The sequence below is a fragment of the Vulpes vulpes genome, chromosome 7, assembly GCF_048418805.1.
Source record: "Vulpes vulpes isolate BD-2025 chromosome 7, VulVul3, whole genome shotgun sequence".
NCBI classification, from domain to species: Eukaryota; Metazoa; Chordata; class Mammalia; order Carnivora; family Canidae; genus Vulpes; species Vulpes vulpes.
This window is the reverse complement of record NC_132786.1, coordinates 96,923,575-97,067,753: the sequence shown is the minus strand read 5'-3', so window position 1 is coordinate 97,067,753 and position 144,179 is coordinate 96,923,575. Positions and strand designations below refer to the sequence as shown.

At 35.9% G+C, this 144,179-nt stretch overlaps 2 long non-coding RNA genes across 5 annotated transcripts in view; one reads left to right on the top strand and one right to left on the bottom strand.

Annotated features, from left to right (window-relative positions):
- LOC140599723 (uncharacterized) overlaps positions 1 to 49,831 on the top strand; it is a 55,931-nt gene extending 6,100 nt beyond the window's left edge. Inside the window, exons 3-5 of one of the 3 annotated variants that reach the window (XR_012002697.1) lie at positions 11,314 to 11,388; positions 12,745 to 12,851; positions 18,797 to 19,708. This is a non-coding gene — a long non-coding RNA (uncharacterized lncRNA). Of the gene's footprint in view, positions 1 to 11,313; positions 11,389 to 12,744; positions 12,852 to 18,796; positions 19,709 to 49,460 lie in introns of those variants that run through there. The other 2 variants (XR_012002698.1, XR_012002696.1) reach the window with 2 other exon arrangements.
- Positions 49,832 to 64,803: 14,972 nt separating this feature from the next.
- LOC140599724 (uncharacterized) lies at positions 64,804 to 134,266 on the bottom strand. 2 transcript variants are annotated; one of them, XR_012002700.1, is made up of 7 exons: positions 134,078 to 134,266; positions 118,433 to 118,510; positions 108,821 to 108,949; positions 106,797 to 106,840; positions 106,121 to 106,177; positions 99,427 to 99,463; positions 64,804 to 64,927 (listed from the first exon to the last, which is right to left on the bottom strand). It is a non-coding gene; the product is annotated as an uncharacterized lncRNA (long non-coding RNA). The 2 variants fall into 2 exon arrangements; XR_012002699.1 differs by lacking the exon at positions 64,804 to 64,927 and having other exon boundaries at positions 96,652 to 99,463.
- Between the last annotated feature and the right edge of the window lie 9,913 nt (positions 134,267 to 144,179).

Sequence of the window (144,179 nt, the reverse complement as noted above, 5' to 3'; positions counted from 1 at the left end):
AACTGCAAAACCATTTTGCAAAGTGACTGTATCATTTTGCACTCTACCAGCAATGCATGAGAAGCTTCATTTTCTTCTCATTCTTGTCAGTGTCGGTATTGTCAGTTTTGTGGGTTTTTTTTAAAAAAATTATTTTTATGTTTTAATCTATCGCAAGAGTGTGTAGTATTATCACATTGTTTTAATTTGTACTTTCCTAATGAGCAGTGATGTTGAGCATATTTTCATGTGCTTATTTGCCATTTATTTTCGTATCTTCTTTGTTCAGATATTTAACTTACTTTTAAAAACTGCTTTTTTATTATTATGGACTTTTGAGAGTTCTTTACATATTCTAGATACAAGTTCTTTACCTAACATGTCTTTCAAAAATATTTTATTGAGTTGTATTTTCATTTTCTTAACACTGTATTTTGAAGAGCAAAAATTTATATTATAGATAAATTTCAATTTATCAATTTCTTTTTTTAAGATATTTTATTTATTTATTTATTCATGAGAGACACAGGGAGAGAGAGGCAGAGACAGGCAGAGGGAGAAGCAGGCTCCATGCAGGGAGCCTGACATGGGACCCGAGCCTGGATCTCCAGGATCACGCCCTGGGCTGAAGGGGGCGCTAAACCACCGGAGCTGCCCTATCAATTCCTTTTTTAATAGTATGACTGGTTTCATATGTGCAGATCACTGCCTACCCCAAGTCATAGATCCTTTCCTGTTTTCCTCTAGGTATTTTATTGTTTGCAGTTTTACACTGAGTTCTGTAATCCATTTTAAGTTAATTTTTGTGTATAGTGTTAAGATAAGGGTCACGGATTACTATTTTTTTGTATATTGATATCCACTTTTTCCGGCATCATCTGTGGAAAAGACAGATCTTTCTCATTCGAATTCCTTTTGTACCTTTAGTAAAAAATTAGTTGGCCATATTTGTGTAGGTAAAATTATGGACTTTATTTTATTCCTTTGGTATAATTAATACCATACTTTTTTGATTACTACTGCTTTAAAGAAAGTTCTAAACTCAGGCAGTGTGAGCACCCCAACAATATTTGGTTTTCCATTATCTGAATATGGTATATATCTCCATTTATTTAGATCTTATTTCATTTCCTTCGTCAGATCTTGTAATTTTTAGCATTTGGATGTTGATCGGCTTTTATTAGATTTATATACCATAATTTAATGCTTTTTGGTGCTATTCTAAATATACTTTAGAAAAATTTTACTACAGTAATTTAACTTCCAGTTGTTTATTATAAGTACATCAAAATGAAATTGAATTTATATATTGGCCTGGGTCCGTGCTAGAGTTTTTGTGGACTCTTTTAGGATTTTCTTTGTTATCTGTAAATAGTAGCTTTATTTATTTTTGTTTCAGTTCTTATACCTTTTATTTATTTATTTTTCCTTATCTCACTAAATACAACTTCAGTATGGTGTTAAATAGAATTGGTAAGAGTAGTTATCTTTGACTTTTTCATGGTCTTGGAAAACATTCAGTCTTTCTACATTAAGTATCATTTAGCTGTACTCTTTTCGTAGGTGTACTTTGCCAAACTGAGGAAATTTTCTTTTATTTCTAGATGTCTGAGAATTTTCATGATTAATGGATGATTTTACCAAATTATTTTTCTGCATCTGTTGAGATAGTCGTATGGTTTTCTTCTTAAGTCTGTTCATATAATGAATCACACTGACTGATTTTCTAATGTTGGACCAGCTCTGTAGTCCTAGAATCACCTCACTTGGTCATGATACATTATCATAGTTTGTATATAGGGCTGGATTTTATTTGCTAAAGTTTTGTTGAGGGCTTTTCCATTTATGCGGATGAAAGATACTGGTTTGTTGTTTTCTATTCATTTCAATTTCTTCATCTGGTTTTGGTATCAAGATAATGCTGGCCTCATAACAAGTTAGAAAGTATGTTCTTCTTCTCTAGTGTTCGGGATATTTGGGGTATAATTCATATTATTTCTTCCCTAAGTATTTGGCAGAACTTCCCAATCAGTTCATCTGGTCCTAGAGTTTTTCTTGTTGAAAACTTCTAACTACAAATTTAATTTCCGTAAGATGTATAATAATTAAATTGTCTGGAGACACCTGGGTGGCTCAGTGGTTGAGTGCCTCCCTTTGGTCCAGGGTGTGATCCTGGTGTTCTGGGATTGAGTCCCACGTCAGGCTCCCTGAATGGAGCCTGCTTCTCCCTCTGCCTGTGTCTCTGCCTCTCTCTCACTCTCTGTGTCTCTCATGAATAAATAAATAAAATCTTTTAAAAATAATTAAATTGTCTGTTTGAGTAAATGTTGGCAGTTAGTCTTTCAAGGAGTTTGTCCCTTCCTTTTGAATTGTTGAATTACTGATATCTCCTCCTTGTCTTTCTATCACTTCCTCTCTCCCTTTTTTGGTCAGTTTGCTTACAATTTCTTAATTTGATTCATCTTTTAAAAATCCAGCTTTTGGTTTCATTGGTTCGTTCCATTATTTTCCTTTCAAAATTTAACTGATTTTTCTCTTCTCAGGTTTATAATTTTCTTCTACTTGCTTTGGGTTTAATTTACACTCTTTCTAGTTTCTTAAGGTAGTAGCCAGATAACTGATTTGAGCCCCTTTTTCTTTTCTTACACAGATATTTAATGCTTTAAATTCTCTTATGCCATTCTCTTTGACCCATGAGTTATTTATAATATCTATTTAATTTCCAAATGTGTGGGAATTTTCAATTTTGTTACTATTTTCTAGATTACTTTAGTATAGAACAGACTTCATGTGATTTTAATTATTATTAATTAGTTGATAATTGTTTCCTGAGCCCAAATATGGTCTATTTTGTTGAATGTTCCTTGTGAAATTGAGAAGAATAGGTATTATGCTGCTGTTAGATGCTTTGTTTTGTAAATACTAATTACTCAGGTTGGTTGCTAGTTTTGTTCAGGTTCCATATTCTCACTGATTTTCTTGCTACTCATTTTATCAATTACAGAGACAGAAGAATATTTAAATTTCCTGCTCTAATTGTGGATCTGTCCATTTCTACTCTCAGGTCTATACATTTTTGCACTTGCATTTTGAATCTTTGTTGTTAGGCACATAAACTTTTAGGACTGTAATGTTACTCTTTGACCCTAAAAATATTCTTGTTCTGAAATCCATTTTGTCTGACATTAATAGAGTCACTACATCTTTCTTTTGCTTAGTGTTTGTATGGCATAACTTTCCCATACTTTTGCTTTTTTTTTCAGGATTTTATTTATTTATTCATAAGGGACAGAGAGAGAGAGGCAGAAGGAGAAGCAGGCTCCACATGGATAGCCCGATGTAGGACTCGATCCTGGGACTCCGGGATCATGCCCTGAGCCAAAGGCAAATGCTCTACTGATGAGCTACCCAGCATCCCCCATACTTTTGCTTTTTAAAATGTTTTTATTAAATATTTTATTTTTTTTATTCATGAGAGACAGAGAGAGAGAGAGAGAGAGAGAGAGAGACATAGGCAGAGGCAGGAGCAGGCTCCATGCAGTGAGCCTGATGTGGGACTCGATCCCAGGACTCCAGGATCATGCCCTGGGCCTAAGGCAGGCGCTAAACCGCTGAACCACCCAGGATCCCCCATACTTTTGCTTTAACTTATTTGAATCTTTAAATTTAAAGTGATTTTTATTGTAATCAATATATATTTACATCTTGCTTTTTTTTTTCTCTTCTAATCTAAGAACCTGATGTTTATTTAGTTTGTTTTGATCGTTTTCCTTTAATATAATCATTCGTGTAGTTGAATTAAAATCTGTCATCTTGCTTGCTATTTTATATTTCATTTTTTCATTGTTTCATTTTTCTTCTTTTTCTGCATGTTTTTGGGTGGAGTATTTTTTTTTTCTTTTCAAAACAGAGAGAAAGTGTGCCTGCATACAAGCAGGGCAGTGGGGGGTGGGTGGTATTGCACAGAAGGGCAGAGGGAGAAAGAGAGAGAGAATCTAAAGCAGGCTCCATGCTGGTATGGAGCCTGAGCTGGACTCGATATCATGACCCTGAATGTTTTTAAAATCTCCATTTTATATATATCCACCATTATTGAACTGCATTTATACTACATTTAAAAATGTTTTTTATCTCATGCTATAGCTTTGGCAATATACATCTCTAATTAATTACAGTCTATATTCCTATAATGTTATACCTCTTAATGTGTAGGTTTGAGAACCTTATCAACAGCATTACACTTTGACTTCCATCCTCCTGGCCTTTGAGTTTTTGTTGCTATAGATTTTTGCTGTTATATATTTTATATACACATGATAAATTTGTACTATTTTTCTTTAGACAATTTTCTTTTAGTGATATTAAAAAGAAGAAAAATATTTTGTGTTTACTTTTATTTTAACCATTTTCAGAGATCTTTAGTTCTTGGTATAAATCTAAATTTCTGACTTAATAGTCTTTCTGCCTAAAAACTTTTTACATTTATATTTGATAATGCTTTGTGTACTGGTAATTAATTTGTTTATCTTCATCTGAAAAACTGTTTAGTTTGGCTTCATTTTTGAAGGATACTTTCATTGTATATAGAATTTTCAGTTGCAATTTTCTTTTCAACATGTCTTCTTGTTCTCATACTTTCAGATGAGAGATAAGTTGGCAGTTTTACCTTTGTTCCTCTATATGTAATGTGGTCTTTTCTTTCTTATTACATGATTTTCTTTTTCTTTTTGGTTTTTAACACCTTGTACATATGTCTATTTTTAAAAATTGTATTTATTCTGCTTGGAAACCTCAGAGCCTCTGGGATCTGCACATTGGATATCCTTCATTATTTTTGGAAAATTCCTGACAATCATTTCTTCAAATATTTATTCTGTCCCAGTCTCTTGTGTCTTCTCTTGGGATTTCAACTGGTGTATGTTAGACCATTTTATATCATCTTGTAGCTCTGGGATGCTCTCATTGGTTTTATTCACTCTCTAAGTCTTTCTCAGTTTAATTTTTATTGAATTATCTTAACATTTGTTGTGTTTTTTCTTTAGCTGCAAGATGTCTATATAAGTGACCATTCAGGGCTTTTATATTTCTTTCTGTGAATCTCTTTCTAGCATTTCCATTTGATCCTTCTTATAGTTTTCATATACCCACTGAAATTCAATATTTGTTTATGCATGTTGACCACCTTTCCTGATAGAGTCTTTAATATGTTTATTATAGTGTTTTTAAATTAATTCACTATATTATGGCCCAACATATGGGTCATCTCTGGTTCTGTTGATTGCTTTTCCTCATATCAGTGGGTTGTTTTGTCCTTACTTTTTCTATGTCTTATAAGTTTACACTGAATCGTGCATATCATGTATAGAATAGTAGAGAGTGAAATAATTAGTATTTATGCTTGGAAATGGGTTTATCTATGTTCTCCTAGGTTATTATTGTGGGATGGTAGGTCAACCTACTCAGAAGTGAGCTGGGTTTGAGTTTGGTTGCTGCTATGCATTCATTCACTGTATCCCTGCTTACAAATTCCTCTTGCATTACCTTGTGTTTAGGGTGGGGTCCCTTGCTGGTTCATTGTTCTTAATGTTAAGTTCCACCCTTAGCAATTGACCTTCTCTGTGTACTGGCACTTCAGAGAAGGTTCCTCTTCGTTCTTGACACTCTCAAAGTGGTACACTGCTGTTGCTTTTTATTTTGTTCTTGCTACCCTTGGCAAGAAATGTGTTCTTTGTTTTATTCATGGAGAATCATAGAGTCATGGAGAAGAATAACTGAAATGGAATTAAATTCTCCTTGCATCTGTAGTTTACAGGAGTTCCATATTTTCATTTGGCCTACTCTTGGATTTTAGGAATTCATTACAAAATTTAACTGGATGTTTCTCACCCACTTGTATGGCAGGCCTGGCTTTCTTCTGTTCTCACTAGTAAGCCCATTCTTCTATTCCCTCTCTCTTTAAAGATGCCCATCTCTTTTTAGGCTTTAGGCTAGCTAGATACCATGTGAACTTACTTCTCTAGGCTCAAGAAAAGTCAAGATTTATAGTTTATCCAGCTTCTTCTAGTTGATAGACTAGAAGTGACACTCTTTTCACATTTCTACATCCCGGAGAAGCCAAAGGTCAGTATAAGTTTTTAGGTAAAAGATTTTTCTTAGTATTTTCATTTGCATTCATAACCAGAGTAGATGTTGAAATATTTTTATCTTGATTATTTTGATATTTATATTGATAAAAAAACAGAGTTTAGCTTATGAAACTCTGAGCCCAGCCTATACAGTTTCAAAAAGGGGACAACTGTACATTCTACAAAAGGTGATTACATATGAAAGAACCACATCATTGGGCAATGAGTTGTCTCCATAGCCACTGGGGTAATCTGCCCCTATTTACTGCCAAATTATGGGCATAATGAGTCACAGGCACATTTCTAAATATATCAACAGCCCTGCAAAGTGTTTCAGGGGCACATCCATCAATTATGGTCATGAGAAAGGTCATAATAGTACAGGCTTTCATCACAATTCAGCTCTCCCTACCCAGTTTGCTTTGGGTGTGTTGAAATACTGTGATTGTTCAGTTAGAAGCTGCGTTCATTTTTGAGAAGGACTTACTGGAAATGAGTAAAATATCTGAGAGAGGCCGTCCCTTTAAAGGCCCACTTCCTTATTCAAAAGCTTTTTGTGTAATAAAAGTTTCTCAAAAACTCTTCTGTGAGATTCACCAACCTCATTCCTTCTGAGCTACTGATTAGAATCCACAACTTAAACTGAAGAAAAGATTAGCTGTATACTTGGATGCCAGCCATTTTTACTGAATTCCCCTCTTATATATTCCTATTAATAACAAAAGATTCTTAATAACACTGCTGTGTCCCTTCTTCCCACCATGGTGGGTATTTCTGTATCTTTGGCATCATTGGAAAATCCATAAAGTCCATTGACGTTTTCATGTGAATGTAAAATAGAGTGGAAACTTATAGAAAGCTACCTAAAAAACTAACCTTGGATAAAAGAAAATTGTTCTAAATTCTATTACTTTGAATAGTGTTCCCTTCCTACCAAAAATTATTATCCTGGCAATTTCCCACAGCCTATGTAAATAAACTCAGGTAACTGGAATCGGGAAATCAGAAAACATTTCAAAATTAAATATTAAAAGATCTTCTAAAGTCAGTACTCTTAATCCAGCAGTTTTGTATGTAATATAAAGCAGTTCATGCTTTGCTTTGCTAATTTTTAGTCCAGAATCATGTGGATTTGTCAAACCTCAGGAGATTATTTATCAGAACGGTTAATTTCAATAATCTCTTTCCATCTTTGCCTACATGATAGCCTGAGTTTCTCCCTAAAGATGGAGGGTCATATTTTCCATGGACTATATAGATAGAGAAAGAATTCCAAAAAGAAGTCACACTTTTGTCTGCTTTTTGCCGCCCATACATTTCCCCTTCTAATTAATTTAGAGGTCTTTCTTTCTTCCCTATTTTTTTTTACAGTACTTCATCACTTACTGTTATTCATTCTCAATGTATTTACACTAACAATAAGTGATCAAGTTCTTAAACCACTAAGTTTGTGATCAGCCACATCTCTGTAAAGGTCTGGAACCACATCAGAAGCCTTTTGACACAAAAGTAGAACCTATTTATTTTGGAAGAAAAGCAACATCAGTGAAGACCAAACCATTTGGACATATTTTTGTTTGTGCTAGAACTAAATTAATCAAACCAGAAAAAATCGCCTAGCAACATCTGACATTAAAAAGATTCCATAATAAAAACTAAACCACATGGAGGATAAGATAGAAGACAGCCCACGCCTCCTCTAGATAAGAATCACAGTCTGTAAATGAAGCTGACTAAACCTTAAAAAGAGAAGATAGAAAAGAAATTAGAATTGATACAGAAGAAGAACTAAGATAATGTAAGTTAATATTCTTGAGTGCCTGCTAGAAATCATACCCTGTGCTAGGAGCATTAGATACATCTCATTTAATTCTCACAAAACTGATTATCTTCATGTACAGAGAAGCAGACCAATTTAGTTAAAGACTAATCAACTCCTAAAGATCAACATCTATCTGTTTAGATTCTTGCTACATTTTTATCACTTATAAAGGAAACTAGGCAAATTAATTATCTCCAAACCGTAGCCAGAATGTGGTATTTTTTAAAATACATTTAAAGGATTCAAGTAGAGTTACTCAGAAAGTTAACTAGCATGTCCAACGTTTCAAACTTTCTAATTGAGTTCTTTCTATTGAAACAAACACATTGGCGGTGGGCCATATTTAGGCAGATTCCCACAGAAGCAGCACTGATGCACAGAGCTGGCCACAGCTACCATCACTTAGTAGGGAGGGTGATTTTGAGAGTGAGAACTAAGAAGTGCCAAGATTGGAGAGTCTTGCCAAGTATAAACATTAAATCTTGTAAATAGCAGAATTAAAGTTATTTTTTTATGCTGAAAAAAAGCATAGAGATCAATATCATGTCATAGCAGAAGAAAGATGAGAGCAGCTAAAAATAAGTGAAGGGATTTTTAAGATGAACATTCTACCGGGGCAGAGGATGGGGAATATATATGGACTAACATGAAGGCAGGCTTCAGTAGTAGATAGAAACTCAGCAGAGGTCAATGCTTGGTGGCATAGATGACCTGTTTTCTGGGACATCTGGTTTATAGGACATTAATTTCTCTCTCTCTCTTTTTTTTGGGGGGGGGGGAGGCCATGGGGAAAGTAGGCGTAAGTGAAATATGTGAATTTTGTGAGAATTTACAGTCCTGGGTAATCTTCATATTCAATATTTGTCACTTTATTGTTAATGAATTCTTTGTTATTTTGCTTCAGGAATGATTTGGCAAGCTGTATGTTGTTGGCCATATGGCAACATTCCTGAGAATGCTAGTAGAATATGCTAGAGAAGAAAGTAAAAACCTGTTTAGGACTTTTGAGTCTTTGACTATGATTGGCTTTCAACATGTGATCTGCCACGTTGTGGTTTGCAAAGTTTCGATATTTACATGGTTTTCTTGGTTAGTTACACTTTTGCTTAGTGGGTGCATATGTTTCTGTGTGTGTAGTTTTTTTTTTTTTTCTTTAAATCCTGTGTGCCATGATCTAAGCCACCAGCACCCTATACAGTTTTACCTTGCCGGTCCCAAGGAGTTGTGAGGCTCTGAACAAATTAAGAAGGAGCTGATAGCCCTACAAAGTTACAGCCTTCCTGGTATACTTGGTTCTAGTCACCACTCCCAACCTCTCTCTTAACAGGTTACTTCATTTTCCATAGAATAAAACTAGGCTTCCCTTCAGCCTCTTTGTCCAATGTACATAGAAGCTTTCAAGAAGGTCATTCTATCCAGGGAAGGAAGCAAAGTCAAAATGAGATAGAGTGAGATCTTAGAAATGCTTAATGAGTTTAATTCTGCCCTTCAAACTTAGCAGGGGAAATATTTTGTCTCTCTTGGCAAATGTGGAGAACATTCTGTGTTCATCTTCATACTGAATTCATCAAGAATGGACAGACTAATGAATTGGCTCCCCTGAGAAACATTTGGCCTCACTTCTAACAGTATTATAAGAAAAATATATTCTTTCTACTAAGTCTCCTCAGCTTTGGTCTTTCTTCATCCTACTTTGAACTTTCTCTCTTCTGCAAAATGGACCCAAAGATATATCCCTCGTAGATAGAACACTTCACGCTGGGTCAGTGGACCTAGGGACACAATTCTCCCCTTCCTGTACCACTTAACATTATCTATAAGAACCCCTGGCAAGCTTCCTAGGTGCTTTATTTGGAACTAGCCTCAAGGAGTCCGTAATTCTGCCCTAAGAATATTATAGAGCAATCTTTAAGGTTTATCAAGGTTTGTCTTCCAAGAGAAATCTAGTAGTTAAGATAGTCTTCTAGCATGTTTTCTAAAAATTACATAGGATATAAAACACATATATTATCCTCATGGGTAAAACATATTTTTACCTTTATATAAATAAGTAAAAATAGTTTTTTTTGCAGTCAGAGATCCAGAGAAAGTTTGTCCTTAAAAAGGAAAAAACTGACAACATTGAAAAATGTTCAGTCATGTTGTCTAAGAATCCTGGGTTGTTTCTTTTTCTCCCACTGTAGTTATTTGTTTATATTATTTTGTAATAATAACACTTAACATAAGATCTACACTCATCAAAATTTTAAGCATACAATACAGCATTGATAACTATAGGCATTATGCTGTACAGTAGGTCTATATAGCATCTCGTATCATCTTGTATAACTGAAACTTTATACTTTTACTAATACTGCTCATTTGTCCTTTTCTCCAGGCCCTGGCAACTACCATTCTACTCACTGCTTCTGTGAGTTTGACTATTTTAGATTTCACATATAAGTGGGGTCATGTAGCAATTGTCCTTCTGCCTGGCTTATTTCACTTAGCCTAATGTCCTCCAGTTCATCTGTGTTGTCACAAATGGTGGAACTTCTTTCTTCTTAAGGCTGGATAAACATATACATTGTATAAATGTACCATCTTTTTTTTTTTTTTGCATTTTTGTGTTGGACATTTAAGTTGCTTCCATGTTTTGGCCATTGTGATTAATGCTTTAGTGAACATGGGAATGCAAATTTCTCTTCAAGAGTCTGATTTTAATTCTTTGCATATTTACTCAGAAGTAGAATTACTGGATTGTATGGTAGTCCTATTTTTAGTTTTTTAAGGAATCTTCATACAGTTTTCCATAGTGGCTGAACCGATGTATATTCTCACTGATAGTATACAAGAGTTCCCTTTTGTCTACATACTGGTTTTAAAAGTTACTCAGAGAAGAATCATCACAGTCTAGTATAACTTATTTCACTAGAAACTTAGGTATTTTAGAGTAAATATTTGTTTTGTGGAAATTACTTTGAAGCTTTACATTTAGATAGATTTTCTGCATGCAGTGGTTGCTTTCTGGAGAACCTTTCTGAGAAAGACTTATTTACAGCAGGACCAGCTGTATGTCGGTTTTTGGTCCAGGCAGGGTAGAATGGGAAAATATGTGGTTTGGTCTTGTCCCTGACTGCATCTTTGTGCATACTTTTGCTCTTCTTTATTAGTAGCACATTGTCACCTCAACAGTAATCTAAGAACTTCACACTGAAGTGCCAGAGAGAAGATAGATGAAGGATAGCACAATCCTGTCAGCATAACTGTGGGTGCCATGCCCCTTCTTCAAGTCAGAGTCTGGACCTTTATTATTCAGACCCACCTCTTCCACTTCTGGTAATAAGTGGCTTTATTACTAACTAAAGATTTCTCTGGAACTGTTTGTGTGTGTGTTTGTGCATACAGATGAGAAAATTGAAGCCTGGGAAATGTGAGGAAATGGACTGGTGCCTGTGATCTTCACACCCAGATGTTTCATAGGTAACTATGGCTTCTTTCCTTTTCATATTCTTCACACACAAACACTCATGGAGAGTAAATTTGTTAAGCACAGCATCACAGGAATGTTAGTTTTCTGTTTACTTATTGCAAATTGACCAGGGGCTGATTCCACCTGGAATCTTAAAATTTCAAACAACATTGAGCAAGTAGACTGAGGGCTTGGTTTGGTGAGGAGGACATGCCCACCAAGGAAGACCCATTCTTGTTGTCTCTAGACCTTCCTTAATCCCTGCAGCTGAGGATCTTCTGGAAAATGTCTAATTACATTGCATTCCTTAGTCAGTGACAATCCTTTGTTTCGGAAGCAGATACACTGTCATATTGATAATAAAGGCCTTTATAATGATGCTTATAAAGGCTACTCATTTTGTTCCTTATTATAAAAAGGAGTAAAACTTCAACTCCAAAAATTTAGATAACACTGAAGAATGGAAAGAGAGACAGACTACAATCTCTCTAGCCAGAAATAATTTTTATTAATACTTTGGTGACTGTCCCTGCAGTTTTCTTTTTTATTTTTTTTTATTTTTATTTTTATTTTTTTTCAGTTTTCTTTTAAAAAAAAAACGGTCTCTCTTTTTCTTCTTGTCTTTCTCTGCGTGCATGCATGCATGTGTGTGTGTGTGTGTGTGTGTGTGTGTGTTGTGTATGTAAAGAGAAATATTTGTCGCAGTGCTTTGTAGCCTCCTTCTTTCATCTTTAGCTCATTATGGACATTTTCCCATGACCATAAATATTGCTCTATAACAGTGATTCCCAACCAGGCAGTTTTTACCCCCCAAGGACATTTGGTAACAGCTGAAAACAATTTTTGCTTCTGGCATCCACTGGGTAGAAGCTAGAGATGCTGCTGAATGTACCACAGTGCACAGGACAGCTCTCACAACAAAGAATTATGCAGTCCAAAATGTCAGTAATTCTGAGACTTAGAAACCCTTATTTATAATAGTATTTAAAGTAGCTACCTATTATTCTATCCTAAGATAGAATTACTCATTGTTCCATTATTGGAAATTTTGACTGCTTCCACATTTTTTTACTGTTATAAACAATCTGTTGAATATTATTGGTCACACATATTTGTGTATACTTCTGTTTAGATGGAACTAGAAAAAACTCTTTGACATGAAAATTGGTAGATCAAAGGAAATGTATTCTTTGTACCTTTAACTACTGTTTTCAATTTTTTTTTTTGTAGAAAGATGATTCTAATTATTAGTCCCACTAGTATGATATCCCCTTCTTTATGCCTCTTTTGTTAGTAGAGTGCACCATCTTAGAATGTGTCCTAGTTTATTTGAAGTGACTTTTTGGCTTTTGCTCCATTCTTACAAGATCCATCAGAGCAGGACAGGAAAAATCAAGTAGCATCTCTGAGGCTGTGGCTTCACTGTCTGTCCACTCATGGAGAGATCTGGGGAACAAAGAAGGTATATGTAGAGGTTTGTGAGAATCTCATTAATTTCAAATCCACCTTTTGACTCAAAGGATTGAGTGTCTAGACTTTGCTATGGTCAATGGGCAGGAAGCAAAAATGTTTTGACCGGAATTTACATACAGGCATTTATTAAACCAAAATCTAAATAATCAGATTAGGGGTATATGTATACAATGGAATATTACTCAGCCATTAGAAATGACAAATACCCACCATTTGCTTCGAGGTGGATGGAACTGGAGGGTATTATGCTGAGTGAAGTAAGTCAACTGGAGGACAAACATTTTATGGTCTCATTCATTTGGGGAATATAAAATATAGTGAAAGAAAATAAAGGGGAAAGGAGAAAAAATGAGTGGGAAATATCAGTGAGAGTGACAGAACATGAGAGACACCTATCTCTAGGAAACAAACAAGGGGTGGTGGAAGGGGAGGTGGGTGGGGGAATGGGGTGACTGTGTGATGGTCACTGAAGAGGGCACTTGATGGGATGAGCACTGGGTGATATGCTATATGTTGGCAAATTGAACTCCAATAAAAAAATTTAAAAAAATAAATCATCAGATTAAAATGGACTGACATATATCAAGGGCTCATCATAGAGCTTGAAACATAGTAAGTGCTCAGTACATTTTGTCTCTTATTACTATTTAAGGCTTAGAACAATAAAGTCCTCTAACTTATCAAAATTTTCTCTATAAGTCCTACAGCAAGTCCATACCAAACTTCCTTACTTCCTTGGTCATTACTGATTATTTTATTTTTTTATTATTTTCTTGGTAATTGATTATACTTTTAGGCCTTGGAGCCTTCATTGCTAAGCTCAGACTCAAATCACTGATATGTGCTTCTGAGCTTGAAAAATGTGGATCAGCTTTTCCAAAAACATTCTCCTATGACAGCGCATCATATATTTACAAAAAACTAAGTGAATACAGATATGTTTTCCTACTACAGATTCATCATTTAAAAATTATTTCTTCAAATCATTGTGCATTGTGCTCTAATTGTTTTTCTTTATGTTTATCTTCATTAGGAACCAGGCATAGGTGTATTATATTAATATTGACTGAAAATTCATTTTGGTATTAAACTTTTTCACATATAATATTCATAGTATTTTTCAAAGTGTCTCTTGGCCTGTACTCAGATGTCTGTAAAATGCCTTTTTAAAGGTTGCCTAGAGGGCAATATGCTTCCAGTTTCCACTAAATTCAAAACCCCTTCAGAGAATGGTTCTTGCCTTTTTATCTCTATACCCAGTGCCCAGCACTTTACCTGAAGTATCTTAAGTGCTCAAAATGTTTATTGAAACAAACCAAATATGATAAATTCCTCAGCATCTCTAATATCACACCTTATAAAAATTTAAATAAATTGGAGAAAAATGGTTTTACTTTTCCTTAGGTCATTGAATCAATCTTTCTATTTCCTCCCTCCCTCCCCACCTCCTTCCTTCCTTCCTTCCTTCCTTCTACCTACCTCCTAAAAAAAAAAAAAAAAAATCATTGCTACATTTCTGGGGTTAGGCAGTTAGTGGAATGTAGTAAAAATTCAGAATAACTGATTCTTTGGTAGTTTTAAATTTAACCAGTTGTGTTTACACTTGACCTCCAATATCCTTTTAAAGATACTGTTAAATATCTGGTACAATATCCACTGGTACAATTAGATACCTGTGAAATATTTCAATGTACATATGCTATTTTTCCTTAGAGGATGAGGAAGCACTGACCACACACACAGGCCATTTTTTCCCTCAGTGTTCCACTGTAGATTCTTGTCATTCTTTTTAGAATATTGAGCCAGCCAATTCCAACAGTTTAAACTATTATCAGAAATATTGCTTTGCTAACCTTGCACAATAAACAAGGTTTACTTTGCATGGCTGAGATTGTTGGAAGGGTGTTGTTGTTCCCTTAAAGTAGCTTTATTAAGGGATATTATTAGTATTTGCATGTCACTGGAAGATTTTTCAGTTGCTATTTGCATCTCTGATAAAGTATATTAACATTGGGGTCTTTGAACCCCAGTACATTCTCTATCCACTGCCTAACTATTAAGTATGTAGAAACCCTGCCTGGTGCAAGACAAACATTGTGCAATTGTTAGTCTCTGTAGGATGATAGCCTGTGTACTTGTCCTATTGGTGCCCTTATGAAAGGAATGCATTCATGTTTTGCCATCAAGCACCATACTGGCCATTGCTTCCATAGGTACACTTTGTCAGGTTCCTTTCTAGTCCAATGTGCTTACAATTTTTCAAAGTCATGGATTCCACTAAATATCATGTAATGCTTTTTCTGCACCTATTGGCATGATTAAATGATTTATCTCCTATAATCTGTTAGTGTATTGAATTATTGATTTTCTTATATTATGCTAACCTTCCGTTTCAGTCCAAATTAGTCATGATATTCAGACTTTTATCTTCATTGCTGGATTTGGTTTGCTAGTATTTTATTTAGGTGTATCTATGTTCAAGAGTGAATTTGGCCTCCAATTTTCCTTTCACTAAGAGACTTATTTTTATCTCAATTTTATACCAGTGTCAGAGATAGGAGAGTAATATTCTTTGTTTTTCTGTTTTCTGGACTACTGTTTGTTGAATTCATATATAGGGGCTGTAAAATAATTGGTTGACCTTGCCTGTCACATCATTTAGTCTTGCTGTTTTCCTTGTGGGATGACTATAAACTACTGATTACTTACTTTTTAATTTTAGTGTTTTAATATTTCTCTTTGAATTGATTGTATTGAATTATTTTTAAAAATTTATTTTTTATTTTTTTAATACATTTATTTTTTATTGGTGTTCAATTTACCAACATACAGAACAACACCCAGTGCTCATCCCGCCAAGTGCCCCCACCAGCGCGCATCACCCATTCACCCCTAACCCCCGCCCTCCTCCCCTTCTAACACCCCCAGTTCGTTTCCCAGAGTTAGGAGTCTTTATGTTCTGTCTCCCTTTCTGACATTTCCCACACACCTCCTCTCCCTTCCCTAATATTCCTTTTCACTATTATTCATATTCCCCAAATGAATGAGAACATATAATGTTTGTCCTTCTCCGATTGACTTACTTCCCTCAGCATAATACCCTCCAGTTCCATCCACGTTGAAGCAAATGGTGGGTATTTGTCTTTTAATCTCTGTCATTCTGCCCTCTTTCCATTTCCAATATTTATGAATTTCCCTTTGTTTTCTTGACGAATCTTCTCAGTGTTTTCCATTTATTAGTCATTTATTAAAAAAAATCTCTAGACATTTGATTATCATATCTTTTCTATTTAAATATATATCTTATAATAAATATATTTTTATATATATTTTTATTATATATTTATATATAATATACATATTTATAAATAAATATATCTTATAAAAATTAAAATTTATAATTTTAAAATTCTTTTTCTTTTTTTATTTTTTTATTGGAGTTCAATTTGCCAACATATAGCATAACACCCAGTGCTCATCCCATCAAGTGCCCCCCTCAATGCCCATCACCCAGTCACCCCCACCCCGTGCCCACCTCCCTTTCCACCACCCCTTGTTCGTTTCCCAGAGTTAGGAGTCTCTCATGTTCTGTCTCCCTTTCTGATAAATTTCTTTTTCTTAAAAATATTTAATTTACTTATTCATGAGAGACCTAGAGAGAAGCAGAGACATAGGCAGAGGGAGAAGCAGACTCCCTGTGGGGAGCCCGATGTGGGACTTGATCCCAGGTACCCAGGATCACGACCTGAGCCAAGGGCAGACACTCAACCACTGAGCCACCCAGGTGCCCCTAGTATAAAATTTCTTAAGGCAATCAGTGTCTAAGTACTACTTTAGCTGTGTTCCACAAGATTTGATTTGTGCTACTACTGTATTTTATTATCTTTAGCTCTAAATATTTTAATTTCTATCATGATTTTTAAAAATTTATTGGAAGTAGGTTTTAAATTTCCCAATATATAATGGTTTCTTTTCTTTTTTTTATATATATATAATGGTTTCTAATTGCTTATGAATTATTGTGTTGAAGTCAGGTCTGGATGATATAAATCCTTTAAAAATTTTTTGAGACTTATGTTTTATAGATTTATCTTTATACGTGAAATATTTATTAGGTATAATGGATTTTGTTTGTCCTTTGGATTAAAATAAGTAAATATGTTGTTCAAATCTTCTATAGCTAGATACTTTTATCTGCTTTATCTAATAATTACTAAGGACATTTTAAAAATCTCCCACTGTGGTTATAGATTTATTAAATATCATTTTGTAGTTCTATAGATTCTTGATGTATTTTGATTGATTTATAAAAGAAACCAGATGTAAAAAGCTGTATAGTATATGATTGCATTTATATAAAAACGTCTATAAAGCAAATCTGTACAAGGAAGACACAGATAAATTGTGCCTGGAGGTGCAGCAGATATTAATTGCAAATGGTAGATTTATCAGCCAAACATAAGCCAAAAGTAAGGTAGATTAGCTAAAGTAATAAAAGATAACATAGATTTTAAATATAAAACATTACCAGAAATAGATCTGATATAATAATAAATTCAAATCATTAGGTAGATATAAAACTTCTAGACTTTTATGTAACTAATGATATCTACATTTAACTCAGCATAACTTTTTGACATTTATCCATTTTGTACCAAGTTTGCCTCTTTTCATTGCTGAGTATTATTCTGTTTCTGACTGTTTAAGATCTCTTCTTTGCTCAATGTACTATGATAGTATTATTTATCTTGCTTGAGGTTCAGTGGGATTTGTAAATCTAAAATTCTCCAACTTCTGCAAAATTTTCGGTCATCACCTTTTTGAATACTGACCTCCACCCTATTCCCTCTTTTTTGTATTACTGGAACTCTGATATGTATTGATACTAGGACTTCTTATTTTATTCCTCACATCCTTTAACTTCTCACCATATTTTCTATCTCATTCTATTTTCTGGACAATTTCTTTAGATTTTTCTGTGAATTCAGTTGTGTCCTCATATTCCAGTTTTAATTTGTTGGGGATCCCTGGGTGGCTCAGATGTTTAGTGCCTGCCTTCGGCCCAGGGCATGATCCGGGAGTCCCAGGATCGAGTCCCGCATCGGGCTCCCTGCATGGGGCCTGCTTCTCCCTCTGCCTGTGTCTCTGCCTCTCTTTCTCTCTCTCTGTGTGTCTCTCATGAATAAATAAATAATCTTCAAAAAATTTTAAAAATAAACCTATAAGTTGAGTTTTTATATCCAAATATATATTTTTCATTGGTAGAAATATTATATATTTCTTTGTCAGAACTGCCTGGTTATTTACTTAATCATACACTATTTTTATTTTCTTATTTGTACATTATTTTATACAGTTACTTTATATTTGGTGTCAGATAATTCCAATGTCTGAAATTTTTGCACAATTTTTGCTATCTATTGTTTCTGGTAACTCTCACTCATGCTGCTCCATTTCTTCATATGCATGGTGATTTTTTTTATTTTACAATCATGATCCTTGATTTTAATGAATTCTTTGAGGTCTGACTATAAATGTATTGATTCAGAGTGTGTTTGCTTTTGTTTGTTTTTGGCAAATTTGATTTATAATTCACTCAAGTGGTAGAGACCGATAACTGCATAGGGAAATGATATTACCCCTATCAGAAATGAATTTTTTTGTGACTTCTTTTTTTTGTCATTTTCATGTTATGTAAATGTAGTCTAGGAAAGCTAACATTGTACCAAAATTTTGCCTTATATGAACTTTTTGACTTTTGCATTTCTTATTTAATGTTTTTAGTTAACAGAAAGAAGATATTTAAGATGTTAGGCCAACTGAAGGGGTTTGAGGCCAAGTATGTACTGGTAAATGCCTTAAATAGCCAGTATTGGACATCTTTAACTAAAGGCCAAAACTTGATGATGAGCTAATGAAGCAGACACTTGTCTCTCTACTTTATAGGGCATGGCTAATGACTGCAATGTCCTCTTTATATCCTGCGTGTTGTAATGGATGATGTCATCAGAAAATCATCTCTTTCTGCAAGGAGAGGTATTAGCCCTTGGATGTTACTCAACCCACAAGCTAATTAAATCCTTATCTTCTTTGTCTTTTCTTCTCTTTCCAAAATTATATAAACCATTTAAATATAGTATATAAATATTTTATAGGCCTTATGGTTAGGGACATCATATGACCAAGTGGTTTCTTCCACCCACTTGCCCATATATAACAAAAGCAGTATTTTATACATGGATTGTAAATTACATTTTACAGTAAAAAGAAGCAGAAGGACAGCATTAAAGCTAAGTTAAATTCACAGCATTTCCTATTAATTGCTTTACATAAGACATGTATTTTAGTACTTTTCCAGTACATTTCATGCTTTCTTCTAGATGAAAACATTTCTATGTTTAAGGTGCTATCATTATCTGTGGATTAGGGACTACTAAATTTAGTACATTGAAAGCCAATGCTGTCATATATTATAGTTGTGATTTTAAAACAACTAACACAAGTGATTTTCTTCCAGTAAGATCTTTCTTCCAAATAACCTAATTTTTTGTAGTGTGAATAAAATAAATGTCCCATTTTGACCTGGGAATTCATGTTACATATCTTACCCAATGTCATAAATTTTGGAGGCATAATTTCAAAATCTGTGATTTCAGGAAAAATATTTTGCAATGTATAGTTATTCTTCACAATACTTGTAGTAGTAGATAGGGGGTTGAGGTTTGGGGGACTCTGCCTGTTATGGCATCCCAAAACTAGTACTGAGGCTCTGTGTAGAAGTTGGATGTAGTCCTAGTTCAAATTCTTTTTCCCAGACCAAAAGAATATGTTCCTTTAATATATGTTTAAATTAATTCATGCACCTGATATAAAAAAGAATAAAATATTTCAGATTCTTAAAGTTGTTCATTTTGTATCATTTTTGAATGAATGATCCTTACATGGCAGCATAAATGTTTAAGCATGGAAAATCTTATTCTATATAACTAGGGTACCCAGTGAAAAAGGATTTATTTCTCTTTTTATCCACTTAGCAATATATTTGCTATCTTTTTGGTGGGGGTGGGGAAAGGTGGGATACAGATGTTGGTCACTAGCAATTTCAGCTCCTAGAAATGAAAGCCCAGAGGCCAAACCATCTTGGGTTGAAAAAAGTCACGAAGATTGACACCTCATTTACACAAATGTAGTCAGGCATCCACCACCACCACCAGATCTTTTCTTTTTTAAATATTTTATTTTATTTATTCATGAGACACACACACACACACACACACAGAGAGAGAGAGAGAGAGAGAGAGAGAGGCAGAGACACAGGCAGAGAGAGAAGCAGGCTCCATGCAGGGAACCTGATGCGGGACTCAATCCCGGGATGCCAGGATCACACCCTGGGCCGAAGGCGGCGCTAAACCTCTAAGCCACCCAGGGATCCCCTCACCACCACCAGATCTTAAATAAAACTGAAATATTCTGTCTGAATACAGATACTGGGGCCTGGTATGTTATGGTTTCAATTTAGCAATATGAGTGGAGGTGAAGGTAGTTTAACTATGACTTGAATAGGGAGAAGAAATGTTCTTCTGAAAAAAGAAGATTGTGTTGGGTTGCCATGGACAGAGGATTATTTAAAACGGATTAAGCAATACTGTGAGGAATGTACTGTACCACCTGTGATTAGGGCAAGTTCCTCTATTTAATCTTCTAGCTCTGCAGCTGTATCTTTCATAATGGTCAACAAATCTATTAAATTATTTTGAGAAAATCTTTTCTTTTTCATAGTAGCATCTCTACTTTTTTACGACTCCCTCTCCTACTCTTTCCCCTCAACACTCCCCTACCCTATGTCTTGTTTCCATTATCTTCTCTGTCTCTTTGAGGGTATATTATATGCTTACTGTCAAATCTTGTGTTTAGTCTATTAATTCTGCTTTCATAGACGTTAGACATAAGTTTTCTTATAATGATTATGCTCCTAAGATGCCACATTGCTCTTCTTTCTGAGTTCATATTTCCCTGAGCACATTAGCTACCTTAGACAGTGATGTGTGAGGAGATTCCTCTTGATGAGTTTAGTTGGTGGGGTGGTAGTGGTTGTTATTTTTCTCTAGGAGAGTTTTCTTTTAGGAAGGCCCCTGGGATGTAGAGGAGGCCAAAGTGGGAGAATGGGAGGAGGAAAGGCTTAAGCGTGGAGATTTGCTTATTCATGTTGTTAGTCCTTTACTTGGTAGGCAAGCTAGTGGTGCCTAATCAGATTCCACCACTTATCCAGCAGGCACAGGTTTGGCTCCTGCTTTCTTGACCCGAGGTGATGTTAAGTAGGGCAATAATCTGCCTGGAGAAAAGGAGGACAGAGAAAAGACACACAAAAATACCTCTCTGCCCTCTGTACTGTGTCCTTGAGTCTCAAGTCTGAGTTCTAATGGAAGAAGCTGAGAAGATGGGAGGTTGTGAGAGATAGGAGTATGGCTGCTGCTGGATGACTCAGTGGTGTGGCTGGACCTCCCATGCAGCAAGGAACAAGGAAATGTATATTCCCGCAACACATACCACTACTTCCTGGTTTTTATTATCAGTAAATTGGTTCTTGAAAGGACTCCCTCCCCTATGTCTCTGCTTCAGTACCCTCACCTGAATAACGTAATCTATGCAGTCTGGAATGAAAAAAGAATTCCAGAAAACTTTTCCTTGGACCCTTACCTTCATTGTCCCATGGTCCACAGAGGGTTTATATAATTACTAGTGGATCTTTTGTGTTTCATTATCTATGTTCCTGTCTGATGAGTAATCCATTTTATTTTTGAGGCAGCTGATGTGGCATTTGTATAACAGGCAGTTATAAAAACCAAGCATCTGTAAATCCTTCTGATAAATATTTGCGAAGTTTCAAAATCCTCAGGTCTGATCAGTGTAAGTCAGTCTGCAAGACTGTCTCCTAAGAAAGCCATCTGGAGACACAGTAGCACTTTCTGGCCCTGGGAACTTCCCCATGGAGGTGGGGGGTAGGGAACTCAAAAGAATCTTCAGCAAAGATAATAGAACTTTCAAAGAAAGCAGAGAGTTTCAGACACTGATAGTAAACTTGACTGAGATCAGACAATAAAAGCCTCACTTTTGAGAGTGAGAGAGTTGGGGGATCAAAAGCCTGGCTTAAGTCCAGCCAAACAAGAGTCCTGAAGAGAAGTCCCTGAAGTTTACTCTCCTGTTCTTATAGGACAGAAGCAAAACTCTTTAGAAAGTATTACTATCTAAAAGGAAAAGGAGGAAAAATTTAAATGAAGGTTATGAAATTTATAACTATAAATTCGCAAAATATACCTTAAAATAACTAGAACCTTTGGGATGTTTTTCTGAGTTTTGAACATGGACAAAAATATCCCCCATTTTTATTCAAACTCATTAGCTAAAAAGTAAATAAAGTAGAAATAAAATTCCAACTGGATCAACTAAATGGTCAGGACGCAGTAATATGAGATAAGAAAATAGCTTAATTTTTCTTCTACCAGTTTTGAAAACTTCTCTGTCAGATATTCCTTCCTCACATCTACATGGTATTTTCTGGTCACTTTCAGTTTCATTTTTCAGGTATTAAAGGAGCAGTCTGACCTAAATTGAACTTCTCATATCTTCTCATATCCTCATATCTTAGAGCTTTTCCTTTCCCCTTGGTCCTGACCCAGAAGGCTGGGAAGGGACGTGTTGACTCTTCTCTCTTTTTTGATTCATATCTTCCCAACTTACCATCCTTTGCCTCTGGATCCTTCAGGGTTGTATGGGACAGAGGAGTAAGACTTATGGGGCAAAAAAAGAGCCTTCTTTACTTAGCTGTTGCTGCTTGGCGATCTTACTCAGCTGTCACTTCCTCTGTGGCATGGCAGCCTTCTAATGCTGGCTCTTACTTTAATAGGGCACCATTGTGTGTACGGTGTTTTTATCATCAGTATCCTATCCTTCCCCCATCCCTGACACTGTAAAGACTCTTCCTGTGAGACACGTTCTCTCTGGCTAACCCATTTCATCTTGTTATCTTTGCCTCATCTACTGTACCCTCCATTCCACAGCTTTACTTGTACTGGGGTGACTCAAATGTGGCAAGTGACAGGTTATCTTGGGTAAAGCTCCTTAAGGTTATTCAACCCAGTGGCCTCCTATAGGCTTCAAACTCTGGTAATCTAGTCTCCCTCCTCTAAAAACTTTATCTATTAGTATCTTGAAATAGGGGCACAAGTTTCTCCAGGCTAGGAAATAGAAGGGTAGCAGGGGTATGTGTATGAGAGCTCAGCAGTCTCCCATATCCAGTCAAATCCCATAAAAGGTACAATTTATATGAGTGGAACAAAGCATACACAAACAAATTGGAGACATTTACATTGTTTTTGTACAATATTAAGCCCAAAATGTAACACTAAATAAGTTTTCGCTGGACAAATATGGATGGGATGGGAGTGTGCAAAATCAAGATGACTAAACATTTGATGAAGATTAGTTTTGAAGACAAATGGATGCACTTAAGCCTCAACTGAAACTACAATAAGGTCTGTCTTCTATACATGACTACAATGAAGATTCCTGGTTATCAGTCTGAATCTATACAGGGGTTCCTGATTAGGTCAGTGCAAGTATTTCAGTTTCAAGAGAGTTGAGAATGTTTTTCTCTGAAAGGGCCTGTAGATGTCACTAAAGCAAATGATTCTTTTATCCTTGATTTGATAGTGGGGTGCAAAACGCCCACAAAAAGAGTAAAAAATGCTATTTTTGTAAAGACTATCTATGCTGTTATATTAATGGCATCATACAACATAGCAAAATACCACTACAGTCACAGAAAGTTTGCAAATTTTCCTTCCATTTTACAGCTGTGATTTATTTTAAACTATGAAAATATACTCAACAATACTCTTTAGTTTATAGCAGGGAAGGAAAATGCCCTCCTCCATTCTCTCTTCCCCCACAGACACCTCTTTCAGGGCTAGAGGCACATCCTTTCTCCTTCACCATTAGAGACAGTGTCCTCAAGCTAAGAATATTGATGCCTTATGAAAGAAAAAAAAATTGCACAGGCATTGACTCTGAAAGAACAAAGGTGGAGAAAACATTTTAAAATGTGCCTGGGGCAGCATTCAGTTTTAAAAGCATTAATTTTTTCCCCCTGCACTGTTTTTAAAGACAACTATAAATTTAAGTCATGTAGAAATTTTGATCCCTCTCCTTTTAGTCAAAGAAACCCAGTGCAAAGTGATAAATGAGGAACTCCATCTTTGAACTTTCATAGCCAGGGAGAGGATTTAATAACATGATTTAATAACATTACCCAGGAAGCATGTGGCACCTGTATTTTCATAAGAGTGGAGAGTATGCTTTCAGCTGGGACCATATTCCGTATGTCATTCTTCTCATCAAGAAGCTACAAATTTCATCACAGGGTGGCCAAGGATGAGATCTACTGAAAGAAGAAAGCTCAAAGAAGAGAAACAGACAGAGCTTTGGGGCCATGTTAGTAGAGTGTGAACAGTCTTTCTTATGTTAGCAAGAATTTTGTAGGCCTCTCTGGAAAAAGTATCCTCTTTAGAAAATTATTGTACTTAAAAAGAAATCCAAACAAGTATAAAAGTAGACATGGAGAATAAGTCTGCTGAAAATAAGTTGTGTGTTAATGAAAAATAACTCAGGGAAGAAGAGACACAAAATAGTGAAAGTTATCTGTCGATTCTAGAAGAAAAAAAAAAAAGTCCAGACAGAAGAGAGACTACTCTTTTTGTTTTTTGTTTTCTAAAACTAATTTTTATTTTTATTTTTTTATATATTTATTTTATATTGGTGTTCAATTTGCCAACATATAGAATAACACCCAGTGCTCATCCTATCAAGTGCCCCCCTCAGTGCCCGTCACCCAGTCACCCCCAGCCCCTGCCCACCTCCCTTTCTACTACCCCTAGTTCGTTTCCCAGAGTTAGGAGTAAGAGAGACTACTCTTGCGTTATTCTATAATAAGTATTATTACCCATTCCATGAGGGGAAGAATTGAACATTGAAAATTGTATATTTCTTATACTTTGTGATGAATATATTTCCAGATAATATATTCAGATTCTAATTCTAAATAAGGATTTAAGCATTTTTTACTGATTCAATTTCTGTCTTCACAAAGTCCTATGTTGAGACACCTGGGTGGCTCAGTAGTTGAGCGTCTGCCCCTGGCTCAGGTGGTGATCCTGGGGTCCTGGGATGGAGTCCTGCCTCAGGCTCACTGCAGGGAGCCTGCTTCTCCCTCTGCTATGTCTCTGCCTCTCTCTCTGTTTATCTCATGAATAAATAATAAAATCTTAAAGAAAAGAAAGTCCTATGCTAAAGAACTCTTCCTGGTATAATTACTTCTAGATATTTGAAGAGAATGGACCCTATTGGCATAGCCTCATCATGATTCTCATGTCCAGATTGGAGAAAAATAAAGAAACATTATTGTTTGCAAAATTCTGTCTTAATGAGATTTATGCTTATAATTATTTTCTTTTTGGTGATATTACTACAAAAAATTATTCCAAATTATCCAATATAGTGAAATTAGAAAAGTATTTATTAGAAGTTTCTCCAAAAGTTAAACATATAATTATCACATGGCCCTCAAGTCTACTGCTAGGTATATATCCAAGAAATCATATATCCACATAAAAACTTATACATGGCTGTTTATAGCAGCATTATTCATAATAATCAAAAAGTAAAAACAACACAAATGTCCATCAGTTGGTCATGGATAAAATGTGGTATATCCATACAATGAAATATTATTTGGTAATATAAAGGAATATAGTACTCATGCCTGCTATAATATAGATGAATCTTGGAACCATTATAATGAGTGAAACCATTCAAAAAGTATTGAATGATTCCATTTAGATGAAATATTCATAATAGGGAGGTCTATAAAGATAGAAAGTAAATTAGTAGTTGCCAGGGTTGGAGGTGGGAAGAAATATGGGGGTGTTTAGGAAGTAACTGGTTATGGGAATGGTGGCTACATTTGGGAGTAATGAAAATGTTCTAGAATTAGTGATAACTGCACAACATTGCAAATTTACTTAAAAATCCACTGAATTGTATACGTCAGCAGAGTAAACTTTATGGTATGTGAATTATACCTCTATTTGAGACAGAGAGAGAAAGAGTGAGAGATGGATTGTTTGGTGGGCATCGTGGAATCAGTTTGAGGTTCCTTTATTAGTGCACCTAGGAAGGGAAAGTTTCTCATTTGCTCAACTCATGAGTAAACGGTCATTGATAAGATTCTCCTTCTCTCCTTTTTTTTTTTTTTCTTACAAGGGTAGAGAAAATGTCTGGGAGACATGCAATATATTTGGGTAAAAAGAGGAATGTAGTCTTTCATTAGTCACTCTGAGAAGGACCATGTTTCTCAGTGAAGGCTGATCAGTGACTACAAGTGAGTCACTGCCCAAAGTAGAAAAGAGTCACATTGAATTTGGGGGATAGAGGGAATCCCAAAATAGACAGTGGACTCTTAACTAAACAGTAACACAACTCCCAGGGTTTGTATGTATATGCATGGAAATTATATGGGAAACCAATGAAATAATTGTTTCTGTGTTTGTGTTTTTTGGGAAGAATACAATATAGCCCAAAAAGTCTTGATAAATCACTCTTAAAAACTACAAGTAGTTTAAGGACAATAACATAGTAATAAAACAAGTTAAAATGTCTTGTGCAGTAAACTCTTCTTTCCAAACAATTTGAAGAAGTTACATTCAGGTCAAGACAATCCTATCACTCCATATTGTACTCTAGTGGCTTTGGGAAACAATGTGCTTCTGAAAATCTAATGGGTTTTTGTAAGGTAGCAAAGCCTAAAATATGCTCCTAACTATAACACGTGATGTTCAATCTAGACTGATGTCCTAAAGTATTTTCTTATTGACCTGGGACTTCCTCTGGGTTTTACCATGTGCTGTTGCTCCTCCAGCGCTGGATAGAGTCACATGATTTTGCTTTTAGGTATCAGGAGTAGGTGAATTAGTAACTATATCTGTGATGATACTTATTTTCTTGTTTCTTTCACGTCATCCTTACTACTTTTTAAAAATACACTTGAAAGGCACTCAAGCATTTTTTTCTCCTTCAGGAGCAAAATAATAAATTCAAGAACAAAATTTTTACAAAATTAGTTGTGCCAAAACTCCTTAAAAATATTAACTGAGTTATCCCTTTAGTTGCCCAAGGATTTAAAGTAGCTGCAACTTATTTTACTGTGCTAATATCAAAAGATAAAATAGAAGTCATACAGCAAATAAAGGCATAAACAATAAATACATAAATGCATATATATGTAAATACAAAGAAAGGAAATAAAAAAGAAATATTAGGTTTTTGATCAAATAATGATTTTGATAGATTTTTGCCAGACATCCGAAAATTTTTTTCTTCTTTTATTTAACACCGAACAATACTTCTGGTTTAAGATGGTAGACTTAGCACAAGCATGTCTATTCCCTTCCCTCTTGAAATCCCAATATGTGATAGCAAAGGAATCAACTTATAAAATGGAAAGAATGAGAGGAGAAAATTATTGAAAAAGATTCCAGTAAATTTCTAGAAGATTCAAGAGAGATAAAACTCTATTGATAGATTTTTAAAAAGTAAATCACTGCAGCCCAGAATACACAGGAGGCAATGCCATAATAAAGAGAAGGCTGAACTGTAAAGTGGAACTACAGAGAGGATCCCTGAGCAGGAGGGATAAAAACACAAATGAGATGGAAAACCAGACTGGGAGATTAATTGGAAGGCTGACCATTGAATGAAGAGTAGGATTGCAACATTCCTTCCTGCCTGCCCTTTCTCATCCTCAACTGGGTGGAGCTCAGGCATTTCTAAGCAGCCTAATATATATCTTGAAGGAAAAAAAAAAAAAACAAAGAGACACAAAACAGTAACAACAAAGCAACCCTAAAGCCATTTCTCTAAAGAAATCAAATGAACTGCAAGTATAACATTAAATTTTCCAGTATAAAACCCTCCTCATGCTGGCATTTAGAAGCTCTATCCTCATCCCAGCCTAAATGCCTTCTCTGTTATAGCCCATCCTAATATGAAGCCTGTTAGTAGACTAGTTCTGCCTATATGCGCTCTTTGAGCCAGGCATTATCACTGTGTGGGAGACCTACCCATAAAATTAAAATATACAAACAATAACTTATGCAAATACAAAAAACTCATAGTTTTTATCTTAGAAATTCAACTCTCCCCTGTTCTTTATAAATATCAGCCAGAGATCATAACAAATTATGAATAAAACCAGAAGCATGAAAGAACAACTCAAACAAGAACATTTGCTTTAGAAGAAACACAAATTATTAGGGGAAAAGAAGAGAACTTCGCAATAAGCTATTTCTCATCCTAGAAAACATCAGAGGCTATTGCTTGTAGAAATAAGAAAAAGAAGCTATAATACAAGGGATAATGGAAAACAAAAAAGGAATTTTTTATTGAAGATATGTCTGCAAAAATTCAACAGTTATGAAGATGAAATTAAGAAAATCATAAAAATAGAAGATCTTAAAAATGGTAAGAATTAAAAAAAAAAGGAACATGGAGGATCGATGCAGGAAGCCTGACATTGACCCAGTAGGATTTCTGAGGGGAGAAGAGGACATGGAGAAAAATGGAGGGGAGGGTTGACGATGAAAAAAAAAAAATCAAAGAGAACTTTCCAATGTTTAAGCACAAGAATTCTTTAGATTATAAATACCCAATGAATTTCCAGAATGATACAAAAAAAAATCCATACCTAAATTTTCAGAACACAAGTAATTAAAAAAAGAACTGAAAAGTTGGGATGCAGGGGACATGTCATATTTATGATTCATGAAAATGAATCACGTTGACGTCAGACATCGCACCACCACTTGGTCCTAGACACAGTGAAACAATGAATCTGGAGCTCTGAGGAAAAATTCTAGGCTTAGTCACAATGGCAATTGAGTGTGATGGTAAAATAGAGCTATTTTCAGACTTTCAGAAACTTCTAAGGAGGTTACTTTTGAACCTTGCCAAATTTATAAACTTTTATAAATTCTATGGAGGTTACTTGGAAGATTTGCTCCAGGAAAACAAAAGTGACAACTAAGCAAAGGAAAAACACCACGTGGGGGTGAGGGCAGGGGTGGGGATTAGGAGTGGAATTAAGAACTAACCAGGCATAATTTGAAAAAAAATCCTAGTACATAAATTATATGGACAATCTAAAAAGCTATTGGTCCCAGGTGCTGTCAGGCAGAATCATAACAAAGACTGGCAAGCCTGTTAACCAGAGTAAATGACTAGGGAGAGAGGAAAGGTACAGAAAGAACTAAAGACAACAGCAAAAAACAAGGCTGCAGAGTTGAAGGAGAGAAGTTAAAATTTATTCAGATTGTGCAGGTTTTCTAAGACTAAATGCAGGCTAAATATAAGAAATGAAAAAAAATAAATACAAGAAATGAAAATTATTGACAGGTAAAGGTATGTGTTAGTAAGAATTACGCTTGAAAGCATTTGACCGCAAAAATCCAAAATTAACAGTGGCTTAGAAAGAGATTTTGTTTTCTTTTACAAACCAAGTACAGTACTTAGAGTCCTACTAAAGAATTCCCATGAATTCATCAAAGCTCAAGACTCCATACAGCCTTTTCCTGTGCTCTATTGAGGGAGGATATGCCCCTTGCCAGGACCGTGTCTATTCCACCAGGCAGGAGGGATAAAAATGGAGGTGAAGTGCATAGTCCTTCCTTGGTGGGGATTGCTCCCCCTCAATTGTATCTTATTGACTAAAACTTGGTCACATGACTATACCTAAGGGCAATTGGTGTGGGTATACCTGCTAATATTTGGGGAGGCTGAGGGAAGCTATTTTTGAAGGAAGAATGGAGAACAGATAATTGGGGACTATAGAGAGCCTTTCCACAGACCCAAAAGAAAAATCCTTATAGGCCTTAATGGCCATAGTTTATTACATTACATTTCCTTTAAACCTTCTATTGTATTTGGACAAAAATTCTAATTCAAAGGTATATATGCTCTATGGTGTATGTGTGTGTATATATACATATATACACACACAACAGAATATTACTCAGCCATAAACAAGAATGAAATCTTGCCATTTGCAATGACATGGATGGAAGTAGAGAATATAATGCTAAATGAAATGTCAGTTAGAGAAAGACAAACATATGATTTCACTCATATTTGGAATTTAAGAAACAACAGACTCTTAGGTACAGAGAACAAACTGATGGTTACCAGAGGGGAGATCAGTAGGGACAAGTTAAATAGGAGATGAGGCTTAAGGAGGGCACTTGCTGTGATGAGCAATGAGTGTTGTATGTAAATGCTGAATCACTATCTATATTCTATAGAAACAAATATTACACTGTATGTGAACTAATTGGAGTTTAGATGAAAATTAAAAGAACAAGAAAAAATTAAAAAATGAAACCTCATTGTATCTGGGTAGACATGGAATGCAAAGGTCTTTAGAAAATAAATAGATTTTCAGAAGGGTCCATGAATTGATTTGAGTACCAAATATTTTCATGAGATTAAATAATATCTTACACATTTAGGTATTACTACTTTCCACATGGAGAATTTCTGACTCATGAAATAGAATTTCACTTAACTGAATTCACTGTAGTTCATTGTTGTATAATTTATCAATGGATACTTGTGTAATTACTGTTATCATGGTCATAAGGGAGGTGGATTGTAGTTTAAATATATGAAAATTTGTAATTTTAGAAAAGCCAATCTCACCCTAAAAATGGTTGGGAACCATTCTTACCAGATTTCATTGTAAAGATGTATTTGTGTGTTGCTCTTTTTTGGTTTTGTTTAATAATTTTTGCCTTGTATTCCTTTTTGTCAGGATTCTTTCTTCTAATTTTTACTGTCATGTTGCAATGTTTCTATTTCTATTATGATTTTTTATATTGTTTTTGGAACAAGGTGGATTTAAACACAAAATCTGATAATGGCTTTCCCTCTCTCCATAGCCAGGTTCTGGCTACTGGAATCAGACTTTCACGTCCAGGAATTCAAAAAGCTTCTCATCAGGTGTAAAATTACAAAAGACTCCTACAAAGGGTGTCAAAGAGGTTAGTTCCAAGTTGGATTGGCAGTGGACTTTGGATGTTTAATTGTAATTTGAACCCATATCCAATTTTGCTCTCTTCTTTGAAATGGCTTGAAACTTGTCCTGAGACTCCAGCTGATTTCTGGTTTCTAGTTTCTTGGAATTAAGGTTTCCTTCAGAGTTTCTCTCGGTATTCACTGTCCCCACAATTTTGCAGTGCCTTAGGTTCTTCACCACCTAACTGACCACATCTTTTGAGTATTTCATTTCTCTTCCTCATTTCTTCATTTTTATTTTCTGGCTATTTAATGTTATTGTCATATATGGTCAACACTTTGAATCGTGAGTGGTACCTTTTGAATGGTACTGTTTGCTTTGTCTCCCCCCCGCCTTTTTTTTTCCTATGATAGGTGTGAGATACTAAGTCACTCCCCTCCCCCCAGGGATTGTCAGTTCTCTTTTACATTTATTTTTAGCCCGCTCTGGGACTTTTAAATCCAGACTTCCTCTCAGTTAATCCTGTGTTTCTATGGATTATCTCATCATCATAACCAAACATAACTGCCAAATATACAATCTTCATCTTGGCCGAGTCACTCCTCCTGAACTTTTATTAGCTGGACTGAGACCTTTGAAGTACTAGTTCCTCTCTCCACTGATGGCTGCTGGCAGAGATCCAGACTGTCTGAGAATGGTTGGGGAATGGGCAGGCATCACTGCTAAATAGCTGTGGCATCATAAACAGTGCAGGTTTACCTTGCCAAACACTATATGTTGACTCTGTTGGGCTCCCAGAGTGATGGTGAGGCTATTGAAGTAAATTCAAGGTTGTGAAAGATTAGGCTACAATCAGATACTTAAGATGGTCTTTCTTTGCAGAGTATGCAAGAAATTTTTAAAGGGAGAAATGGTTGTCATTCTGTACAAACTGCAGATTTCCTTTTGGCTTGAAGAATTTGACATTGATAGTGATTTACCAGAATCCGTGTTGATGGACCCAAGCTGAATATAATCTGAAGTATGTAGTAGTTCCAATCATCTCCAGAGATTAAGAATACAGGACACATAGAAGACACAATAATAAGAGGAGGGGTCATATGGAAAGAGACATTTAATGTAGTGTTAAATGTCTATACTTTATATCAGGTCGGGGGAGAGCAGGTCTTGTTAGGTTAAGTGATAATCCAGGTGCTTATCAACAGTGCAAAAGTCCAAAGAAAGCCAGCTGATTAGGAAGTCCACACTCCACCAGTGGCTAACACAGGTGTTTTTTTATTATTACATTTTTCATTTATGTTTTCATGAGAGACACAGAGAGAAAGGCAGAGACATACGCAGAGAGAGAAGCAGTCTCCCTGTTGGGGAGCCTGATACGAGACTCAATCCCAGGGCCCCAGGATCACGACCTGAGCCGAAGGCAGATCCTCAACCACTGAGCTACCCAGGTGCCCCTAGGTGTTTCTGTTTTAATGTCTCAGTTAACAACCAAAAGGGAATTAATACAATAATTGTCAGAAATTAGCTTTTATTGGTGAAATTGGCAGCTTATTAATAAGTAAATAATTGATAATTAAACTGCTTAGTGAAATTAAAGGTTTTCAAAAAATGATTTAGTTTTGGGGACACTCTGCACAATTCTATGAATGTAGAGTAAGAATCCAGCAAGGCCTATACTCTTTATCCATAAACTAATGCCTAACACTTCATCCTCAATGGTCCTTTGGCCAATCACTGGTTAAAGATTTCAGGTTATCTGCACTTGACTACTAGGATACTAGGTCCTGCTTCCTGGAGGTTGTCAGATCTTCCTTCACTTAATGTTTCACATATGTGGTGGTCTGACCAGTTAAAAAGTACACAAGTGGCATTTTAGTGGAACTACAGTACAGCTGTTTTTGTTTTTGTTTTTTGTTGTCTGCTTGTTAATGAATTTTGCTTAATAATTGTAAATATGAAAAAATGTTTTAGGAGACTTGCCTTCATTGTAACCTAGTAGATCACTTTGCTAAATGGTTAACTTCCAGACTGACTTCAGAAAACATAAGAAAGTATTCTGTATTGGCTCTTCCTATCATTTAAAATGTCTATTATTTTGAAAAATAAAAAATTGTTTTCTTAAACATTTTTTTTTTACTTTATCGTTAAGGGAGAACATTATTTTTAAGTGTTATCCATGTGTATTTCCACTTTTGCCAATGCAAAGTTCATGTTCTTTGTTGATTTATCTTACAAATATTTTACCTAGTTGTTTTTTACTATTAAGATTTCTGGGTTTGTTTGTCTTTTTGATTGGCAGAATTTTGAGCATTTTAGATCTTTAAATCTAGTAAACTGTTCCTTTGTTTTTGAGCTTAGGCTTTTTGTTTTGTTTTGTTTTGTTTTTAAGAGTCTGTTAAAGAATTGCTTTATTAATACAAAATACACAAACTATTAAGTGCTAAGAAATTTAAATATCTAAGTCATAGCAAACAGGTGGCAATTCAACATCCAAGGTCGACAGAACGCTGAGAGACTGCAACAGATTAGACTCCCAGGATAAAGAAGACATCTTCAGGGGTGAAGGGGGGCCCAGGTGCAACAGCTTTTTAAGTTCCCTCTCCTCATCAAGGATCATGAGAGGCACTCCATTCAAGGGGAGGTGATCCCATAATCAGACAATTTGCTTACATAAGTTTTATTATTTTTTATGATGTAATTTATTATCAAGTTTTTTCTTCTTTTTCTTGCATTTGACTTTCATCATTCTAGAATTATTTAAGAACTATTTATCAAACAAATCTTCCACTTTATTCATGTTGAATGCCTTATTTATTACATATTTAATTCTTACATGTTTGATGCTACCATGCTTTTCACATTATTAAAACTTTATTATATAATGTTTTAATATTTGATAGGTTTAAAGTCCCTTCACTCATTACTCTTTACTCTTCTTTTTTCAAAATTTTCTTAACTCTTTAATCATTTATTCTCTTGTATATTAAATCTAAAAATATTTTTTTTAGTTCCAAAAGAAGCTCCTCTTGAAATTTTGATATGATTGCTTCATATGTATAAATTGATTTTAAAAGAACTAACATTTTAATAATTTATTTTGTCATCTACGAACATGGGATATTTCACTAGCTATCTGTTTATATGAATAACCCAGAAGAGATGTACATGTATTTAAAGGCTATTTTCACATATTTTGTGTTATTTTGTTATTGTGGTTTCTCCATCTTATTTTCTAATGATCTCCTGCTGATTTGCCAAGGAGTGATTGCTTTTCATATTTTATCTTGTGTCCATCTGAGTTACTGAACGTTCTTATGAAATCCAGTAACTTTTCAATAGATTACCTTGGATTTCCTGGGTAGAGAATTGTCTCTCTTTTCCATACTGGAAACTTCTAGTTCTTCCACATATTCTATGTTATTATCTGAAATACCTAGGAAAATTCTAAATGTTACTGGAAATTGTGAGCATCCTTTGTCTATTCTGGATTTTAATATATGAAGACTCCTAATAACATTTCTCTATTAAAGAAATGGCTGTTGATTTTAAGTAGGTTGATATTTTTGCACATAAAAAAATGTCTTTAACCCCAGTTTTTAAAAAAGATTGAAAAACAAGAATGGGGCTGACTTCTACAAAAAGGATTTTTAACAGCTGTTTTGAGATAAACATTTTGTGTGTTTGTCTTGGGTCTTATGATAGGATATGTCACATGAAACCATTCCCAGTTATCAAACTCCATTTATTCAAAGGGATGTTTGGAAAGTCAAAGCTCAATGAATCCCAGAATACATAACAATTTATTAAATTTCTTGAATAAAGATCATAATATTACATATTTTTAAAAGTGAATTTTACCTAAATGTTTTTCACTTTTATTAAACAGCCCCTCAATCATATTATAAATCTAGAAAACAAACAGGTTTATTCTTTTTTAATATTAAGACTGAGCTTTCCCCTTTATTTATTTATTGCCTCAGGCTCAGAAATGGATATTTAGTTTGGAAAGATTTTTCTCTTTTCAATTATATTTGAAAATTTTACTGTTTTACAAAATGACTTGCTAATGTTTTTCTTTCACATAGCTATTCCTTCTCATATTGGTTTCAGGAAATTATCTGTGGCCAGGGCTGTTTTGTTATTTTTGTTAGCATGTGACTCACGTCCTTCTATCTTCCTTCCTTCATTTGGTTTTAAACAAGCTTAAAAGGAAAGTTCAAGGGATTGTTTATGCAGCAATGATAACAATTAAAAAATAAATCTACAAACTTTGATAATAAAAGAATCATTTAGCTAATAATTTTGAGGTTTTTTTGTACAAATGTATTATATGTAACCAAAGTATTTTGTAAACAGTCAGGGACTTAAAGATTGTAATCTCTTAAAATGAAATTTGTAGGCTGAGGGTGTTAATAGCACCTTTCTAAGGGCAGCCCAAATTAATCACATTTTTCTCATGGATCAGATTTGTGTCCCTTTGGTTAGCATTCTATGCACATTCAGTATAAGTCAATGAGAGACAAAATAGGTTTTAAAAAGTCTCTTCACTAGACTGTATACCTGGGATAATCTGAAGACTCCATATATTTCTATAGAGTACAAAATACAACTCTTTAATACAGACATTTGTGCCATTCTATATGGACACATTATCTAGAAGACCTTCATTCCATAGGTAAACTAAATATTAGTAGCTGGCATTGAACATGATATCGATTAAACCCATTATGACTCTGGGGCTATGAAATAGTTATGAGCCTGAACAATTACTTTAAAAAATGGGAAGTTAATCATATCATGAGGAAAAGAAATTCAACACTGTTATTTGTTTTATATCGGATTAAAGTTTATAGGTTGAAAAGAACAATAATAACAAGTTCAGTGATACTTTGTCATCCAATGGAAAGAGTAAGAGAAGACAACAAATATCTGCCACTTATCAATGTAGTTGGACAAGTTAAACTCACTCAACTTTAGTTTTCTCATAGATAAAACAGGGATAATAACCATCTCATAAAATTGTTTTATTTCATGAGTATGTTTGTGTGTTTTTCTGGTCCTTTGGTGTTCAGAGAAGTTCTTGATCATTGCTGTCTGCATTACCTGGATCTGGGTTAGAAATACAAAATACCAGTCCCACCTAGACTCACTGAATCAGAATCTGCATTTTAACAAGGCCTCCTAGAAAGCTCCTTTGTACATTAAGTATAAAAACACTGCCCAGTCTAGCATAGGCCATGCATGGGATTGTGCTACATTAATGTAGCTTTCTTCCATTCAAATTATATGAATTTTACACATGAACTTGCCTCCTCTCCTACATTTAACAACAACTATAATCACAAAATACAGGATTGTATATTCTATAATTTGACCTTATTTCTGCTAATTCTTTTATACTGAATATATGTGATTCCCTCTTCTTTTTTGCGATTTGTGCTTGCTTCTTGAAACAGGATGCTAAAATTGAGTGTTGAAGAAGACACCAAGACAATAATAAAATAAAAATAAACGTGGATTATAAAAGACAGATCATAAAATGCAGAATTGACCACTTCCACAACTCTTGGGGCCACTACCAGTTGGATGATAACTGAGTGTACTTTAGAAGAGTGTGAATTTAGGGCAGAAGGTATCTTTGAAGAAAGCTGTGCTGTGAGTCATACTCCCTTAGAGGCAGAGTGTCTGCTCCCCTTCATCAAACCTGATGGTGAGGAGACTTCCAAGGGTACATATGAAGCTTGATATTTGACTCCTACATTGGGGCTTTGTGTGGTCTGGCTCCCAGCAGGTATATTCAGAGGGCAAAACCATACTAACTGCTGTACTGGTGAGGGAGCAAATAGAAGAAGTAATGTTGGGATTTTCCTGTACATTTATAGTTTCCTGGGCAAGGGATTTAAGTATTTAAGGATTTTAAGTGTTTGCCATGGACCCAGTACTGTGCTGCCAAGTGATTCTCCAGAAACAAAAACAAAAATAAAAGGAATGCTCCAATGACTCCCCATTTGTAACCTTTGTCTACTTCTGTGGTGTAAATATCACCATTACGACCAATTTCAAGCTAACCACATGACGTCATTGAACATGGAGTTGGAAGGAAATGAGCACAATCTGCTATTGCAAACCTATAGGAGCTGGCTCTCCAGCATACCCACTGAAGAGAAAGAGAGAGAGGTAGGGGAGCGGGGTTGAACTCCATCAGTAAGATGGAGAATTCACAACCAGTTGGGGTAATGGTATACCCTCTCAGAGCAAAAAAATGACAGTTGAGGCAGCTATTCAGAGACTCTTCAGAAACGTCATCAAAAATGCTCTTTGAGAGAGTCAGCTTTAAAAATTTGCAGGTCCAGATGATGTGAAGACTGATAACAACAAGATGGTCCAGTATAATCTTACCTGTTCTCTTTCCTCACCACCAACTACTGAAAGAAGCAAAAACAGACCAGTGACCTGGGGGAAGCAGGCCCACACTGGTGGAGGAAGGAAGACTTATTGTTAAATCCACTTCAAAATTTTGATTACCATCTTGGACTAGACATTCTAATTACTAAATTCAATTTTTATTTGTGTTATAGTGACCATAGGACTGTTTATTATCTAAGAGGAAGTACATGAGTTCTCATCTGGTGCTAGAGGAAACCACCTGTACTGAATAAAGTTTAGAGGATAATTGTGGGAATAAAAAATTTCTATTTCAATTAAATCATGAATTATGCTAGTTCAACACACGAGCTACACACATACCTTCAAGTTCTACCTTCTAGATCAAGACTTAACCTATAGGTCAAACTTCATGTCATGCTGAATATATCCTGACACTGCCTTAACTATCAGGATGTGTTTTGTAGCATATTATATAGTAAATCTCTAATATATGCTCTTGTGAACTTTTAAATTTTCTGAATTATATCTATTATATATAATTTATGATGGATACATATATTTCTCTGTATATCTGTGTCTCCTAACATCAACATAATGCCTGTCCCAGGAATTCTTAGAGAACTAGCAATGTTATTTCAATGCTCTTTGAATAGGAAGTTAGATCCCAAAACTCTGTTCAGGGAAATTTCTTTGTACCAAGGTTCATGGGAAAAAACAGACAATGACTATATTGAAGGGAGAGCAAGAAAGATTTTGTTACTTGTTCAGAGAAGGAAAGAGGAGATGAGAGAATATATACAATGAAGGATGGAGAGAATTCAACAAATTGAAGAGAACTGAGATTACATAAAGTAAAAAGTCACTGCCATCCCTAGTTAAGATATAATCAAAGGGAATTTTAATGCAGATGACACTTACTTAATTTTAAATTGATTTTATGGCTGGAACATATATCCTTTTCTGTTCTCTATTTCAGAAATCATTTAGCAGGTTATTATGCCTTCAAATTCTTATTGTGTTGGATTATTTACTTTTGTTTTGTATAAATCAAAAAAGGTGTACTTCAAGTTTGTGTTGGGACTAAAGAGAAATAGCAGGTGTAAAAGCAGAATTATAGATCTACAAAATGAAGTTCTCCATCCTCTCTCCCCATGGCTCATTAAATTTTTTGAGAATATAGGTAGGACTTTTTTATTTCCAAAATACATGGATCTGTTTGGAGTGAAGTGGTAAATCAAATTAATGGGGCATTGTGCAGCAGACATTTGGGTTGCAGAAAAATCTCCTGTTATTTCCTATGTTTATGTTTTGGTTTGTGTTTTGACAGTTCTTCCCTTTGAAGAAGACATCTAACAGACTTGTAAATGCCCTGCATACATCACAGCAGCCTTTTTCTTAACTATTCTTGAGGTCAAAGCATTAGGAATTAGGAGACAGTTTTCTTGGGAAAAGCTTAGTTCAGATATCTTGAGTCATCAATTAGAATGACAAAATCTTTGAGTAGCAAATTAATGGCAATAAATAACTATAAATCAGTTGTCCATGTTAACAATAGGAAACAGTGCCTACATCTGGATATGTACTGTGTAACATCAGTGTCTTCACACATACAAAAATTAGGAATTGATGAGCTGGAAAACTCAAGTGCTATTTTGCACAGTCCAACAAAGTTAAGTTGCTTTAAAATATTAAATTATGTACCATAAAGGAAAAAAAAGACACTTTTTTTTCTAGTAGGCTATTCAGTATTTTAATGCTAAAAATGAACTTCCTAGATTAAATTTGCTTCTTTTCTACCTTCCTCAAAACTTTTTTTCCTTTTACATATATCTGTATTTTCACTTTGACATAGTCAATGTCATCTAGTAGAGGTCAAGAAATAAGTTAAATAGAAATAAGTTATGAATAATTGCATCTCTCAGGTGTTTAGTGACTATATTTATGAAAGAATAATAATTTGAGTACTTATAAAGAAAGAGATTTCAACTGACAACACTATTTAAAAATGTTAAAATCCACTCTACATGGAAAAGATCAAAATAGTCCACAAAAGAGAAGCAAAGCATTAAATTGGTAAATGAGATAAGTACACTTTGGATTTATGAAATTTAGTCCATGTAATACTTCTAATCTCAGACCTGGCTGTTAATTTATATTTATATTTTGAGGGAGAATGCAAAAGAGACATTATTCATTGCAGGTAGTATTATTTTCTAATAATGAAAGCTATCATTTTCTTGCTTTTTGAAATGTAGCATAAGCATTATCTTATACCTAACAATCAACATATTGGTATTATTTTTCACTAAGTGAATTTGTGCTTACTATTTTGGCCAATATCCCATCTTGAAGTTAATAATACATTTCAAACACATGATTTGGAGACAATAGCATGGTATTAACATAACCAACAGAAAAATGTCTTAATTGCTTGGTTTTGCACTGATATTTGTTTATTTCCAACATAACTCAAATCTGACATTTGCAAAGAGACCAAACTCTAAACATCTGTGGACTTTCCCTACATCTATTTCTGAAAATAATCACTGTGCATCTATAGTTTACAACTATTGGCATAGAATCTGATTCCTCCAGTATTTATATATTGTAATTCTTCCAAGCTGCCTCAGAATACATGAATCGTCAGTATTTGAGGGGATCAAGAACTAAAGGAGAGAGTTAATGGATAGGAATTGGTAGAAAGTTAAAAGCTTTCTTGTTGGAATGAGATGAAGGATTTTAGAACCTAGCAACAAAAAATGAGTCAGGTTAGTGCTATGTCATTTAGTTGTTCCTATTCTATTGTAGGATACATACCATAAAAATATGAATCCAGCTTAAAGGTGAAGAATTGAGAGTATAGTAGCAGTTTATAAATATTCAAAGGGTACACATGTCATGAAAAAGCGATCTTTAACATAAAACATGAAAAAAATTGCACAACTTGAAGCAGAGCCATAAATTTAAGGCAAATGAAAATGTAACTCAAGAATTTAGAAGAAAAGTTGTTTCATGAATATCATGTCTTAATCATTTTGACTTGACATGCAACAACAATATATGAAAGAATATGGTGTTTCCTCTGTGTACATCCCAAGTCTCTTCTTACTCTTTAAATATTAAAAAGCTCTGGCCTACTCAGAGGTATAACAGCAAAGTGAAAGACATTTGAGCCTCACAAAGCTATACTGTAATAGATTAATTGGGCACCTAATCACAAAATATTCCTTATGAACAGAAAAAACTTTTTGGAAATACGGTTCTAGTGCTACTAGACATGTTTATGGAAGGGGAGAGTGACATTTGAAGATGCTTCATAACTAGGTAATGCTCTCTGTCTTTTCTCCCCTGAGATTGCTTGTCTCAAAAAAGCATGGAGCAAGCAAATGAGCTGGTAAAATAAAAGTATGGTAAGATCTTACATGTGTCTACCTATAAACTGTTTTGTCCTTACCACAATTATGTCACAGTAACAGCCAATGTTGGTTACATGCTCCATTAGATATTCTATCCTGAGCAGTCAGGCTTAAGAAGAAGCCCCCATCATTCAGTGTCAATTCAGCCATACCTGGATTTTGTAGCTGTACTTAACTACTGTTTTGAACTACTCTTTAACTACTCTCCTGAACTTGAAGTGCAAAAAACATTCTGTACATTACATTAGAAGAATTTCTGTATCCTTATAGTATGAAAAGTTAGGCCTCTTTTTTCAACATTATCTGATATAATTTCTTTCTTATGAAATTTGCAGTGTGTTTCAGATATCATTAAATGGTAATCATGCCAGCCTAGGGAGTCTAGAGAATTCAGAGTTAATATTTTAAACAATTTAATATGTTGGTGACAAATAATTGCAAGTCACCTAATATTTCTGAATGACAAATCTGTCTTATTAAAAACATACGAATCAATTTTGTGACTGGAAGGTAAAGACACAGTTTTTCCAAAGTCGGGATGTACAAACTACTGCTGGCAAGTCCAATCTGGTCTTCCAAACTGATAATAAAATTCTACTGGAACACAGCCATGCCCACTCATCTAGGTATTGTCTACAGCTGCCTTCGTGTTGCAATGGTAAAGCTGAGTAGTTGCAACAGAGACAGTATTGTCTGCAAAACCTAAAATATTATGTATCCTTTTACAGAAAAAAAAAATTGCCAACTTCTGCTTCAAAACAACATTAGAGTGTTAGTTCTTTAAGTTATAAGGTGAAGAGGAAAGTGAACGCAAAGTTATATTTAAAATTTGATGTCTGGATTCCATTTCTGCCTGAGCCATTCTTCCATTGGTTTTAAACGCAAATTTTGCAGCTGCATTAAGAGTTGGCTCTGGGCAGCCCTGGTGGCACAGCGGTTTAGAGCCGCCTGCAGCCCAGGGCGTGATCCTGGAGACCCGGGATCGAGTCCCACGTCGGGTTCCCTGCATGGAGCCTGCTTCTCCCTCTGCCTGTGTCTCTACCTCTCTCTGTGTGTTTCTCTCATGAATAAATAAATAAAATCTTTAAAAAAAAAGAGTTGGATCTTACATTAAGCTCTCTTACTCCATATTCAAATTCTGTTTCCATAATTAAGGCTAAAGTTGGTTAAGTGAAAGCTGAAAGCAGTCTATGAGGCTCTTGGCAGGGTTCTTATGGTTAAGAGTATAGATATAGGAGAATTGCACCTAAAACCTGCTGAATCCTAATGTAGAACACTGATGAAGGCAGAAACCTCTCTCAGGAAGTCACCAGGGAATCCACCCAACATCCAAAGGTGGTTTGTTGAGGGTCCCTTGACACATCAGAGACATCCCAATTCTTAAAAATCTAGGCATTCTAGTTATGTTCTTAGACTTGGAGGTGGCTTTAGTGAAGTTCAGACTGAATGAGCAATAGTCACTTTAACATGCCTGAGAAACATACATATCAAGGGGGAGAGTAAGCAAAGACAAGTTCACTATTAAACCTTCTGTGACCCATTTGTCTTGGTTGAAAATATAAATAAGGTTTCTATTAGTTACCATTCAAATTGCTATATTTCCAAGTCTCAGTAGTTAAATGTTACCATTCAAATTGCTATAATTCCAAGTCTCAGTAGTTAAATGTTTTTCTAGTTAACTCACAGTTACCCCTAGGAAAATGGTCCACAATAGAACAACCCTCTAAACCCCAATCATTTGTGTAGTTTGGGGAAATGTCATTAATAATTCTATTCTGATTATTTAAAAGAAGTCAAAATTAGGTTGGAACCGAATATATACAGAATTTATAAGACCTTTCAATTGATATCAGACATCAACATAATCATATACTTTATAAGAGATGTATGACTGAGGACCCACAAAGATAAAAAAATAGGAACTGAAGTAGAAAATCCATTTTCAAAATGAACGGAAGCTTAATATCTTGCAGAACTTTTTGCAAGACGTTTTGTAGCAAAGTACATGGCCCAACTACAACAAGCTCATAGGACTCTATGGTATGCAGTCTTTTTATTTTTAATGATTCATGATTTTATTTTATCCTTTTTTATTTTATTTTTTTAAAGATTTTATTTATTTATTCATGAGAGACAAAGAGAGAGAGAGGCAGAGACACAGGCAGAGAGAGAAGCAGGCTCCACGCAGGGAGCCCGATGTGGGACCTGATCCCAGGACTCCAGGACCAGGCTCTGGGCCAAAGGCAGGCACTAACCTGTTGAACCATCCAGGGATCCCCATTATCCTGTTTTTAAAAAGATTTTATTTATTTATTCATGAGAGACAGAGAGAGAGAGAGAGAGAGAGAGGCAGAGACATAGGCAAAAGGAAAAGCAGGCTTCATGCAGGGAGCCTGATGCAGGACTTAATCCCGGGACTCCAGGACCATGCCCTGAGTCAAAGGTAGACGCTCAACCGCTGAGCCACCCAGGCATCCCTATTTTATCCTTTTAATGTCACTTTTTTATTTAAAAAAACTTCTATGTATACTTTTTTTGCTATTGCATTTCATACACTCTTATAAGCTGCCTGAAATTTTGGGGAAAAGGTAAGAAATTCCTAAGTGAAGTAAAAAAACATTTTAAAAATAGGTATCCCAATTTGCCAAGTGTTTCACTCATAAAACCAGAAAAGTAATTAAACTCAAAACTGAAATATAGAATTAATTTGCTATTGGCACATGGTTTTAGATAGGTTAATATGATAGGCCTTTGCATTACAAATTTCTCTATGGTATAGACAATGGAAAAATGCCATGTGAGACTAGTGATCACTCATCATAACCAAACATGTAATAGATACCTTACATAAATGATCTTAGCAAATTGTTCAAAGAATATGATTATTATTCCAATTTTATAAGTGGAGAAATTGAGGCTTACAGCAGTTAAGTAATATGATTAAAAGTTGAGGAGTAGGGTCCACTTTCCAAAGTTTTTAGAGAAATGGGAGCTCTATAGTGGGAGCTATGGCTTAAATTACTCCATATTCACTCCAGCCTTCAAGGTGATCTGGTTTTCTAAGAATCATGGTAAGTTACACCTGACAAATTCCTAGTGGGAGCACCTTATGTTTCCTAAACCAACACCTTTCTTATGGATATTATAATTATTTTACTTAAAAGTTTTGCATATAAATTTATAAGTGAGATAGTGCTACAGTTTTTATTAATTTCTCACAGGCTTTTCTTTAGTATTAAAATAATATCTTTATCAAATGATTTGGGAATATTTCATTTTTTATGATCTGTAATGATATAAACACACATAGACATTGAATTGTCTGTTTTTTATTTTTTAATTTTTAAAATCTCTAAAGATTTTATTTATATATCTATTTATTTTAGAGAGAACATGTAGGGGAGAGTGGGAGAAGGGACAAAGTGGGAGGGAGAGATGAGCCTGACTCAGGGTTTGGTCTCATGACCCTCAGTCTCATGACCCTCGGTCTCATGACACTGAGCTGAAACCAAGAGCTGCAAACTCAACCAACTGAGCCACCCAGGTGCCACATGTTTGCTTTTATATTTTGAAGTATAGATGGAACTAAATCATAAAACCAAGTCATCCTGGTATCTTTTTAATAAAGGAACTTAAACAAATATTGCAACACCTTTTTGGGGAATGGCATATTCATACTTTATACTCTTGGGTTCAATTTTGTACTTATATTTTAGGGAGATATATTGAAAATAATATGATATGACTAAATAACTTTTATCCTCATAATTTTCATAGAGCAATTTAAAGACTAGAAATCCAAATGCCATGGAGTAAATAACTGTGAAAGTAGCTGTCATTTGTACCTTAATACCTGTTCTTCACAAGTTCAACGGTGATAAAAAAAAATCTCAATTTTAGCTGAGTATGTGGTTTCTCAGAATAAAGAATGTATTTCAGACTTCCAATGGCTGGTTCCACATGTAAGGAACTTGATGGTTGCTACTCTATCCTGACAAGTAGCAGGCTAAAAGATTAACAACTATACTTGGATCCATAAGAGATGGGAGGTCACAGAGCACACAGCAGTCCCTGATTGGAGAGCCAGGTGAATAAGGATGCTGCCACTTAACTGAGCAGACTCACGAGTAGAGCTGGCTGCAGGAACCAGTGTTGAGCTATAGTAGAACTGCTAGAGGTTCAGTGAGGACATATCTGAGAGTAAAAAACTCCAGGTTAACTGAATTATAGCTCCTCCACCCCACCATTGGCAATGTTGTGAGATTTACTTCTAGGAGCTTTGCCAGGTTCCTAGAGTAAATATCAGAGAAAAATTCCCGTATGCTTTTGGCAGGGGGAAGAGCAAAGGAACCATTTTGAAATTGGCCAGAGCACTCTTTCTTTAAAAGGTTTTTTAAAGATTTGTTTATTTATTTGAGAGAGAGAGAGAGAGAGAGAAAGAGAGAGAAGGCACTTGATGTAGGGACAAAGGGAGAGAATCCTTCAAGCAGACTCCTCACTGAGCTCAGAACCTGATGGGGGGCTCCCTCCCATGAGATCATGGCATGAAACCAAGAGTCAGATGCCCAACCGATTGAGCCACCCAGGTGGCCCAGAGCACGCTGTTCTTAACAAGGGCTCCACTCACAGGAAACTAGTTAACCAGAGCCTACCAGATCTGGAAGAGAGGAAAAATCCAACACCTGCCCACTAAGGCCATCCTGACACACCTAAGCAGGAGAAAAAAAACTAAGATACACGTGAAGTTCACAGCCCAGAGGCACAGTAGCCGAGACCTAATCACAGAATTGTAGAACACTACCCCCTTCCCTTATTTCTGAAAGCCTACTTATAATAGTTCCTTTTACTCAGTATATCTGGCTCAAGAAAAAATTATAAGGCATTCCAAAAGGCAAACAAACAAACACAAAAACTGCCTGTAATTAGAAAAGACAAAGCAAGCATCAAAACCAGACATGGCAGATACATATGTTGAAATCAGGCTTGGAATTTTAAATAATTATGATTAATGTGCTAAGGGTTCTATTGGACAAGTAGCATGTAAGAACAGATGAACAGTGTAAGCAGAGAGCTGGAAACTGTAAGAAAATACAAAAATTATAAAGTTTAAAAAAAAAACCACTAATCAAGGTACGCCTGGGTGGCAGAGTGGTTGAGCATCTGCCCTCTGCTCAGGGAGTGATCCTGGAATCCAGGATCGGGTCCCACATTGGGCTCCCTGCAAGGAGCCTACTTCTCTCTCTGGCTGTGTCTCTGCCTCTCTCTCTGTGTCTCTCATGAATAAATAAATAAATAAATCTTTAAAAAAAAAGTCCAGGATTAAAAAAAAACAAAACAAAACCACTCACCGAAATGAAGAATGCCTTTAACAGGCTTATTAATAGACTGGACACAGCTGAGGATGGAATCCCTGTGCTTGAGGTTATGTTAATAGGAAAGCAAAGAGAAGAAAGACTGAGAAACAGAACAGAATAGGCAAGAACTGTGGAACAATTACAAAAGGTGTAACATAATGGGAATACCAGAGGAGAAGAGAAAAAGAAACAGAAGAAATATATGATATAATAATGACTAAGATTTTCCCTAAATGAATGCCAGGGACCAAACCACAGATCCAGGAAGCTTACAGAACATCAAGTAGGATAAATGCCAAAAACTACTCCTATTTTGCACTCCAGTTGCAACCTACAGAAAATCAGAGAAAGAAAAATCCCCAAAGAAGCTAGAAAGGGAAAAAAAAAGATACCTTATCTATGGAGGAACAAAGATAATAATATCCAATTTCTTCTCAGAAACAAGAAGTACAAACAAGAAGAGAGTAAGTGAAAAATTTAAGATGTTGAGAGAGGAAAAAAAAATAAAACAAAAAAACCCCACCAACCTAGAATTCTGTGAAATTATCATTCACAAGTGAAGGATAAATAGAGACTTTCTCAAATAAAAATTGAGGGAGTTTGTTGCCTGTAGACCCACCTTTCAAGAAATGTTAAAAGAAGTTTTTTAGAGAAAGAATAATAAAAGTCAGAAACTCATATCTACATAAAGGATGAGCACTGAAGAAGAAATACATGGAGGTAAAATGAAACCTTTTATTTTTAATGGCTCTAACAAATAAGTTTGCTCAAAATAATGATATCAGTGATGTATTTCATTGTGTATGTTGGTGTAGATATCTTCTGTGTGTGTATATATATTTATATGCTACTGTAGTCCTATATGTAAGTGAAAAGAATAATAGCAATGATACAAGGAACAGACAGCAAGAATTAGGGTTATTTTGTAATCATAAGGATTCACATTACCTGCAAAGTGGTATTGTGCTATTTGAAAGTAGACTTGGGTTAGTTCTAAATGTATGTTACAAACTGCAGGGCCACCACCAAAAAAAGTAAAGAAAAGTAAAAAGAAAAAAAAATGATATGCTAAGAAAGGAGAGAAAATGGAATCCTATAAAATATTCATTTAAAACCACAAAAGGCAGGAAAAACAGAGTGGAAGACTATATTTTCCAGGCTCCTAGCATTTAGTTATGCCCATCTGATGAAGTTCTGACTAGTGTAATGCAAGCAAAAAATTGGAGAAGGCTTATCAAAAGAAGGAAACTTGCCCTTTGAATCTTTATCTTCCTAATGGCTGGAGTTAAAACATGGTGCTTGACCCTAAGGCAACGTAGCACCACGTGTTGAGGTGCAGAATAATAGGATAGAAGTAAGTCCCAATGATTGTGGGTTTTTCATATCAGTCCTTGACTTAACATATTTATACAACACAGAAAAATAAATTTCATGTTTTAGGTGACTACTACTTTTGGTTATCTGCTCCTCAGAGGTGAACTTGACCTTATATAATACAATGCAGTAAAAGAACCAGAAGGGACTATAATTCAGCAACTATTAAAAAATAAAGTAGAGAAAGAATAAAAAATAATTTGAGTGAAATAAAGATCATTCACCAGAAACCAAGAACTAACATCTTTCTATATGGTGATTTTCTAAAATATTTTTCAATTAAAGTCAGAGACTAGGTTGACAGCTATTGCCATTGTATTGATGGCCCTAATAAATGTAAAAAACAAAACAAAACAAAACAAAAAACACAAGAAAATGTTAAAAAAAAGTTTCCTTTATGTTAGCAATAAAAATGTGGAAATAAAATGGAAAACATTTCATTCAAAGTAGTAATGAAAAATACAAAAATACTTAGCAGTAACTTTAACTAGAAAGATTCAGAGCCAGTTGTAAAGAATTTTATTAAAATTCAGAATAAAAATTAATCTTAGTAGAAGGCATACTTATTCTTGGAAGGCCTTCCTGATAACATAAAAACATCAGTGTTATACAAGTATATAGATATAATGTAATTCCTACTAGAATCCCAACAGAGTTTTTTTGTAACAGATTGCATAAAGTGATTTTTAAAAAATATGTGGAAAAATTAATACCCAAGAATAGCTAATTATATTTTGGAAAAAGGAAAAATTATTAATGATAAGGGAGTTACCATACTACTTATTAGAATACAGAATAGAACAACCTATGAAATTATTGTGGTTTTGGCATACACATAGAAAAACAGATCAATAGAATAGAGAATCAAGAAGTGATCCCCATTACATGTAAAAAAGTATATTTTAACTCAGAGAAAATTATATGGTTTATTTATTAAGTTGGACTACACACTGACTATCCTCTTGAAATAGAATAAAGTAGGGCTCTTAATTTCCATCTGTTCCATACCACACTTGAGTTCATTTCTGTGAATACTCCAGTCATTCCTCACAAACATCTAATCCTTGGCTATGTCCTGGGCAAGAGGTACATCCCCCTGCAATCTTATCTGCCCTTAGAAGGATGAATTCAGGGAAGAGACCTTCATGGAGCCCATTTGGGCAGGAATTCTGGGATCCTAGTGCCTGTAGCACAGTCCAGATTGGTGTGGGGGAAGGCAGAGGAATGTAGAGGGCGCCTGGCCCTTTGACCCTTCAGACTGCTTGCCCCATTAGAAGGCACATGTCAGGAAGGGCCAGGTCAGTGCTTCTTAAAGAGCATGGACGAGAGCAGGGTACCTCTTGCCTATGTCTTAGCTCAGTGGCATCACCATATTATTTTTCTTTCTGCCACCACAACTGCAAAACCTCCTTCATCAGCCAGGATCTAGAAGTAAAGATAACTGCGAGTAGGAATGCAGCTGATTTAAAATGAAAATATATCACGATCAAGAAATAAATCATTGCTATTTATATTTTGGGGTCATTTGTTACAGCAGCATAACCTAGCCTTTCCTGAGATATATGTTTGTCTATGTGTATGCACACGTGTGTGTATATATGTTTATGATCATATAAACATATAAGTTTTAAATGAGTTTTTAACATGGGTTGCTGGTCAGGAATGTGTATAGAAGTTGGGAGAATAGAATGAAATGGGAAAGGATAAGACAAACCAAAAAATAAAAGAAGGAAATAATAAGAAAACAGACGTCATGTTTAAAAAGCATGTAAGTTATAATATCATTTATCTAAAATGACGTATGTCCATGGGTATTTGTGCATAAGGAGACCCATGAAAAGATGGACACTAAATGTTAATGGTGATTATTTCAGTGTGGTGGGATGCCAAGTGACTTTCACTTTCTTGCTTAGAACTTTATCTCATTTGGATTTTTCTAAATGATCCTGTTATTGAAGCAGCAAGAGAAAAACAATGAAGCCATTCTACTTATAGAGGAAAAATGGAATGAAGGCCGAAGAATGTGAGCCAGCTTCTTTCCTTGAATGGAACTGCCTAACTGCCTTCTGGTCTCAAGTCCTGCAGCATTTTTTCCATGGTAAATTGTGGTTTTTCCCCAGAATTTACTCAGAGTCCAACTGTTTTATATAAATCATGAAGTTTTCTCAGTTTCCTCAAATGGATTGGCTAATTTGTGAGAGAAGATGACCACTGTAATTTGGTTTTTCATGTGTACTGTCCACAGGGGCATATTATCCTGATGCTGAGGGGATATTTTTTGGCTTGTATGCTGGTTGGGTTGCTTAGCATAGAGGGCTCATGATGGTAGTCAAACTCTCTTTTCAGACTGATTTCACAATCAGAAGATTTATATTGGGTGGGAATTCAGGAATTAATCATGGAGATCTGGAAGAGATATTGTAAAACCCCTAAGAGGGAAAAATATCTGTCAACATTCCTTACTTAGGGGCCTAGATTGACCTCCTAGTTGCAGCCTTTTAGCCAGTATTTCTGCTTGCCACTTAACAAAAGTTGGGTAATATTTAAAAGAAAACAAGAATGATATCTTAAAGTAGATGATAAAAATAACCAAGATAACGTAATCAAATGAAACAGTAAGATAAAGTGGTATGAAGTAAGCACTATAAAGGGGCAAAAATAAAAATCAGGGTTAAAAAAATATGGTGAAAGAGATGAGACAATAAAGATTTGAAACAAAAAGATGAAAGAAAATAAAACTTTGCATTTAAAAGAAAATAATGTAGCATAGGAACAAACTAAAGTCATAATATAGAATATATGAATTAGATTAGAGAATATAGTAAGAAGGGTTAGAATAATATACGAGGACAGAACCCAGGGATTAACTGGGACCCTTCGGGCTGAGGCTGCTTCATACATTCCCTGAGCTCCTGGCTACATTTTTCTCGTTAGGCTGGGAGTGTGTTGGTGGGATTTCTGGGCTTTGAGACTCCCGGATGGATAGTTTCAGGAGAGCAGAGACCTGAGTTTTTGGCCATCAAGCTCCCTTCTGTTTTCTGCCGATCATGACCCCAGTTGACACTTCCAGCCAGGCAAAGGTGAACCCAATAATTTCCCAAACATATGACTGATGCAACCTTTATTTTAACACATACTCAAATATTTGCTAGTTTCTTTGTACTTAGCACTAGTTTCTTTGGGCAAAGGGAAAGAAGACAATGAAAGTTCAGTTTAGAAAAAGCCCCTAAAGTTTACAATTAGCTCTTACTCCCATTTTCAAAAGAGAAATCATTCTACATAATAGCCCCTCCCAATTTGTACACTAGATTTAAATTATCTCTGTGCCATTACCAGTTCATTTTACAAAGTTATGCTGTTTATTTCACATATGTGAAGTTCTTAAAAATCTGATTTCTCTCCCAATCTCTACTATGTAACACAAGTGGCACACACTGATTTGGGTCTCAAAAATCTATGACTAATTTTAAGCCTTGAAGTCAGTGGTTTTGTTTTAGTTCTTTAAGCAAGAAACCTTGAACTTTTCTCAAGTGGAATTGATATTACTGAGATATGAACAATGGCCAAGATTTTTCCTGCTTGGAATAGCTTGAGATCATTTTATTTGATCAACCTGCTATGATTATGTCACAAGCAATATGACTGGAAATGAACAAATGTCCTTGAATAAAATTTCACCTTGACTTGATTCTCATTTGATGAAACCTGTTTTAGTAAGCCTACGTGTTGGACTTAAGCAGTGCCACATGCATGTATTTCCTATAAACAGGCAACAGATGGTAAACATCATATTGAAAGCGACATACAAGAACAAATGTGGTTTAGAAAGATCTTGAAATTTGAACAAATTTGATAAGTCCCGTTGTTCAGTAGAAGGCCAGAAATGCAGCTATTTGAATTATGCATTTAATATTATCTCCAATTCATTAATTTCTGAATTAATGATTACCTTCTTTGAGATAAGATTTCAGCAATATAATCTATAATACCTCCCCAGAAGTAGTTATTTATTTAAGAACAACAGATTTAGGATTGTCTTTTAAGAAAGAGCTACAGTTAATATTTTAGTTCAACATTTCAAACTTTGAATGAGCTTATCTCAAAATAGTCCTAACTGACTTAAACAGGTTTTGAGGTCTTTGTTCTTTTTTTTTTTTAAGATTTATTTATTTCTTCCAAAGAGAGAGAGAGAGAGAGAGAGAGAGAGAGCGCATATGCACATGTAAGAAAGAACACAGTGGGGAGGGGCAGAGAGAGAGGCAAAGAGAAAACCAAGCAGACTCCCTGCTGAGCACAGAGGGCCACTCGGAACTTCAGCTCAAGATCCTGAGATCAGATCTGAGTGGAAACCAAAAGCCTGATGAAGCCAGTTAGGACTATTTTGAGATAAGCTCATTAATGGACTGCGCCACCCAGGTACCCCTTGAGGTCTTTGTTCTAAGTGGTGGACCTTTGTGAAACTGAGGAAACAATAGGGATGGTGGTGCTACCATATAGACTCCCTGCCAAAGCTGCCCAGCAGAGCTCTGGAGCTACTGGAAAGAGCTGCAGAACTCAAATATATAGTGAAGGGACATTGGCATTCTTCTATGTCACTACTCACTTTGCTAAACCAGGTTAACATGGATCTCAGATGCTTCTGAATCAAGCATGCTTAAGAAACCACATGCATTTCTGATTCCTACGTGCTTTGGGGAATGATATTGTTAACATTTATTTCCGATTCCCTTCCATTGCAAGTTCTTGACACTGGTGGTAGACTGACCATGATGGTCCCGCTTACTCTTTATTAGGATATTATTGAACTCAGACAAAACAGCACACTTCCTATGGGAAGCATTTAGCTGTACAGCATACTCAAAACTGTTGTTTGAACCCTGGGCTCCTTTTCATGTCTTCATTTCAGAGGAAGTACTTGGAAGAGTTTTCTATACCCTGAAGCAGAACAGAGCCTTCCTCTGGAATTATAAGTGTTACAGGTGTCACCTGTAACATCCCTGCTTTGCTCAATGAACCTGGATTGTGTCAAGGGTTTAGAAAAGGTCTATGCAATCTCTGATTTCCTGACTTGACTTTTGGTCCCCAAATTCTGGTCATCCCTTACATTTCACATAATCTCTCTACAAAATGATAGTTAATATTGACCTTCTCCCTCTTTTTGATATCATGTCTATATTTCCATGCCTGTGTGCCACTCTTGCAGACAGCGCATTGTCTTATTTGACAGGCAGGCACTGAACAAGGCAAGACTGTGAGAAAATAGGTCAAAACGGTTCAATCCAACATAAATTAATTCAACCCAGTTCTAGATTTAACAAACCACATTCAAAAGGATTCAAATCAGATTAGAATAATTAAAACTTACCTTTTAAGCAACTATCACACTTCAAATTGGAGATCCATTTCCTCTTCATCTGGTTTCAATTCTGGTCAAGTAGCCTGTTTAATATGTAATAGGAATAAATCAGAGAGGAATGTTTTCTTCTTTTGGCACCTTAAGACCTTGTAGTTATGAAAATTATTTACTCAAAAGTTTATCATAGTTAAAAAATCAATTTTGAGCTTAAGATAGTAATTTCATTTCATGAAACACCAGATGAAATAGCTTGATCACTCAAGTAGGAAAAGGTGATCTGAAATCTTAGAGAAATGTAGATTAGAAAATATATACTTCTTCCAACCTTATTTCTTTGAATTTCTCAATTTAAAGGTAAAATCATCCATGTCTGAGAATATGAAGACAAAAAGCAGCATAACTTTATAATCCAATATTATTAAGGGAAATGGGAAAAGAAAAGAGAATGTGGAAACTATGCAAACTATTTCCATGTGAAATGTAGTTCTTAAACTTCCAAGCTTTGACCTACACTTCTCAAAATATCTAATCAACAGCAGAATATATATATTTTTAGGTATCAATTTGTTCCAAAGTCTAAAGAAAGAAATCTTTTTCTATTAAAAGGATAAAGTATGGTGCAAAAGTCATTTTACTTTCAAGCAATGGTTGTATCCAGGTTTTTTTTTTTTTTTTTTAACTTACCTAAACATCTTCTCATGCACCATGTTTTTTCAATCAGTTTTTGGCAACCTATCTTAAATTGAGAATTGAAACTGTTCCATTGAAGGCTCCCAGAAAAGAGAAAATGAAAAATTAAGTGCTGATTTCAGGCTTTATTGAAGTTTCTGCCTAAATCTGCTTTTGAGAATTAATAGTGCCAAAGTTATTTCATTTGTGACTTATTTACCATTTGGCCATAATGAAAGAATAGAAATAATTATCTTATCACATCTTTGCCTCCAGGGCCAGTAATTTCCCTTCAATGAGTGCCTCCTAAAACAAATTTTTTTTTTCAGAAAAGTGATGTTTATATTAGAAAGCAGATATTCTCTTGGTCTCTACTGGAGATGTCTTTTCACACTTAATGGATGGACGACACTTAAACTTTGTGCTGTCTTTTGTGAAAAGCTTAGTACTTTGGGTACTTTTTGTATACTGTGCAAAATGATCAAGTTATTGTGTAACTCATTGCATTAAGATGTGGCCTAAGTAGTGAAAATAAATGGTATCACCATATGAATCTAAGTGATTTGAGGGCACATGCCTTGGGAAGGGAGAGAAAACTATATATTATTGAATCGGAACATTAAGAGATGGAAAAAATCTTTGAGATCATTCAATCCAAACTTATTTTAGTTAGAGTCAACAAACTTAAAATCTAGATAGTTTTGGGTTGTGCTCCAAATCCCACAGATTGTTTAAAGCAAGAATCAAGCCCAGCTTTCAGAGTCCTGTTCTGGAAATGAATAAAATAAATGTCCGCAGTGTACTTTCAAGCAAAAAGGAATCTCCAAAGTTGTTCAGTTGCCCACAAGCACTGTCAGTCAAGGTCTATATTGTGAATATCATGATTCAGTTAGAAAAAAACCACTTCTGTTTTCATTTGAAGTTGGGCCACAAATACTCAAACATGCGGTTGGCAAAAAGCTAAATTTCCATCAAAGAATTGTGTTTTGTTTAGCTGATTTTTCCCATCTGATCCAATGGCCAAGCCAGCCAATTCTGAACTTAATTTAAGGGCAGTATTGGATAGCCCTAGATGATAGTGATAACAATTACTACACATGATTTGTGAAGCTTATTACAATTCTTGTGTTGAGTTTCATTCTTGGGATATGGCTAAGGCAATGGTTTTCAACCTTGGGTGAACACTGTAATCATCTAGGGGGCTTTGAAAATACGTCTGGGTTCCAATCACAGAAATTTTTATTCTATTGGTTGGGGATACAAGATGGGCATCAGATTTTATTTTGAAAGCTCTCTGGGTGATTCTAATGTACAGCTAAGAACCACTGGGTAAGAAAATGTGGTGAATGACATTGTTAGCTGGTCGGAGCCCTTGGAAGTCTCATCTATTGCTCTGGTCTTCTTATGAATCTCTGCTTCTGCTCTTATGTCTCAAAGCTAACGTGCTGGGCTACTGTGTTGGGAATCTCCAAAGTAGTGGGTGATTCCATTTCTTCTTTTGACCCTTAACAATTCCCTACCTGAGGAGCTCCTACTTGGATTCTAGAATTCTCCTGTCCTAACAAAGCCAAGGTGTGGAAGAAAGTGAGTGAAGACCAAGTCAACTGGTATGTTGGGTCAGAGTCCCTCATGTTCTGCTGCTTAGCCATTAGCAGGGACACACAATGATATTTTGCATGTACTCGAAGTCAGCAAAGCAGTGCTGTGACATACCCTTTTTAAATTTCTTTTAGGTGCATCTAGGTGGCTCAGTCAGCTGGGTGAGCATCTGACTCTTGGTTTCTGCTCAGGTCATGATCTCATGGTTCATGATATTGAGCTCTGCCCTTAACAGGGAGCCTGCTCGAAGATTCTCTCCCTCTGCCCTTCACCATGCTTGTGTGCGCTCTCTCTCTCTAAAATAAAAAAAAAAAAAAAAGAAATCCTTTAGACCTTGAGCACAGTTTGATGTTGTTTTGCATATTGTTATTTTGCATGATTAAGGTACCTAATTATATGAGTGATGAAAAGAAAAATGGATAATGTGACAAAATTACTTAAGGGGCTTGCTAAATTTTTCCCTATTCTGAAACTAACCTTAGAGTAATATTTCTGTTCCATTTGCAAAATATACTCCTCTAGACTACTCTAATTTTACACTAGCTAACCTCCGTATTAACCATAATGAATAAATAAGAATCCTAACTTTAAAGCTCTCTGGATAAAGTTACACATGTGAAATGGGACTCAGTTGTATGTCAAATCTACCCTTGCAACTGTCAAGTTGGAGTTGTACTGAAATCATGTTGTGGTTCTTTGTGGGGTTTTTTTGGCTCATAACATTTTATATTAATGTCACTTCTTTACTATTTGGCTGTCTCCAAACTTCTAGTGCTGCCTCAGTTTTGGTTTCCAACAGTGTTATACATGTCACATGAACTAGTTTTCAATTAGAGTATCTCAAACATATTTTCTAAATTTGGGATAAAACTAAGATTGTTGTTGTATTGAGGTAATGACAATGAAGTTGCTATGCAAGTAATTATAATGATTATAAGGTAATTAATCAGTTTCACAGGTTCTAACAAACCCAATGATCTTTCTCTAAAACTACTTTGTAGGGATCCCTGGGTGGCGCAGCGGTTTGGCGCCTGCCTTTAGCCCAGGGCGCGATCCTGTGTCTCTGCCTCTCTCTCTCTCTGTGACTATCATAAATAAATAAAAATTAAAAAAAAAATTTTTAAAAATAAAATAAAATAAAACTACTTTGTAATCTTTAACTTTTCTGAAATGAAATTTATGGAATCTACAAATCTATATCTATATATACACATACATATACTCACATATAATTTAAACTAATACAGATTTAATATATATTGATTTAAACTAATACAGATTACCACAATATAAAGAAACATGAACTATAAGAAAAGTGCCTTATAGCAAAACCATACATATACCGGTATGTAAATGCACAGCCAGCCATTAGTTCACTAAAAAATAAACACAGTCTCACACATTTTCCAAAGGCACCAGAATAACTGTCTCTCTTTGAGGGGCATTGCCTGTGACATGTCCTTCTTACTATCATGCCCAATCCTGACTTTCCAAAATTCTTCATCTTTTAGTTTTCAACCTCTCTTACTTTCCACCAACTTTTGGTTTTTCTCTTTGTACAGAAGCAATAGATTTGTTGCTCCAGCTGCTTCTTCCACTGCTGGAGAGAGGGTAGTTTCTTTTTCACACTGTGGTTTGATACCATAACAGCGATGATACTGTAAGAGAGTTTGATGCCATAACCACTTCTAGAGAAAATGTCACTAAAAAATGTTTATGTTCTTAGCTTTCCCTGGCCTGGCTTAGTATGAAAGAGCTGGGGACATTGGTTTCTATGTGAAAGTCCCCATTTCTTTTGGTAGGCTTCTGATTTGATAGCTCTTAGCTGTAGCAGTTCTAGGCAGCCCAGTCTGTTAAAATTTTAAGTCTAAAAAAAAAAAAATTTAAGTCTGCCTTCTCTGACACAAAACAAGCTGATCTGTTATAGATTGAAAGAGAATACATTTGAGACCCATGTGAATTACTGTTTTTCCAAACTATTTACTCATTATATATTTAAAGGTCACCAGGACACATCAGTGTTTCAACTTTCTGGGAATTATTCACTGCTGGTAACTTAAATGAGGCTGCCCTGTTTTTCATTACAAGCTGGTATTTTTAAGTCTGTGAGTTCTGAACTTCTAACGTAGAAGCAGAACAGAATAGCTTGGTTTCAACATTCTGAATCGTGGCAAGGAGGTTTCATATTCCCAAGATGACCAGAGGAACCGGATGTGATGTTATCCCCTTTAGTAACCAACATTATCCTAAACAAGAGCTTCATATTTTTACCACATTGGGCAGGATCTGCTGGGTCTAAGTTGCAGTTAAACCATCGCCAAGTTTCTGTTTGAGCAGGATAAAATGATCTCTTACAATAATTTATTTTTATTCTCTCTTTAGAAACACTGTTATTTGATGGAAGAATAAACAGTGTTTAATAGTTTTTCTCCACATGGTGGGATCATGTGTGGTTTCCATTTGTTTGATTAGGCTTTGCCAGATTTTAAAACTGTCCTTATAAACAAGATTCTTTTTATAATTAAAAAGAAACCTGCCACATACTATCACAATTATAATCAATACTGTTAATTTTTTTTCAAATGAATATTTTATCATAGTTCTGGGCAAGGGTCTTGAGGAGGAAATTTGCCAAGGCTCTTGTGCTTCTTATACTTTAATATGCATAGAAATCATCTGACATGTTATTAAAATGCAGCTTCTGGGGGCGCCTGAGTGGCACAGTTGGTCGAGCGTCTGATTCTTGGTTTCGGCTCAGGTTGTCATCTCAAGGACTTGAGATCGAGCTCCATGTGCTCCGTGTGCTCAGTGTGGAAAACACTTGAGTTTCTGTCTCCCTCTGCCTCTGCCCCTCCTGCTCATACTCTCTCTATATATAAATAATAAATAAGTTAATCTTCAAAAAAATGTAGACTCTGATTCAGTAAGTCTGAAATCCTGCCTTCACCTTAAAGTCCTTGGTGATGCGCATTCTGATGCTGCTGGTCTGATAACCACACTTTGAATGGCAAGTTCTGACCAGTGGTTTCAAATTTTAGCTCCCCTGAAAACCACCTGGAGGGCTTGTTAAAAGTGCCTATTGCTGCTCAGCCCTACCCCGCCCTGCTGTTTCTGATTCAACAGGTCTGGGGTTGGGCATGAGGTTTTGCATTTCTAAGCAAGTTCCCAGGTGAAGTGGATGCTGCCACAGGAATTTAGTGATCACAATCTGGGGTCCTGTTAAACCAAATCTGCTTCCCAGACCACAAGAACCTCAACATCCCTGGGGAGCTTGTTAGAAATGCAGAATGTGAGGCCCCACTCTGGACCTACTAAACAAAACCCCACATTTTAACAAGACCCACAGGCGATTCACACATTAAGATTTGAGCAGCACTACCTAGACTGTCTCTTAGTTCCTGTAAGTCAGTGACTCTCAACTTTAGCCACCAGCTATAATGAAATGTGGAGCTTTTAAAAATCCTGATGCCTAGGCCCAACCTCAGAATAACTCCCTCAGAATCTCTGTCAGTGGGACCAAGACATCATTAGTTTCTAAAATTCCCCAAGGGATTCCAATGTGCAGTCAAATTGGAGAACCACACCGTAGATGACACTGGAGAACGGAAAGGTAGACATCAAACACATGAAGCATTCAAGTGTTCCATTCCATTTCCCTATTGCTATCCTGCTAGACAATGTGGCATCAGCCACTGGGTGAATGGGAAACATTTGGGGTCAGGGCATTAAGTTGCTTTGCTACCTTGGATTTTAGGAACCGACATACACATTGTGGCTCTGTTGCCTGGCTCACTTTTCTCTAGCTTTCTCATATGCAAACAGAAGCTAACTGATCTTTTATTCTGTCTCCTCTGGGCTAAGACCTTAGAAATATAACCCTCTGGCATTTAGGTTGTTGTGTCCCTACTTTCATTCAAAACTGTTGTATTCTCTTCTCTGTTTAGATTTTAATGGAACAGAAAGAGCTCCTGCATGGATAGAGTACACCAAGATGCAGATTAAGCTACTTTAGAGAGATAAACAGCACATAATTTAACAGACACAAGAGATGATTTGTGTGACAGATGAAGTAGAATAAAACGCTGTCCATATATAGGTCATTTTCCCTAAAAGCATCGCATGCTCTTGTGCAAGGCATGTGAGCTGCAACACTTGCTATTATAAGTCTGTCCTAATATTCTCAAGCCTTTAAACCTTTTCTAGGCCAGCCAAAGGTTTGTGGTTGATTATTGATTTTGGAAGAAATTCATGCATTACTCACCTACGAAGAAGTGCTAGATTTGTTATGTCCAACGGTAATAAAGATTGCTTTTAGTTCTGGATGATGTTTCTTAATTTTATATTCCAGGAAAGGGTGAAGTCCATTTCTATGTACGTATCATGGGGATTTCTGTATGCATAAGGGCCATGATCTGATCTGTTCTGAAAAGAGAAGCATAGTTTATGAGGAGAATGAAATTTATTTTGAATTTCTCCTCAGAAATAAGGAATATGTTTGAGAGTTTTCCTCCTTTGTATCTTTGTCAACGTTTTAATTTATTTAAAGCTTTTTGATTCAACTTCTGTCATCTCTCATACTAAAAATTCCCGTAAATTTGCTACCTATCATCTGAAGTAGAATTCTTCTCACTTTTCCATTTCCTTACCCTAGTGAGGCAGGAATTTGTTGTTCTTCATCTCTCTCCTGTCTTCTTGATTCTAGTCCACAGAGGAGGCCTCTCCCAACACCTCCCATATCTCCATGATGTGGATGGCCCCTGTCAGGATACGCTCCCTCCTGTGCTTTCCTGAGGGCAGCAGCATAGCTACACACAGTTCCAGAGATGGTTTTGACTGAGGCCAGGATATGGTCTTCTTATTGGTTCCTCACATCTTTTTTAATGTACCCAGGATTGTATTGACTTTTGTATAGGGTCTTGTTTTCATGGGTTTACTCTGTTGTGCATTTTGGATATTTCAGAAACAAATTGATTCCTCCCAGGTCCCTTTCCTAGCTGTCGCTGAGAGTCCAGTGTCATCACCCTGTAAAGACAAAAGGGATTATTCTTCCCTAATTCTATTACTTAGGTCAGTCAAATTAACCAAGTAGTATCCATATGGCCCTTTTCCCATGGCTGATGGGACACAGTCACAGTTTACCAAGGAGGAGAATGAAGTTGAATGGTTGTGTAAGAGATGGATGAGTCACCCATAGGTACTATGTTTTGGAGCAGATCTCTAGAACATATTCATGTAGCATAACGGAAACTTTATAACCATTGAACAAAAATTCCCCATTTTCCCCAACTCCCCACCACTGGAAACCACTACTAATTTTCTGCTTCTATGAAGTTGACTATTTTAGATTCTTCCTGTAGGTAGAATCATGCAACATCTGTCCTTCTGTGACTGGCTTATTTCATTTAGCCTACCTTCCTCCAAGTTCATCCATATCACAAATGGTAGAATTTCCTTCTTTTTAGAGGTAGATTAATATTCCATTCTGTGTATATACCACATTTTTTAAAAGATTTTATTTATTTATTCATGAGAAACAGAGAGAGAGAGAGAGAGAGAGAGAGAGAGAGAGAGAGAGAGGCAGAGACACAGGCAGAGGGAGAAGCAGGCTCCATGCAGGGAGCCTGATTTGGGACTCTATCCCGGTCTCCTGGATCACGCCCCCGGCTGAAGGCGACGCTAAACCGCTGAGCCACTGGGGCTGCCTTATATACCACATTTTTAAAGCCCATTCATCCATTGGTGAATACTTGGGTTGTTTTCATATCTTGTTTACTGTGAATAATGCTGCATGAACATGGGAGTGCAGATATCTCTTCAAGAGCCTAATTTCAATTCTTTTGGTTAGATATCCTGAAGTGGGATTGCTTTTCTTCATATGTCAATTATATCTCAATAAGGCTATTAAAATATATATATATATGTGTGTATATATATATATATATAAATTCTGATGCATGGCTTTGAGGCTAAGGGTGAGAGAAGAGATACAATGAATCTCTGAGAGAAAGGATCAAGAGGTGGAGGGAGATTGGGTGCATGAGTATTGCCATCACATTTCAATGAATACGAAACGATACGTTGCCATTATTCAAAGCTGAGAGCCTAGAACCAGCTGGTAAATACCTGGTTAAACACTCTTACCTCATATCTCCTAAGACCTTTCTCTGCCAGGCATAAAAACACAGATCCAAGATCCATCTTAAACCATTCACGAAACATTACAGGGACATCATTTTGATAGATTGAAAACAAAATCCCCACCATACACATTATGGAGAAACCTTAAGAGAACAATAAACCATGGCACTCTTACTACATGGAAGACTCAAAAATAAAGCTTCTTAGGCAATACTCCCTGCCTCCTCCATAAATGTTAGTAAATGTGTAACAATCATGTTGGGGTCAGGCATTGATTTGTAGCATTTGTTATTTCTGTCCAATAATGACTCCCATCATGGCTGATCTCAAGCTATTGGGGAGAGAAGTTCACAATAAACTATTGCAAGTTGCTATGAACAGGCCCAGGCTCAGTACACCACTATATACCAGCTACCAAAATATTTGTGATTTTTTTGGGCTTCCAGATCTAATTTTCCTTTCACTTTCAAATAACACAGAGACTGACTAGTCACAGGTATCTCAAAGATATATTTTCTCTGGCAGATGTTATCTTCAAAATTTACTGCTGTACTGCTGTTTATTTCAGGAAGGTTTTAGAATCATCTTAGGAATCTCCACTAAAGTGTATTTTCCCATCTGGCCAGTATTCCTAGAATTCCTGCAAAATTCTGAGGGTAAAAAAAAAAAAAAAAAAAAAAGCAGTACAGTTGGCATCCAATAGCATATTCAGGAGTTAAGGTGCAAAGTCTAAATAAACCATAAGTCACAGTACTAAGAATGTTTAAGGCTGATTTGAAAATCATCTCAAACCATGTTTCTCAAAAAATTTGTTTCTTCTTGCTAAATCTATGTCTGTTCATAGCTAGGAAAACTAAATGGAAATGCGATGGTCTCTAGAAATGTTACATCTTCTACCCCCTAGTTGAAACTACAAAGTCTGTTTATATTTACCTGAGTCAAGCTTTTGTCCATTTTTGCAATCTGTAATTTCACTGCAAGAATTTTTTGTTTTTAAAAATCTATTGTAATATTCAGTATGTCTTCTTAAATATATATGCCCTGTTCTCTCTAGCCATAAAATCCTAAATGTTTGGGAAGGAATGGAGAGCAATTTGACAGATTTCTACTCACATCTCTACTGCTCATTGAGAAGATGATCTAAAGACTGAGCATACTGCCAGTAGTCATCTAACAGAATGGCTAGTAGGGGCAGCCCTTTTCTAATTGTAGAAACAAACACCACCCTCTGGTAAACTGGACTTTATATTAAAATTTTTCGTGTACATTTAATGATGAAAGAAATTGAAGAGGGCACCAAGAAATGTAAAGACATTAATGGATTTGAAGAACAAATCTCATGGATTGGAGGAACAAATATTGTTAAAATACTACCCAAAGCAATCTACATATTTAATGCAATCCTTATCAAAACACCAACAGAATTTTTCAGAGTCCTAGAACAAAAAATTCTAAAATTTGTATAGAGTCATAGAAGCTCCTGAATAATCAAAGCAACCTTGGAAAAGAAAAACAAAGCTTGAAGCCTCACAATTCTGGACTTCAAGTTACATTACAAAGCTGTAGTAATAAAAACAAGATGGTACTGACACAAAAATAAACACACAGATCAACAGAACAGAATAGAAAACCCAGAAATGAACCCACAAGTAAATTGTCAACTAGTCTTTGAAAAAACAGGAAAAATATCCAATGGGAAAAAAGAATGTCTCCTCAATAAATGGTGTTGGTAAAAACTGAACAGCAACTTGCAAAGGGATGAAATAAATGCAAAATGGATTAAAGATCTAAATGTGAAACCTGAATCCATAAAAATCCCAGAAGAGAACACAGGCAATAACTTCTTTGACATCAGCCACAGCAACTTCGTTCTATATATGTCTCCTGAGGCAAGGGAAATGAAACAAAAATTAACTATTGGGAGTTTCTGCACAGTGAAGGAAATAACAAAACCAAAAGGCAACCTATGGAATGGGAGAAGATATTTGCAAATAACATATCTGATAAAAGGTTATAATACTTAACACCCAAAAAACCGAATAGTCCAATTGAAAAATGGGCAGAAGTCATGAATAAACATCTTTCCAAAGAAAACATACAGATGGTCAATAGACACATGAAAACATGCTCAATATCACTTATAATTAGGAAAATACAAATCAAAAGTATAATGAGATACATCTGTAGAAGGGCTAAAATCAGCAATACAAGAAACAACAGGGGTTGGCAAGGAAGTGGAGAAAAAGGAACCCTCTTGCACTAATGGTGGGCATGCAAACTGGTGCAGCCACTGTGGAAAACAGAATGGAGGTTCCTCAAAGAGTTAAAAATAGAACTACCCTAGGGTCCAGCAATCACACGACTAGTGTTTAACCAAAAAATACAAAAATACTAATTTGAAGGGATACATACACCCTGACATTTATAACAGCAGCATCTATAATAGCCAAATTATGGAAACAACCCAAATGTTCATCGATTGATGAATGGATAAAAAAAGATGTGCATATATATTATATTATATTATATTATATTATATTATATTATATTATATTATATATATGGGACTACCCCTACCAGCTATTCTGTTAGATGACTACTGGCAGTGTGCTCAGTCTTTAGATAGATAGATATAACTCAGCCACAAAAAAGAATGAAATATTGCCATTTGCAACAACATGAATGGTGCTGGAGAATATAATGCCAAGTGAAATAAGTTAGAGGAGGATAAATACCATATGATTTCACTCATATGTGGAATTTAAGAAACAAAATAAAAGGGCAAAAGAGAAAAAAAAGAGAGAGAGAGACAAACCAAGAAACAGATTCTTAACTATAGAGAACAAACTGGTGGTTACCAGGAGGGAGATGGGCAGGGGATGGGTGAAATAGGTGATGGGGGTTAAGGAGTGCACTTGCAATAAGCACCAGGTGATGTATGGAAGCGTTGAGTCACTATACACTGATGTTAACTAACTGGATTTTAAATTAAAACTTTAAAAGGTAAAAAAATTATATTTAATTTAAAAAATCGATATGTACCTTTAAAATATTTTATCCTTTTGTTTTTTTTTAAATATATATATTTTAATTTTTCTTTATTTATGATAGTCACACAGAGAGAGGGAGAGAGGCAGAGACACAGGCAGAGGGAGAAGCAGGCTCCATGCACCGGGAACCCGACGTGGGATTCGATCCCGGGTTTCCAGGATCGCGCCCTGGGCCAAAGGTAGGCGCTAAACCACTGCGCCACCCAGGGATCCCTATTTTATCCTTTTGAAAGGCAAAATCCTTTGAAAAGTAGTTCAATAATCTGGAAAGTAAAAAAAAAAAATAATTTGTAAAGTAAAGCATTCAGCTTTAAAAAAAGACATGTTCTAATACAATGTGTATGGCTAGGTAAATCTCTGTCAATAGCCCATACACTTGCATAGAAAATTAAATACATTTGATAGATATTCCATGGAATATATTACATGTAGGTTAGACTAACATCAACGATGCATTGAAATCTCCGACCCCACAATAAATACCCATACTTACCTGAGCAGGGTAGTATGGAAGTCCTAGGTTGTCAATAAAATATTACGTAGCGGAATTCAAATCTGCTTATTGTCAATTTAATGGCATTGTTTGGATATTTCTAGATTCTTGGGGGATACCAAGCTAAATGAAATGAACAAGACAAATTACCTAAAATAATCCACTAATTTCAAATATATGTATGTATATATTTCATAAATATATTTCAGAATAACCAAGAAGCAATGTATGTATTCTACTTCACATAAGACCTAGATTTTGCTATTATTTCATGTATTGGCATTTGAACATGTAAAGTGCAAATTGTTCTTATTTTAACTAAAGTACAGGGTGGGTGAACTCTCATAAGAAGGTTGTGGTTAATACTTGTCTAGATGTGAGTTTTCCATTACACCACAGTTATTTTGTTAGTTAAAACATTCTTACTACTAGGGAGAAACATTTTTAATGGGTGAGCAATATATTTTATGTTGTTTTCTAACGAATGTATTCTGATTCTGGTTAGTCTTGCCTTAATAGAAATGACTTCTCTATCAGCATAAGGATGGTAGAGTTTCACTGCAATATTTTTGGGGAAAATTTATGCCTCCAGGCTTGGCATATTTTCTTACTGAGACAAATATTCCTACAATCATTTTTGACAACTCAGTTTCCAGCAATTTGTAGGTCACATTACATCTCTCTCTCTATGTATTTAAATAGATGTCCTTCCTTCAGAGTTGAACAAACTGGAGTTTCAATTCTAGCTCTGTTCACTTACTTACTGTTGACTTTGGACAAATTATGTTCTATTTCTAAACACTATTTTTCAAATCTAGAAAATGGGCCCGGCAATGTCTGCCTTGTAGGTTTGTTATGAGGATTATATGTAAAAATGTACATAGAACATTTAACTCAGCCCTGACACTTAGTATATAATAAATTACATATACATATGAGCATAAAGGTCTAGAGCTGTGCATAGGGACATACATATAGACATATATGTACATGGAAAAATAGATATTAACATAACCCCACACACATATGGGATTTAAGCCTCTTACATAGTCCCTGTTCAACTTGACATATTTCCCTGGGAATCCTTTGATAGCTTTTATAGTTTAACTGTCATCAGAGAGCATGTGAACTGGGGAGGACAAGAAGGAGAATACATTAATTTTTTCATGATCAGAAAAGAATACCTATTTCCTCCAGGCATGACAGCATGTTGTAGGACAGTGACTTTTTAAAATTTGATTCCAGCAAACTTGTTTTGTAGAGTCTTATATGTCCAGTGAGCAAACAAGCTCTATTTGAAAAGTGATCATCACGTCTAACCTCATTTTCACAGGTGGAAACCGAAACTTAGGGAACTAGAAAATTTACAGTTGAGGTTTCACACACTGAAATTGAATACAGAATCACTTGTCTTTTATGTTGACAATGCTGAAAAACTCATTTCTTGGTAGGGCTCGCGTGATCATAACTCAAAAACATTTTGAAGACAATGCAAACCATCCAATCTGGAGACAAATGGAATATGTTTCTAAAGATGAAATATCTTCCAACCTATTTAATATTTAATTGGAAGCATAGAAACATACCAGAAGTAGTGCAAGATTTAACCACTTTGTTTCAAAGGTCATATTGGTAGATTAATTAGTATGAACTTTGTGAAGGTAGGCACAGTGTCTCAATATTATGAACTCTGACCAATAGGAAGCAACTTAGAAATTTTTATTGTGAACACCTAGAATACTATCAGTTCTTAATTACTGTTTGAAGCATTTAGCATTTGCTTAATAAATGTTTGTGAAATTAAATTTGGGAGTTGTAGTCATGCCAGGCCACTTAGCATATGGTAGTGATTTTTGCAACATCTATGATCATAAATTCTCTAACATGAAGCAAAGAAAGGAAACAATAAACAGGATAGGGAAAAATTTATCTTACCTCTGCCTTATTCCATAAGGTACAATATACATACAAGTATAGAAAATAGAAGTATCACAAGCAAAGGAATCACATTTGAAATGTCATTAAAAGAAAATACGTTTGCAATGTGTTTGGGCTCAAGTTTTACTCTTGCCAAAATCAAACTTCTTGTTTGAAAGATAAAAGCCTTATTTTTCAAATGACCTTAACTGCAGCCAATCTCTACAGAACAATTAGTGACCAATAACAGTTTAATGAATTAATATTAGTGAATATGAAGTATATGAGCCTGAGTCTTCTGAATTCCCATTTGATTCAAAATGAATGGGAAAAGAGACCTTTCATTAGTATCTTTCCATTTTTTTTATGACTTCAAACAGTTTTATAAGCAGCCTGCTCTTTAAAAGATCAAAAATGTGTCTAAATTTGCATATCCTCGGTCAAACATTCATTCATTGCTTCTGCACACATTCACTGAGAACCAATGGTGTGTCAAGGCAGTAAGCACTTACTATTTAGGAGCTGACACAACGGGCTTCAAAGCACTGACATTCAAATTTAAAAAAAAAATGTTCTCTTAATTCTTTGTATCTTCTTGTCCCTCTACTTTGTGTGGGCATGACTGCTATTGTATGCCAACATGCTAGAGTGATGTTAGCTCAATTAGTCATCATCATGCAAGCAAGACAATAATGTAGTTTACCTTCCATCAGTTCTTTGGATAATTCTGATATATTTGTTGTATTTGCAATTACATATACTTTATTTTTCTTCCTTGTTTTGATTGTAATCTTAAGGACTTTATGTTAAATAATTGTATTTTAGTTTGTTTCATGCATTATATGGAATTACAGCAGATGTCTCATTAATCTGTGTTGGCTTTCTATGACGCTTAACTTCTTAAGTGGAAGAGATCACATAAACTCTAATGAACACTTGCGAATGATTGAGTGCTGATATAAACATTAGCAGGACTAGAGGTTGCTGTTGCTATGAGTCACTCTAAGGATCACAGATATTTTTTATGTTTTACAAGTGCTCTGAAAAACCTCAAGTGTTAGAAAAGTTGAGACATGGCCCTTTTAGAAATAGGAAAATTAGATTGATATTCCCCAGCTCCTATGACAAAAATACAGGCTGGCCCTACTCTATGATCACAAAACCCTAAAAATGATCAAATCAATTCCTTCACAGGAACACCTGTAGGAATATTGTCTTAAGAAAGTAAACAATGTTTTATAATATAAAGGATAAAGGTAAGCTTTTATGTACTCCTGAGAAGTTGGATCATATCCCTTTGACTCATTTTGAATGAATTTAGACTTTGGGAATCATTATATAGCACATACATTGACTCGTAGTTAATATAGCTAGATATTCTATAAGCTTATATAAGTTAAACTTGCACGTGAAATTTAGTAGCTAGCTAGTGGGTAGGTAGAAGGTGAGAAACTTGGATGGAGAGGGATAATAAACCTGGAGCAAAGAACAAAACATTTTTCCCAAAATTATTGGACCACAATCCACAGTGTTACATTTTATCTCATGACCCAGTATTACGCGTACAGATACACATATTTATATGAATAGCTGAAAAAGGAGTAACTATACTTAACACTATGTAAGATATGCTTTGAAAGGTAAAAGATTCTTTTCAGTGTTTTCTGTTGCATATCACCTTTGAAAATGTCATATCTATTACAAGACAGTGGTCATAAGTTGCAGTTTGATAAACACTAAAATTGAAGATCAGATCAATCCCAGAAGCTGGTAGTGGGGGTAGGGCTGGGAAAGTGTGGGAGTAGGGCCATGGGAATGGGGCCACTGAGGCAAGTATTACGGAGGTATTTGTCCTAATATACTGACAAGTCGCGAACATGAATTGTAAGTGCCACCTAAAATGTTGCACATTGCATGTCACTACATGTCCTAGTCCCAGCCCTGAGGGCCAGAGGAATTTCATTAGGGGATGAAAACATGGAAGAAAGTTATCAGAACTAGGAAGGTAAGTGACACCAGGAAAAAAAAATTGAAGACAGGAAAATGGAGCAAAGATTTTAGGACAAATGGTAGGTCAGATACCCAACAGGCTATAATTTGGAGCAGATTATCCCAGAGGGCAAATTCACGTTAGGTTCAAGCAAGTGTGGAGCTACAAAATCAATAAGTTTAACCTGGAATGTCTGAATCTTGCTACTTACTGTCAGTGAGCTCCTGGTTGGGATGAAGCACTTCTGGTTTGGGTAAGAATTATGTGTATAGAGCAAAACTCTAATGACAGTGGTCTAGCACACAGAAAGCTTCTTTTTTTAAGATTTTATTTATTTTTTTATTTATTGAGAGAAAGAGTGTGTGTGTGCTCACAAGCAGAGGAAGGGACAGTGGAAAAGGAAAAAGTAGACTCCCTGCTGAGCAGGGAGCCCCGATGTTACAGGACAATGGGATCATGACCTGACCCCAAGGCAGACGCTTAACTGACTTAGCCACCCAGGTGCCCCAAATATAGAAGGCTAATTTTCATCATGTAGCATCAATTCCAGAGGTGGGCAGTCTAAGACTGGTGAAGCTGCTTTAAAGATGCCATCAAATCCAAGCTTCCAATTGCACCATCCTTAGCCCAGACCTTCATCTTCATGAAAACAAGCAGTCCACCTCCACTCACAAACCTCCACCTCCAGGTAACAAACACATCCCAGTTAGTAGAAAGAATATTCCTAGGAGGAGAGAAGGAAGGGAGGAGAAAAAGTACAGAGGAAGGAAAAGGAAGAAAGAGAAACTATACTTTCCTAGAAATCCTTAACAAATTCATCTTGAGTCTTATTGACCAGAACTGTGTTGTCACACAGCTACTCCTAACTGCAAGAGTGAGGAATGCTGCTCTTTACCTGGGTACATTTGCTGCCCCCTGCCAAATGATGAGATTCTGTTAGCCAGCAAGAAGTGGGGGGCACCTGGGTGGCTCAATCAATGAAGCATCTGCTTCTGACTCGGGTCATGACCTCAGGGTCCTAGGATCAAGCCCTACGTTAGGTTCCCTGCTCAGTGAAGAGTCTGCTTCTCTCTCTTCCTCTCCCTCTGCCCCTCCTCCTTGCTCAAACTCTCTCTCAAATAAATAAATAAAATATTTAAATAAATAAATAAATAAATAAATAAATAAATAAATAAATAAATAAATAAAATATTTTTCTAAAAAAGGCAAGAAGGGAAGAATAGATAGGTATTGTCTGCCACATAGAAAAGAGGATAATCCCAGAACGACCAAACCAATCACCTAATTGAGAGCACCTGCTAATGGAAGAAGTACATGTTTTCCTTCCTATTTTCAGCTGAGAAAACTGAGGCTCAGAAGGCAGCCATGTTTCTCCTGGGCACCAGACTCAGGAGGGATAGTGGGAATATTCTATGTTTTTCCTCTTTCCTACTAGATAACCCACTCAGGTTGTTTTCTGGGTCCATAAGAAAAGTGAGTGTATAGTTGAGGAAAAATACACACAGACAAATACTGTGGTGGTGTGAATAAAGAGAACCACAGTTGGAAACTGCCCTTTCAGACCCATCTTCTAACTTTGGGGTTACACTTAGGGTTTTTCAACTAGACATCTAGGGCCTGCTAATTTGTTGTTGTGGAGGCTAACCGGTGCACTGTAGGATATTTAGTATCATCCCTGGGCTCTATCCAGTAATAGACTCCCCTCCCCCAATTCCCTACCAGTTGTGACTACTAAAAATGTTTCCAGACATTGCCAGATGACTCTTGGTGGCAAAATTGGACCTGGTGAAGAACCACTGGGTTGAAATATAAACCTTGGTAGAAGCCCATCCTGGTGGCTTTGCTGATAGAGAATTTTTCTTAAAACGTAAGGAATAGGAATAGGAATAGGAATATAAGCAATAGGAAACAAGGCCAAATGAGAGCTGGAGGGGGCTCTCCAGTGTGTTCAGGCCTGCTTGACTCCAGCCCTGAGAGTGCATGATGAAGTAAGTACTAGGCTCGGTCTTTTAATTGGAAGCCTAGTCTTAGGGAAAGGAGAAGAGCAGGGAAGTATCATATGTCAGAATCTGCCCTTGAATCAGGGCTGACACAGAGCAAGAAAGAGTAGCAGAAACACCAGAGGAGCGCTCTCCCTTGGCTTGAGATTTTCTGCTCTTCTCTGGGAGTCACATTTTTTTCTTTTTTTTCTTTCTTTCTTTTTTTTTTTTTAACATAATCATTTCATCTGAGTTGGTGAAGCAGTAAATAATTAAGCTCATTTATTTGTGACTGGTTCAAAGAAGCCTCCAGAAAACCTGGTCCCATCATTCTAAAGCAGCGAAGCTAGGCACAAAGGCGAAGCCTCATCAGTGTAATGTGCCAGATGAGGGGCTGGGATAGGACTGACCTGAATTATTCATCCTTGACATCTGGAAGGTCCATTTGGCTTTTGAAATTTGATTATATTTTGGATTAGTGTACACTTTGTTGTCAAATGTTTCTAAGGCCATGATTAACTATTTAAACACTCCGCAAATTACTTAAATCCTCAGCTAACAAGTTTATCGATTTAGGCTGTGGACAGTGGCTACAAATAGACCTATATTTCTTACATATTCTCTCTGCCAAACCAAGTTTCCCTTTTTTGGATTTTTTCTTTTCTTTTAGTTATTTTTAAACTCCTTTGATCATCTACTTCCTGCTCTCTTTATTCTTGCTTTTTTTTCCCCATTGAAGTTACTGTTACTCACTCATGATGCTATACTGTTCTAGGGGTTTCTACCTGTTGGTCTGTGAAGCCCTAGGCAAGCCGTGGATAGTCTTCCCTGGGGTCCTTGAAACCATGAAATAATATGCCGAATTTGTGAGGATGGACCTGCTTTTGTCTGTCTTTTTGCTGTCTGCACAGCAGTCCATAGACCTCCTCAGATTCCCAAAGGGTCTTTACTTAAAAATGGTAAGGGTCACTGAGGAACCTTTGCTCCAGGCTTTCAACCAAGAAGGGGAAGGGCACATGTAAGGGAGGTCCTGCCACTCAGTAGGTTCTGTGCCTTGTTTCCTCATTTAACCCACACAGCTTCTAGATGAGATGAGTGTTGTTATTGTCATAAATAGTTGAAGATGTGAAGACTTGGAGAGACTGGATAATTGCTGAGATGACCCAGCTTTCAAAGTGGCTCATGGGTCAGAATTCAAGTGGCTGTCTTCCAGACTGACTTGAAAGTCTTTTTCAGGGCTTGAGTAATATTGAGCAATTGATAATCAGGCTCAACATAGAGACAAGGAAAGAAATGGAGAGAGGACACATAACCCTCTGCCATGCCCGAAGGATGTGATGAGCAGGATGCAAGTGGGCCATGATCAATTTCCTGGAAGAAAAAATGACTAGAACAAAAATATTCTCCATTACATTAATATAATATTGTAATAGTCTGCACTATGAATATTTTCTGTACTTTTTAGTGCTGTGCTAACAAAAAGTGCTATGCCTAACACAAAAGGCTGATTTCAGTAGATACTAAAAGAAGGGATTCATAATTCAGTTTCACTAGTTTGTAGAAAACTCAATCTTCTTAAACTCTGTTTTTAACATTCTTAAATTTATTTTAAAATGTATTAAGCAAAGCATTAAAAATATTTAATACAAACTGTCCAGTACAAGGTGAAGGTAGGGGTTTTTTTTTTTAAGATTTTATTTATTTGAGAGAGAAAGATATAGCTACAGATAACCTGAGCTGGGAGAGGGAGAAGCAGGCTCCCCATGGAGCAGGAAGTCCAATGTCAGTCTCAATGTGGAGCTCGATCCTAGGACCCTGAGATCATGACCTGAGCTGAAGGCTGACACTTAACCAACGGAGCCACTCAGGTGTCCCAGTAAAGGTGGGTTTTTAAATAGTGAGCTCTAACACTGTAATTTCAGGAAATGATCTCAGTGCATGGGTGGTACAGATATATATTAATGCCATCCCTGGAGAGGAAGAAAGAGGAGGGAAAGAAGACAAGGTAGGAGTCTCTGCTCTTCTCCCAGAGCACTTCCTTTTCCTGCAGGAAGGAGTAAGCAATTCAAGAGACTATAATAGCTTGGGAGGGACCCATTAGATGTCACTAATGGAGGGCAGTAGCCTAGTGACCTGCTGAAGGCTCTTGAGATCCTATCTGAGACACTGAGTAGTAGCTTCTCAGCCCCTTTCTTTAGCAATTAACTGGATGGATTAATAATAGCTGCTACTTTTGAAATTGTGATAATTAAGTCATAACTCATTTAGGGCGCATCATACAGTGCTCAATTAACTTTAGCTATATGATTGTCAATACCCCTGCTGGTGATGGTGTGGTTGGAATATGAAAGCGTTCCTTTTCCTGACACCAACATGAGTCAGTGTTGGCTTTGTTATAACTTAACAGGCAATTACATTTCTGTGAAAGGCAGAACCAGTGCAAAAAGAACTGACTGGGGAAATGCATTTACTCTCTATATATCATAAATATTATAAGTATCATAATATATATAATATAAATAATAGAGTTATATACTTAATATTGAAATTTGATTATATTTTGGATTAGTGTACACTTTGTTGTCAAATGTTTCTAAGGCCATGATTAACTATAATATAATATTTATAATATATTTAATATATTATAAATATTATATTATTATATTATATTTATATATTTATATTATTATATATTATTTATATATTATTTATATATTATTATATTTATATTTATATTATATATATTATTTATAATATAAATAATATATTTATATTATTTATATTATATATAATATATTTAATATATTATAATATAATATTATATCATTATATTATATTATATTATATTATTATATTATAATATTTTTAATATAATATAAAATAATATAATGAATATATTATAAATAATATAATGTGTAATATAAAATCAAACATGAAACTGGAGACACTAGATTCCTCATAACAGTTTTTAAGTTTCACCCATGTAGGAGACGAATAGTTGAAAGATAATCTAGTATAGTTCAGGTACTGTTTCAAATACCTGGATGTACTAAATTTTTTTTAAATTTTATTTATTTTTTAAAGATTTTTTATTTATTCATGAGAGACACAGAGAGAGAGAGAGAGAGAGAGAGAGGCAGAGACACAGGCAGAGGGAGAACAGGCTCCCCACAGGGAGCCTGATGTGGGACTCAATCCCAGGTCCCAGGATCACGCCCTGAGCCAAAGGCAGATGCTCAGCCACTGAGACACTCAGGGGTCCCTAACATTTTTTAAAATAGTGGTAATTCTTTTGAGGAGAGCTGCTGTTTCTGGAACTAGATACTAGGGTGGGAATTCTGTAAAACAAATATTTAGAATTTTAGTGTCACATGGCTGCACAGTGAAATGGAAGTACTCCTTTAGGAATTAGTAAACTGACTTCTCTTTTGAAAAGAACATTATTATGACTAAATTCTTCTCTCCTCACCTGTAAAAGGAGTAAATCACAAGAAATCCATAAGCAGTCCCCATTCCAGAATTTTATGATTTTGGTATTTTAACTTAGGTGATTACTTTAACAATGAGGATATAATTCTCTAAAAGAGGTATTGAATACATTAAAATTGGCCTGCAGATAGAAATGTAGAGGTCTCATGTTCCATAACACCTTTGGTACTGTTGATACATAACTGGCACAGTTGTCTACCATCACCTTTTTTTCCCTACCATCAATCTTGGGACCAATAAACTATAAATACCAACATCAGTTTTTGGTGAGAGACAGAAGAGCCTACAAGTACAAAGACCATACTTCCACACTAGGCTGCCAGTAGAAACTTCCAACTTACCCATTTGTCCCATGTGCTCTGAAAGAAAACACTGTAAGCTGGTATAGCATTCATTTTAGAGAAGTATTCAGATAAACAACAGCTTGATTATGATAAAGATAATGACTTTTCATTGCATGTAATCTTTCATCTGAAAGAATTTAAAAGGATTCCTTTATAAGAGGAAAAAAATCTATCTGGAAACTTAGTCAAATCTATAAGGTGTTATACCTAACGCCTTTTAAAAATTATGATATAATTCACATACCACAAAGTCACCCTTTTCAGGGTACAATTTAGTGGCATACATAACATTTTAAAATGAGGCAATTTAAATTGGGTTTAGCACACAATAGCCACTTCATCAATATTTGTTCCCTTTAACCGTTCCTACATCACTCCATTTTGAATTGGAAACAGATGAAATGAAGGCACAAGAGGCATTTGGGGGTGGCTCTGTTCTCTCTTGCACCCTCCCCCCCATCTAGTTGTCCTGGTGCTCACGAGAGTAGATTATAGTATCCATGTCTCCCTAGCTCTGTATTTATGGAAGTCACCTTGGTGGTTTGAAATGGCCATGGAAGCAATTATAGTGGGGAAACTGACCAGTTCTACAGATCAGTTATGTTCTGTTGTTTGAGAGCTGATCGTTAAACATTCACCAGCACACACCGATAATGTCTATGAATGTCTTCAACGCTAAATGTTACCATTATTCAGGGATATAGTAAGTGCTTGGTCTCTTTCTACTGGCCTAGAAAGTTAGCCAAGTTCTTATCTGTTGGAAACAGAGACTCTCAACTGGATAAATAAGACATTCTTAACTAGCAAGTTAACTTCTGTGTGACTGGGTGTGTGTAAAAAAACCCACATAACATAAAATCTACCATATTAACTGTTTATAAATGTACAGTTAAATAGTGTTACATGTGACTTGCTTTTTTTTGTCTCTATACCATTGTGTGGTGAAGGATGAGTGTGATTATAAAATGTTTAAGTGGTTCATGATTTCATCTGTAAGAAGATGGTTAAATTCTATTTTGATCAGGCTTATGATTTCACAATTAGTTTTTGATTGATTTATATCTGGCTGGTCTTTCAGAATCTCTTAAAACTGTTTTCACATCAGGCTTACTCTTGGTTACTGGAAATCCTGTACCTCCTCCTAGAGCGTTTCAGTTATGTAATTCAGCTTTAATGATTCCTGCAGTCTCTCTCTGACACTCGAATCCAAATCTCAGATTTCTAGAATAGGACTGAGATTCGCCAAGCTTGGGTTCAAAAGACAGTTAGTTACATGGTTCCAATCCTGAGTCCATGGCAATCATTTTGAATGATGTGCTGGTGGAGGCAAAGTTCAGGATCTGTTCCTTCATGCAAAGTGACTCTGGGCAGTTAAAGAACCCAGTCTAATATAGTGTGCTTTATATATTAGATTATGATAAATAAAATATTGAGTTAAGATAGTTGGTATTTTATCTACAAATGTCTAGAATATTATAGTGTATATAAAATTAGCATAAAATTTCTATAATCTTTAGAAGACAGAAGGGGGTAAATTAACATAATTCATTTGAGACTACATCTGGCTAAAATCTTTGTTGTACAATTATAAGACTAATTCCTTGGACTTAAACAGGGACTGTTCTTTGACAGTTGCTGGTGTGAGTTAAGCATTAACATATGTACTCTCATATTGTTCAAATGAGAAGAGGGTTTCAGATTTTTTTTAAGTCTAACTGACCCAAATTTTTATTTTATTTTATTTTATTTTTTATTTATTTACGATAGTCACAGAGAGAGAGAGAGAGAGAGAGAGAGAGAGAGAAGCAGAGACACAGGCAGAGGGAGAAGCAGGCTCCATGCAGGGAGCCCGACGTGGGATTCGATCCCGGGTCTCCAGGATCGCGCCCTGGGCCAAAGGCAGGCGCTAAACCGCTGAGCCACCCAGGGATCCCCTGACCCAATTTAAAAAAAAAATTTTTTTTAAGTAATCTCTACAACCAACATGGGGCTCAAACTCATGACCCTGGGATCAAGAGTCACATGCTCTAACTGAGCTAGTCAGGCACCCGTTTTAGATGTTTTTTTAATTCCACCGAAAGGGGACAAATTGTGATGGAAAGAGTTAAAGTGAATAGTTTCCAGTCATGCAACAATTTACAGTGAAGTCTGTAGTCTCAAGACCTGTGCAGGCGTTTCCTCAAAAGGCAATTAAGGTATAAGAGACAAAGAATATAATTTGGCACCAAGATTTGGACTATGAATAACTCATACCATTTTTATACCACTCACTAGCTGTGTGATCTTGAGCATGTTACTGAGCTTTCATTTCCTGTCCATAAAACAAGGAAAATGATATCTATTTGATAGAGTTGTATTGAAAATTAAGTTATATAATATGTATGAATAGCCTTGTGTACTATAATATTTTCAAAAAGGTAAAATATTAACACTTTTACTCAGTTTTTATTTAAAGCATATCTACTCACCACCTCACATCAATGAGAATGGGGAAAATTAACAAGGCAGGAAACCACAAATGTTGGAGAGGATGTGGAGAGAAGGGAACCCTCTTACACTGTGGGTGGGAATGTGAACTGGTGCAGCCACTCTGGAAAACTGTATGGAGGTTCTTCAAAGAGTTAAAAATAGATCTGCCCTACGACCCAGCAATTGCACTGCTGGGGGTTTACCCCAAAGATACAGAGGCAGTGAGATGCCAGGACACCTGCACCCCGATGTTTCTAGCAGCAATGTCCACAATAGCCAAACTGTGGAAGGAGCCTCAGTGTTCATCAAAGACGAATGGATAAAGAAGATGTGGTCTATGTATACAATGGAATATTACTCAGCCATTAGGAACGACAAATACCCACCATTTGCTTTGACGTGGATGGAACTGGAGGGTATTATGTTGAGTGAAATAAGTCAATCGGAGAAGGACAAACATTATATGGTCTCATTCATTTGGGGAATATAAAAAATAGTGAAAGGGAATAAAGAGGAAAGGAGAAAAAATGAGTGGGAAATATCAGAAAGGGAGACAGAACATGAGAGACTCCTAACTCTAGGAAATGAACTAGGGGTGGTAGAAGGGGAGGTGGGCAGGGTGGTGGGGGTGACTGGGTGACAGGCACTGAGGGGGGCACTTGATGGGATGAGCACTGGCTGTTATTCTATATGTTGGCAAGTTGAACACCAATAAAAAATAAATTTATAAAAAAATAAAAAATAAATAAATAAATAATTAAAGCGCATCTCTTTTTGTGTATAACCAAGCATATACATATTCCTAATGTTTACTTATTACTTCATCAACCTTTTTTGGCGCTATTTGGCAGATACTGTACCAGACCATTGGGATACCGAGCTTCATCTAAAATGATATGTGCCCTCAAGTAGCCAAACCCAAAGTGACTTGTTATTTAATCTAAGTAGTTACAACATTGCTCATATTATAAAATCATGCCTAAAAAGCACTAACCCCAAGTCCATAGACACCAGGTATTTGCACAGGTTCTTCAAATCCAATGGGCTACAGATAATGCCAGTCCTTCTGGTGAAGCATATAATAAATATAATAATACCTTGAGAGATGGCCTTTCCTGGAAGGATATTCCTGGAGGAGGGTTCTTTGCAACACTGAGTTTGGGTAGACCTATCTTCACCCCTGACTAGATATCTTCTGTATAATACATGCAAATTTTAGCTCATCAGAAACCATGTTCTTTTAAAACATAGGTTTGGGGGATCCCTGGGTGGCGCAGCAGTTTGGCTCCTGCCTTTGGCCCAGGGCGCGATCCTGGAGACCTGGGATCAAATCCCACGTTGGGCTCTCAGTGCATGGAGCCTGCTTCTCCCTCTGCCTGTGTCTCTGCCTCTCTCTCTCTCTCTCTCTCTCTGTGACTATCATAAATTAAAAAAAATTAAAAAAATTAAAAACAACAAAAAAAACATAGGTTTGGTTGTATGAGTACAAATATAATGCATTGAAGTGGACACTGGTACACTGTGATTTGCCACCAGAACTCCCCTTTATGATTAAAAGACTTCTATCTCCAAATTCTTGGAGTGCCACAAAGTGTTACAAACTGAGTGGCTTAAACAATGGAAGTTTGTTCTCTCATAGTTCTAGAAGCTGAAAGTACAAAATCAAGGTGTTGGGGAGGGGAGGTATTGAAAGGGCATGGTCCCACTAAAGCCTCTAGCAAAGGATCCTTTTTTGTTTCTTGCAGCTTGGGGAGCCCTAGGCATTCTTTGGCTTGTGACAGTATAATTACAATCTCTGTTTCTGTCTCCCCACGGTAATCTCCTCTCTGTGTCTCTGTTTCTATATTTGTGTCCTATTTTTCTCCTTTTATAAAGACACCAGTCATATTTTATGAAAGCCCACCTAAATTTAGTATGTTCTCATCTGAACCTAATTACATTTGCAAAGACTCTGTTTCCAAATAAGATCTCATTCATGGGTACCAAGGGTTAGGACTTGACTATATCTTTGAGGTGATACAACAATCTATAACACCTGATTATTTATTTATATTATTCTTATTAAGAAGATGTTATACTTTTGGCACATGGTTCAGGAAAATTCACTTCAGTGTCATCATATTCTCCTGATTGAATATATGGTCAGAAAGAAGGCAGTGGGCTTACACAGTTTATGAAACAGCTCAGAAAATGATAACCTTAATTAAACTCACTGAACTGTAGAGTACAAGCAGAATAGGTCTTCTCGGGTTATCTGGGTGGCTGAGTGGTTAAGAGTCTGCCTTCAGCTCAGGGCGTGATCCTGGGGTCCTGGGATTGAGTCCTGCATCTGGCTCCCTACGTGGAGCCTGCTTCTCCCTCTGCCTGTGTCTCCTCCCCTCTCTCTCTCTCTCTGTCTCTCATGAATAAATACAATCTTTTTTTTTTTTTTTAAAGAATAAGTCTTCTCTTCTAAGGACCAAGAACATATCTTGAGCCCTCTGCAATGTTGCATCTCAAAATAAATAAATACAAACGAGTGGACCTACAATAAACTAAAAAGCTTCTGCACAGCATAGGAAAACATCAACTCAATGAAAAGGCAACCTATGAAATGGGAAAAAATATTTGCAAATACATATCTGATAAGGAGTAAATATCCAAAACATATAAGGAATTCCTATAATTCAATAGCAAAACAAACACCCCCCACCACAATTAAAAAATGGGCAAGGATCTAAATAGACATTTTTTCCAAAGAATATCTTCAAATAGCCGATAGGTAAAAAAAAAAAAAAAAAAAAAAAAAAAGGTGCTGAACAGCAGTAATCATCAGAGAAATGCAAATCAAAACCACAGTGAGCCTCTCCCTCATACCAGTTAAGATGGCTAATCTCAAAAAGCCAAGAGAGAACAAACACTGGGGAGAATGTGAAGAAAAGGGAACCCGGTGTACTGTGGTGGGAATGTAAGCTACCATGGAAAACAGTATAGAGGGTCCCAAGAAATTAAAAATAAAACTACCCAATGATACAAAAATCTCACTTTTGGGTATATATCCAGATGAAATGAAGCCATTGATCTTGAAGATATATCTGTATTTCCATGTTCATAGAAGCATTACACACAATACTCAACATACAGAAACAGGCTAAGTGCTGATAAATGAGTGAATGGAGAAAATGTGGTATATCTATATAATGGAATGTCAGCCTTAAGAAAAAGGAAGGAAATCCTATCATTTACTATAACATGAATGAACCTGGAGGGCATTATGCTAACTGAAATAAGCCATACAAGGAAAACAAATACTCATGGTGTTGCTTACATATGGAATCCTGAAAAAGAAAAAGAAAATTAAAAAAAAGAAAAGTTGAACTCAGAAAAGGAGTAGAAAAGTGGTTGCCAGGACTGGGAGGTGGGGAAAGGAGAAGGAGATTGGCAAAAGGGTATAAACTTTTAGTTATAAGATGAATAAGGTCTGAAGATCTAATGTATAACATGGTGTCTATAGCTAGTAACACTGTATTATATAATTGAAATTGGCTAAGAGAGAAGAACTTAAATGGTCTCACACGCAAAAAAAAAAAAAAAAGATGTAAATGTCCTTATTGTTAATAAACGTTACAAGGCACATTCTAGAGCTATTTCATAGTGTGGTCTTTTGAACTATGGCATACAAAAACAAGTGTCAACACCAGTAGGCTACCGCCAAAAGTGGCATTTGGTATGGGTATGGTGGAGGATGAATTAAAAAGCTACCATAGAACCAGCCACAGTAGAAGCTTCCCCTCTTAGGGTCACAGGAGCCCCTTGCATCTAGGCTCTCATAGACAATGTGCCACTTTGTTTCTGGGACCTCTGCCTGGTGAGAGCAAAGGCTGTGACATCTGGCTTCCAGTGCTTCGATGTGATCTTTCTTCTTTTTTTCTTTGTCTTTTCCCTCACAAAAAAAGCAGCAATGAAGACGTCCATTGAGAGGGGAAATGACATAAAACATTACTAATGGAAATAAATCAGTTAATGGAGAAGAGAAGCTGATCTGGAAACCAAGGGATACCATTGAATGTAAAGTGAAATCTTATGCTCATGAAAAGTAAAACTTTGCGTGTTTTTGTTTTATGTTGTTTTGTTTTGTATTTTGTTTGACTTTTTTAGGGCATATATGATAAAGTTCCCTCTGTTTGATGAAAATAGAAATTACTTTATAAAAATTAAATGAGGTATAAAAGAAGAACTTCTAAATCTGGAATCCCCCCAAGGTAGATATAATGAAATGTACTGAACCTTGAAATAGGATGCCAAATAGAAATTATTGTTATTATATGATTATTTTGTCATGGTGAATAGTGGTCATTAATGGTGACAGAAAAGGCAAGAACTTGACCTTTAATTGTGCCAGATGGTTGTAAAACTTAGAACATCTTCTCATATGTCAAAAGAATATCTGTATTCTAGACTAGGAATTGATGATATGAATTGACAACTTTGGACTCTAATTTAGTGTGAAATTTTTTTAATCAAGAAAAGATCCATTTTCAACAGGAATAACTGGCTCATGGTGCATGAATACATAATTTGAACCCCATTTTAATACAAGTGAAAATGAATGAAAAACATATGGATTACATCTTTCTCCAAATATCCATCTAAAAAAAAGAATATGTGCTTGACAAAATGATTGAGTGTATTTCGAGTTACAAATTCACATACCCACACATTCTGGTTGGTTTAGCCATTCCAAATGGATTTCATGCTTCTATTTGTGGAGTTTGTTTTCTGTCTTTTATATACTATAAAACTTGTCTTTCTTTTAGAAGCACTACAAACCTCATTTCATGATAGTTAAATGAATTCAAATGTCTCTTTGCATTCCAGTTTTTCAATGCTATGTTAAACCTAAAAGGAATGGAAATAGCCTATTCAAAATATAAGGAGTTTTGGAGTGTTTTAACCAACACAACTCCTTATGCCTATTCACCTGCAAAGTCTACTTGCTTTAGGTAAATATATTTATGGGTTTTTGCCTGATAATTCCAACTCCATCGTCAGATACTTTTCTCAGGCTTTATCTGTGCCGATAACAATTTTTTTCTTCATGTCTTTCTTTGGTCTTCCAATATGAAAAGCTTTCTCTATTCTATTACTCAAATATTTCCTAAAATATTACTTCCTCAGTAGAATTTTTTAAAGCTATATAGGAAAGTAAATTTATTGTTGCAAAGTTACTTTCTTTTGAGGGGACAGTAGAAGTGTCTCAGGGAGATTCCTGATTGGTTTAAGACTCCATTTCTGGGAGGGCTGAAACTTTAATTAAGTTAGCCCTCAGTTTGGTGATGTGAGGCTTAGCATAAGTGACTCCATTTTGGGACTGTTGTCTTATTTTTACACTTGTTTGGTTACTCTTAACAAAGAAATTAGATTAATAATTATTTCAATGTGATTAATATATTTCTGTTCTCTTTGTCATTGACTATGTGTTATTTATACTATATTAGATAAACTAGTAATACTTCTTATATTTAAATTTAGTAAAAACTATGTGAATATAACTTCTAACAAAAATAGGCATTGTTTATCTTATATAAAAATTATCATTAGTGATCAGATAAATATTTTTCTTTTTATTAATTATCACGCTACCTGTAAACTCAAAATGATAAGGATTCCAAGTTTTGACTGAAAGTCAGATGTGTTTTCACTTTGGACAGCAACTAGGAATTTGTCTTGTGGCAATCAGATAATGGAGTTAGTTGCCCAGAGGGCACCTGCTGGAAAGAGGGAGAGAGGGAGTCAGGGCATAGGTGAGAAAGGTGGGCTACAGCAGAGTCAGAGGAGGAGACCTGCTCTGCCTCCTGCAGGACATATGAAGTGCTCCTAAATAGTGAGACCACTTCAGAGCAATTCCCAGTATCTCTGTCTCAGCTATATGCCCTTGATCAGGAGGAAGTCCAGGCTTTCTTCTGGAGGTCTCTTTCCAGGGGTCTTTGTGCATGGGACAGGCAGAGGAGGAAGAGGTCTTGCTAGGTCCTTAGCACTCACTGGTCTGCGCTGCACTCAGCATGCCTCTGCCTGTGATCCTTATTGCTCTCAGCATTAAAGCTGGTCTCCGGTCTCTAGGTCAACCTCACCTTTCTCTGCACCCTCCCTAGTCTGCTGCTGTTGATCCCTCAGATCCACTGATTCTCCAGGGCTTCTCACCATCTATGGAGAATGGAGAGAAACTTTCTTTTTTTAAAAAAAATATTTTATTTATTCATAAGAGACACAGAGACAGAGAGAGGCAGAGACACAGGCAGAGGGAGAAGCAGGCTCCATGCAGGGAGCCCCAAGTGGGCCTCTATCCTGGGGTCTCCAGGATCACACCCTGGGTCGAAGTTGGCACTAAACCACTGAGCCACCCAGGCTGCCCAAGAGAACTTTCTTCCCTTCACATGACTGCCTTTTTCCAAGAGGAAATCTCATGGTAGGACTGGAGACCCTCAACTGCATAGAGTTTTACTAGCAAGGTAAACAAGAACTCTGGACAAGAAAAGGAGGGAAAATTGTTATGGGGTGGTGGTGGTGGTAGGTGATTTCTATTGTGTCTAAAACTACTGCTTTATCTGATTTACAAGTCTACCAAAAAAGACTTTATCTTCCCATCTTCACAGTCAGATGTTTTTTTCTTTCTTTCGATTTTCATTTTTCCTTTTCCTGGGGCCCTTTGTTGTTTCTCTTTTATGCACCCTGCCAGTTAGACAGGCCCAAAGATAACAGATTTGTTAACGATGATCATCACAATCACAAAGACCGATAAATTAGTGTGACTCAAGTATTGGGGCATCTGTATATTATCTCCCCTGAAGTAATTGCATTAAAAATAAGGCAATTATTTTAATAATTGATTAAATTGTTAATCTGTTGTTGATTAAGATTAATAATTGATTATATTAATGGTTTAGTGGTAGATGTTAACTAAACTTGTGGTAATCATTTCTTATACATAAATCATTATATTGTACACCTTAAACTAATACAATATTATAAGTCAATTCTCAATAAAACTGGAAAAATAACGCAATTATTTCTACCTTCAAAGGCACTTATTCTTTAAAATACTCAAAGTACAATTAACAGTAAGGTGACATATTAGATATAGTTTCTGTGAACCATTCCCAAGTTTTGTGTCCTTGGAGAAGGGCATAGCATGCATTTAAAATTTAAGAAAAAACTGTAGTAGTTATTTCAAAGATGTTCTTAGGTAGTATTTGTCAAATAGCTATGCCCTCAAAAGAGACCTAAAAAGGGCTTTTTACTCGATTTCTCCTAGCCTAGTTTTGTCTCTTATTGTTTATTAAAGATCTATAGAGGTAAGCTGGCTAAATGAGAGAAATCTCAGTGTTTATTTGGCAATCCTGGGATGTTTGTAAAGGTATTTGTTTAAAAGATTGTGTTGGAACTATTTAGGCATTTTGAAGAAGGTAGTTTTGAGCAAAGAACTATGACTATTCTTATTCCAAAGATAGTGAATTACTGATACGAATATAAAATTTCCAATCAGTTGGCACACTATTACTATGATTCTTTTTTCCATACAAGCAAATTACATTTGAAAGTAATAAATTATTTAATCCTCATTTTAATAAGCCATGTTGATGACAAAAATCTCATCCATCCATTTATTAATTTCTTCAAGACTACTTCTTAAGCACCCACTATATGTAAAGTACTGAGGATATAATGGAGGAGAACTTGTCCTTGACTGCAGGAGACAGCCTGGTAAAAAGAGATATTTGATAGTGTAGGATGTGTGCTCTATGGGGGTAAACACAAGACATTATGAAATCACACAGAGAGGCCTAATTCTACCTGGACAAGAGATGGTCAAGGGCAAAGAAGGCCTGTTGGAGGGGTTGCTCTCCAACAGACGGTTGGAGTGAATCAGGATAACTAATGGGTGGGTAAAAGGTCAGGGTGTTTCTGCCAGAGAAAGCAGTGTCAAGTGGGAAGTGGTGGAGTTCACTGAGAGACCTGCATTCTTTATTGTCTAGAGCTAACTGTGTGTTTGTTGGGGGATTGGACAAAAGAGAATTCAAAAGAGGGACAAAGGAATGGTATGAGGTGAGACTGAGGTTTAAATAGAGGCTTAAACCTGAAAAGTCTTATGAAGACATCCTAAGAAATTTGAACGGCTGTGTACGGTGGTGAGGGATCAACACAGAGTGTCAAGCTAAGAAGAGAGAAAAAAATAGTTATTATTTAGAAATATGACTGTTAATGAAGACAATGGAGACTTTGCCCAAAGTACCAGCTACCATAAGATATGTAAAATGTAAAGTAAAATACATTCAACCAAGACTAGAATTCCCTTAGATTGTTCAATATTTAGACTATGGATCAGTTCTTAAGTAACAAATCAGTTTTTCAAAGAATCAAAATAATTTGCATTGGGCCTTAACAAAACTGAAGTTCATCTCTCCCTCCTTCCCACTGCTTAAAAAAATGAATCAGTTTTGGACATTGAAGCACTTTTTTGCTTTGTATTATTTTTCTCCTTTTGGTTATGGGTAACTCAGTTTGTATAAATTAACAGTCAATTTGTCTTCCTTTAAAATTAATATGTTAACAAATATTTGGTGGGATAGTGTCAAAAAAGCCAATTTGTTCCTAGGAGACACGTTGTCTGACACAGTCTCATCTCACTTTATAATTGGAGAAATAAGACATACATGTAGAAAAAAAATCCAGAATAATACAGAATAATTTGTGACAGATATCAAATAAGTGGAACTGACATGAAGGATGATTAGTGTCCAAAGAAACACTTTGGTCATGACATAAGAGAAAATAGATTATCTTTCATTCAGCAAATATTTATTGAGAACCTTTTTTAATTTTGGCATTCAGCTAGACAATGCACCTGCTTTCATAGAGTTAACTTTCTTTGAAGGAGATAGATATGGTAAATATAAAAATAGTTTCAGATAATAATAGGTTTCATTTAAAAATATGAAATAGGACAAGGTAGACTGAGAGATCTAGGTACTAATCATTAAGGAAGGTCTCTCTGAGGAGGAAACATTTAAGCTGAACACTGACTCTCAAGAAAGAGCCAGCCATGATCTGTGGCGAGAGAATTCCAAGCAGGGGCACCAGCTCATGTAAGATAGTTCAGGGTGTTCAAAGTTCAGAATGGAGGTAGTGTGGCTGGAGAGGATGTAATGAGCAAGGAGACTAGGGTAGAAATTAAGATTGGATGTGTTTGGATCATGAAGGATGATGGAACTCAAGGGAGAAGGTTTTTAATTTGTTATAAATGACATGGAAAGCCATTTCAGGATTTTATGCAAGGCAGTGGAAGAATATGTTTGTCTATTAAGACAATTTGGCCAGTGAATGGAGAAAAGGGAAAAATCCAGCTGGGAGTACAACGAGGTCAAAGATGTGACCACTGGTCTTAGCATTGTGAAAATCACCATGACCTTGGAAAAGCCATTTCCCTGGGGAAGCAGCAAATGAACTTCCACACTATTTGGTCAGAGAGAAAATACAAGATGAGGAAGTAGAATCTGAGAAACACATCTTTGTGAAAGTAAGCGGTTTAGAATATGGTCTGTTAAAATAGTATCACCTTCCACTTAAAAACTTGGCAGACTATAGCCTACTTCACAAAACAACGTGTTTGAAAGCAATGGGTTTTTAAAGTTGGAACTTGAGAGATGATCTAACTCAACTCTTTCATTTTATAGATGACTTAAATGGGGTCTGGGGAATTTAACTAGTTTCAGACACAGAGCCAGATGCCTGACTAGCAGTTTGCTGGGGTGTTTGTTTGTTTTACTATCCCACACCACCACTAATAAAAACTAGCATTTATTGAGTGCTTACTAGGTGCCAGGTACTATTCCAAGAACTTTACTTATATTCATTAATTTAATCATCATACTAAGCCTATGAAGAAAGTTCTATTAAAATCTCCATTTTACAGCTGAGAAAGCCAAGGCCCAGAACACTGAAGTATCTTGTCCAAAGTTATATAACTGTAACTTCTGCAGAGCTGGAGTTCAAAACCGAGGTACTTAGATTCAGGAGGCCACATTCTTAACTATGCTGTTCTATTTATCATTCCATTTAGTTCCAAGCCTTAAGACTGTATTTCAAATGAATATTTGCATAATTAACCATGTTACATTTTTGAGGTCTCATTACATATCTAATTTCATTTAACCTCAGTACATCCTACCGTTATTCTTTATAGAAAACACTATGTTTAAAGTTCTGCTTCAGTTTTCTTAAGTTTTATTCTTTTTTGTGCATATGGTGGTAAAAATACAGGTAGTCCTCGACTTACGATTTTTCAACTTTATGATGTTGTGGAAGTGATATGCATTTAGCAGAAATCATACATTTGATTTTGAATTCCCTGGGCTAGTGATACACTGTATGATCCTCTGTCATGATGCTGGGTAGCTATAGCTCCCAGTCATGCGATCGTAAGGATAAACAAAGGTACACTTAACAACTATTCCGTTTTTCACTTTTAGAATAGTATTCAATAACTTACATGAGGTATTCAACACTTTAGTATAACATTGGCTTAATGTGAAATGATTTTTGCCTAATTGTAGGCTAAGTGTTCTAAGCATATTTAAGGTATGCTAGGCTAAGCTATGATGTTTGGTAGGTTATGTGTGTTAAATGCATTTTCAATTTATGATGGGCTTATCGGGATGTAACCCCATCATAAATCAAGGAGGATGGGATCCCTGGGTGGCGCAGCGGTTTAGTGCCTGCCTTTGACCCAGGGTGCGATCCTGGAGACCCGGGATGGAATCCCACGTCGGGCTCCCGGTGCATGGAGCCTGCTTCTCCCTCTGCCTATGTCTCTGCCTCTCTCTCTCTCTGACTATCGTAAATAAATAAATAAATAAAAATTAAAAAAAAATAAATCAAGGAGGATCAATAACTACCATATTGATATAAAATCATTGCTTACTGAAACAAGCTATGAAATTGATTTGCCATTAATTGGCCACTGAAAGAACCTCATTTGAGATGATAATAATGTAAGAAATCATTACTCATGTGTGCTTGCCTGTCTCTGAACTTTACCTCAATCAGATTACTTATTAAATTGTCTCTTTCCAACATTTTAATTATAAAAGAAATAAGATCCTCTTTTGGGGGGAAATTTAGAACATCTACCATATGGTTCTAGGCAATAAAAATTCAACGTTTTTCCTAAAAATAAATAAATGGGATTTTCTCCTTTTTTTAACCTCTTAAATAAAAACAGTGAAATTTCAGGAAACAATATTACTTCTTTCAGATCCCTTGCTTTTTTAAAATCTAAACTTAAAGATTCAACTGGATTTTTTATTGAAATTCACCATGCTCCCCTCACAGCTGTGGTCTCAAAATACCATTTCTGCATTTATTTTAGCCCATGGAATAACTGCATAGAGAAACCACAGAGTCAATCAGACTCAAAATGCCCCAAATCCTTCCTGCTTTGGAGTTTTCCATCTTCAGATCAAAGCATTTCATGCCCGTCAGCAACTTTTTAATGCATTTGCTCCTCATGTGCAGAACTTCCCTTTTAAAGACTCTCCTTGGCCGACTTCTCTGATGAAGTTGTCTGCTTGCCAGGAAAGCAACATTAATACAGAAGTTACAGAGGGGCCTTCAGGTCCCCTTTGACAATGACCTGATGTTTCAGATAATGTCCAACTTCAGGTGTGGAGAAACCACTGACTGGTCTTTGCACCGGAGCAAAGGAATTAGTTTTTAGCGTATGCCAGCTGTGAAGATAACAGAGACAAATATAACCTGCTTAAATTAGAAGATCTTTTAAGAAGAGAATTAACGACACACTAGAAGCAATTACTGGAATCTATCAAAATAATGTCATGCCATTAATACTGGATTTAAGAGTGGTTTTGTTTTAGTTGAAGCTTGCATACATTCAGTGAGGTTGAAAAACTTGGAAATGTTTTTTTTCTTTTTTCTTACCATCTTTTTTTAAAACCCTGAGTTTATTTGAATAGTCTCAATTGCCTTCCTTTAAGGAGAGGCAAAACAATATGTGTAACAATAGATTTGGAAAACAAGAACTGAAATTCCCAAGGGCGGTGATCTTTTGGAAAAAGTTAATATTCATGAGTTACGGGAAAGTGACGAGAGCCAACACATCACCCTTCTTTGCTCCAAGTGTTCAACTCTGCCTGCAGCCAAACCAGACCTTATAATAAAATCATTATTACTTTTAAAAGAGAGGCTGGAAGCAAGCAGAGGTTATTGAGCTTTTATAATCTCAACAATAACAAACCTAGGGTTTATATTTGTTTACCTTAAGCTCTTGCTAAGTCTTCATGTAAAACTTCCATCTATTTTTGAAAGCATTTTTTTCTTTTGTCAGATCGTAGTATTGCTGTACTCAAAAATGGGGTTGAATGAAATTTGGCCCAAGTATCCTTCTTTCATTTTTGACTTTGTCCTAAATCATATGCCAACGTTCAGTTTCAACATTTGGTTGATAATGAGTGAACTTGCTAATTTATTTATTGAATGTTCATTCTGTACCAAATTGTATTTATAACTATACAAAGTGTAGAAATAATTTCTTGCTTTTCTCAGAAAGTTCTATTCTAAGAGTGCTAGATGAAGCAGATCTAGGTCACCCTTTGTCCCTCCACATGTTTCCTTCCTTTTTTTAGGAGGAGAGTTACAGTGTCTGAGATGATGGGCACTTTTGGGAGGAGAATTTTAAGGAGGAAAGAATGAAGAAGTGATTAGGAGGGAGAGCAGGGCTTGGCTTGGCAGTGTGGGAACTCAGTACATAGTGAGAAAGAATCTCAGTTTTATGTACAGTTCCTCCAGAAATAGACATATAGCCCTGAGTTTTTCTACCTTGTTCTGACATAACAAAGGAGAATATAGTATATTAACAGGACCACTTTCGCATTTAGTGTTTTCGTATAGGTACTTTTTTATTCGTTTGATGGACCTGTAAGTCTAAAAAGTACAAAAAGCTCAAGTCTACAAATAAAAGCTTAAAATTATTAGTGAATCTCATTAACAGGTGAAAAAGATGTAGTATATAAGATGTCAGGTGAGAGTGACTCCAAACTAATTGCTATACTATATGACTAGTCATATAGCATATATTTTCAGCAATTAGTGAAGAGAGCAATAGAAAACCTAAATATTTAATTAGTCATATGGTTTGTTTTACTAGAATGGAAACTGCATGTCTCTTCTAGTATGTCAGCCTTTTAAGGCTTCACAAGTTCTATCTACATACATACATATATTTCCTTCATTTTGATTATTCAGAAAAGTGAGAAGAATTAGGATAACATACAAATCATTTTAGCTATGTTGCTAGAAAAGCAACTGAAACATAGCAGGAATATTTTCATTCTTTAAGTGATAGGAAGTCTGGAAACTATTGGTTTTAAATGTGTAAAGTTCACTGTTTTAATTCCTTTACGCATTACAGGCAATATGTTAGAAACAGATGATTTCAAGAATGGTAGCAAGTTCAAACTTAGTAGTTAACATTCTGTAGAGTTGACTTTCAATTTAATCCAAACTCTAAGGAATCTTGACATAAGGTTTATCTTTTTCCCATGCCCCACACAGGAAGCCATGGCCACAACAACTATTCAATGCAAGTTCCCTCTTGAAGCCTAATAATAAGGAATTGATTTTTCAATTCATGAAATATTAGTCCTGTCTTCCAAAAGGCTACCTAGAAATGTAAGGAAGAAAAGTTGCAGTTCTTTCTAAACCTAGCTAGCTGCCTCTGCTCGGATAAAATGTCATCAAGTATCCAGTCCCTCTCTGTCAGGGCTCCTGGTAGGTCTCCAGGGGGCAAATCCATCCCAGACCAGCTTTGTCTGGATTACCAAAGCAGAGATGGTCTATTGGTAGAGTTAGGTGGTCCTTCCTTTCAATTATTTTATCCTTGTTCTTGATTTCTCTTCTAGAAAAATTACTAATCACAGTATATAGTCCTTACTTTTTTAGGAAGATGCTGTGAAATGAAATTTCTCAGGCAAGAAAACCTATCACAACTCAGATTTCATTAGTCACTTCTTTGCAGCAAAATCATTTACATCTTCTCTATCAAATCAGTAATGTTCAGTCAGGCCTTGTTTTCCAGGATGAAGGTGAAATCTGTTTGGAGGTGAAGTCCTATGATTTAAAATAATAATGAGGCTCATGAGCATTTGACCAAGAACTCACTGCTGACACTAGGACAGTTTATTTGAATTGCTCTGTCTTTGATTAACCTAAGAACTCATGGTGCCTTTTTTTTTTTAGCTTCTTCAATAACTGTAATTAATCACAGAATTTTGGCATTAATCTTTCCACCATGGCCAAGAATACTCTTTGAATGAATGACGATTATTTCTTTGTGTTAAGTTTCTCTGCCCCAAGGCTATCAAAATTTCATAGTTGAGTTTCTCCACATTCTTCAAAGCTTTCTCTTTCAACTTTTGGCTAAAAACAACATGACAGAACAGGATTCATTATCTGGGTCTATGAGTTAATCTGCATTCAAATGCCTGGTGATTATAGCACTTAAACCTGTTAATCAAAGTTCTTGGCTTTTAGAGAGAGTATCTTTGAAAGTTGTGCTTATAAGAAGAGTTGAAAAGACTGACTTGATCGGAGCACTTAGTCCAGGCAGCCATCCAACCACATAGACTGCTGGGCTAGGGTTAGCCCCCAACAGAACAGCTGAGTTTATGAAATGGGCAAAAGGAGTCAAAAGATCAAAAATAGTATTTATTGTTTATTTTATTGTTCTGGGATTATGTTTCTAGATTACTGTGAGATAAAAGGGTTTTTATCCCTTTTTGCACTGATATCTAGAACTTATTTCCCAGCTAAGGTGGCAGGATTTATCTGGTGAAGATTCAGTATTTTATGTCAGGCTCTTAGCTAAATGTCTCTGTGTAAACTAAATCTCTATCTGCAACCCCCTTTCATCCTCTTGAAATGGAAATCAGCCACAACTCCTCTCTCCTAATCTTAATCTCTTTGTCTTTGTTCGGCAACTAATCATCACAATTATTGCTCTTTCCACTCTTTTGTTCTCCAATTTAGTTTAACCACTCCTCAGTTCCTTTCTCCCTCTTTCATCATCTCTCCTAGCTACCTGCCCTGCTCTCATAGTTCTAATTTTTTTTTTAAAAAGGCCTGATCATTTTTCATGCCTCTCCTAGTTGTCAGTTGGCACAAGGACTCCCTGCTTCCCTAAAGACTTCTCAACATAGAGAAATACATGATAGAAGAGAAAGGGAAATACAGACAAGCAATTTAGGGACTGGAGAAAATTCAAAAGAAAGTTGCAAAGCCAATGGGAATGCTTTAGAGAAAATAAAGTAGTTTTACTGAGACAGAGCCAATGGGAGCTAAAGATTATTATACAGTACGTTATTGAATTATAATATCATGTAAGTAAAACCAGCAGACTCATCCCTAAAATGACGGTATGTGGGAAAATACAGTCTAATTGTCATAAGTTCTGTGTTGTCATGGTAAAACATGTTTTGGTGAATAGGATTACAAGAGGTAAAACCAGATCCAAATTTAAAATGACCCAAACATACATGAAGATAAATGGGTGGAAAGCAGAATAAATCCTCTACAGGAATTGAGGTTCATTGTGTTTTAATATCACTAATTTGGACGATTGCCTCAGCCTGATTCATATGATTTTGCAAGGGTTTCTAGGTCCATGTTTCTCATCTGACCATGTGAAATATTCTCATTCGTTATTTTTTTTCACTCTGTTACATGCCAGGTGCTGGGGACCTAACGATGGTCTGAAAATTAACTGAATATCTCCCTGTGCCAGGCCTTATATATTTGTTAATGTAATTAACCCTACAACTACCCTAAGAAGTTAGTTATATTATCCCTGTTCTACAGAGGATAAAGCCAAGGTACTTGGTGGTAAACAACAAGGTCACATACTAATAAATACTGAAAACTGAACTTCAATTCAGGTTTATCTGATTCCATTGATCAGACATTTCACTAACTGTATATATTTACCATTCTAAATCCATTATTGGAAACCATGGTGTCCTGCCAAGAGATGTGGGGTTTTCAACATCAATTCCAAGAAGGCTTAGGTATATACGAGATAAAAAGAAGAGAGTTGTAGTAATTCGAATGATGTCACAGGATCAACAGATTATGAAATCTTTATTCATTTACATTAAGCTGACCCTTTTAAATGTGATGATAAGGCTAATCAGGGTCATCTTTCCTGGGACTAGCTTACTTTACTTATTGGCTATCTAAAAATCTGTCCTCTACATTTATGTACTTTTTTTTTTTTATTTTTTAATTTATTTATGACAGTCACACACACACAGAGAGAGAGAGAGAGAGAGAGAGAGAGAGAGGCAGAGACACAGGCAGAGGGAGAAGCAGGCCCCATGCACTGGGAGCCCGACGTGGGATTCCATCCCAGGTCTCCAGGATCGCGCCCTGGGCCAAAGGCAGGCGCCAAACCGCTGCGCCACCCAGGGATCCCTACATTTATGTACTTAAACACCTATGGGAAACCTCTTAAATAGGGCAATGTGACAGGCAATGGGGATATAAAATAAATAAGAAATTATCTCAGACTTCAGGGTCTTTTTAGTCTCAGGGAAGGAATAAACATGCAAATAAATGCAAATAAATTTCATAAAATTTAAGAAACAATTGTTTTTTGGATGTATTATTATTTTATCTATCACCGAGGAAAATAAGATGTCAGATAAACTCTGTCATTCTATTGTAAGATTCTAATGTGCATAGAGACCCTCCTTTATTTCTATGGGGTTATATTCCAATAAACACATCATAAATTGAAAATATCATAGATTGAAAATGCATTTAGTACACCTAACCTACCAAACAGCTTAGTCTAGTCTACCTTAAATGTGCTTCAAACACTTACATTAGCCTATAGTTGAGCAAAATCATCTAACACAAAGCCTTTGTGTAATGAAGTGTTGAATACCTTATATATTTTATTGAATACGATACCTAAAGTGAAAAACAGAATGGCTGTAAATGTATCAATTATTTACCACTATGGTGGTGTGGCTGAATGGAAGCTGTGGATCCCCCACAAGAGGGGATCATGCCAGAGACTGCTAGCCTGGGGGAAAAAAAATCAAAATTCAAAATTTGAAATACAGTTTCTACTAAATGCATACCACATTTGTACCATTGCAATGTTGAAAAATTGTTAAGTTGGACTATTATTAAGTCAAGGATCATCTGTATTAGAATCAATTAAATAAAATAAGTGCCATGCTATGTGTAAAAGCATTTACAGTGATGATATTAGGGCTGAGATGAGGATTCACAAAGAAGAGAATCCAAAACTCTTTGACCTCGGAATGGAACTTGTAAAGGTGAGTAGGTAGTAATGCAGACAAAAGATGTGCAAGATATTCCACGCAAGAAATAGAATGAATGAAAAAGCGTGCCTGTCTAGCTGGGACACAGCCAGGCGTGCCCTGGGGCGATAAACAGGCAGGGAGACAAGGCTGCTGGAGCACTGCTAGTGGGCCCTGCAAGGGGTGACTGAGGCAGTGTGGTTGCCAGTGCGGCCCCCGGGGTGCGGGCTGTTTGCTAAGGGGTCTTGTAAACTGTGCTAAGGAGTTGGCCTGGTGCCAAATAGGAGCCACTGAAGAAATTCAAGCAGGAAGTCAAGTCTATCTTGACATTTTTTTTCTTTCTTCCAGTCCTTCTGGCAAGTGGCTTCCCAGATAGCTGCTTTTATAACAAATCATTGCTGTCTCAGACTTCCATCATTATTTGAACCCCACTTGCTTCGTCGTTATTGACCTTCTCTTGACTTATGTTATATGGCATATTTTCTCTATTAGGCTGGGTTCTTTGAGTGTAGTGGTGGAATCGTAATGTCTTATTAATTCTGTATTCATATCTATTCTGAGTTCAGTCTCATGGAGATGACATAACAAATAATAGGACAGAATTTTGCTTTATGTGTATATACTCTGACCTGCCTCTGAGGAGCAATCAAGAGACTAATGTCCCCCTCTGTGTGTATGTTCCTCAGTGTGATAGCTAGGATCCAAGTGGTCCCTAGTGGCCCCTCACTCCTGGTGTTCACACCCACATATGGTCTCCCCCAACATCGTACCAGGATTATAGTCCATGTGACCAACAGAATACAGAAAAAGTGCTATGTCATTCCAAGATTAGGTTGTAGGTGACTGTGATCACCACCTGGAGCTTGCTCTCTCTCTCTCTCTCTTTTTAATCACTTGCTCTGGGGAAAGCAGCTGCCATTTCATGAGAACCACGAGAACACCTGCACAGCACATGGAGAGGTACGTTGTAGCAAGGAACAAAGATGCCCAGACAATAGCCAGAGACATGAGTGATCCCAGGAGTGGGTTGGCCAGCCCCACGTGACTGCAGACCTGCCCAACAGCTTAACTGCAACCTCAAGAAAAACCCTGAGTCAGAACCACCTAGCTCAGAGGCTCCTGGATCCTTAACACATAGTAAGATAGTGATGATCTCCTGTGAGACATGGATTATTATTTTAAGCTCCTAAATTTAGAGGTAATGTATTAGGCAGCAATCGATGATTAATATACTTAGTAAATGTCCTTCAAATTTTATCTGAGTGGAGGTCTTAGGAGAGAAGAGTTGAGGACTCAGGTTTGGAAAACAAAAGGAACTTGCCATCAGATTTCTGATAACAAATGTATACTTTGCAATTCTTAGCTTACTTTTAAGGTAGAGCTAGGTCAGAGTTCAGATTTTGCTCTTCAGTGATTTGTTGCCTTAAATGCACAATGATGTATATAGTGCCCTAGGAATTTGAAGAAAAGAAGACCCAGCTGTGAAAAAAGAGCTGATTCTCCCTCTAAGAAGTGAGTTGGTGCACCAGCTTTGTCACTTACTATTTGGTTACCAAATGGGGAATTTATTTTAATCTCCATTAAATTGTGGTTTCCACACCAGTCAAAGAAACGTAATAATTCATACTCTGTATGTCTTGAGGATTAAATGAATTAGTGTATGTAAAAGAACTCTGTAAACCACAAGACACTGTCTGAATAAAGGTTTTGTGCAAACTGTGCTGCTGACTCTGTACAGGCTGAGCAGGCCCAGAGTACTGGATCAGCAGAAGGACGGCCATTTGGCAGTGCAGACATCCTCTCCTGAGGAGGCATTTGGCTTGGGTGCCAGACAAATGCAGGCCAATCACAGACTTCTTGGCTTACCCTGGCTCCTTCCAGGCTTCTCAGTCTGTAGCCCTCTGTATGAAATGTGACTTGGGGAGGAAGCCACCATGAGAGATAAGAACAGCATATGCTCTTCTGGGGGTGAACTTGATTTCATCACTTACAAAGCTAGGAAAATTGGGGGCTTTACACGAGGCAAGGAAAGAAAAGCGTATATGTATATCACAAAAGGAATTCCAAATGTATTACTGAGACTGATTTCTAAGACGGAATTATAAAAACAATGGACAAATAAACTCACATTCGTGTTAAGCTTCTAAATAAGTACATTCAATTATTCATGGAATAGACACAGGCTTGTTTTAAGATTTTATTTATTTATTTATTTATTTATTTATTTATTTATTTATTTTTTCATTCATTCATTCATTCACTCATTCATGAGAAACACACACACACACACACACACACACACACAGAGAGAGAGAGAGAGAGAGAGAGAGAGAGAGAGGCAGAGACACAGGCAGAGGGAGAAGCAGGCTCCATGCAGGAAGCCTGATGTGGGACTTGATCCCAGGACTCTGGGCTTACACCCTGAGCCAAAGGCAGATGCTCAACTGCTGAGCCACCCAGGTGTCCCAGACCCCAGCTTGTTTTATCATCCCATTTCAAAAATGAACATTTTCTACCTTCAATTTCGAGTATACATTTCTTGTAATATTTATAATTTACAATACACTTTTCCCCAGCTGTATTGAGATATAATTGACATGTAACATTACATAAGTTTAAGATCTACAATATGATATATGTATATGTTTCAAAATTATTACCACAATAAGGTTAGTTAACATCCATCATCTCACATAGTTATAGTTTTTTTCTTGTGATGAGAGCTTTTAAGACCTACTCTTTTAACAACTTTCAAATGTACAATATGGTATTGCTAACTGTGGCCCACATGCTAAATTTTACATCCTCACAACTTGTTCATCTTATAACTAGAAGTTCATACCCTTTGACCACCTTCATCCATTCTCTCCACTCTGTAACCCCATTGACAACCACTAGTTTGTTTCTGTTTCTATGAGCTTTTTATTTTTTTAGATTCCACATAAAAGTGGGATCATACAGTATTTGTTTTTCTCAGTCTGACTGATTTCACTTAACATGATGTTCTCAAGTTTCATACATGTTGTCACAAATGACAGGACTTCCTTCTTTTTTATATTTGAATACTATTTTCTGTGTGTGTGTGTGTGTGTGTGTAACATTTTCTTTATCCATTTATCCATGATGAACATTTCAAACATTTCCATGTCTTAACTATTATAAATAACGCTGCAATGAACATGGGGGTACTTGAGATAATGATTTTATTTCCTTCAAATATATATCCAAATGTGGAATTGCTGGATCATATGGTAGTTTTATTTTTAATTTTTTGAGGACCCTCCATGCTGTTTCCATAGTGGCTGCACTAGTTTACTTTCCTACCAACAGTGTACAAAATATCCTTTTATTCCATATCTTTACTAACATTTGTTACCTCTTATCTTTTTGATAATAGCCATTTTAACATGTGTGAAGTTTTATCTCATTATGGTTTTGATTTGCATTTCCCTGACGATGTTGAGCACATTTTCATGGACCAGTTGTCCATTTGAATATATTCTTAGGAGAAATGTCTAGTCAGGTCCTTTGCCCATTTTTAAATTAGATCATTTGTCCTTTGCTGTTGAGTTATGTGAGTTCTTTACATAATTTGTATACTAACTTTTTATCAGATATGTGGTTCACAACTACTAATTCTTTAGGGTTGCTTTTTCATTTTAATGATCATTTCTTTATGCTGCACAGAAGCTTTTTAGTTTGATGTAGTCTTTTTTTATTTTTGTTTTTGTTGCTTGTGTTTTAGGTATTTTATCTAAAAAATCATTTCAAGATCAATGTCAAGAAGTTTTTTTTCTGTTTCTTTCTAGGACTTTTATGGTCTTAGGATATACATTTAGGCCTTTAACCCATTTTGAGTTAATTTTTGTGAGTGGTATAAAATGGGGTTCTAGTTTCATTATTTTGCATGTAAATATCCAATTTTCCCGACACCATTTATTGAGACTACCTTTTCTCTAACGAGTATTCCTGGCTCCTTTGTCAAATATTGGTATATGTATGGGTTTATTTCTGGGATCTCAAGTCTGTCCCTTTGGTCTGTGTTTGTTTTTATGCCAGTACCATACTATTTTGATTACTGTAACTTTGTAGTATAGTTTAAAATCAGGAAGTGTGATGCCTCCAGTTTTGTTCTTCCTTCTCAGGATTGCTTTACCTATTCATGGTCTCTTGTGGTTCCAACTGAAGTTTAGGATTTTGTTTCTACTTCTGTAAAAATACCATTTAAATTTTGATAGGGATTGCACTGGATCTGTAGTTGGCTTTGGGTAGTGTGGATATGTTAATAATATTAATTCTTTATAATACTTTTTATAAATATTCAATGTTAATTATAAGTTCCTGATAAAATTTTTTCTTTGTAACCAAATAATGACTTGCTTTTATTTATCAATGGCACTAGAATTTTTCTGGAGGCTTGGAATCTTTAAATCATAAATATGACAATCACCTCTCTATTTCCCAAAAGAAATGTATTTAAAGTATTCTTGTCTGAGGCCTATTTCTTTCTAAAGGTTTTAGGACATGTTACTGCATGACTTCTTTAGCAGATACTGTTGGTACCCCACTCTTTTCCTCTAAGTGCTCATATAGTTAGCTTCTTACTGTAAACCTTTGCAACCCTCTGCCTATGAGCTTTCTCTGGTCAGAAGAACAAGCTCAGCTCATACATGTGTGGGGAAGTCTGGAGGCTCTGGGGAGCGAACATCCCTGGAAGCAGCCCTTAACAACCCAGTGATGGGAACTGGTAGAGAAATACTCCGGCTTCCTCCTGTCTCAGCTGTAAAATTCTGGAGGCGTGTTTTACCCAGAGGGATTGAGCTCTAGTTGTCTAGAATGATAACCTATTCATTAATATATTCTCTACTGGCTTCCTTTCTTCCCCTCTCCTACCAGGGCTTCGTAAGTTCACTTCTCAAACTGTAGACTCATTATCTCAGAGTCTGATTTTGGTGGGGAATCTAACCTAAATGCTGCCTCAATTAAGCTTTCTAAAAATACTTCCAGCCATCCCCAAATTACACATTTGCATGTTCCTTACAATGCAAATACTTACATGGGAAAATGTGCCCAAATGCCATTTCAGAAAACTTCTTCAAGAGTTATCCAAGCCAAAAAAAAAAAAAAAAAGAGTTATCCAAGCCAGAGCAGTTGAGCAGAATCACATTTTTCATAGATATCAGTTGACTGTATAATAAAACAAACCTTTTTTTCTAAAGAAAGGTTTTTCAAATTAAATGAAATAGGCTTATTACAAGAATTTCTACATCTTGTTACATAATAAAAGGTGTAACTTTTTCCAGGCAGTTTTCATGACTTAGTGTGCAATGCCTTTCCACCTCTCCTGATTCTGATGAATTATCAGTTGCTTCACAGACACATTTGGGCAAATTGTGGGAGAGAAGGAGATGTGGTGGTGGTGGTTCCTGTATTTGTTAGTTTCTGATGCCATTAGTTGAATGGTAACTTGACCGCATTTCCCCCTAGCTGGGAGCTAGTGGTAGAGAGCAGCAGCAGATTTGTTTGCTGGCAAAGAAATTGATTTCTTTGCTACCCTCCTCATTTAGATCAAATAATTCTAACAATAATAGAATTGAGGCAAGATGGAGATCAGCTTTCATTTTAGAAACTTGTATCATTTATTTTTGAAAATCCAAAATATTACCTTTCATTGATCATTAATTGTTGCTTACTTCCTACATATATAAATGTCTAAATAGATATGTTTTTCATTTGTTTTAGGTCAAATTTCCCAGGACAGGGACTCAGAGACAGAGGTCTGTATGGGTTGTAGTTTGGAAACAGGACCACCAGGGAGTGCAGGGAGCCACAAAGGCTGAACTGCAGTGCAGAGGCTTAACAAAGACCTCAGTGTCATGAGGAGCTCTGGAGCTGACGGTCCTTCAGAGGTATTTTTAATTGAGGCCAAAGGGGGGGGGGTTGTTCTTCCACCCTGTATCAATCAGTTGCTAGATGCTGATGCACCTGTGAGGGTGCATAACCTTACTGGTTCCCTCCAACTCAGGGAAATTCCTATAGAGGGCTGGCTCTGAGCCAAACAGCCAGTAGCCTCTGCCCCTAGTTGGTGGACTGGATGACACATGGCAGCATCCACCACAATCACCAGTAAGTATGCATGTTGCTCAGTGTGTGAAACTGCTGTGCAAGAGAACACAGTATTTTGTTAGGCAGATATGCTGAGTGGTAGTAGACAAAGTAGTTTGATGATCAAGTTTCAAATCATTACAATACAACAAATATACGTAAAGCCAAAGCTATGTGAATGATAATTTAATTTTTTCCCAGTTGACTCAAATGGAAGAAGAAATAATGCAAAATGTATACAGCCTTAACAGATTTCTTAGCAAGGAGAAGCACAGCGGTGCAGATTAATAATGTCCTGACTGACAGATAATAGATGACTGCTTTGTCTTACAGGATTACATTCTAATAATATCACTGCACTGGTCTCTGTGTCATTGTTTGTTTTTTGGTTGCTATTGTTTCTCTGGCTAATCCAAGGCTGGTTACTGGTGTCTCTGGGAGGCAGACATTTAGATGATGGCTCTCTCATGGGCCTTCTGAGACAGAAAGTCTCTTGGGTAGGTAGGTGGGTTGACAAAGGAAGCCTGCCCGCTGAGTAATTCCCAGACCTGGGTCATACCTTCTGCTTCCCTCTTTGGCCCAAAGCTCTCTCAGTTCCTGTGATACATTACAAGGGATCTTGCTGCTAGTTTCTCTTACTCTCAGGGCCGCCCCTTTGGGTGAGATATGAACAATGCACCCACCAGGTGCCTTCTCCCTATGGTGTTCTCAGGAAACTCACCCCTTCTTGTGCAACAGAAGAGGGAATGGGAAATGTTCCACTGCTGCCTTCCCCACCTGGATGTCCATTTTTTCTCATTCTCCAGTACACATAGATCACCAAGTCAGCTACAAAAACAATTCTGGCATAAAGGGAAATTCCCACTCGATATCTCTGTCTACATGTGAATTATTGTCCATCAATTAATCCTTAGCACTTAATACAGGATCTAAGGAACTGAATAAATATTGGTCAAGTGAACAATGATTTAGTTGTCTGACAACTCTTTACAAGAAAATTTTTGTTAACTCTTAAAAAGATATTTATCAAGTCAGACCGAAAATGCTCCCATTCTGTCTTGTACTATTTTCATCGGGGAACAACATCTGCTCCCCAACCCCTTTCTAAGGCATATTATGTACAATAAGATTGTAGTGAAGTCACCCACAGCCTTCTCTTCTTTTTTGGCCAACCTACATCGTTTCCGTGATCCCTTCCCCTTAAGTTTGGGTTTCCAACGCTTTAATCATCTCTCTGCTCTCTTCTAGATCCAAATGTCCCACTTATTTTTAAACTTGTGGAGACCTAAATGGAAATCTATCATAACGATGTTGTAAAAGTCTGGCAGATTTTAGGGGAAACCAACATCTGTTTGGTCCCTCCTCATTATCTTCTTGCTTCCTTTTCATTAAGGGATTCTTAGGAGAAGCTATAAAATTTATTTTTAAAATTAATTCAACAATTACCGTTCTATTTGTATGCACACACTTTTTGTGCAGAAAATGGATTCACAACTGACGGGTTTTTAAATCTCAGACACATAAGCCTCTGTGCAATATATTTAAATGTCCTGCACATCCATTCATAATCTAAATGCAGAATATTAGGCTTTGTAATTTTAAATTTTTTCTTAAAATTTTTTAAAATTTAAATTCAATTTAGTTAACACAATTTAGTTAGTGATTCATCAGTTATATACAACACCAGTGCTCATTACATCAGGTGCCCTCCTTAATGCCCATCACCCGGCTACCTCATCCCCCCACCCACCGCCCCTCCAGCAACCCTCAGTTTGTTTCCTATAGCTAAGAATCTCTTATGGTTTGCCTCTCTGTTTTTATCTTATTTCATTTTTCCTTCCCTTCCCCTAAAATTTTCATTTTTATGTATTAACTCAATGATGACATTTTTCTGGATGAATTATTTTTCAACTTAAAGATATTTTTGTTGTTTTTCCTTGAACCTTTACTATGATCTTGGTATAGATCCACTGAATAAGAAAGAAAATAACTGTTATCACATAGCACTTACTGCATGCCAGGCAGGTGTTTTAGATGTATTAACATATTTAATCTTCATAAGAACCTAATGAGCCAGGTACTATCATCATCCATCCCCATTTTTTAGATGAAGAATTTGAGGACAGACAGGCTAAAGACTTGCCAAAATAGCACAGCAAGTGAGGTTCAGAACTGGGGCTTGAACACAGGAAGTCTAGCCCTAGAATCTATGCTCCCAAGGCACACTGCCATATATTTATTAGTATAGGGATAGACTGGCCCTTACATAGAAGGTGTCTTGTTATCAGTGGTCCTCAATAAACACAAGCAGAAGCTTTCTTTGTGTTTAAAGATGATTTTTCTTATATTTGAGTACTGATGCTGGTTTGACTAGAGAAATGACTCATAGTATTATATTACCTTTACTGGTATACTCTTCATTGCTCCCTTACATTAAGGAAAGTTTTATTTTCTTTTGTTTTGAGAATGTGAATCCTGTGCTTGCCACATATTGGTAAATCTAACTTCCTTTAGATTAAATATTGAGTTCATCTTGCCATCACCAATCACAAATATAACCTCCAGGAGCCCTAGCAATTTGCTCCCAGCAGCTGTGACATATATCTTGGGTTACCCACAAATATAGAAGAGGGCTTGATCTTCTCATCCCAAGTATAATTCATTTCAGAGTCTGTTTTCAGAACAGATGGTTCTATTGTTACCATTAAGGTCTTCCTGTGGGGCTTTTGGAAACTACACTGCCTTTTCAGAGAACATTTGGGATCTTTCCAAGAGAACTGTCTGAACTGTTAAATTGGTGGTGGTATGTTGAGACCACTAAACTTGTTCCAGTTCTGGCTATTTGGGTTGTCCTTTATACGTTACATTTAAACTTTAAAGAAAATAATTACTTGCTAAAGAAAAAGAATCACATCCCAACTTATTTGGACTAATAAATTGAATATAATATTCAAACCTGCTTAAAAAAGTCCCAATCCCACAGGTGCTATACCCATTTAAGAGGGAAGTTTATCAGAGGATACCCGTGGGCCTGTTTCCAAACATGCCTTTGTCCTTACTTTGTACATAAAACAGGAAAACACTATTCACAATCATATTTAGGCTTTTTAAAGAAATTTCAGTCAAAATTCTTTAGCCACTCCCTGATATTATGAAATGTTCCCTAAACCAATGATTTCTCTTTTAAAAATATTATATGCATGCAATTTTACAGTAGGATCTGTGTATATTAGGAAATACTTAAGTAACACATACATATATTTCCCAGTGTGCCATGATTTTAAAGGAGCCAGAGCAAAATATTAGCAATATTTATATCCAAGGAAGTGGAATGGGGGCTATTGTGGGGAGATGAAAACTTTGATTTTTCATTTTATTCATTTCCTCCAATGCCTAGATTTCTTTTTAAACTCTGTGCATGTATCTTTTGTAAGTGATTATCTGAGCAGTGAACTTATTGTTTTTATACATTTTCCTATCTCAAACCGAAATATTATTTAAAAATGCTAAGTGCTTCTTTGATTCTCTTGCAAAGTTTCATCGCTCAATGTATTTATTTATTTATTTTAAAGATTTATTCATTTATTTGAGAGAGAGAAAGCACAAATTGCAGGGGCGGAGGGAAGAGAAAGAGAGAATCACAAGCACACTCCGTGCTAAGCTGAGCATGAAGTCTGACATGGGGCTTCATCCCAGGAACCTAAGATCATGACCTGAGTGGAAACCAAGAGTTAGACACCTAACCGACTGAGCCACTCCGGCGCCCAGTCATCACTCAATGTATTTGGATAGTTGGTTAGTTTGACTTGGAAAATGAAAGATGCCTGTCTTATTATTTTAGAATCTTAACACTGAAAGGACCCAGCCTTATTGCTTTATGATAAAGAACTGAATTTAAATGAAATTGAATTTACTTTTCCAAGTTCATACCACTAGTGAGTGGCAAAGAACAGGATGTAGAATTCAGGTCTCCTAACTTTATCCAGTACTTTTCATGTGAAACCACCCCATATTCTTTAAGTATAAATTATGTATATTTTCAAAATAGTATTATAATTTGCAATTGTAAAAATTTGCACATATATTCCATTAATTTAATTGTACCTTAAAGCTCTTCTTTAAAAGAGGTAAAAATACATGTAAAAGATAAATATCATGATCCATAGGTCAAATGAATTGCAGTAACCTTAGGTAAAGTATTAAGTGCTGGAAAATACACTGAGTTTAAAAAGATTGTTCTCACTTAAGGGAAAACTCATTTTTGAGGGATGTGGGATTCTAGTTGAATGTAAGGACCTCTTCTAATGATTTATATGATGCCATTCTTCTGTAAGGATTGCAAAGAGACCTAATTAGACTGCATAAAAACTTAATTCTAAGTATCTTCCTATTAAAAAAATTTAATAAGGTAGGGATACATGCATTACTCTAAAATCTTGATATACTAGATGTTTCATTCAAAGACTTTACAATCATGAAAAGAAAAAAATCAGATAATTCTAGACTACAAGGAAGTAAAAATCATTTAAAAAATGATTAGCACTGATGCTCAAACCTAATTCAAAGACAGACCCTATTAAAAATACACCATAGTAAAGGAGATTGTGAAATCAGTGAATATTCCTACTGAAATCATAATCTAATTATTTCCCATTGCTATTTATAAAAGGGGTCAGCTCAGCTCTTAGAATCAGTGAACAGAGACGTAGGGTCCTTGGTGTATACTTTTCCTCTAGTTGTGGCAACAAATGTAATCTGCAACTTGAACAACTGACCTCTACCAGGTGAAGGAATGTCTCAGAGGAATACTTCCTTTCCATATAGAAGCAGTGACATAGCACTGAGATGGCACTCAGGGAGTATTTGCTTAATAAATTAATCAGTACCTGCTACTGCTTTCCCCCCTCCACTCTAAATCCATAAGTAATTTTTGAAAGTCTTAAGAAAATTTATGTTTTACTTCTTTCCATTCTACTTTTTTGAACTGGAAATACCTAAAGAAAACTGGAACCTGGATAAATATAGGCCAAATCCCTGGAGGAAAAAGATAGTGTAAAACAAATTACTCCCTATTTGTCACTGCCTGGAGGTTGAATTTTTGTGATAAAATGAATTCTCATTATTTTATCATTACCTCCTTCCTGGAGAAGATTGCCATTGCTAGTAAATTTCATTTGTATTTTTTCCCACTTATTATGCTCTAGTAGGATGATCAGTGATATGTTATTTTTATTTTCATTTTACTTTTTCATAAGTGGAAATTGAGGTTTTGGAAAATTAAGTAACTGGCCACACAAAGAAGTCACTGCATCAAGAAGGGCTGAGATAATAGGTTTAAAGAACCTGGATAAGGAGAGGTAGGTGCTGAATCAGTGGAATGTGAGACATTATTGGCACTGAGCAAAGAGACAAGCCCAAAAGAAAGAAGGCTGACTCACCAGGAAGTGGAATTAGCACAAAAGGTCAACTTTCTCTCACAGATAAAGGAAAACTCACAAGTCATATCCCAGACATGATAAAAACAAAGCCTAAACACTTTGGCAAAAACGTGACATGTCCAGAGTGCAACTTTTCTAGAAGAGTTTGAGTAAGATTTTGGGTAAGCTTTAGTTATGGGACAAACATCTTTAAAACTGGGTACTCACTGGGTCCCCGGGCAAGTTAACAATTAATTCTAGATCCCTTGTCACATCTGGATATCACTAAAAGTAAAGAGAGAAATATTTTAGGAGTTTTCATTTCAAAACAAGCAAGCAAGAAACAAAGGGAGAATGAGAGAGAACTATGTGAAAATAATAATGCAAAATTATTTTTAGCTGCAAAGTGTCATTGCTACCATTTAAACTAAGGAATAGCTCTTCTAGTATTGCTGCCACAGCTCAACTCATTACAACTCAGGGTTGGGATGTTAGAGAAATAGAAGAGCTAAATGTGAAACTCTTCTGGAGGATGTGGGGAAACCATTAAAATTCATTGGTTCATGCAGTCCATTAAAACATTTTCCAGCCCGCTTACTGAGGCTATGGAAAAACTGCGAACTCCTATTTCTCACTCTAGGATGTGGAAAGTTTAAATTACAAGAAGATGAAAAAGAAGGAAATGACAAAAGGAAAACCATGATTTAGTTATGGCTAATCTAAATTTATTGGCATTTTTCAATTTAAGAATATACAGAGAAGATCAAACAAAAGGATTGGGAGGATACAAAACAGCAATTAATTTATATATCAGAAGAAGAGGAAAAGAGAGATTTTTCTTAAATAACACTTAAAACAATGAAGAGAAACACTAGTGTAGACTGCGCTTCATTTATTTACTCACTGTAACAGTGTTTGTTGAGTAGGCTCTCTGCATAATGCATGTGCCTGTAAAAGAACACAAAGTGTCACTTGACCATTCTCAACATGCCAATATCAACTCAATTGGAAACTCTATCTTAGCATTAGAATTTCTACAAGTTATTGTTTCCCCTGCTCTAGGCACTGTGAAAGACTATATATATTATATGTAATATTATCATTGAATTTCTCTAACTGCTCTGTGAAGCAGGTATACTAACAGGTAGGGAAACTGAGGTTGACACAGAGCAGTTCATCTAAGTTCACACGTCTAGTATATAGAGGAGCCAATTTTTAAGCCTAAGTATAAGTCTCCTTCATGCAGAGCTCATGCTGTTTCTACCGTGTCATATTTTCTGTCACCTCCATCTTATCCAAGAAGGTTTTTGTAGTTTGATAAGAGAGTGAACATTTTCTTAAGACATAGAAACCAAAGGCAGTACTCTTAGGAGAGGAGGGCTAAATAAGAGAATTTAAGATGTCAGCATGCAAAACAGAGAGATCTAATGTGAGCACCAAGCCCAGTGCTCAGTGTTTTCATAGATATTCAGTGTATGATGATGATATTGCTGGAACACAAGGAGGAGAGAGAAGGCAAGCTTAGGGTGAATGGATAAACAATTGGCTATGTAGAAAGATGTTTCTTTTCCTTGGAAGTCTATAGGGGTCTGTGTCGACTCATAATTTCAAAGGAATGAAGGGAAGGATATATAACTGAGGTCACGCCAGAGATAGGGTTCCCACAGGTATGGAAAAGAAACATCTCATCAACATCTCAGGGTTGGAGGCATGATGTTCCAAACTCCTCAAACAGGGTTCATCCTTACCCTTTAGTCATGATGTGAGAAGGGCAAGGCTCTTTAAAGATTTGAGATTTTAAGGTTTAAGGTATGTATATTCTTTATAATTGCTTGTTTTAACATTTATTAATATTAAACTTGTAAAGCTGCCTGTGTGTAAAGGTGTTTGATGGGGAGAAAGTGAATGTCTGGCTTCTTATCTTCTCTCAAGCATACAGGGATCATAGGAGGCTATTCAACATTATGAATTTTTAGCATCAATCTTGCAATAAGTTTTTCTTTTTCTTTTTTTTCATGACACACCAAAAGGATTTCAGGGCATTCACGATGCCCTTGTACATATTTTGAGAGAAAAAGATAGACATTTGAATTTAGGGAACACCTTAAATATTTAGAGATAATAGTTTTGATTACACAGATTCTTGAGTGAGCAGCTTCTACTTAAATATCATAGGTATAGAAAGAGGCCATGAAGCATAAAACTGTAGGTAATATTAAATAGAAAAAGTTTTTTTTTTGTAAAAATACCACTTTTTCTTAAGGTATCTTAACATGTCTTAACCATGCCTAAGCCTGTCTTATCAAAGCTACAACTAGAAAATCAGCTAAATTTTTTCAGTCTACATTTCAAATGTTTCAATGCAAATATTTCTAGTGTGTACTTTCTTGTCTCTTTCCCATATATTGGTAGAAAATATTTTTCTTTTTTTTTAGAAAATATTTTTCAAAGTATATGTGTATTTCATGATTCCTTATTAAAATACAAAGTCAAGCATTATTTTCACCTTTCCACAAGTAAAAAATGAATAACTGTAAACCTAAATTTTCTAACTATAGAACAGTATTAAAAAAGAGGAAACCAAGTCTCTATCCAAAAACAATAATTCTGTATATATCTAACACAGCTGTTTGTGTATTTTGGGGAATGGAGAAGGGTGATAAGCTTCAACTGAACTTTTTTATTAGGCTGCCAAGATCATAACATGTACTATTCTTGTCATTCCCTGGGACTATTGCATGGTCTAGAAAATTCACAGCAATGTTCTACAATCTGTCTGCATTTCCCTAGAAAAGAAATGATTATTTCCCCCCTACAAAGTAATAACCCCTTTCAAGAAAATAAGCAACTAATTCTTTATGTTATAGATAAGACATACAATGACTTTAGATTGTCCAAGTTTACTCTGTATGGTTTTTGCATACTCACAATTCATAGGTGACTCCTTGTTGACCTAGCAGCAACCTCTCACTTCCAACTTTGGGCTTGGTTCCCAGATTCCTGGTCTCATTTTTCTTCTAGGTAAGATGCACCATGATATTATTTTCCTACTTAAATCTGAAGATGCCAGGAGGGTAGATAGAGGCTAATTATAACTTGCTCTGAAATAAGTTCCCATGTACCCCTCTTCTTTTTTTCAGTTTTATTTATTTAAGTAATCTCTATACCCAACGTGGGGCTTGAACTCATAACCCTGAGATCAAGATTTGCATGCTCTTCCAACTGAGACAGCCAGGTACCCCTCATGTATCCCTCTTTTAAAAGAATCCTTTAACTCAGGCATTTAGCTGCACAGCCTTACTTTCAACAGTTACTTAAGCAGGTATTGGTTTTCCTGGTCCTTGCTCAACCTGATTTCTTATGTCCATAGCTCTGTTCTTGGATTTATGTTTCATTTGCTGAACTATGTTCACAAGTATGTGTGTGTGTGTGTGTGTGTGTGTGTGTGTGTGTGTGTGTGTGTGTATTTACATCTGTAAACTTGAGATTGGCTAGTTTTTGTATAATACCTGTTAATGCCTCAGAACAGGTGTTTCATGAAGTATACTTTGAAGAAAAAAACATATAAGTTTACTAAATATATTTCAACTGAAAGTATTGAGATTTCTTAACCCAGATTTGATTTCATTATTAAGAGTAAACTTTTTGTGACTGAAGAACCCTCATAAATATTGATTCAAATGGGCCCTAAACAACAGAGATTAGGACTATACATTCACCTTACTAGAGAACATTTCAGTCATACATTGCCCCCTGTCTTACCACATTGCTGAGTTACAGACAAGTAGTAGAAATAGGAAATTAAACATATTTCACCTAAGGTTTTAAAGACAAATAAAACAAAAACTTCTCAAACTGTCAGGATAAGCTGTATGTTTCTTAGTATTTCCTATACTCCACTCCCCCTGCCCTCCATAATAGGTAAATTAAATCACAGATATGTATATAGGACAAGAATATAACACATCCTCTTTTTGTGAACCAATATGACCGCTTTTATGGTTCTGTATTATAAAATTACTGTTGTTACCAATTAATAAAAAATGAGAAAATAACGTTTGGGTAAGAGCAAATGCTAAAGAGTGAGACTAGAACTCTAGGCCAGAACAGCAACACTATTCTGTAGTATGACTTCCTAAATAACTACTTTTCATTTACAACCAGAAATTTCTACTCCCCCCCCACCTCTACTCAGTTATTTGTATTAAAAATTCATTGCCAGATATTTCAATCTATAGTATGAGGCTGTTTGAAGAAACCATAAAAACAATGAAATCTATTCTGGAAACAAGGAGTCAAATTTAAATTTCTTGTTGGATATTGATTACATTAGATTTTGCTAGATATGGAAAATGAATACAAGAGCCTTCCCTTCATACCCCAGAGTAGCCTTGCTACACTTGCTGGAATTGAGAACTTAAAACTTTGGTTTGGTTTCAGTCTCCACAATGAACACATATGGATACACAAATGGCTTCTAAGCCTTTTGATGTTCACTAAGCGGAAGGAGTGGGGAGCTGTTTCCTGGAAGAGTATGGGCACCAGGGAGCATTAAGGAAAGAAACAATGGCAGAGGAAATGTCAGTCTTTTGCACTCATAATGTTTCTATGAACAATACATTTCATAAGTTTTGGGGCCTTGAATGGACATGTTACAGGTTCCAGTCCTGTTCCCACCACTGTCTTGGGGACTATACATAATAACTCTACACTTTAATATTACACTTGAAAAAACAACCAACATTGTACCCACTTCCCCTAGTCACCTAATGGGGATACTGGATTGTTTTGATTACAGACAACATAAAAAGCCTTTTGGAACACTTGCAGTCAGAATATCTATTAAAAGGTATGATTGTCTCAGGCCTTATTCTTTCCACCCTCCAGTTCCCCCCAATAATTATCTCCTTCTTGATGATAGAAAATACTGGAGAAAGATAAAGAACATAACAACCCTCCAGATCTTCATCTACCAGAATAACCTGTGTTTAATTTTCAACACGTATCCTTACAGTCATATAAATATGTAAACATATTTTGTTGAAATAAGAATTAAAATTGTGTAAATTATAACAAATGGAATAGAGATGTTAACTTAGCACAGTTACACAAGCAGAAATCTATTGTGGATTTTGTTTCTCACAAACTTTGTTTTTGTTAAACAACTATACAAATGTTCAATTTTTCTATCTTTAGGCACAGTAATACTTTACAATAAATGGATTTTATATGATTCAAACATTTCACATGTATTATCAAGCTTATACCATCCCAACCCTTGGATTATTCCAAAGTTACAGAAAGAGAAATCTGGGGAATGCCTTACTCAGAAATTTATACATAAACTGTTCAACTGACAAGTTTCCAGTCAGAGTCCATTCTGCTCTTAAGCTTATTACCTTAGGACTTTCAATGCTGAGTATGATTGAACAGCAACTAATAAACTAACAATTATATACCACCTAGAATGTCCAAAGAAGTGTGTTAAAAACAAAAAGTATCAGACATCATCCCTAAAACCAAAAGGAATGACTCCTCATCTTGGTATAATTTTAGAGAAGTCCCTAAGGAGAATTATTCCATACTCAACCTCCATTGTGACACTCAGTTAATTAAACCATTCCAGAATGAGAGTTATTTAAATTTCAGGTGTCCCCAGTTCTTCCCATTCTCCTTCTGTCTGTATTTAGAGCTATATATAATTTCCAATCCCCTTCTTTTTTACTAATAATTACCAAAGTTGGGCAGCCTGGGTGGCTCAGTGGTTTGGCACCGCCTTTGGCCCAGGGCATGATCCTGGAGACCTGGGATCAAGTCCCACATCGGGCTCCCTGCATGGAGCCTGCTTCTCCCTCTGCCTGTGTCTCTGCCTCTGTCTCTCTCTCTCTCTCTCTCCCTCTCTGTGTCTCTCATGAATGAATAAATAAAATCTTGAAAAAATAATTACCAAAGTTTTTATTAATTGAGCATTAAGCTCTTGGTAAATGTATTATCATGTGCTTAGCATTCTAAGAATATTATTCTAAATGTTTATCCTTTACATTTAGCTCTTGAGATTTGTATTTCTGGTTAGTAGCTCTTTGTTCTCAAAATCCCATCCTCTTTTTCCTCAGCATATGACCTTCCTATTTGAGATTACATTTCTCAGTATTCCATGCTTTTACCCTTGGGTCCCATTGCTGAAAACTTAGTCACATGACCAATGGGCTATGAGGGTAGCAGTCAAACCTCTGCATGCCAGACTTTCTTAAAGAAAATTGCTCATCCTGGACTTCCTCTTTCTCTCCCTCTATGCAGGCTGCCTGGATATACTGAGACCCAGCTTTGTCCTTATGATTGTGGAATATATCCTACGGAATGATCCAGCAACAAGGTGGAAGATATCCATGCTCCTTAATGGTTGTGAGGAGCAAAACTGCCCACTCAGTTTCCAACGCTCACCTTAAAACATTTACATGAAAAGCAGAGAAACAAACTGCCAATTTAACTTATTTATTTATTTATTTATTTATTTAATGAGAGACACAGGGAAAGAGGCAGAGACACAGGCAGAGGGAAAAGCAGGCTCCCTGCAAGAAACCTGATATGGGACTTGATCCCAGATCCCAGGATCATGCCCTGAGTGAAGGCAGACGCTCAACCACTGAGCCATCCAGGCATCACCTTAGTTTAACCTTTTTAAAAGGTTTAGTAATTTTAAAAGCTTTATATTTGGAGATCTCTTCTTTCCGATGCCTAGCCCTTATCTCAGCTAATAAATAATTATTGGCTTCATTACTTAGATCAAGAAAAGTGAAGTTCCCAGGGGCAAGTCACTCATGTCAGGATTTTTCCAGCTTCTGCTTCTTGTTCAGCAGAGCATATTCCCACTGACAACAAGGAGTCCCATTAAAATAGGGGCAGAACAGAACCAACTGGGCCCAGTCCCTACAGGATCCACTCAAAACTCTCTAATCTCTCCACCTCTGAATCGCAATTGAGCACCCTTCTGTTTCACAGCTCTATTGAAGAGGTCTGCTTTCTCAAACAGCCTGTCCTCATGAGAAGTTCCAAAAAGGGCTTGCAGGGTTGCAGGTTATGTGGCATCACCCCAGCTCATCTCAACACCCCTGACAAACACTAGTGAAAGAAAGGATTCTTTCCGCATGAGTTCTCATCAGTCTCTGCCTTTTAAGGAGTGTATTTTTTTGTATTTTTTTCTTACAAAAGAAATCCATCATCTTGTTCTACAAATGAATATAATTATTACCAAATTTGTGTTCTGCTGACCAAATAACACAGCCATGAAAAGATAAGCTTTAGGAAATAAATGAGTAGGTCTTTTCCCTAAGTCAATTAGACAAAGACTTTGAGAGTAAATCAAGACAAATGGGAAGCCAGCTGGAGGAAATCAAATAGGCAAAGCAGGTGGGTCAGCCTGTGGTTGGGAAGGATGAAACATGAGGCATTGCACATTTACACAAAAGTGAGATCTGTAACCTCTGTCTGGCTTTGAACTGAGCTAAATGCATGACTTATTTAAGAAGACCTGGTAGCCAGGAACTGGTTGAACTAAGAGTGTCAAGACCAATTCTGAAGACATTTTCATATACTCCTCCTGTTTTTATGGGCTCCGAGGATTGCCAAACAGCCAGTGGCAGATGGTCCTTCATCTAGGTGTGATTTTAAATTACGTCAGGGATGGCATGATTGACTATTTCCCAAGAAAAAACAGAAGAAATTCTTGTAAAAAAAAAAAATGCCTGTGTTGTGTTGGGTAGCTCTAAGACAGGCAAAAGACCTTTTTGACAGACTGTTCCTTATTAGGACAAAAACAATACTGGGCCAAACAGCTCTGAACGGCTACAATATATATCTGTGGACACTCAACAGGTATAAAAGCTCAAAAATCGAACCACCACCTGGAATACATAGATTAGGCAACATAATCTTGTATCCGGCAATACTATAGGCTTTTCCAGAAAAGGCTGCCTTGCTATTGTGGAGAGAAATTTAGATATCACAATTGAACCCTTTTTGGCAGGGTTCATTAAGCCAAAAATAATTGCCTCCTTCATCTTGGGCCTCTAAAAATGCTTCTGAAGCTGTAGTCCAAGCATGCAAACACACACACACACTAAATAGTGCCAGGAGTCTGATTTCCAGTAATGTTTGGCTAATATCCCCAGAGTCAGCCTCTCCTGATTTGTCACACAAAAAGATAAAAACCAACAAAAGCTACCAAAAACTTGAATGTTTTGAATCTGGGAGCTCTTCAATTTCAAGATGGATAGAATGGGACTGAGTAATGTAATTGGAAGCCACTGATGCCAGGTCTTTGCAACAAAGCATGCTGCCCGGCCTGAAGAAAGTAAAGAAGTCTACATGCCATTTGTCTTTTGACTCAAAAACACTAGAACTACACCAGTGAAAAAAGTGAGCAGCTGTTTCCTGCGTGGGTGTACTGCTTGACATAAATGTTCAAAGAGCCTTCCATGCCTCAGGTATACTCACTACCATGAACACAGTTCTTCCTATACAGATCAGAGACTGATGCTCCTAGAAAACAAGTTGAGAGAAGGGAGGTTTGCCAAATTTAGCCAATACTAACAGGATGGCCAGTTAAATTTGAATTTTGCATAAACTACAAACAGCATTTTAATATAACTGTGTTCCTAAGAGCAAGCAGGGACTACACATAATTTTATTTTTTTAGTGTAAGTACATCCTAAACACTGGTGGGACATATTTATGCTTAAAAATTATTTGTTGTTTACCTGAAATTCAAACTTAACTGGCATCTTGTACTTAATCTGTCAACTGAAGAAAGGGAGGGAAGAGAAAATAGCATTATCTCATTGCATTATGGAAATAATGATCCCATAAATACAAGTGGTGTAAGTTGGGGTAAAGACACAAGAAGCCCTTGTAACAATTCTAACTGGATGTTATAAATTTACATTTATTAAACCTGTCTGGAATATCATCACCCAGGAAGGATAATATCCCAGATCAGCCCAATACAGACAGAATCACTACATTAAAGACTACCTCTTAGAAACTAAGATTGGGCTAGAAGGAACATTTCTTGACCTGCCTTCTAGCTGATTTATAGCTAGTTTCCAGCAGACACTTAATGTCATGCAAGAAAATCCATATGCCCATCAGGTAACATTAAGTCTGACCACAGCTTATTTCATTAAGAGTAAAGAAAGGAAAACAAAACAGGGGAAAATGTATTTTGGAACATGGGAAAGTGACTACTATCCCAAGAACTTAAGAAATTATTTTTTATACTGCTTGACATAATCAATAGTAGCAAAGGAATATGAAGTCCATGAAACGAGAGCCAGAAGTTAAGAGGCTGCACTAAGAAGCTAGGTATGTCAGATAACGAAACTTGGGGATTTTAGAATTAAATACAATAGGAGTAGCTGAATTTTTATTGGAGTCACTGAAGGAATTAAATATGTATAATGTTGAATCAGAATTTAAATATGCGATGTTGTCTCAGAACTTATTAGTAAAATCAAAGAATGAGAAATAAAAAAATGAAGAGATGACATTTGAAAGGATCAAGTTCCAAGAATAAACAAGCAATCTAAATTAATTAAAGAGATAAAAAATGATTGTATCAGATTTGCCTTCTGCAGCTATAAATGCCAGAAGAGAGAGCAGAGAAATATCTATAAAATTTTAGTAAATATTGGTCCACCGAAGTCTACATTTACCTAAATTATCCTTATTGTGTGAAATAAAAAGGACATTCTCACATATGAATGATGCAGAAAACATCACATGTGTACACATCACATTTATTTCTTGAAAATAAATTTCGTGGAGAAATTCAACATGTATATAAGAAAGTAATCAAATTAAGAATTCAAATGTAAACATGTCCTGGAGAAAGTGTCTTGATGCTTTCCATAATTATCCGAAGAATACTGTGATGGTGAAGCAGTGTGGTTCTCAAAAGCATGAGCATTATGGGGGGACATCTGAAACCACCAGTGATTAAGTCTCATTTCAGATTAACTAAATCAGGAAATCAGAGTAGGAGTTGTAGATGTGGACACTGCAAGTTTTAAAAGCTCCATATTTGATTTTCATGTATAGCCAGGGTTGAGACCCATCCTTTTATTTTTTTTAATATTTTATGATTTATTTGAGAACATGCATGTACATGAGTGAGAGACAGAAAGAGAGAGAGAGAGAGAGACAAGTGGGGGGCAGAGGTGGGGGGGGATGGTCAGTAAAGAAGGGTAGAGGGAGATAAAGAAGCAGGCTCCCAGCTGAGCAGCTAGCCTGAGGTGGGGCTCAATCGCATGACCCCAGATCACGACCCGACCCGGAGTCAGACGCTTAACCAACTGAGCCACCCAGGTGCCCAGAGACCCACAGACTGAAGCTCAATCTATGTGGACTAAGTTTATTCACTTTACAGACTGCTACGATCATAGTTGTACCAGCAATAAAAACAACACCCATCCCATATATTTGTCATTAGCATAAAATTACAAAATGTACAAGCCATTCACCAAAGGAGGCTTATACAATTTCTAGCAACAGCACAGTGTTACCATTCTTTTCTGAGAGTGGCAGTGTGTACATGGTATTTGCTTGTCATGTGATCATAAACAAGTGTCTTGTTGTTAAGTTGGTCTTTCTCCCATAACAGATCATGAAATTTGATATAATTCCAACCACATTTCAGTTCTATAGAGAGCCAGCCTCCAAAGGATCTCTGAAATGTGGCCACTCCCATACCTTTTAAAGCAAATCAGTCCTACTGCTCTCTTCACTGAGTCCTTGCCCAGACTCACTTGACCCTAACACAATGCAGCCCTGCTCCCTCCTGCTTCTGCATCTTTGCTCCTTTCCTGGTTCACACACCTGCCATCCCCTCAAAGCCTAACTTATCTTTCATCCTCCCTGCACTTTCCTGATGGGTCCAGCTCTCAGAGACCTTCCCTAACACTCATATCAACTTTGCCCTATTCCCCAATACCTACCTTATAAAATGGAGTTCCCTATATTATTTATTACATTGCATGGATTTGCCCTAGGTAAACTTTAATTTCCTGTGGGTGGTGTAGGAAGAGAGAGTGATGTGGAAAGAATACTTAAAGGTGCACAAAAATGTTCAAGATAAGGTATTGAAATGACAAAGAAATGGGATTCTAAAATGAACATACAATATTGATTCAATTATAGAAAACTATTTAAGGCAAAGACTGGAAAAATAAACTATTGGCTGGCAGTGGTTATCTCTTAGTGGTCAGATTATGAGGCACTTTTATGTTTTCTTCATTCTTTTCTCTATTTCCCATGAGCAATATTTCTTAGTTATATAAGTCACAACACATTTGCTAAAGAAAAAGAACTGTGACACAAAGTAGCATATGCAACAGAATGAAACTTTTCAGAAAACGTGTACTATAAAAATACAAGAGAAAAGTGTAACAAAAATGTTAATATATATACAAAAGAGGATATATGAATGGTAAGTGGATACATGAAAAATTTGCTGTGTCATTATTTACCAAGGAAATGCAAATTAAAGCCACAATGAAGTATGAGAACATGGCTCAATTAAAATGTCTGACAACACCTAAAATGTCTGACAACACCTAATAATGGCCAAATGTGTCTCTATATTTAATGATGGCAGCAACGCTGATAATAGAAGAAAATTGGGAATTATCTATCTAGCCCTATAGTTATTTTTGGAAAATTATTATATCACTTCAAAACAGGGCATTTTACTGCTAGTGGCAGTTATGTCTTAAGAGAATTTTATTTTTATTAATTTTTTTATTTTTTTAACTTATTTTGCTTAAATTCAGTTAGTTAGCATATTGTGTATCATTAGTTGCAGATGTAGAGTTCAGTAATTCATCAGTTGCGTGTAACACCCAGTGCTCATTGCATCATGCACCCTCCTTAATGCCCTGTTTTGAGGGAATTTTAAATGATAGGTTAAAAGCTTACAATATAATATTGAGAAAATATGTCAAATGGCAACAACGGTTAATCTGTGGTGGTGGTAGCAGACAGCTAATCTTTTTTTTTTTTCATGTTTTTCCAAATGTTAGCATATATTACTTATATATAAAAAAAGCATATTTTAATATAATAACTTGTTTCTAGAATACAAGTACAATTACTTCAGCTAAAGAATTCATTATGAATCAGTGACACTTTCTATTGATTTGCGAATAACTTGGAATTCTGAGGCAATAGCTTTTCTTGATATATATTTTGTATTTTTGGTTTAATTATTGATCCGTTTAATATTTTATATTGCAGGGGTACTCAAAATGTGATGTGTATCCCTGGCAGTTCCTGGATTCAAAAGTATTTTCATAATAATACAAAGATATTATTTGTTTTTTTCCATTACATTGACATTTGCACTGATGATACAAAAACAATAGTGGAAAAAACTCCTGGTGCTTTAGTGGGAATCAAGGAAGTGACCCCAAACTGTACCAGTTGTTTCTGTTTTCTTTGCTACCATATACTCACTATAAAAAAGAAAAAGAAGACAAAAATATTTACCTTAGAATGTCCTTGAGGAAGCAGTAAAAATTACTTTGCTAAATATCAGTCCTTGAGTGCATGTGTTTTTAATATTGTCTGCAACACAAAAGGAAATAAACCTAAAGCATACCAAGTATGATGACTGCCTTAAGGACAAGCACTTGTGCTATTGATTGAATTCTAAGCTGAATTGTCACTCTTGTCATGGGACACCATTTTTACTTGAAAGGGCGACTGACAAAGGGCTATGATTATACAGAGCTGTATATTCGACGGACATTCCCTTGAAAATGATCAAAGTGAACCTGTTACTTCAAGGAAAACAAATGGCAGTATTTTAGTCAGTGATAAAATCTGAGCTTTCCAGCGGAAGAGTTTTGGGAAACTGGTATCCATCACTATAAGCTTAACAGCTTCCCAATACTTAAAGACTTTCCTGATATAATCAATTTAATATCACTGAATGAGATTTTTCTATGTTATATGATGAAATGGGTCAACATGTAGAAAAGCAACATAACTCACTGAACCAACACTTTCCAAATGACCAGTACATCATACTACAAAGTTATGCATGGGCAAAAGATCCATTCAAAGTGCAACAAAGACCAATGGTCTTTGATCTAATGAAGTAGAAAGAGTTTACTGACAGTTTCAGATTCCATACGGCAATTAACTTTTAAAAAGCTATTATTGAAATACTCCCCTTTTCAGCCACATGTGAATATAAGGTGGATTTTCTTTAGATGGTTCAACAAAAATAACGTATCACAACAGATTAAGTGCTAAAGCAGGTACGATAACTCAATTAAGTTATTCACATAAATCCCTGATTGGGTTTACAAAGCTGTGAGTTTATAAGCCCCTCAGGTGTCGTTCAGATGAGTGAGAATTACTAACAATTTTCTGGTACCTATATTCAACAAGAGAAACTGCCTTTTCTAACAAAATTATCTTAATGAGGCATTTTCTCTGTTGTCTTACCTATCAGAGAGAAATAAATCATTTGTAAAAATTTATTTTTTGGAAATCATCCTTTCATTGTTGACCTCCACACCCAAGAGACATTATTTCAGTGTATCAGTCAGGATTGTGTTTAGCAGTATAAAACCAAAATTACAATGAAAGACGTTAATGTTTCTTACGTAAAAAGAAGTTCAAATAGGTCTTCCAAGGCTGGGACAGTGGTTCCACAATGTGGTCAATATTCTGGGCTTGCTACAGCTTTCTGCTTTGCCAACCTTAGTATGAGATTTTAATCTCCATGTTTGCAGGATGGCCACTCTACCATCCTTGCTCCAGGCAGGGAGGGGAAGGCAAGGACACAGAAAGCGCTAGCCTCAATGAGTTTTGCATCTCATTGGCCAGAGCCAGGTTGCATGACCCCTCAAAGCCAAAAGAAAGGCTGGGAAATTGAGTTTTAAGTCTTACTGTCCTGTGGTAGTGACAGGCAGGGGAGAAATGGATTTGAAAAACACATTGGATCAGCCAGTCCAAGTGTCTGGCTTTTGAATAATAATGGCTCTTTCTCAGGGGAAGAAAAATTAGAAACTGACAACCCTCAGGAAAAATCGAGGTAGGCATATACTTCCTCCTGGGCGAAGTAAATAACAGTGGCCATTGACAGGGTGGCCAAAGGTTATGATATTAACTACAAAGCATACTATGTTGAAAAGTAGACAGGGAATGCAGAACTTGTATTCTTAAAAACAAGAGGGTGGGGGGAGAAAAGGAGCCAGCTTGTAATTTTCCTTGCAGAAAAAAAAAATCATGTTAAGATCAATAACCCAGTTACTAATAGCAAATTTAGTATCTGCCAACCTTCTTCATTATGTGGTCCACTACTGTAAGGAAAATAAAAGAAAGGAACACCGAATGATGTTTGTGAGCCTGTCCAAATAGGAACAGTCATCTGAAGATGATACCACAGATTCATAATCAGGAAGGCTTCATTCCTCCCACACTCCTATTTACTGAGCACAACTCTGTGGCTGGCTCCTTACAGTTGGAATAAAGTAAGAGTAAGCTATCATCTCAGAGAACTCAACATTCCAGTGAAATTTTCTCTGAAGTTTTGCCCATTACTTCACCTACAGGAGTTTGATGAGCCAATTGATATGAAACCCTATAGAAAATAGTTCTGACATCAAGATTTCTGCCTGTATTTTATATACTTTTCTAGCTATAAAATACACTCTGCCCTACAGTTAAGGCACTGAGTACATAATAAATGACTTAGTGATTCTTATTGGATAAGAGCTTGGAAATCATTTTCTTTAAGCCAAATTATTACAAATTATGTCAAGTAGGAGGTAGAGAGGAAAGCAATATAACTTTGCTTAGAACAGATTAATTATTATTCCTGCACCAGGAAGGAGATCGAGGAGCAAACATTAGACTGGAAGTTTTCTTTTGCTGAATTGACTAAAGTGTATTTTTTTAATGTTAGCTGATTCCTAATTTATCTAGTCATTTCTTTATTGTTGTTTCCAATGTTTGTGTGCTCTATCATAGTATATCCTCTAGTATTCCTATTCATTTTATTTTTTGTTGAAGTACAATTGACACACAATGCTTGCCTTAGTTTCATGTGTTCACTCTAGTTGTTTGACAAGGGTATACATTATACTATGTTTGCCACAAGTGTGGGTACCATCTGAGAAGTGACAAAATTTTATCTTCTTTCTAGGAGGAAAGAAGAAATTGGATACTTTCTTCAGTTTTCCAAAATTTCAGTGGTAGAAAGTAATTATATATATATTATATTATAATCTTATATATATATATATATATATATATATATATATATATAATGCTTTATCATCTGACATATTTTTCTAAGTCTGGCTTTTAAATTTTTTAAGCCAAAATTTATTTGAAGTGGTTGTTAAGTGTCTTGATGAGTTTTTCTGGCTTGGAGTCTACTGTTAGTCCCAAATAAAACCAAATACCTACTCAGATCTTTTTAATAGTTTACCAAGATTAAATACTCTCAAACTGTAACATTTTTGTGGTTTTGACATTCTAAATTCTGCTTTCAACCCTAGAAGGTCTTTAATCTGGGGAAGAAGGGAGAAAGAAGTTTCTGGCTGTATGTGACCATTAGGGGAAGTCAGAATAGATATATTTTAGCCATGTTCTTTTTAAATATCCAGCTTTCCCAACCCAAGTAGTCAATTCTGGTCCCGTATAACTTTGGGCCAAATGGGTTAGCATTCAATACTTTAAATAATTTATAGTAGTGGAATATAGCTGCACATCTGAATCCTTTATTATGAAAATTTTGTTTTTGTTTTTGGAAAAAACACAGATCAATTAAATATTTTATTGGAGAACCTTTATGGATATCAATTATTTTCATTTTATGTTTCTGTGATAGGATTTCTGGTTCTGGATCCTAGTTCTCTAATGAAACAATTTTCCACCTGAAACTTTCTTTTCTTCATTCTTTACTTGTTAGTTCTATTAAAGTCCATACCTCTATAATAAAGTTTAACCTTTAATTTAAAAAAAATCACTTTGCTTGTGTGTAAAAGCCAAAGCATTGTAGTATAGATATCAAATTTAAGTAGAGTTTTTAGATATAAAATTTAAGTAACAGTTTTTAAATACAGTAGTCTCCCTCTATATGCTGGAGATATGTTCCAAGACCCCCACTTGATGCCTGAACTATGGATAGTGCTGAATCCTATATATACTGTTTTTTCTTATACATCCATATTTATGACAAAATTGGATCTGTAAATTAGTTAGGGTGAGAGAGTAACAACAATAGTTCATGATAAGATAGAACAATTATAACAATTTACTGTAATAAAAGTTATGTGAGTGTGGTCTCCTAAGTACCTGATTATCCTGTACTAACCCTTCTTTTTGTGAGGATGTGGGATGATAAAAATGCCTATATGGTGAGGTACAGTGAGGTGAATGGTGTAGGCATTGTGACTTAACATTAAGCTGAGGTGTGTCATTAGAAGTCATCTGTTTTTAGGGCGCAGTCGACTGTGAGTAACTGAAACCTCAAAGAGTGAAACCAAAGATTAGGAGGTCTATTGTACAAGGCAAAAGAGAAGGAGAGAAAATATAGTCCTGAAATGCAGAAGATCTGACCTTTGTCCCAATTCTGCCATCAATCATTAGTCTCCCTTTTTTTCTCATATAAAAAGTTAGGATATTGAAATAAAGTATCTATAAGGTTTTGTTTATTTCTACAATTCAATAAATCTCCTAAGTATTAGAGAATAGGGTATATTCTATTAATATACCCTTATTTTTCTTTAAATCTTTACAGGGCAGATAGCACACCAATGTTGTCATGACATCGTGGGATACCCTACAGTGTACAAACTTACATATCACATGTTATTAGATTATTATTTATCATCTTTCTAGGCATATCTTCTGGCAGACCTAACTGTAAGGACTAGAACAAATTGTTTCATAAGAAATGCTTCCTTTGAACAAAGAGGAAGATTTGTACTTCTAAAATATTTGTAAAATATATGGCCTATTAAATCTAAAATCTAAGCACACTTAATATTATTAAAAGTGTTCAGCTATTCATGAAATTAAAAGGAAGTTACACCTTGCGGATTAGAAAGAAAAGTATAAATTTTGCAAAAATCAGAACATTAACACCATACTTTTTCATTAGCTTCGTATCAAAATACAAATTTATCCAGGACCTCCTTGAGGCAACATCTGTTCCATATTTACTTTACCATTAAAGGTCCTTTCAGGTTTCTTAAAACCGACTTCTAAAGATCAACTTGATTTCATAGAACTAATTTCCAACACTGTAAAACAAGGTTTCTTTTGTTGAATTTAAAGTCTACAGTACTTAGATTATGGAAGTGTGTTTTTAATGAAAAACTTCATAGGAGGTATTTGAATCATTATTAATTTCAGAATATACCAATAGGGACTCTCTTAGCATTTCCCCCTTCATTGCTACACGAAAGTTATTGTAATGGTTTTATTACTTCTCTAATGCTTTATTATTTTTCTCCTGACTATTTCTGAGTTTCACTCTAACATATTTCTCACCTCCAACCCTCTGAGGTGATTAGACTTCATAATTGCTCTCTGGGGCATCTTTATTTAATCTTTAACAACTCTTGCAAGAAACACACACACACACACACACTCATCCATAAATACAAACACACAGGTGTCATTCCATCACTTCCACAATCCTTTCATTTTGTTAATATTACTCTATTTCTTCCATTTGTTTATTCAGTAAACATTTATCAAGCACCCTATATTGGGCACATAAATATAGTGAAAATAAATATTACATGCTTTTCCTTTAAGCAAAGTGCAGTCTAGTGGCTAAGACAGATGTATAACTAAGTATTACAACGAATCAGGATTAGGTGCTAGAAGTGAGGTTACGTGCAGAGTGCAGATGTAAACCAGCACTGAAAGGATAGCTAGGAAAACACTTTTTTAATAGAAAATAAGAGTGAAGGCAGGAAGCTTTTGCTACCACATATAGAGCTGGGACCAAGGATTTTCTTTGGGAAAATCCTCAAGGGAAGTCAGTTTATTCTCCTACAGTGTGTGCACCCATACACAGGTGATTATTAGAGCCTTCTAGCTGTACAACACAACTCATTCATTCTCATTCCTCAGATTCAAACCATTTATTCACATTCCTCAGAGAGAAAAATAAAAAAAACTCCCTTAACTTTGGGAGTCTTGCTATCTGGTTACCACCTTCCAGAGTCCTCCTTGCTGCTGTTCACCAGTACCCTTGTCACACTTCCACATTTATCAGGGACCTTAGCACTCTGGCCACTTTCTTTCTTGCCTCCATTTTCCCAACCAATTTCAAGGTCAATGTAGACAAACTCTGCATGGTTCCCCCAACTCTTCAATTCCAGGGAGGAGTACTGCGGAGCCCTCCCAGCTGAACTGGCCAGCTCTGTCCTGTTTCTTGTTCTGGATTCTTAAACTCTTGGCAATTCCTTCCTTAGCTTCAGATTTCTCGGTCCCTTATTTTCACCCCTCTAGTAATTTGACTACATCAAGACCACCGACACTTGACTCTCCACTTTCTTTCTATCCTTCCAGCCTTTCTTCTTTTCTTGACTTGTGTCTGCCTAAACCCCAAAGACTTCTTAATTCTTCCCTTGAGCCCATGTGTGCCTCTCGCAGCACCTGCTGAGGAAAACCCAAAGCTAAGCTTTCTCTTTCTCGGCCTCACAGAAATCACTTTAAACTTCTACCAGCCAGTTTTCTCAATGCCCTGACTTGCTATTTCATTTATTAGTTTCAACAAATTGCTGAAATTCAAATTCATAAGTAAACAGTGACCATCAGACCAGCACTGCTTTGACTTCTTGGTGTCCTTCGGCCAACATCTTCATGTATCATTAGCTGTCCCCTTCCATTTCTGTTGGAAGAGACATACCCACCTCTGGCCAAAGCTGTTCCCTCTGCCGTCAGCTGGGTCTCATTTCTGCCTATATCCTCAGGCACCTTCATCAATCACCTTCTCTCTTCCGGTAGCCTCTCATTTTTAGTATATTAACATAGTCAAGTTTCTCTCAGGTAAAGAACCAAACCCCTTTCTGATTATGGTTCCTGCTCTATCCTATTTCTCCCCCTTCTCCCTCCACACCTAAGTGTCCACCAAAAAAGAGTGACATGCATTCTTAACTTCCACTTCCTCACCTCTCCTTTATCAGTTTTTATTTTAAAATATTTTATATGTATAAAATGACATGTGAAAAAAAATAAATAAAAAAATAAAATGATATGTATGTATAAGATATGAAGGGTAATTAAAATGTATCCACAGCTCAGCTTAGGAAATACAAGATTACTGATGCCTTTAAAATTAGCTTGCATTTCCCTTCTCAATCCATCCCATACCACTAGAATCATAAATTTTTGCTGTTTCTCATTTGTTTCTCTATGATTTACATATATCTCCATAATGTATGATTGATTTTATATGTTTGGATTTTATATAAAATCTACAATACTTCCTGTTAGTATTTCTCTATGAGTTGCCTTGTTTGCTGTTTATTTTTCCACATTAGTTTTGTGCACTTTATCTATTTTGATAAACAGAGCAGCTGTGGTTCATAATGTTTTATATCATGGGAATTTACTGTAAAGAGATGTTATTTCCAGTTGTAGCTATTATTACATTGAACCACATGAAATTATAGTTTTTGTAGTTTAAAAATTTTGATTTTCAGTATTTGTTGTGGTTTATCCTATACAAAGAGTTCTGCTGCAAACATTCTTGTACATGTCTTCCTAGGCCATGCGTGAGAGTTTTTCTAGGCCAGGGTAAATGTGGAATTCATATCTCCAGCTGCAGAAGCATCTTTATATTTACTACATAATGTCAAATTATTTTTCAGATTTATTTTCCAGTTAGTATCAGTACCATCAGTGCCTAAATGGCCCTATTGTTTCACATTCTTAACATCACATGGTATAACAGGAAAATATTGCAAATCTATTAGGTATAAAATTATAGTTCGTTGTTGTAAAAAAGTTTTTATGAAGACTTAAAAAATATTCTATTTACTTATTTTAGAGAGAGAGAGCATGCATGGGACAGAGAGGGGTAGAGGGAAAAGCAGGTTCCCAACTCCGGGCTGGATCCAGGACCTGAGGTTCATGACTGAGCCAAAGGTGGGTACTTAACCAACTGAAACACCCAGGTGCCCCTAGACTTTACTTTTTGACAGCAGTTTTAGGTTCATAACGAACTGAGAGGAGGTATAGAGATTTTCCATATACTCCATATCTCCACACTTGGATACCCTCCCCCATTATTAACACTGTCCCTCAGAGTGGTACATTTGTTGTAAGTAGTGAACCTACATTGACACACCATAGTCACTCAAAGTCTATAGTTTATATTTTGTTTCGCTCTTAGTGTTGTATATGCTGTGGGTCCTGGCATATGCATAATGACATGTATCCATCATTATGAAACACATGCAAAGTGTTTTCACTGTCCTGAAAACCCCACTGTTCTCTACCTATTTGTCCCTTCTTTTTCCAGCCCCTGGCAGGTGCCAATCTTTTTACTGTCTCCATAGTTTTGCCTTTTCCAGAAGGTCATATAGTTGGGATCCTACACCTTTTCAGATTGGCGTTTTTCATTTAGTAATATGCAGTTAAGGTTCCTCCATTTTTTTTGGCTCAATAGATCATTTCTTTTTAGTGTTAATATTCTACTGTCTGGATGTACCTCAGTTTGTCCATTTACCCACTGAAGGACACTTTGGTTGCTTTCAATTTTGGGCAATTATGAATAAAGCTGCTATAAACACCTGCCTGCAGGTTTTTGTTTGGAAATAAGCTTTCAGCTTATTTGGATAAATACCAAGGAGTGTGATTGCTGGGACGTACAGTAGAAATATGTTTAGTTTTGTAGGAAACTGCCAAAATACCTTCCAGAGTGGCTGTACTATTTTGCACTACAATGAGCAATGAATGACAATTTCTCCACATTCTTGCCAGCATTCGGGTTTTCAGTGTTCCAGACTTTGGCCATCCTCAGAGGTGTGTGGTGGTGGTATCTCATTGTTTTCCTCTGCATTTCCCTGATGGCATATGACGTGAAGCATCTTTTTATATGCTTATTTGATCTCTGTATATCTTCTTTGGTGAGAAGTCTATTAAAACCTTTGGCCAGGGCACCTGGCTGGCTCAGTGATTGAGCGACTCCCTTTGGCTCAGGTCGTGATCCCGGGGTCCTGGGATTCAGTCTTCCATTAGGCTTCCTGCAGGGAGCCTGCTTCTCCCTCTGCCTGTGTCTCTGCCTCTTTCTCTGTATCTCTTATGAATAAATAAATAAAATCTTTAAAAAAACCACCTTTGGCCCATTTTAAGTGGGGTTGTTTATTTTCTTATTATGATTAGGTCTCAGAGTTTTCGTGTCTTATGTCTCTGGACGGTAAAATTCACAATGTGTCTGTTTTTTTTCTCCCACACTTAAGTGATACAGGATGACTACAGAAGACTGGACTTGGAATTTACCATCCCTGCCCCCCCAGCCCCAGGTCCCTTGGGTTCTGATACAATCTCAGCAGGTTAGGCTTTGGTTAACTAATTGCTCCTGAGGTTAGGCTTTGTTAAGAAGCACACAGATGAACTGGTTTATTTTTAAATGGTTCCTTTTCTCCTCCCTGCTGCCAGAGCACGATTTTTCTCTGATATTTATTGTAGGAACCAGGTCGAGCATTGAGAAGTAAGTGTTATAGTATTTTGGCCCTCCCCATGACTGGGTTTCTTGGAGTTTTTAACTCAGAGTTGTCTACCCTAAATCTCTAGCAACTCATCAGTTATAGCTCAGGCTTTACTACCCTGTCCCTGGTTCCCATGGTGGTTTCCAATAGTGAATCTCTACTATCATAAGTAGCTACACCTTTTATTTTCCTACTTCTTCCATCTTGGGTGCAATAGTCTCCCTCGTTCTCTTTTACTGATCCGAGAAAGACTGTTGATTTTCCATTCTTATCAGTTTTTTATCTGTTATTAGGATTGAGTGGCATTGTTCAAGCTTTTTATGGGCAGAATTGGCTTTACTTGTTCTGGTTTTTTGTTTTCCTGATCTGTAATGAGGTTGCATACTTTTCACATTTGAATTGGCTGTGTATTAATAGTCCCATTTTTCTACTTAAAAATTGTTTAGTAAGGATTATCTATAAGCTTTGGATGCTAAATTGTTTTCAGTGATGTAGATTACAAAATATCTTTCCAGTTGTGGCATATATTTTCCTCAATTTTTAGGGTGTCTTTTGATGAACACCATAGCGTTCTTGATGTTAATGGAGTCCAACTGACCAATCGTTTTCTGTAGCTTTTGTTGTTATTGTTTTGATATGAAGTAGGAATCCACTTTTAGAAGACATAGATACCAATTTTCAGGGCACTACCTATTGAGTAGTTCATCTTTTCTGACACATCTCAATGTTGAATCTGTTCTGTATCAAGTTTTCTTACAAGCTTTGGTTTAATACAGGGGCTGTTCTTCACTTCTACTGGTCTATTTGTCTATTTCTGCACCAAAGAAGACATGATATACATTAGGGTAAGTCTCTACACTTCATTTGTATGACTCTAACCCTTCTACCTAAATTTCAAATCAGTCTTTTAAATTTCAAGGAAAATCCAGTTTAGAATTTGAAAGAAATTTCATGGACACTATATTAATTTCGGGATAACTAACATATTTAAAATACTCGGTCTTTTTATTTATATGTATATTTCTCAACTTAGGTATTTCAAAATACATTTTTAAAAATATAGATTTCTCCATAAAAGGATTGATCATCTTTTGTTAATTTCTAATTACCTATGTTTGATTCTACAAATTGTGTTTTCTGTTTAACTTTTGTGTATTGATTTTAAGTAGTCACTGAACTAAGTAAGCTCTTATTAATTTCGATGATTTGTAGCTTTCTTTTGAGAAGGTAATCATGTCTTGTGCAAATGACATTTTTTCTATTCTTTTCTATTCTTACATATTTTATTTCATTTTCTTATTTTCATGTGATTTTTGGCTCCTTATTTCAATGTTGAGAATGGTAAAAGTGGGCATCTTTCTTTTATTCCTCTCTTGAAAGAGAATGATTTTACCATTTTACCAATGAGTATGTTTCCTATGAAAAGTTTGTAGATACTCTTTGTCTTGAGTTTCTTTAAACTTCAAGTTTGCTGAGAATTTCTAATATGAATGAATATTGTGTCTATCTTATTTGCAAATAAGTAAGTTGATTTTATGAGTTTTTACTGTTTCATTGTTCATTTATATTAATAATGTAAAAATGTTAACTAGACTCTTTTTTTGATAAAGCCAACTTAGTAAGTTGTATTTGTGTTTTATTTATTTTCTAAAGATTTTATTTGTTTATTCATGAGAGACACAATGAGAGAGAGGAACAGACACAGGCAGAGAGAGAAGCAGGCTCCATGCAGGGAGTCCGACATGGGACTCGATCCCAGGTCTCCAGGACCACGCCCTGGGCTGAAAGCGGCGCTAAACCGCTGAGCCACCCGGGCTGCCTGTATTTGTGTTTTAATATATTGCTGGATTTAGTTTCCCAATATTTTAAAGGATTTTTGTATCTATATTTATAATAGAGACTGAACCTATAATTTTTCTTTTCAAACTTTCCTTATTGGGTTTTGGAATCAAGATTATAATAATCTCATAAAACAAGTAAAAAGGTGTGTCATTTTTTTATTTTCTGGAAGAGTTTATTTGATACTGGAATTATTTGCTCCTTGCCTAACTAGTAGAATTTGTTGCCACATTGTGGACATGGGCTTTTTTTTGTGAAAAGACAACAATTTTAATTTTTTTCAATGCTTATAAAATTCCACAGGTCTTCTAGTTCGTTCATAAATCCATTTATGTAAGAGATAATTTTCTAGAAATGGACCAATTTCATATAAGTAATCAAATTTAGTATTGTCTACATTTTATGATCATTCTAGCTTTTATTTCTTCTGAAGCTTTGCTAATATTGTTTGTATCCCCCTTTTTTCTTGATCAATTTTGTCTGAGATATCTGTATATGTTTTTACAATATCAGATTTGTTTTTGTTGCTCTCTTTATTATATCTTTATTTTCTACTTAATTTCTGGTTCTATCTTTATCACTTCCTACTTTCTGGGTTTATTTTGTCAATATTCTTCTAAATTGAGATGGCTGCTTAATTTTCTAATATAAAAGCCTTATTACATAAGGCTATAAATTTCTCTCTATAAAGTATTTTATCTGTATCCTACATGTTTTGATAGAATTTTTCATGATTATAAAATCTTCTAATATTTATCTGATTTTTTTTGTTATTTGGAAGTGTTTCTAAAATATTTTTATAATCTTTTTATCAATGGCTTCAAGCTTAATTTTATTATAGTTATAGAATGTTATTTATAGTAAATGTTTCATATTTGTTAAAATTAGTTTTAAAGCTATTTCATAGTTTCTTTCCATAGGCAAGTGTCATGAGTGCTTGAAAATAATGTATTGTCTCTAATTGTTTTGTATTTTATTCTACATAATACAATTAGTTCAAGCCTGTTTGTATTCCCAGAGTCTTTTACAACTTACTGATTTTTTACAGGAGGGGGATGCTATTTGATCTATCAATTGCTAAGTAATATGCCTCAAAATCACCCACTATAATTTATCAATCCCTCTCTGCTAATTTTTATTGTAAGCGTTATGAATTGTGAAATCTGGTGCATGGGATTTCTTTATCATTAGGTAATGACCCTCTGAGAGTTTTTATCCTAAGATCTATTTTATCTGCTATTAATATAGGCATATTAACTTTTATTTACTCTTTCACTGGAAAATGTATATTTTAGATGTATTTCCACTCTCTTATGGTTTCTATTTATGTTTGACACAGTTTAAAATTAATCTGTGCCTTTCTGTACTTCATACAAGGACATTAGCATGTTTTAACTCTGATCATGCTCTTTCTGACTTACTTGCTATTTTAGTTCTGTCTTGGTTATTTTTTCCCCAAACTCTCCTGATGAAAACACCCAGACCTGTGTCATGCCCTTTCATAATTCTCTCCCCTTGAGTATAGGTAGAGCTTGACTTGCTTCTAACCAATAGAATATTGCAAGAGTAGTGGGATGTCACTCCCTTGATTAGATTACATTATATGGCAAAGGTTATGGATAACATATCAGTTATTGTGTTACACAGACTGAAGGGATTTTCTTTAATAACTTGAAGAACTTAATTGCCACATTGTGAGAGGGCCTATGAAATGGGATGGCCTCCAGGTAACAACCAGTAAAAGGTCTCAGTCCTTAGTTGTAGAGCGTCAAGAAAAATAATTCTGCTAATAATGTGAAGGAACTTGAAGTGGATCTTTTCTTAGTGGCTCCTCCATATGAGAACATAGCCTATTTGTGCCTTGATTGAACCCTGTGAGATAACCCAACCAAACTATGCCCACCCTCATGGTCCTTAGAAACTCAGGGATGAGACTTGTTTGTTGTTTTAAGCCAGTAAATTTGTGGTACTTTGTTACACAGCAACAGAAAACTATTATGCTCTAAATTTACACTTTGTTATTGTTTTACAACATTAATATTTGTTTAATTTCACTCACATTTATCACTTTATTTGTTAATATTCTCTTGAACTCAGTTTTTCTAAAATTTTTTCTTACTCTTGAAATATGTAGTATGTATTTCAGAATCTCTTAATTTTGTTTTCTTGAAATGATGTTATAATGTACAATTCTAGGTACATAGCTATATATTTTTTTTAATTTTTGACATGGTATCACAGTTTCTGGTCTCCATTGATTAGAATTCAGTTATCATTCCAGTTGTTTTTTGGGGGTAATGTGTTTTTCTCTCTGGATTTTTTATTTTTTAAAAAGACTTTATTTATTCATGAGAGACATACAGAGAGAGGCAGAGAGATAGGCAGATGGAGAAACAGGCTCCCTGTGGGGAGCCTGATGTGGAACTCAGTCCCAGTACCCTGGGCTCACAACCTGAGCCAAAGGCAGATGTCCAACCACTGAGCCACTCAGGCATCCCTTTCTCTGGATTTTTAAAAAATATCTTTTCATTTACATTCTATAGTTTGTTAAGACTGAGATGATTTTGTTTCAAATTATCTTTTCTGTTTCTTTACTTTTTCTTTTTAGAATTCTGATTTGACTTATGTTACATCTTAACATTTTATCCTTCAACTGTTTTTATGTTGCTTCTCTGCCCTCTCTTGGGGCCAGGTGCTTCAGATCCATATTCCAGCTTACTTATTCTCTCCTCTGTCATGTCTGAGGCTAAAGCCCACCTACTGAATTCTTATTTTAACTATTGTATTTTCATTTATATATGTACAAGTTATTTTCTATTTTTATTTCAACTGCCCAGTTATCTTTATAATCACTTCTTCCTTATTTATATATATTTGTATATATCTATATCTATATGTTTACTTTAAGCACACTGATCTTCTGAATGTACAGTTGGAATATCTGAAATATCTGAACTGTTGCTATATTTGATGTTTGTTTTTGATGACATTTACTCCTTCATTGTTTCCTTTTTTGTTTTGTACATTTAAATTCTGAGATGATGTAAGGGCTTTGTATGAGGAAATTCTTTGAGGCTTGATTTGAAGGTTGATTCATCTAGAGAAAATTATTTGCTCCTGACGGGCACTTGGGGAAGCTTCAAGCCTGGGACTGCTGAGTCTTTCAGACTGTGCAGGCAGCGAGATGTGGAACCCTGACCTGTATGAGGATTAGCTCTGGCTTATGAATTCTCAAAAGACATTTTGTTTATTTCTTTATTCGAGGCATATTTTATTTTGTTTGCTTTTTCTTTTTTTCTAAATCACACTTTTACTGGAGATTCAGTTCTTTATAGGTCTTACAACTGGAATCCAACTCTCCCACCAGTGCAGACCTGAGTTTGTCAAGGTCAAAACCAAAGCTCTAAGTTACTGGCACTAACAGATGATTTCATTGCTTACAACTCTTTGAGTTGGTTTTTCCCACAACTTTTGGCCTCTGATGACTGCTAGTTTCTCATACTCCCTCCAACTCAAACATTTAGGAGCTTTGCAGCAGGATCGTTTTTCAGGATATTTACTCTGCCAATATTGTTGGAAAAGGAAGTCTCTGTCTACTCTTCACCTTCCTGTAACCAGGGTTTGCCCTTAGCATTTTGTAGAATCTACCCTTGCTCGGGTCACCAGTGACATCATAATTCCTAAATAAAGTAAATTCCCATCAGGTTTTTTCTCACCTTGTAGCCTTTGAAACTGTTGTCCACTTTCTCCATTAATCATTTTTCTTCCTTATATTATCAGAAGCTCCTTCTTATTACATAGGCATATACACACAGACATGCAGATGCACACACACACACTAACTCAGCATTTGCCATTATCAACCCATAGGATTTTCTTTTCCATACTGCTCGCTATCCTAATAAAGTCTACCAAGAAATATTACCAAAGCAGGGAAAATTTCCCAATCCTTTTTCTGTCCAGTGGGTATTGGACATATATCTCAACATCTCTATTTCTTATTATTTTTTAAAGAACCATGTGTCTCTCAAGACCGCTCTGTTATTATTCTAAAAATGCACCAGCCCATCTTAGAATTTGCCTCTTGCTTAAAATCCTATTACTTGCTGATTTTATTGTACTTCTGCTTCACAGTTGATTGATTTGCTTCAAATTACTTGTGGATAAATGGCTATCTGCCATTTTTATGGCAACTTTCCAATTCTATAGAAGCTATAAATGTCAACTTGAATAAAACTGCTATTGGAATAACTAGGCTAGAAGGTTCTAGAGTTATAAATGACTTCACCACTAGAAGACCAAGTTGAGGTCTACTTTTTAGCCACATCACTGAGACAAGATGCAGGCTCATCAGTGACTATAGAGCAATAACTAGTAAAGAGGATAGCTTTGTGTCAATCTGAACATCCCTATGAGACTTGCCCCTCCACATTTTGTGGTAAAATTTCCTTTTAATTGGAATTTTATAGACAATTAAAAAAAGAAGAATTTTATAGATAATGTTTAAATGATACTTGTTTGGAAATGTTACCTTTATTTCCACAAACACAGAGAAAGAATGTCAGTGAACATCAGAATAAATACTAGGATCTGTACTTACTGCCTTAGCCTTTGGCAAGAACCTGGTATGAAGCCTGTGCTGAGGAAAGCCCCCTCTGCACCAGAAGCAGATATACTGTTTCCCCTTCCTCTCCAACTCCTTGCATCCAGGCTCCTTCACTGGTTCCTGTCCTCTAAATATTACTCTTCTCCAGTAGGTGTTCAGTCATGATCTCTCTTCATACCATCTGATCACCTTATGAGGAGATCTTGACATTAATTACCAGATTTGCCCTGGTGGACTCCTACAGGTATATTATTAACTTCGATACTCATCTGAGTTTAAGGTTCAATTTCAAATTGTTCTAAGTTATGTCCTTTAAAAAGCACCTAATATTCAACATGACTGAAAGTGAACTCTCTCCCTACCTGTTAGCTGTCCATTCTCTTTACACCAGCACTTAGTAAAATCTCTCACTAGCTAACTTCTTTCAGACTGCTCCATAACATTAAGGAAAGCCTAAAAATGGCCAAGACTTAACTAATCCTGCATCATCATTAGTTGTAATTTCCCACACAACTTCAATATTTTCTGACATGAGAGATGTTTCCTTCACATCTGAGTAAAGAAGTTAAAAATGTTTGTATTTTCTAAATTCCTCTTTACCCTGAGGTTTTACTCTCAATTCTGAGTTTAGAGCAAAGCTTCTCACAATGGAATATTGCTAAATGCCTTATTATAAAGAAACATTAATGTATATATAAAAAGAAATTATCTCACTAGAATTTCTACATTTGAGAAAAAAGATCTAATGATAAAGATGAAAGCCATTATTAAATCTATAACTAATGTAGACAGAGGCAGCAAGAAATAGGACCCCAAACTATGGGCTTCCCAGAACCTAGAAACCGACATCTCTCTTACTTCCTATTTGAGTTAAAAGAAAGCAAAGGGATGTCAGTCTTTAGGTTGTCCTGGTCAAAAGATAAATATGAGTTGTTATTTTTAAATCAATAAAGAAATTTCCATCACTATTTTGGCAATTCCCCCAACCAACCACTTCCTCTCCTAAGTCCAATCAACAGTTCTCCTATCTTCTGAGAAAAATAGGTAAAGGATGTTTCCAGGAGCCTCTGTTACTGAGGTTGCCCACATTCAGCACGGGAAATAACTGAACCACTGAAAAATCTATTCCTGAGAGACAGAAGTAGAAAATATTTACACAGATAAGAAAAGAGAAGTTGAGGTATCATGGGGGTGAAGAAACTCCAGAAACTTCCTCATGGTAAAATGAAATAAAATACAAATGTGTGCCACTGTAATGGCAAAAGCCAAGACCAGCCTTTTTATAGCCGCCTCAGAGAATATCTTCATTGCCAAGTGTTCAGATATTTTCATCTTCAGCACCTGGGGCAACAGGAAGGGTGTATGCAGCCCTTTTAGCAGCACCCTTTGGAAGGAAGCTGGATGTGCGTTTGAGGACAGCTTATCATTTCCCTTTTTTGCAGATAGGCAGGATTCAGTGACCTTCCATGTAGCTTTTTAAAATTCCATATGAGAACAAAATAACAAAATGATGACACTTCTTTCATATCTATGTTTTGTTTAAGGTCTGCCTTGGGAGAAAATGACCCAAGAAGTAAATAGTAATAAATGTGCTTCAAGGCAAAAAAAAAAAAAAAAAAAAAAAAGTCATTGTAGTCTATTTATCCTACCTAATGAGATGGATTTTAACTTTGGCATTCAGGGTACTAGGTCTTATTTCTATGTCTAGTGTTGGATTGTGTAGATGTTGAACAATAGGTATATATATATATATATATATATATATATATATATATATGAGAGGTATATATATATAGGTATATATATATATGAGAGAGAGAGAGACATTTTTCAAGATGCTTCCATAAATTAACCAGCTTTTCAGTTGCAGTCTGTAGATGTTGGACTGGGTGTCCCTTTGATTGCTATGGGATACTGAGATGGGCTGTAAGGAAGAAGCAAAAAGTTCTGATCTACTACAAGAATTACAGTCTCAAGAATAATTTAAAATACTTGGAAATCATATCAACTTTTTAGGCCATGCCGGTACAGAGTGAAATAATTCTTTTGAACATATTAATTTGTCACTTTAGTTGTTAGTATACTGATATTACTTGTTAGATGATTATAAGATATATGAAGTTGTGCTTCATGTCATGTGTGAGATAGTTTGATTAATCCCTCTAAGACCTCTGAGGTCAGTTCTATTTTTTTCTCCATTTAAAGGTTGAAGACACTGAGATATTTAACGATTTGCCCAGTCATTCAGCAAATAAGTGGTTAAGCCATGATTTAAATAGAAGTTGCCTGACCCCTAAACCTGAGATTTTAAGCTCTGCCTCAAAGGATCTGTTTGATTTACATGTATTAAACTTAAAATGGAACCATAGAGACAATTTTGTATTTAGAATTTAAAAACCTATACTTATTATAAAAGTACAGTAATGGGCAGTATATCCTAAAGCCTTGTCTTTTAATTGACTGGACTAATTTTCCTCTGGGAAAGTTATATTTACTGTCATTTGGTGGGGGGTGGGGAATATTACTTTGATTCTGTCACTAGAGCTTCCTCCTAAAGACATGTGTCCAGAAAGGGATTTGAAGTTGAAAAATGTTTACTTTTTCCCTAAGGCTATTCCATACACTCTTCTAATTAAATGGGAAGGTTTTATGTTGTGATATTCACTTACTTCCTTCTCTTCTCAACTAAAAAGGATTTTGGAGACAACCAAACAGGATCTGACACCAGAATAGGCTCCTTGTCATTCAACATCTTTGAAAATGATGTGTCATGAAATGTGATCATTACCCTCAAGATAAAATGACATGGGCCAGAGACACAAGGGAGTTCTATTTCTAGTTTCTTAATCCATACTTTCAAAACTTAGCTTTTGTATATCTCTGTAAGTGGACTTTGAAAACAATATCATGTTCTTTGAGGCGGCTAAGAAATGAATGATTATATGAAAGAAAAAGGGACTTTCCTTTTCCTTAGATAATGAAATAGCAATGACTATCTTTTCATACACTCATATGCCTGCACGCACATGTTCCAGGTTCTATTGACTCTCCATGATATATATCACACATACATATACACAAACACTTGTAAAACATTTAATTTTTTTTGTGTTGAAGTCACTGTTCTTTTTTAACATTCAAAAGTGGTAAGCAGCAGTAAAGATGACTTCCAAATTATAGACTTCTAACATTTCTGGTAGTCAAAGAATGTGGAAATCTGGAAAGCCCCTCAATGGAAGCCACAACATGGCTAAAAACTGTGCTTTGAACAACTGCTTCTCAGAAAATATTCCCACACATGTTATGACAGGGATTACCTAACAACATGTAATGAAAAGAAATAATAATGTTACCTGATTAACCTTAGAAAAACAAAAATGGGGAAATGTTGCCCCAAGGAACAAGCCAAGAGAGAAGACCATAAAATTCACATACATGCAGGGTGAATTCCTTTATGAAAAGTATACTGAGAAGAAATGAATAATTGCACTAAAATTGGCCATACAAGTGCATGACACACAAGTACAAATAATGCATGAAAGCCAGCCTACCCTGATTATGAGAAAATTATAGTTCTTTATAAAGGGAGAAATTCCTGCAAACTACCCCCTAAAATTCTTTTGTCTAGCTTTCCTCTCTTTTAATTACTTTTTGACGTTTTATTTGCCATTTGAAGTGTCCCAACACATAAATATTTTAAAGACATGTGAAGCATTTTAATGTCCTGATTGCAGAAAGTACATGTCACATCTATGCTGACATGTGTACATGCACACTTTTACATCTTCCCGCTTTGACCTTGTCCTCTGCTTCCACCATATACCACTCAATAGCCAGAATAATTACTTAAATAGAAGTTGTATCTTGCCTATTCTGTGCCCTCTTTGCTTTCCACTTATACTCAGCATCAAAGACCAATCCTTCTCTATGACTTTTGAGGTCTGGTGTTATCTGGCTCTGTTTATCTCTAGCTCATGTTGTTTCACCCAACTGTTTCCTGGTGATCTTTTACCACTCTGATTTCCTCGCTGTTTCTCCCATAGGCCGTGCTGGTTACTGCCTTTGAGCCATTTGTCAGCCTGAAATCTCTCTTTATGGATGACTCTTCAGAAAGTTACTTCTTCAGAAAGTCTATCCCTAACCCTTCAACTGAAAGTGAATTACTCACTACTGTTCTTTCCTGATACCTTGTTTTCTTAGTTTATAATAATTAAGTATGTATTTCTGCTAGAAATCAATTGAAAGAAGTCAGGATCAATATCTGCTTTATTTTCTATTGTATATTCAGAACCTGTCACTGCATTTGATAACAGAATATTTGTGTGTACAGTAATGCTACTTACTTTTTTTCCAAATAAAAATTGTTTTGGCTTCTAATTCTCCATTTCACCTCCAATTACCTCTAGATATCTCACAAGAATCTTTGAAGTTACAGTGAATTTTATAATGTAGTGAGGCAACACTAGATGTCTCACCTGCTGGTGTCCCTATAAGACCAAAAAAACATTCATCTTTCGATGGACACTGAGATGAATGGATAAAGAAGATGTGGTTTATGTATACAATGGAATATTACTCAGCCATTAGAAGCGACAAATACCCACCATTTGCTTCAACGTGGATGGAACTGGAGGGTATTATGCTGAGTGAAATAAATCAATCGGAGGACAAACATTATATGTTCTCATTCATTTGGGAATTATAAATAATAGTGAAAGGGAATAGAAGGGAAGGGAGAAGAAATGGGTAGGAAATATCAGAAGGGGAGACAGAACATAAAGACTCCTAACTCGGGGAAACAAACTAGGGGTGGTGGAAGGGGAAGAGGGCGGGGGGTGGGGGTGAATGGGTGACAGGCACTGAGAGGGGCACTTGACGGGATGAGCACTGGGTATTATTCTGTAAATTGGCAAATTGAACACCAATAAAAAATAAATTTATTATTTAAAAAAAAATACCAAAAAAAAAAAAAACCAACCAGTAAGCTAAGGAAACATTACTAGAAATGCAATTTTTCAGAATTCTAACTCTAAATTTTGGTCAGTATCATCATTATGATTTTCTGAGATATGGTTGGCAGGATCAGCCCAAATCTTAAAACTCTCATTTTATTATACCATGATGACCATTTTGTCCATAACTGGCACCTACATTGGCTCTCCAACTCAGTCTGGTAATGCACAAGTAGAAAATGAAATCAGTCCATTTGTTGGTTTGTATTGTGCAGATCAGGATGCAATTTGCCAAATTCCTCACTCTTTGCTAATTATTTTGGTGTCCTATTGATCCTGCCTTTAACTTTAGATACTTGACAAAGTCACTCTTAAAATGTCACGTTTCAAGATGTTCACGGTGATGGCTGCTATTTACTAAGGCCCAGAAAAGAATATCTATTGCTTAAGCTTAATATAGCTCTGAAGAATGGTAGAGAATATTTGCATCACTTCATTGAAAAATGTGAGTTAGATCACTTTACATGTTTCATTTGCCATATTAATTCACAAATAGCATTCCTTGCTCATTGTGAACATTTTTGAGTGAGCCTTTGGAAAACAAAACAAAAAAACCCAACTCTTGATACACTGCAGATCCATTCTTTGAATGGCTTCTCTTTCCTTAACACCATCTTCTAGCTCTTCCTCAGTTTGTAGCTTGTGCTATTGCCAGGTCTCCCACCATTACTAGTTCCTTAGTCATTGATTATTCTCTTGTGGTAAGCCTACTTCTCCAAATAATGGTGCAAGTTAAAACAAAACAAAAAACAAAACAAAAAAACCTAGTAGAACCTTAAGCAGAATCTTTAGGCAGAATCTGGAGCACAGCATAGTTTGTGAAGCTACATTTGTTAACAGAAAATTTTCATCATCTTACTTTAGATGGGTGAGAAGATTCCCAAATGATTGTTTACATTAGTGAGTGTGTATTTCAGTTTCTTAAAGCCAGACACATAGGTTTATTAAATTTGTAGCAGGGCAAACAAAACAAAAGGCAAGATACTGACTGAATGAAGCGTACTACATTTTGGAAAACAAACAGCAACAAAACAATAGTCATTGTGTAAGCAACAAATTTTTAATTATTATGAAACTTGTGAACTTATAGGTAAGTTATACTTAGGAAGAAAATAATGTCAGTTAAGGAACATGTTTCACAATTTTAGTTTGGCAGAATGCTTTTCAAATGTTAGTGATTGCTTTTTTTTTTTTTCCTATCCAAGGGTATAGAAACATGCACTGGTTCTTTGAATTTATAGGAAAGTAGAAAGAAAAATAGTTTATTAGTGTTGGATGCTTTTGTGCTTATGTAACAAAAAAAATCTGGCTGAAATGCTTTGGCAAGTATGCAATGCATCATATAGTGTAATAACTTATGGTGTTTGGAAGAAAAATAAAAGCTGCTAAGATATTGTGGTTTTGAACTTGGCAAAAGAGTTGTAGAATGAAACTGGCCTATGTACTTTCACAAGAACTTTTACAATGGATAACAGACTTTCTAAGTGCTGTACGTAATGAGGTGATAAGCAACTTACTACGCTGAATCCTACAATAACCTTTTAAGGGCCTTATATTAAGAGAGTCTTAAAGGGAGATTATTTTATAGAGAAAGGTCCCTAGAAACATGAATAAATCAACCTCTTAATGTAGTTCAAGAAAATCATGTTTTAAGTTATATTCAAGAGAGATTGCAATATAGCAATATTTTAATTATTTTAACATTGATAAATATTTAGTGAATACTTCCTATGTTCTGGTGTCTACAGAGGATACAAATATTAGTAGAAAAGACAGACCCCGCTTTAATAGAATTTATGTCCTCATGGCCTCCCATGAAGGCAAGTGGCCATAACAATTCTATAGGCAAAATAAGTTTTATAGGAGAAGTAGAATATTCCTCTTTCAGGTAGTGGTCAGGAAAAGGCTTTGTTAGTATCACTCTGTAATCTGCAGGGAAGAGCTAACTATTCCCCGGCTCACAAGCACCACCAAAACACAAATTAATCAATAAAACCGCCTTCTCCAAAGACAGAAAAATAATATGACAATGAGTATGGGACAGAAAACAAATTCCTCAAACATGTTTACTTAAGATCATATAATAATGAGTGGAGCATTCATTCATTCTATGGGAGGATGGAAGAATTTAAATCTTCTTGTGTGCTCTCTTCCATCTCCTATCACAGACATGATCTTTATGGAGTGTCCAGTGTTCTGAAGCAGCAGCTATGATAGGATATTTTGGAAGTGGAGGTAACTCTTACTCTTGGTATTAGAATAAAGGGATGGGGGCTGTTGGTGGGATCCCACACAAATCTCCCCACTCTGTGTGGAGAGCACAAGACAGTTCAAGATTTGTTATTAATCCATATCTGGAAATCAGAAACCTAATTTTTTTGTTGTTTTTTTGAAGTGAATCCCATGAAAACAACCCTCAGAAATCATGCAAAGATCGTGTCATATGCCAATAGCAGCTCATAAACGATTTTAGGATTAGGCATCCCAGCTGTTTCTCCTTAGGTGCTTTATGAAAGAGCTTTTGAAGTTAACCTTGAAAGTCACAAAAGATTTCAAATGGTAAAAATAGGAAGAATATTCTAGAAGGAGGAAATTATATACAGGTATACAGAAGAATGGGGCAGGTTGGGGGTAGGGGTAGTAGAATTGGGGGGGGGAGTGTTTCAAAAGAGATAATGATGGAAAGAGAGGTTAGAGTCATTTTGAAAGCTAAGACTAGAAAGTTGGGACAAATATGTCAGGAGTTAGCATGTCTCCAACATTTCTACCTGTCATCCAGTTTATAAGTTCTGTCTTTACTGGGTGGGGAATTTTTTTCAATTTTTAATATATACTTATTTTCATCCAGGGTGATTTTTATTTCAGGGTCATTGATGTATACATAAAATCAATTTTACTGTGCTTAAATATACAATTCATTGATTTTTAACAACCATCATTATAAATTCATAGGACATTTCCTCTGTAACAAAGAGCTTTTTCTTGCTCCTTTGTGGTCTTTCCCCTCTCTGTCTCTTTCAACCCCTGATAAGATTCCTCTCTTGATAGTTTTGCCTTGTCTACAATGTTCTACAAATGAAATTATAGAGTATATATATGTATTCATATATATATTTTTTGGTTGGACTTTTTCCTCTAGATTAATGCTTTGGATATGAATCCAACTTATTGTATGTACCAGTAGATTCTTCTCATTGCTGAGTAGTATGCCACTGTATGATGTACTTCAGCTTGTTAATGCATTTACCAGTTGATGAACATTTGAGTTGTTTCTAGTTTTTGGCTACTATAAAACAAAGGTGCTATGAACATTTGCCTCTAGGTGTTTTGTAGAAATATGTTTTCAGTTCTCTTGGTTTAATACCTAAGAGTGGAATTGCTGGGTCATAAAAGCATATACTTAACTTTTGTAAGAAAATGCCAAAATATTTTTCAAAGTGGCTTTACCATTTGGTATTCCTATCAGCAGTGTGTGAGAATTTTCAATTTTAGAAAATATAATGAATATGTTTAAGGTAGTGTTAGAAGTTATTTTTCTTATCATGTTTTTGTCTAGTTTTGGCAAAAAGGAAATGCTGGACTTAAAAAATAATTTGAGGAGGGAGTCCTCCTCTTCTATTTTCTGGAAGAGTTTACTTTCTTCTTTAACTGTTTGGTAGAACTCACCAATGGTGTCAAATATACCTGACTTTCTTCTCCAGGAAAGGTGTTTGTGCTTTTTTGTTTTGTTTTGTTTTTTTCAATTTTATTGAAACAGAACTGACAGCACTGTGTAAGTTTAAGGTGTGAAGCATAGTGATTTGACTTATATATATCACAAAATGATTTCTACTGTAAGTTAACATCCATCATCTCATACAGATAGTTCTTGTGATGAGAACTCTTAAGATCTTTTGACTTAGCAAGTTGCAAATGTATCACACATCAATCAGTGTTAACTTTAGCCTTCATGGTGTGCATTACATCCCCAGCATTTACTTGTCTTATAACTGGAAATTTGTATCTTTTGGCCACCATCCTCCAAATCTCCCATAGGCTGGAAATCTTGCAGAGGGAAAGGGAACAGTTGACTGTTCCTGTCTTGTGAAACACCTCTTTCTAGCTGCATTTGCCAGTGGCCAAAGGAGGGCAGGGGAAAGAAGATGAAAATGAAGGGAAGTACAATTGATGGAAAGTACATAGTAGAGTACTGATACCCTCTAGTTATGGCAGATACAAAAGCTGACTTTTCCATGAGAGACCAGAGTCCCTTGAACCCAGTATCTCTCACCTCTTAGACTTTGTACTACCTTTATCTGGAGCCCTCTGGGCTTACACACATCCTCAGTTTCTGTAATGGATATTTGTTGTATTTGCAGCCAAAAGACCTCTTCCTTTTCAAGAGAGCTTACAGCCAGCCACCTATCTAGCCCACAGAAAATATGTGTCTTTTATTAATTATTGGTTGATGAATTATTGGTCTCTCTTTGCCTTCTCAAAATACTGCCAAATTTTTGCTCTGGGCTATTCTTAAGCTGGTCCCAAGAATAGGCTTGTCCTTGTCCCCAGACAGAGGTGTCCCAGCCCCACACTCCAAGAAAAACACTACAGATTCTCCAAGTGGTTCTACAAAAGTTCACTTCACTTGATTTAAGATGAATAGGAAGGATTCCTTTCTTCTCCCCCATGGGAGAAATAAATAACACATTTACTACTTGATTCAAAGTTATTAATCATTGCCTTCTTCATTCAAGGATCCATTCTCTGTATCTGGATATAGATTATCAGTTGTGCAATTTAGCATGTGCTGTATAGATGGTCATGCCTCTCCATTTAAGATCTTGGGTTTCTTGGCATTTAATGGGTTTTAGGAATCTCTGCTGAATTTTGACAACAAAGTCTGATTTAACTACTTTTCCATACATAAACAGATCAAGCGTTTATGAATGGTATTTCTATGATCCACTTATGAGTTGCTTATTTGGAGCATAAATAGGGTATTCACTAAAATCACGTATACCCATCATGCCTGAGGTCTGGAGAGGGACTCAAAGCCCTGTTAATGTGGGTTGTAGTTATTAATATTTAATATACTAAATAGTATT